This window comes from Aulonocara sp. 'chitande type north' Nkhata Bay, linkage group LG9 (genome assembly GCF_057382095.1).
Source record: "Aulonocara sp. 'chitande type north' Nkhata Bay isolate Kocher_YH1m ecotype deep benthic linkage group LG9, A_spYH_male_GT1.1, whole genome shotgun sequence".
Taxonomy (NCBI): domain Eukaryota; kingdom Metazoa; phylum Chordata; class Actinopteri; order Cichliformes; family Cichlidae; genus Aulonocara; species Aulonocara sp. 'chitande type north' Nkhata Bay.
Window position 1 is genome coordinate 34,584,918 of NC_141352.1, and position 144,179 is coordinate 34,729,096.

At 41.9% G+C, this 144,179-nt stretch overlaps 1 protein-coding gene and 1 non-coding gene across 6 annotated transcripts; one reads left to right on the plus strand and one right to left on the minus strand.

The window, feature by feature from the left end:
- Positions 1-64,641: 64,641 nt before the first annotated feature.
- On the plus strand, positions 64,642-86,430 carry pfkpa (phosphofructokinase, platelet a). 5 transcript variants are annotated; one of them, XR_015131126.1, is made up of 22 exons: positions 64,642-64,906; positions 67,463-67,536; positions 68,347-68,424; positions 69,528-69,717; positions 69,973-70,138; positions 70,398-70,442; positions 70,529-70,637; positions 70,835-70,930; positions 72,559-72,651; positions 74,325-74,450; positions 75,050-75,114; positions 75,364-75,433; positions 76,375-76,521; positions 77,660-77,730; positions 77,946-78,033; positions 79,929-80,081; positions 81,488-81,652; positions 82,827-82,888; positions 83,139-83,250; positions 83,574-83,673; positions 84,001-85,584; positions 85,708-85,751. XR_015131126.1 is itself a non-coding variant. In XM_086307257.1 (22 exons), the coding sequence occupies exons 1-22, from the start codon at positions 64,813-64,815 to the stop codon at positions 85,862-85,864; spliced, it is 2,367 nt and encodes a 788-aa protein (XP_086163383.1). In that variant the 5' UTR covers positions 64,642-64,812; the 3' UTR covers positions 85,865-86,430. The 5 variants fall into 5 exon arrangements, 4 of the variants coding, with proteins under 4 accessions (XP_086163383.1, XP_086163379.1, XP_086163384.1 ...); XM_086307257.1 differs by lacking the exon at positions 79,929-80,081 and adding an exon at positions 78,756-78,908 and having other exon boundaries at positions 85,479-85,584; positions 85,708-86,430; XM_086307253.1 differs by having other exon boundaries at positions 85,479-85,584; positions 85,708-86,430.
- trnat-ugu (transfer RNA threonine (anticodon UGU)) lies at positions 75,698-75,770 on the minus strand. The gene has a single exon. It is a non-coding gene; the product is annotated as a tRNA-Thr (tRNA).
- Positions 86,431-144,179: the final 57,749 nt, after the last annotated feature.

The following is a 144,179-nucleotide window of genomic DNA, read 5'->3' on the forward strand; positions in this document are numbered from 1 at the left end:
ATTTTCATAGACAAGGTTAAAAAAAAGAATTGGCATACTTTACACAGTAGAGAGAAAAAGAGAGAGACAGCGCCATGTCCCGGAGAAGTTTTTGCAACTTTTATTAAGCACTGTGACACTGCATAAATTCAGATGTAGTTTTTATTTTATTATGACACCTTACTTTTTCTTTTTTTTTTACAGTTTTTTTTTATTTCATGCTGAGAGGATATAGAGCTATTTCTGGTCAACAAAGAATCAGTCAATTGAGGTTCACAGCTAAAAACAAAAGTGACACTATCCTTTCTGGATAATACTCACAGGGTATGAAGTCAACCCAATCTACTCCAAAGCATGTCTACTATCAAATCAAACGCGCTTCTTTATGATTAACAGAATGGAATAGAATCTATTTTCCTTTCACTAAATCTGAGGGTGTGTACGGAGTGACGGTTGGCCTGCGTGATAAGATCCGACAAATACACGCGCCTTCTGAAAATCTCGCGATCACTCAAGAACAAGGCGATGAAGGATTCTCACATTCGACCCTTATGTGCAGCCACTAAAAAAAAAATCTCAGATGAGTTCAAATTGCAGCTTTTCTGAAAATTAAAGTCTAGGATTTTGAGATTTAACTCACAGGTGCAGCTACTAGTAGACTGAGGGGTAGCACTGTCAGCTGCCAGTACTTATTTATCTTTTGGTCTCCATTTGGGCCTCTCTGAGGCCAAAGAAGACCAAAAGGCCTTAAAAGCTGATTGCATGCTTATCTTACTCTGTCCAAGCTGCTTTCAGACAACGAGCCTGGTTATAAAACCAAACATGTCTGCTCAACTAGCTGCAAATCATGATGTTTTTTTTTATCTTCCAACACGACAGCATAAACTTGAAATGCACAGGAGCTCAATCTCCACCCACCCAACAGCCTCCACCTTCCCAAGCAGGAGTGAAAAGCACCCTCAGCCTCTGTGACTGGGACATCTGTTCCACGGCAGATACTCCTCCCTGCAGACCTGCACTCTTCCAGAGCTGGGCGTCACCCTCTTCAGATTGCCCACAGAAACCTTTCCTTTCTCCCTGCTCCTCAATCTCCTCAACTAGAGTCAATACACATGCTGCTCCTGGAGCTATTACCGATATGCTCCGGCCAAGTGTAAAACCTCTATCTGCCACTTATCAGCACACCGGCTCTCCTCTATAAAAACTTCCCATTATGCCACAGCGCTGCTCCTCCACTTGGAGTGGGTGATAGTGGAGCTATTTTGGGTTTCTAGGAGGAACTTTGATCGGTTAGTAAAGTAGCACCTGCACTAAGGGTCACTGCATGGCCTCCATGCTCCTTTTTATTAGACTTGCGAAAACAACAATGTCAACAACAAACACAGAACAGCATTTCTTTCATTCCTTTTATCAATAACTATAAACTCTTTGTGACTGAACATGCCTGTGTCCTTATAATGAGGGTGCTGGAAGATTGGAGAAGGGAGATAAATCATATTTAGTTAATTAAACTGCGCAAATGTTCCCATGTGAATAAAACATCACACTCAATTGGAGCAGGTTTTCTTTGAAATAGCAAAGTTATGGAGATTCATGAGCTTTGTAAGAAAGCAGAATTTCATTAATTTACATCTCTATTATGATCTTTATAAGCATACATAATAAAAGGGTCTATTAAAGATTTAATAAATGAACTTCTGTGTGAAGTCAAATGGATTTGGCAAAGGCTGTGGGGTAACGGCTCTCTCTCCCTCTCTGGTACTCTCGCACAACACACACACATGCACGCACACACACACACAGGCGCACACACACACATAAAAGCGAGGGACTCGGGGCCCTATTATGCTGGAAGAATGAGCAGAGCCGTCAGAAATGGATTAGACTTGTAAAACAAATTTGGTTTCAGTTTTGAAATAATGGAGACGTGTTCCACTCAGGGACTATTGGTAAAACAAGGCATGAAAGGCTTCAGTGAAAAGAACCAGTGTGATTTGATAAGTTAAGTCTGTTTGTGCAAAACGAGTAAAAGCATGAATAAAACATCAGCAAAAGCATCACTGAAATCACACAAAGAGGAAAATACACAAACGATTTAATAAAAAGCCTAATAAAAAAAGTGGATCTATTATGATCAAGATTCATATTTCCAAACAGTATTTACTCATACTGGGCATCAGTGCAGCTCCTCAGCTCTTCCACTGTCTCAGTCAGTGCTCACTATAAGCAGCTTTGTTCTGATTGGCTGCCACTTGCAAACAGAAGGTTTGAACAGCATGGGGCTGGAGCTCATAGTCAGGGTGGCGTGCCTGAGAAGTCCATATGCTGAATGACTCAGCTCGACATCACAACAAAGGGAAGGAAATAAAGTTTGTTTAGAGCAGTCTGAAGTTGTTTAATTATCAGGAGTGTTTGTACATCCATTCAAATCATCATCTGACCTTCAGCTCTGAGCATGAATCAGTGGAACAATCTATACAGTGCTTTACATTTATTAGACCGCCACACAGTGTAAGGTTTATGTCACCGTGGCCCCAATTTAGTTTCTATTCAATAATAATTACCAAAATAACTTTTTATGTTTCTGTAATGGTTAATCCACCAGTATGACTGATCCAAATTATAATTGTTGCTTTTATCCATGAATTTTCACATTTTACCAAAAAGCAGAAAAACAATACAGTAAAGCATATTAATATTATTATTATTTTACATGGTTATATGCCTAATTATACTATTTCCTTTTAAAACAAGTGATTTTAAGGCTCCTTTCACAGATGTTTGTAGAAGCATGCGTAGTTTCTTGGTTTTATACACCTGTGCCCATGGAAGTGACTGGAACACCTGAACTCAATGTTTTGGATGGGTGACTGAATACTTTTGGCCCAAGGCCTAAATCTTGAAGCTCTTAACCAGGGACAAAAAAAGGACAAAGCTTCTATAGCGCAGAGTATTTTGTTGTCAAATAGAGTGATGAATGGCTACACAAAGCTCATGTTTGTTGAAGTTTAAACTCTTTCTAGGATTCTAACAAGGAAACATAGTTTCAAAGGGCCCTGGTGCTTTGAATTAGAAGCTCAAATCTTTTTCCAGCTGAGGTAAAAATGCTGGGATGCTAAATAAACATGAAGCCTATTGGAAAGAAAATGAATGGTTCTCAAACTGGCCTTTGATTTTAGTGAACGATAATGAGAAGAAACAGAAGGACATTGGTGTATTTGTTTTATCACAGTTTTACACGGTGAAGATAATTAAATGGAAAAGTGGGAAAAAAATAACACAAATAATTTAAAAATGTTATTGCTCTTATTCAGTCCTGTGTCTATCAATATATTGGATCCGAGATCTGTACAAAGACAGTATGTTTTACCTTCAAAACAAACAAGTGGCAGATTCTGAACATCTATGTTAAAAGCTATTTATGGGCTGGCAGAATGATGGGCTCACTCCCCTCTGTGCCACTTGTTTCCCACTCTGGTGTGCAAGCAAGAGGCCTGGAGCCTAGGGCGGAGACCACATCTCAACAGATATCCGTCTATGGAGAAGGTTTATATGTGCTTAGACTCTTGACAGCAAGTTAGGCCTTTACTAAGCTCATTAAACACATACAGTATAGTATTTAATGTAGATGATGTGATTATTGAAACATAAAAAAGTATATGATTTTGAAATTTGCAGAATTGCTCCCGGGTCATTAAAACATGACCAGATGATGCTCTCGTCCAGCTACAGGACTGTTTTGATCTTGGAACAGAAGGACCTGGAGACCCGTTTAAATGCTGTGTAGAGAAGGTGACAGGGTCCAAAACATCCAGGATTTTCATAACCAAACTCCTTGATGAGTTTTTGAGCATCTTTTATTCTCAGTTTAGGGTCAGTGCGAGAGATATTTACATAGTTAGGATTATGTCGAGCCATCCAATTGTCAGATAGAATCATTGGATCATCAACCCATAGGCAACATTTCTGACAACTAAAACAACCCACCAAGTTCTGTTTATGATGATCAATGCACAGTATTGTATAAATAGCAGCAGAGGGCTGTAAAAAAGTTTGGCTTCCATGGTGGCTCTCGTTTACTACACCAAGTGTATGTGTCCTGTAATCAATCACATTGATAATTGCCTTGCAGGCACACGCATTCTCGCATGTACTTGCACACACACACACACACACATTTATACATTCATTTAAGTCAGCTATATGTGCCAAGTAATTAAAGCCTGAATCATGATATGTCAGAGCCCTCCCTCGTGCCCCGCGGCTCCTGGAAGGTGTCCTGGCTTATCAGAGGCGTATTGATCTGAGCCGGAGGAGAAGCTGGTCTGAGGGAATTTGTGTTCATTTTGGAAGAGGACACAGCTGTCAGTGGGTCAAAGATTAGTCCGTCTAAAGAGCTTTTCTGACAGCATTGCTAAACAGTGTCTGGCTCGCCTGCGGACGGGGAGAATCAAACCTCGGCTCCAGCGCGTGAAACAAATCATATATGTATCGTTTGTCTATGAGCACAAAGAAGCTGAAGATGGAGCTTCACCAAAAGACGCCGGGCTCATTAGCTCATCATTAAGAAGCCACGCAGAAATACAAATCAGAGCAACAGACTTGTAGCATTAGTCCAGGCAGATGCTCTCGGTTAGTAGCTCTCAATCCTTTTGTGGCTGACAAACATGATTTATAGTAAGTTGTGATTAATTGAAGAAGAAGTAACGTTAGCTGTAGGGATGTCTGTGTCAGTGGGTTTGAAAACAGCATCTCAGAACTGAAGGCTAACAATATATCAGGTTAAATGACTACGATGAACGTGTAAACCAGAGCTAAAAGGAGTATATGAGACCTAGCTTGTGTGGGTCAAAATAACGGGTAAGATGTCTCAGCGACAGCACCATATTTAAATAAGGCACCGTTTCCTATCATAGTCACTACATCAGCTTTTTGAGAGAATGAAATAAGCTTTGTTTTTACTTTAAATGAAATAGTGAAAGAGGATTTGCAGTAAAAGAGCATTAAAAATAGAAGTTCTTAGACTGGATTTTTGGTTCAAAAGACAAATAAGGTTTTTATTACGTTTTATTAGCTAGCTTTACATCTGCAGCTATTTTCAATAACATTTAGTCTACACCACAATACTTGAGACATTTTTCAAATTCACTGCCATTATGAAATACTGGTTATAAGAAACCACAAATTATAAACAAAATTAGTTCTTATTTAATTTAAAAAAATGTGTTTGTAAAAATCTTTCTTACTGAATTAATTTTTTCTTCTTCGTGGGTTTATTTGTTATCTCAGAAATAAACTATGATAGAAAAACATTTTAGCTTAGACAAGCTAGAAGCTAACCTTGCACCATCACTTTAGCTTTTTAGATTTATATGGTACAGCTTTTTTATTGAAGAGTTGCATGAATATAAATGTAGCACAGTGACTCTGACTTTAGCAGCAGGTAGCACTGAAGCTATTACTCCTCTGTCTACAGGGTGTACTTGGTGACAACTGGTTAGCTAAAAAGGTGCAACTAGAACTCGCAAGCTATACATGACATAAGGATTTCACCGCTGTGACACACAATAGATTTTGGAGGTTTTTGGATATTTTAGTCCTTAAATGATTAAGACAGGAATCGATTAACATATTTTTATTACAAATCTGAAACTATCGAAGAATAGTGACATGAAGCCATAACTGACTGTAATATTAAAAGAGGTAGAGATAAAGAAAATGCAGCCTACTTACCACAGATCCAAAACAGCTCAACTTTTTTTTGTGCACCTAAACGCTAATGCTACAAGCAGAAACGCAACCACTCGGCTCTGACTATGGCTAAGACTTTAAGCCAGGGGTCGGCAACTCTAGGCACGCGTGAACATGCACATCTATGGATTCCAGCTGCTTCGATGTCGCATTAACTGGCATTAACTCAGCCAGGTAATGCGAGACAAATCTAGCTGCTCATTAAAGATTTCTGGTTTGATCAGAAAACAAAACATTGGTCTAAAGACCTGAAAGTCCCAAAAATGCACTGTGTCTTGAGTCTACGGATGTATCCGTGTATTTCTGTGGTGCTGATGCTGTGCTGAGCGGAAAGCTCCTGAAGCATCTGAAGTGTTGGAATGTGGAAAGCTAACAACGTCCCTCTTACCAGTAGGCTAGTAGTAGTAGTAAGTTATTTTTAGCCAATTACAAGTTGAATCTGGTAGTTGGGGTTGTTAGCTAAGATACCGTCAATAAGAAGAGGCACAACTAATGTGTCTCTGCCAGCTGATTTGCGATGTGCACCGCTGGCATGGCCATTTATTTTTTGATGCACCTTCTCAGATTAATTCACTGCGTGTCGTGCCCAGGGCTTGACTAAAGACCGGCCCCCCAGGTATTAAAGCCATAAAGCCTTTGAATAAAAACAAATGCTGTTCTGACAGTGATGTACAATCTTGTTGGTATATGTATGATTTCTATACATTTTACATCAGATAAAAACTTTGGTTGTAAGATTCAGATAATTATTTAATAAAAGCTAGATATTTTAAATGAGAATAAGAAAGTATTTCTTTGTGCCCCCCTTTCCCTGTTAATGCCCTACCTGCCCCCCTGGCAAAACTTTGCTAGATCCGCCCCTGCACAGTTACCAGCTGTCAGCTACTTAGAAAAGGATCCTGGTGTTATTTGTCTCTCAGAAACAGTTCATAACTTCCCTTCAACTCATTCATGTCACCTAAAAGGTAAACCTGTTTCTCCATCACCTGTTCAGCTCTGATGATCCAGTAAGGACATCTCCTGGTTTCATCTTCATGTTTCCCTCTCACCACATATCCAAACCAACATCATGACCAGCAGCTTTACAGCTGTGGCTCCAGCAAACATCAGCTGACACTAGAAATTAATATTAAATAAATTCTAACAACAGCTGATCAAGCTTAAATGTGCTGCTGTTGTTTAGTGCGACATCTGCTGGTTTCCTCTTTCTGGCGCAAAGTGGGCGATAAACAAACAAGAGAGAAAAGCCGATCAGCTGATCATTGATCAGTTTCATAATTAAAGTAGCAACAGGAGAAGGGGGGGGGGGGGGGGGGGAGAGAGAATGAGAGAAGAAGAGACAGCTGTGCAGCTCCAGCTTTGTGTCTTTTTTCATTCTAGCTGAAGTCCTGGACAAATGCGTCCCCTCTCAGCTCAACACGAAACGCGTAATATTTTCTCTGAATACGGGACGATTCCGTCTTTTTACGGGACGGTTGGCAACTCTACTAACTAACCATATGAATAAAATAAAGTTCACTATCAGTAACATCAAAGCACCCACCCAGCTGTATAGAAACTCCGTCATGCTAGCTCACGCAGTACAAGTTATTGTAACTGACTATCTGACCCAGATAGACTGCAGGTCATAACTTCTTACCTAAAGTTCAGTTCACCTGACACTCGGACTGGCGGCTGCCTCGGGTCTCTGCTCCTCCTGCCTCCCCTTTCCCTCATCCACCTGCTGGCCTCTGTGGAAGCTCCGCCATAGCCACCACCAAACAACTGAGTTATTTTTACACACCGGCCAGCATCTGGCCAATCCACCACCTTTCATTGTTTATACCGTTGCAAAAAAAAAAAAAATAATAATTATCGGGCCACCGAGCAAATGCCCGGTATGCCATAGCTGGCCAGTCCAGCTATGGATCGTGCCATCAGTTAACTCGTGCCTATGGTTGCCGACCCCTGGGTTAAATGCAGAGAGGAATTTCCCCACTGGGATTAATAAAGTATCATTATGGAGAAACTGTGGGCAAGGCAGAAGATTTTTGTTGTACCTTTGTAGATCACTTGGAGTTTGCATGGAGGCAAATATTCTGTGTGAAGAGCAAAAAAAGGGGATACATTTAATACAATGTTACCTCAAACTATGACTGCTGTCTAACCACCGTTTGGCTGGATTTAATTTGATAACCAGATAAAACCCCCAGATTCAACCTCAGCAGACCAGCCCGTATTGTCAAACCGTTAACTCTGCTGATTTTAAGGTTTCTTAACAAACTATAAATGTAACAATACATTTTTTATACATCACATTATACTTTTTTTTACTACTACTACTCACTGTACTGTATAAAATACTTTATGTATACAGTACAATCAGTGAAAAATATAAAATAATGAGAATTCTTTAATGTTTTATGGGTCCATAAGTTTTTCCCCCCAAGTTGAAATCTTTTGCCGTAGACGTGTGCAGCAAACTTAGTGTTGCTCCCACACCTCCTCCCGATCTGAACTCTATCCCCTTTGATGGATTCCTCTGTGTTCATTTATTGAACCCAGGTAAGTGCATCCAATTAGTGTTTCTGTGTCTCTCGCGTAAGACTATGCTAAATCTGCCTCCAAAAAGCCGGGGATCCTATTAGCTCGCAGTAACGCCTCTGCATTTTATACTACGGCTTTTATGGGCTCTCCAATGTCACTGCATCAAAGGAGCCTTGTCTGTACATGAATCTCGCCATGCCAGAATCCTTCAACCCCATTATCTGGGTGAAGTGCCCTTCCTCGGCTATTTGTATCCCGCCACGCCTCGCGCCATTACCTTCCACTGGGTAATAGCTCCTTAGACTTCTTGTCTTTCTGTCCTGCTTTTGTTAGCAGGCAAAGAGCTTCTTTCTGAAGCATTTACACAATTGTTTATACGTGCAATAAAGCTTCAGATTAAGATATAATTGCCATATTATTAAACTTTTTAGAGCATGCGTCGAAGCTAGCGCCATCTATGTCTGTAACATAGGCACATAAGCAGCGTAACACCTGGGCCTTGACATAACCGAACAGAGGCCCACTTAGCTTGAGAAAAACTCCATACACCACTTCCCTCTTTTTACTGCTTCCCCCATTAAACTCACATCAGATGATTATTTACTCTGCATGGATCTGGATCTGCTCAGTCTTGCATAGCCGATCTCTTAAGTCCCCTCCACAACTGTTGGATGGATATAAAAAAAAAGCCCTCAAGGATAATGGAAAATTGATTTTTATCTCCTCATATCTGTTTAAATATGATTAACAGTGAGCTTGACACAGCACGTCGAATTAATAATGACGTGAGGGAAAACGGCAATCAATAATTGACAAGATAAATACAGATAAGGGTCCATAATGCTCTCCGACGCGGGTCACACTGATAACAAATGAAGCATTAGCATGTGAATGATAATCAGGAGTCATTAGATAGGTGTGAATGACGGCGCAATAGCACTGCAGCGACCACATTTTGACACCACCTCCAGAACTCGGAGGGCAGTCGGAGGAATTAAAGGCGGCCGTATCTCTCTGTTAATCTGTCCTGCAGCACGATAGGAACCTAGAGGTCATTTGGCAGAGCACTGCGTTACTCCTTCCTCCCCCCTCGTTCCTCCCACACGGCTCCGCACGTTCCCCCGAATCAAAAGTGAAGTGGCGGCTAATGAAAACGAATAGCACATTTGTACGTCGTTAGCGCAGGAGCGGGTCTCCGCAAGAGGGAGGGGGGGCGAGGGTGGAGGTGAGGTGGAGAGCTGGGCGTGTGAACATAGTTCAACAGTCATTACGCAGAGGTTAACGGCCGGCCCGACATAAGTGTTAGACTCCTCGTATTATGTCGATTCACTGAGCTGTTGAACCATTACCGCTCTCTCCCCCCCCACGCTCAGATAAAGGTATTTGCCCACGGCTAGACAGATGTACTTTGCATTTATGAGAGCATACATTATGTCTGACATCAAACATTTGCTTAACACTGCCCCCGAATCTCATTTCACTTTGGTCGTGTCACAGTTTTATCCCAGATTTGTACCAGATACCACTTCCTGTGTGATGCATGCGGCAGCCGGAGCCGCAGAGATCCGTGCAAAGTCCCAGCCTTAACTTATCATCCGCCTGCTCAAAACTATAGGTTTTAGATGACAGGGCTCGTAAATGGGTTATCTAAAATCCAATATATATTGGAAGAGAGATCGCAGGGGGAAAGGCACGCTTGACTGTATCATCCTGATCCATAACTTTCCCTCCAACCGGGGGCCCATTTATTGTCGATTCCATCCGAAAGATGGGTCTGTCAGTTGGGTGGGAGTCTCGCTGCTGTTTATTTTCAAATCAATACTCAATTACTATAAGGAAGATCCACTCCCTCTGCCCATTTTCGAGATGAAATTATGGACTGCAGCAATAACACTTATTCAAGGCAAAAGCTGGTGTCATTAACTCACAACTGGGCAGGATAAGTACCGGGATTTTTATAACAACTGGATTTCTAAACCTCCCGTGCACCCCTCACACACTTTTACCCTTTTAGTTTCTAATTAATCAATATGAAAAAGACCCTTCACGACGTGATGGATGACCAGAGAAAACAATTTTCACCCTAAGAGCCTTTTAATTTTAAACTCTGAGAGCTCATTGACTGCAACTCCCAACAACCCATCAATGCTAGTTTTTAATGCACTTCCTCTTTTGTTATTGAGAAGAATGGAGAGGCAGCAAGGCCCCGGCTCCTCTTCATAACTCATGTCATCGATTTGCTAAATGCCAGACATTTGCCAGAGGAGAGAGTCCTATCAATGGCTTTGGCAGGGTGTGTGTAAATTACTCCATTAGGGAGAGTTTGGGGGCATTAACAGTTGAAAGAAATAGAGGTTAGTCCACGTAGGGTGCATGCACGAGCGTGGGTTGTGTTAAATACACCCCTTGTCTGGCCCTGTCACGGGAAAAGAGACTTTAAGTTGGAGGGGGGGAAAAAGCTCTCCCAATATTGCGGCACAAAAACAGATAAGCCATCATTCACCGTAACGCATTATGACAGACGGGCTTTGCTCTTGTGAAAGTAGGCTAGACAGGTCCGAGGGCAAAATCCAGCCCTGGCGGACACTGTGACAAGCGGTTCTGTTGTAGTTATTGTTAGCATCTGCACCAGTTGGACGGGTCAGTCAAAACAGTGCTGTGACATTGAAGGACGCTGGAAAAGATGCTGTGTTTTGTGGAATGAAAGCACAAAAACAAAGTTTAGCGGGAACAGACCCGGACTTAAACGGGTCACAGCTGAAAGAGCGCATGTCCTGCCGATCGTCAGTCTTCTTATCGGATCATGACAGACGGAAACAAGTCGCCCCTTAATTCAGCTTTACTTTTTACGGAAAAAAAAAAGAAAATGCCTCATTGTTGTGCTGAAAGTAGTGGAGAGAATGTGCTGCTGACATATGTCATCAACTCACCGAGAATAATAAGAAGAAAACAGACAGATGTTTAGTTCACTTGTCAAAATGAGTGCTGCTCACCCCGTGAGACTGCTGTACAATGTACTTTTTTGGAAAAATAACCCTGATGATGCTACGGTTATGTCATCAGGGTTCCACACAACTTTCCCGTTACACAGTAGGTGGAGGTTACTATTGTTCAGCACGCTATCTGGTAAATTTGATTAGGGTTTATCTTTTCAGAGGCTCCACTCAGCTTCTAAATCATCGCTTCCTAACACAGCGTTGCCCCTTAGAAACATATCTCCCTGGTAACCCAAACATTTTCGAAAGGGAAAAAACTTCTATAGTCAAAAAGTTAAATTAAAGCATTATTGACATAGCTGCCTTGGTTACTGTAGCGACTGCACTGGAATATTAGCGTCCTCTGCTTGCTTATTAGCCCTGGAAATAGCTTGGTGTACTATTGTGTACTAAGGTTTTATACCTGCTATTTTAAATGGTCCCATTTTGGTTTGGGATCCAGAACCAAACCAGCTCTCCTGAATTGGCAATCCCTCACAAAAGACCAGATAATTAATATCATAATTCTATCAGCTTTTGTCTTCTTTTTGTGTTTTTTAGAGTGATTCTCTGAGTGAATATGGTGAATCAGTACATCTGGTCAGCTATTTGTTAATTAGTGATGTGCGATACCACTGATTTCCTTTCCGATCCGATACCAAGTAATATTCAGGGTGGTATCGACGATACTGATCCGATACCGATACTTTGTACAAAACGGATTTTATTTATTGTATCTCAAATTATAGCGTCATAATGATTACAGGACATCAGAATACCTTCTTCTTATCACTTAATAATGCAGAGTTCATCATATAGAAATAAAAAACTGAAGTTGTGCTATTTGAACACCTTGCCTGCCTGGAGGACTAAAGGACTCCGTGAGAGACTCTCACCCTAGCAGCACCTGTCCCTCTCCTCCTCTTCAGTTCGCCTCAACATACGCTCGTCATATTTTGTGATATGATTTACTCTGAGGTGTTTGACAAGGTTAGTGATGTTGCCACAACCATACATGCCAACCCTCCCGATTTTTCCGGGAGAATCCCACCTTTCTCCAGATTTTCCACCCGGACAACAAAGTTGAAAAACCATATCGCAGAATGACGGCAGCGACTTAGTTTTAATATCACTCTTATTTCTCTTTCTGGGTCGCAAAAAAACTTTTAACATATTTTCAGGTGAGAATGTAGCTGTGTAAACTTCAAATATCTGAGCCGACCGACACATCGTCTTCAAACCCCCGCGGTCTTTCACCACTCGGGTTAAACATGATGTACAAGTCACTTTGATAACTTAAAAATGTTCTTGTTTGGCTTTTTCAGTGTTTTATTTGTTCGTGAGTAAATCGGTTTGGCTGAGATTAAAGTTATTAGATTAGATTAAATTAAATTAAACTTTATTATTCCCTCGGGAGGGTTCCTCCGGGGTTTTCACACAGCTGAATAAACGTCAAACAGAAAACTGATTAAACAGAAGAGTTTACGTCAGTGTCCGGTTATATTTTAGACAGCAAGGAGCAGACGGCAGAGTTTCACTCCACCGAGGGAGCTCGTGACGTACTACCCGGCTTTCTTTAGACCGCGAAGGCCGGTCCTCAGGTGGAAGCAGCCTCTGAATTTGGACACCCCCGCTGTTTCCGGGCCGGCCAATAATAACGGTGACATTTAACGTATTTTATCCGATAAATAAACCCTGTAAAATATATTTATCCGCCCAAACAGCCCTTTTGAATGTCTCCCTAATTCTGAGGTCTCAAGGTTGGCAAGTATGGCCACAACACCTCACTTTTTTTGCCACATTTATTGCAAACCACGGCTCAGCTGTTTGTGGAGGTAAAATACATCCGCACAATTACGCTCAGCCATTGTTGTGAGTGCGCACGCCAAGGGGCTGCGAGACATTTATACAGCCGTATTTCGCACATGACTATGAAAGGCGGAAGAGGAAGTAGTTCCTTTGAATGTAGGCAATCCGAATGTTATAGTTTCTTTCCACTGTGTTCCTGTTAATGATAAACTACAAATTTACTCTAAATTACTAAAATATCGATATTTTAATGTGAGAATCGATTCTAGAACATAAATGATTGGTATCGGAGGAATCGATATTTCAGGATCGATCCGCACATCACTATTGTTAATACAAATGCAAGTTAAGTCAATCGGATGGTTGCAACTCAATGCATTCAGGCATGCAAACGTGATTAAAACGACCTGGTGAAGTTCAAAGTGAGCATCAGAATGGGGAAGAAAGGTGATTTTGGAACATGTAAGGACTGCTGGTACCAAACAGACTAGACAGAAATTATTTGACCAACCTAACGAGAGTAAGATGTCAGAGTCAGGTCATAGATGGCAACAGTAGAAAACATAAGTAATAATACAAGATGTGCAGATATAGTTCAGTAGTGTAGTGCAGCGGTCCCCAACCCCCGGTACTGGTCCGTGAGTCGTTTGGTAGCAGGCCCAGGAGTTGTGGCTCGGGTGTGAAATTTTTGTTTTTTTGGGGTTTTTATCGTTAACTCAGTTTCCCTGGGTCTTTTCCTGTGTTGTAGTTGTGTGTCTTATTTTGAAAGTAATATTTATGCATTACCATAGCGACCAGAGAGCATTAAGGGGCAGAGAGAAGGATGTTACTCCCAATGTTGTAGGTGCATTTCAGGAAGATGCTCAATGTTCCCTCTAAGCTGCGCACGTGCGCAATTGCGCACTGCTGGCACGGTCTCTGCGCACAGAAAATCTGCGTTGCGCACAAAAAAAAATCTAACCTGAATTGAAATTAAAATTAAAACTTTAACAATTCTGTTTTGCAGTGTTAGTCAGTAAGTGACTGGCTGCTCCAGTATGGGATTAGAACGATGCCACCTTATCCCATAGTCCAGCCAGTAATGCGATTCACATTCGTATGAACGTACGCAGCTAATCAACATCGTTGACAGGCTATGACAGCGTCCTTATGTGCCAACACCGGTGTTTTAGCTAGCAAAGCGGCGTGGCTGATGTGGAGTGAAGCCACGTTAATGACAACGTGGAAAAATTGACGGAAAAAGTTTTTAAATTGTGTTGATAGGCCACGTAAAACCAGAGTTATGATAAAAATATCTGCAATGTTTGGTTTTCTTCCTGAATACTGTCGTTGTTTATATTTACTGCGGGAAGAAATGGTAAAAACTGCGTTTTATAAGGAAAACGCTCGAAAGCACTCTCCACCTGTGAGCAAAAACAATACCAAAAAAACAACACCCTTTCCTATTGGTGGAAAAATGTACCATGTTGACCAATCAAAAAATGATATGGTAACATGGCCTTTAGTTGTTTAGGACGGGGGAAGTTTTAGGAGTGACGGTGTGTTTTGAGATGTGAGAGACTTGAGACGTTTAGTGCAAATCTTGTGTAGTTAGTGTGTAGTGTAGTCAATACTTTGGTTGTGTGTGTCAGAACAATGAAGCGACTGCTGAATGTTACAGGTGTTACAGCAGTGATACATCTCCTGTTGTCAGGCCTGCAGGTATCAGGCTGTTGTTCTCCTTTATCTCATAGTGGACAGAAATTATTTTTTGGAGTGGCACAAATAATTTGTGTGGCATCAAATTTGATGCAGAACAGCTGATTGTTCTGTAAATAGTTTGAAATGTTTATTTAAAAAGACGCCTTGGCTGCATTTTTAGGTAAGCAGCTGCAAAAAACTTTGCATAACTCAGTTACTTTTTTAAAGAAGTAACTATATAATTAATTACCCAACATTGGTCTTTATATACTGTATTTTGCAGACAGCGAGTTACAGGACTCTCTCCCAGACCACAGACTCAGACTCATAATACAGGTCAGAGCTTTATATGAAAAAAAGAAAAAAAGAAAGTTGTGTTTTCAAAATTGGAGTTCAAGTTATTTTTACTTCCAATAGTGTTAACACACTACACAGGTCATGAACAAGATTTCTTTTAATTTGCATTGTAAGTGGGCTAAAGCAGTTAATTAAAAGTAGTCTAATATAAATGTAAATTCTATAATTTGATAATTTTAATAAACCATGTAACTTGGATGACTTGGATAACTCGTGAAAATATTGTCTGATATTAAACCGGTCCGTTGTGCAAAAAAGGGACTGCTGGGGTAGTGGTTTACACATTTGCCTCACAAGCAGAAGATTCAGGTTTGATCTCAGGAGGGGGACCACGATCAAATACCTGCTTAAAAAAAAGATGACAGCTACACCTGTAAATAAGGAAGCAGCCAAAAGTACATTTCTAAAATGTAAAGTTAGACCTGGAAGACTCTTAGGCTCATAGTACAATTATTGCTAAGGTTTTAGCCTCTTTTGCAAAAGAGACAACGGAATAATAGCTTAGAGTAATTCAAAAATACTCACATGTGAGCCATTAAATTATGAGGTGAGTGATTGTGCATTCTTGTTGAGTGCAGTCAACGTTATTATCAATCATGGCCATAATTTGAAAACCCCGTAGCTGTGCAAGAAAAACTAAAAAAGAATGAAGAAGAAATACCACAATGTAGCATTAAAGAGAAAGAAAGTCTTGTTCGTGCCCTATTGAGTGAGCAACTTTGGCCACAATCAGAAGGTTATTGTCTGAGCTTTCCTCTCTAATCACAACATGGTCGGTTGCAAAATAGTTCAGCATCGGGGCATGCCTTTAAAATACGTCTCAGGGAGGAAAAGTTTTGGGGTGATTGCCAACGAGGATGGATTCAAGGTGCTTTTCTGCACCGGTGTCAAGACCCGCTGGTCTATAAGATACCGGGGAGGATTCCCATAGACCTCAGTATTTCTTCATCTCTGCAGTTTGTTTTCAATCACAGAAAAATTACATGGTGCACAATAAACCAATAGCGAGCACCACAGGAAGCACAGCGATTCAATATCACAACCTCAGGAGACAGACTATCAGATGATTCTAGATATTTTTACTACGATGACTTTGAGTAATTGCAAGTGATTAAATGGGAATAATTAAATCATGCAGGGCTTCCATTTGAAATTTCTCCCATCATATATTTGACGAAATGCTGAAACGCGATCCGTTTGCTGTATTTATCGCTCTATTTATATGCAGCGGGCCTTATTTTTATGCCACCATGTGTGTTGCTCTTGAATATGAGCAAAGTAAATTCACAGCTGCCACACAAACCTTTTCACTCATTCAGCAGTGCCAGCATGCTGCGTTTACTAGGATAAAAGCTAAATGGAGAGTGACAAAGTGCCCCTGAAGGGTAGGATATTTTTTGCCTTGACTCTTCTATGACACCTTGATAAAGCAATTACAGAGTAATTACCTTAACAAGTGGCATTAGAGAAAATTATCCTCATTTTTCTGCTAAAATAACACCAAATCAGTAGTGAGTGAATTTCAGAATGTCTAATCAGCAGCTCATTAGGTGTTGCAACTGCCTGATTTAGGCAGCCGTCAATGACAAATGCAATTAGTGACACAAAACAACCAAAAAAAAAAAAAAAAGTGACAACATTGTGCTAAACAAGCCAGAGAAATCCGTCACATCCTTCAGAGAATTCACGTGTTTATTCAATTCATAATGGCTAATTGTATTTGGAGATTCTGTGTGCACGATTCGAGCAGCCCCAGAGATGCTATCCGTGGCCTGGGTAAAAAAAACAAAAGGTTCAAAGTCAATGGGAGCCACACCGGCGGTGAGTGTTGGAGAATCTTCCTCTTTCAGCGAATTGAACAGATAAGCGGAAACGTTTTCTTCCTCTCTTTTCCCAAGTTAGCTGGTGCAGCAAGGTCAGGTGAATGTGATCAGCCAGTGTGTCTAAGCGTATTATCAGGTGAAATCTGTGGAGTGACGTGAGCGTGCTGGGCCACTCAGCTGTCTGGAAAAATCATTACACAGAGCCGGACATTTTGGATAACTTTGGAGGCAATCGGCCGCCTGGGACACAGCACGGATGACTCCGTGACCAAATCGCCCTTGAATGAAACACTTTCTCATCAGGCCGGTCAGGAGCCTAATAGAGAGATGACTGTTTTTAGGGAAACAGGCGAAGATGAGCTTCTGACTTTTCAGTAAATGTACGTGCAGTGTTTGAAAGCTGCAGCAGCTACAGGCACAAAGGTGTCTTCTGGTATTTAGAAGCATTTAGGCCCAAGTGCAGACATGTAATGCTGATTCAGCAGGTAGGTTCCTGTGTAGAATTTTATGACACTATCATCAGTCTCATCACATGAGAAAACGAAAGAATCTGTTCTGGCCCTGTGAATACGGGATTCAAAACGTAAAATAACAGATTTTTGTGCCACTTTGGGATAACAAATGTTTGTGCTTGATATGGTAAACTAGCTAGCAAACTTTTTATTTACACATTAAAGCAACAGCTAGCAACATTAGCATTCATCTAGAGTAGGCTAGTTTTTTAGGTTAAAAAGTCCAACATTCATTGTCTGATTCTGTGAACATTCTTGTTCTTTTAAAGCCATGCTAGTGTCTACCAACTGTTATGAAAAGTATTTGCTACTTTAGCTGCTAATGCTACTATAAGCTACAAACATTTGTACTTAATATGGTGAACTGGCTAGCAAACTGTTCTTTATTTACGCATTAAGGCAGGGGTGTCAAACTCAAATACACAGTGGGTGTCAGGGCTCGGTGTGCGGGCAGGCAGAGATGAGGATCCAAATGCAGGACTCAGAAACGGAATGCAACTCAAAAACCTCAGCTTTATTGCTGGCAAGAAAACAAAACATGAAGTGAGGACTGAACACTGAGACCAAAAAACACACAGGCATAATCTGATGGTACGACGCGACACCGAGCATGGGAAAACACAGGGCTTAAATACACAGGGTAGTAATGAGGGAATGGGCAACAGAAGGGAGACACAGCTGGGGGAGATCAGGGCTAACGAGACGGGGGAGCTAAGCTGCACATACTAACATAAGACAGACTTTCACAATAAGACAGGAAACAAGAATTACTAAACCAGAGACAGACTAGACACTGAACAGAAACTGCAACACACATGAGAACCCAAAACCTAAGAACTGATCCCTCACCAAGAATAACAGAAACAGATCTATAATGATAATAATAAACAAAGCACCAGAACATCAGAAAACAATCCATAATGCAAAAATAAACCAAAACATAATAAACTCAAAATACTGGGTCCAACGGACCCAGAACCGTGACAGTGGGCCAAAATTCAAAACTGGAACAAAGTCGCAGGCTAACATTAATATTTATTGAAAAAAAGAACAATTCCTCTAGATATAAGAATGAATCTTTTCTTATGTACTCAAACACGTTTTGCTGAAAAACTGAATATGGAACAAGCAAAGCTTAATACTAAACAATATATACATTAGCTGTATAATACCAGTAGGCCAGCTCTAATAGTAATTTGGTATGGCTTCGCGGGCCAAATATAATTAGGCTGCGGGCCAAATTTGACACCTATGCATTAAGGCAACAGCTAGCAACATTGGCATTTATTTGGAGTAGGCTAATTTTTAAGGTTAAAAAGTCCGACATTCATTCTCTGATTCTGTGAACATTCTTGTTCTTTTAAAGCCATGCTAGTGTCTACCAACTGTTTTGAAAAGTATTTGCTACTTTAGCTGCTAATGCTACTATTTTGCGTGCTATTTCTTGTTAAGCGCAAAACAAAACTTTCAATAGCTGCAGCCCACTTACTGATATAACTAACAGGAGTTGTTTGAGTTTTAAAGAACCACGAGCTGATAAAAACTAAATAGGTATTACATCTCGGGTGTGGGTTACAATCAGCCAAGGTTTCGGGTGAACCCATAGCGAAACCTAGCCCCACACTATCATGTGATTTCCTGAGGAAGGGATCTCAAAACTGGATTATAGATGGCACACAGTGTCGTAAACCACCTCCTCTGTTCAAAGATAGTCGTTCACAATGGACATAAATGACTTCTTTCATTCCTCTTTTAAACCATCTGTCTTCTCTCTGTCCAAAATGTGGACACTGGCATCGTCGAAAGAGTGACTTTTGTCCTTTAGATGCAGATTGACCGAGTCCTGTCCTGTCAAGGTGGATCTTCTATGTAGGTGGGAGTATGTAATACAACCAAAAACTGATTTTCAAACAACCAATAATGCTCATTGTTTCACAGTTTTTAATATAGTTATTATTTTATATATATGTACTAGAAAATATTGATCTGTGAGGACAGATGCAAAGGAAGGTTGATCCCTTACTTAAAACGTCACAATAGTATTTGATCTACAAGCTACAAACAGACGAGGTCTTTTTCTTTAAAAGTCACCAAAGTCAGCTTCTTCAATTTATTTCTGTAATATTTTACCATCATGCAACGTTACACGTGGAATTCATAATTAGTCTCATAATCACAGCTCATTATTATAAGCTATAATTAGTCAGAGATCAGCCTAATGATAAGACACAATTATGTCTCCAGATGCATTGTTCCTAATCAAGCCCGGATATTCAAAACACAGCCCAGTGAGTGTAAGACGTAAACTGTCATCATAAAGTAAATGCTTGCTTTTGTGACCCCCGTCTTTAAATGCATTTTACCCCCGTCTGCTTTCGTGCATGATGCGTGTTCAACTCAGTGCCAGCATCAGTGCGTGCATGTTAAGTGTGATGAGGTATAGTTATTACCATACCAAACTGGACGTTTGAAGTAAAATAGCATTTAATGACTCAATTGAAGTATCTGAATTGCAAAGGAAATGAAACATCTCTTTGAAGGAGGAAATGCCATATTCCAATCAAACATTTTACTGTAGCGAAGGTTAATGAATGCCATTAGCCCAGCGCCTGTAAATTCCGACTTGTACTTTCACGAGATGCATAAATTAGATAAAGACCCAGAATCGAAAGCTTCGTATGGGGGGGGGAGAGGGAATGTATGACAGAAACACAATTACATGCCTGTGGATGGAATGGCTGCTAAATGGAGGCAATTTGACAAGCTTCGACAACTGGAAGTTAGTCCTTCCATCACCTTCTGTTTGTTTGCGAAGCACACTTCCTTGTACACAAGCTAATCCGTCAATACGCTGTATTACTGTTTGTCTGCTAAAATATTTATCAGCTTAAAAATCTGTTTCATTTACATATATTTACAAAATCCACTCCTAATTAGAGCTAATCTGCATGCATATTAGGAAGATTCATTATCCAGCTGAACATACCAAAATATTACCAACACCACTGATCGGTTTGTTGCATGACTGGATGGGTGACAATATTTATTTTCAAAGATGTCCCAATAATTATTCACCAATTTGCTCTTTAAGTTTCTTTTGAGATGCTAATTAGCTGTTCATTTAGTTGTATCCTTTTGGCTAATGGCTCATCACTTCTTAAAGTGTCCTGCTTGGCACTAATAAGGTCTGACGTAGGCATTTTCTATACTTCATTACTCCTTTCAAATGATCATTGGCCTCCTTAATTAGATAATAGTTGAATTATAGCTCTACTGTAGACTACGACCTTGAAAAGAAGTTGCGTCTGACAAATTGCATCCCTCGATACAAGGCTAACGGCTTAGGCAGGATAACACCTGGTTTTTGGTGGGTCTCTTTGTACTTTGGCCACTTTTAAGTAATTTTCACTTCCATTGCACAAAGTGACTTTGCAGATGCGTGTGAAAGTGATTACATGCAATCTCTTGTATCTAAATGTCTGAGTAAGAATCTGCTCCTCAAGCAGTTTACTTGAATTCATGAAAGGAAGGCCAGAGATTTGGAGGAGGAGGCCGGGTTGATGTTGACTTCATGCACAGTGGGGTGGGATATTGGAAATCTCCACATTCAGTTTTGCTGTCTTTCCAGGTTGAACGGTATTATGTGGAATTCTCCAATTGACAGTGAGCAGATGAATCAGATGATAAAAAGTATTTGTATTTATTTATTTATTACTCATATTGCTTGCATGTATAAACCGCCATTGCCAAGTCGGTAAAGTCTGGGTAAAGCTGAAACTACTTAAAATATTGCCATTCACAGCTGCCATTCAAAACTTTAGTGCAGATGATTTTTAAAAACACCTTTCGGGTTGGGAATTACTTTTCCCCCAATAAAACCTCTGCAGAAAATCTTCTGGTTCAGATTTTCTCTCAGCTCAGAAAACAGAGAAATCTTTTTGCTATATTTAAAGTGTCCTTCACATGCAGGGGGAGATTATTTAAAGCAAGGCACTGAAAACTTAAAGACTAGAAGCAACTGAGTGTTTCACATATTTTAAGAGGGAACTCTTAACATTTTACACCTTTAATGTACCATCTGCGCTACCATCGGTAAACTACTAGATGAAAGGAAGAAGACACCACCGATTCATGTAGATGACAACACTGCATTATCTGTATGATTCAAATCAAATTAATTTCATCTCTTTTATCTCGACTTTTTGAAAACCGATCAGTCTCGAGTCGTTCAGGTCGCTGCATTCACATATTCAATAGTTTGTAACCCAGTCCAAATTCCTACCTTGGGTTACTGCGTCATCATTATCACCCAAGTTGTGTATTCATGAATGTTTGGTTCGAATGAAGTGACTTGAATTACTTCCTGACATAATTCCCAAAATGCCTGTCTTCCCAAAGTCATTAGACTACTTCCTGAAACGATCAAACTAAGAGTTTAAGGTTAAGCAAGTTCAAGAGTAAAGGCGAAATGTAGATCAGATGAAAGGACTTTAAGTTAATTAAAAAAATAAAATAACTCTAAATAATTAGTGTGCAAAATCTTAAAATATCAAGAATTTTAAATTTGAAGTTTGGTTCCTAAAGACTCGTGTCTATGACTAATTTATATCACGTGACCGTGTTTCCATTCTGACTGTACGGTCAGAGTCCTTGATTCAAGAAAGTCTTTTTTTAATAAGGTATCTGTGGATTTAGGACACTTCTTTGCACATCTCTAGTACATACTTACTGTTGTGAGGAGCTCATTTGTTATTTCAAATGTTAAAATTAAACTCGACTTGTCAGAAAACACCTTTGCTAGATAATGACATCATTAAATTATATGATGAATCTGTAGCCCCTGGTTGTGTCTGAACCATGCAGCTGAGCTATAGCCAATCTTTTTTGGTCTGGTAAATATGCATGGCAGTCTATAAATAAGAGGCTACGGCAGCATTAGCAGGGGATGTTAGGGCCGTAGCACAACATTTATCATGCTTTTGATCTAAGCTTAGCATCTTAACATGCTACCATTGCAAATTAGGATTAAAACTACATCTGAAACAGGTGGGAAGACTATTATTAAGTTAGATTTGGTAGAAATGCATCCTGGGTAGAACATTTATATCTGTATTCAAATGTACTGGTGACAAATGTTGAGAAATCTAGTGAAAGCTGCAAAACTCAACCTCATAGTGGTGCTTCAGGAAACGTCAGTCTTCAGGAGTCCTCCTCCAGGCTGCATACGATTTATAGATGCTCGACTGATATTGGTGGACCTATCTACCAGCAGTGAAACAAACAGAGCCCTACCTAAAACTAGACTCTATAAAATTTAAAATATGCTCATGCACATGTGCATTGCGCACTTAAACTCCCAGAGACCAGCCATTTGGCTTTTCTACCTATAAAACCCGGAGAGTTGCCAAATGACTGGTAGGCTTTTAGCTAAGCTTTAGCTTCAGCCAAGTGGAAGCTAAATTGGCTAGTCATTCATATGTATATTAGGTTGTTACCTGGGAATTCTGGAGGGAGGGGAGTGGGGGTGTGTGATTGAGGGCGTGGGGGAGCTGCTAAAAGCTGTGCACTTCCTTTTGTGTTTCATCTTGATGCATTCTCAATCATCCAGGGAAATAAATCTCCAAAAGTCACCAACTTGGAGTGTTTCAGTTTGCCATCTTAGGGAGAAATCAACACACATGGGTGTATGTCCTTTGTTGCTGAGATTTATTGATAAAAACAGTACAAAAAACCAACCATTTGTACACATATTTACAAATAATTATAAAAAGTGAGTGAGTACATTTCAACATTTTGTTTTGTTGTAAAGGGTGACAGGGCTTCCTTTTGGTAGTGGACCATTGATCAGGAAGCCAAGCCCTATATATATGATACAATCTCACTGCACTTAGCCTAATCCTTCATTGCCCTGAAGAATTCTGTGGTGTACGGACCTCCTCTCCAAGGAAAGAAAATGCAGAGAAGACTCACCACTCAGCAGGCCTTGGAAATGATCCTGAGGGAAGTCGACCCTTGTGACTCGGATGGAGAAGACCTAGAAGTTCAGCCGGATTCGGACTCAGAGCTGTCTGATCAGTCTTCCGGTTAGTTTCATTTCATGTTATTTCCTATTTCATTTCAAACAAGTAAGTGGATGTAGTTAGTAAGTAAGATATTTCAGACATTATTCTGATACAGAGGAGGAGATACTGGAATTATAATTAGTATCTATGCATGCATTTGTGATTTTGTTTGACCTTCCCATTTTGCTCACAATTTGAATTTGTTCACACTGCAGATGAGGAGACTGCTTCTCCACCGAAAAAGAGAGCTTGTTTGGGGACTGAGACAGCGAAAGATGGCACAGTGTGGCGTGAAGAACAGGTGGGGACCTGTCTCCCTTTCACCCCAATAGAAGCGTACGCTGCAGATGGAGAGCCAACGGCTAAGGCCAGGAGAAGTATCTCGAGTCGCCTTCAGAGCTTCCTGTGTTTCATCACTCTTGACATGCTTCGTAGCATTCAAGAATGGACTATTCAACATGCACAGCAAACGGAGCATGTTCATTGGTTCATGGACCTCCCTGAACTAATGGCATTTATTGCAATTGTCATCTTGCGGGGGGTTTGCAGGCTTCCATCTGTAAATGACTGCTGGTCAGCAAACCTGGGAAACCCACAGATAATTGGAACTATGGCACGAAACCGCTTCCAAGACATCATTTCCAGTGTGTGGGGATCATTTGTCACCAACTGCATCACGTGCTACAACCCTGGTCTACATATCACCGTTGATGAACAGCTTTTCCCATCAAAGACTCGGTGCTGTTTCCTGCAATATATTGCAAGTAAACCTGACAAGTTTGGGACACAAACAGACAAATGCAAGAACAATCATGCCACTGTGCGATGTGTTCACTGCAACAGATACACATGTGGTAAATGCAGACTACAGATACCATGGCAGTGCCAGGATTGTGAGTGATTGCTGAAAATGTTGAAATGTACTCACTCACTTTTTATTATTATTTGTAAATATGTGTACAAATGGTTGGTTTTTTGTACTGTTTTTATCAATAAATCTCAGCAACAAAGGACCTACACCCATGTGTGTTGATTTCTCCCTAAGATGGCAAACTGAAACACTCCAAGTTGGTGACTTTTGGAGATTTATTTCCCTGGATGATTGAGAATGCATCAAGATGAAACCCAAAAGGAAGTGCACAGCTTTTAGCAGCTCCCCCACGCCCTCAATCACACACCCCCACTCCCCTCCCTCCAGAATTCCCAGGTAACAACCTAATATACATATGAATGACTAGCCAATTTAGCTTCCACTTGGCTGAAGCTAAAGCTTAGCTAAAAGCCTACCAGCCATTTAGCTGCTTTCGGGTTTTATAGGTAGAAAGGTAGAAGCCTGGCTTTGCAGGTCTTAACCAAAATGAGCAGTTTCCAAACAGCTCCAGACATAGAAAGCACATTTAGATCAACACGGGGTCTCCAATGATTCTGATGTGGGAACACTTGGTGTACTAATGAGCAAACAGTATGAAATGGGACTGTAACCTAAGAAGTCACGTGTGCAGTACTTGTATTTTGAAGAGACATCATCAACTAGTGGATTCAAGCAACATCCTATGCTTTAGGTGAGTTCGGGGCTCCTAGTTAACCAGACTCTGTGCAGATCCTGCTCCATCACCGAGGCAGTGCTATCACTCTTGATGTGCACCAGCACATCACTCGAGTAAGCAAAATCCCCCGAGACGGGTCTTTTTTCAGCGCTAACATGTGAAATATTGCTTTCCTGGGTGTTCACTCAGGCGAGCAAAAATCATTGCCTCTCTCTGGGTAAGGTTGACAGATGGCCATCCACACTGTGAGAAAAACAAAGGCTTGGATGGCAGAGTGAACAACCAGGTCGGCCCATGTTTTATCCTCCTTCAGTCTGTAAAACGGCCTCCAAGGTTAACCCCAGCTGGCTTTCTTTGGTTTTGTTTAAGAGGAAAAGCACCAAAAACAGCAGGTTGGCCGGACATACTTTTAGTCTTTAGATTAAAGCTCTCTTCCCCGAAGGAAGATAAAAATATTAAACTTTTCTTTCATGTTTCTCATTTAAAAATCCACATGAATACCTTGAAAGATATCTCTGACAGATTCTTACTCTTAATCAGCACGCTTAGAAATTAACAACTTCAAAATGAAATGCAATTTGCATGTGTTTGCTTGTGCAGAATAATCAAATCATGCGGTATTAGGCCACGCATCAAGCACTGGAGACAGTGGTTTTGTTCAGTCTGAGTTAATTGAGCCCCTCTGCCATCTTTTTTAGAACAGTGCCCGACATAACCACTGGTTGTCGACACTCTGACAAGTATCAGATGAATAATTTTAATGCTAATTACAGAGTAGCAGAAATACATTACAAAATCCTTTCATGACAGGCAATGAAGGAAGTTAAAGACGTCTATAAATGTGGTTCGATGGGATATTTTTAAAAGAGGACATGGGAGCTAGTGGATGTGATATATAATGTGTAATCAAGATGAAACTTTCTTTCTTTTAAAAAAAAATTATAATACGTTACAGTTTCTTCTTTAACCCTGAAAGTGTCACTAGTTCTTGGGTACCTGTTGTTTATTGCCTATAACCATTATGGGTCAACGCAACTCCTTAAAAGCGGAATCGGGAATGATTTAAAATGAGATGAAAAATCATACAATCGGCCAAATAATGGGAAAGAAAAAAGCTTAAAAAAGGCCATTTATAGATGAGAGGCTGCCTCTCATTTTTTCATTGTTTCCTCAAGTGCAGAAATGTAATCTTGGCTGCAATGATGCTGGGATGCTGATATTATTTTTCATGGACATGATTCATGCTTAGTTTCAGGAATATAAGTTATCGATTTGCTAATCTGCCTGCTGTGATCTCGTCTACATAACTGCAGATGATCTCATTTTCAAACGCTGTGACATGCTGAAGTCTCGAAATGAAATGGAAGATTGATTTAGAGGATGTGATGAAAATCTTGGGCTGATGACTGGAACGTTTCTTCACGTTTTTGCTCTGCCTTGCTCAGTTTTTCCACGACCCCGGTGGCATCAGTAGCATACAGCAGTGCATGACAGTGTTTTGTTATGTTTCTTTGCATTACTTTAAAATAAGACAGCTTTTCTGTCAGCAGCTACAATGTATCTGACAATACTGATCATCTTGCCTTGAACACAATTTATAAATTACTTATATAGAAAGCCCCAGTGAATGATTTGTTTACAGTGACTTCACCAACTAACTATTAGAAATTCATAAATGAATTTCACTTGTGATAACTGCTGCAGTGCAGTGTTTTCTGTAAAGATCCATAAGACAGTGTTTCACAACCTTTTGGAGCCCGGCACATATTTCACATTAGAAAAATCACACGGCACCACATAACAAAAGTGTCACAAGAAGCATATTGATCATTTTCCCCCTGTGCACCAGATATAGTGGAATTGGCTCGGTTTGTCCCCAGTATACCTTTTTTTTTGCTTTCTTCTCACCACTACTCATGCTAGAGCCTTCATGTGGGTTGCAATTTTCTCCAGGACTCAGGTCAGACTGACTACTTTTTCTTTTTAAATATTTATATTTTGCTATTACGCGCTGTTGTCTCACACTTGGACTATTATAATTCCTTCTTCGTCTTCTTCTGTTTTACTGGCATTTGACGTCCCATTTAATTAGAGCAGGTAGTTGTACTGCCCTCTAGTGGAAGATAATATAATTGTTCTGCCCGTTACTCACGCTTAGAGTACTAATCAGGTGGAACCAGATAATCAAATACCCAGATACCCTTGAATAAGCAAATCTTGATAAACTAAATAACTAAATATCCACCCTGAAATGTTCACTGTGCTGTTTGTACAAACAACGTTAAAAACATTTTTTTTATTCACATAGTGTAGATCAGATCTAGGCATTGAATGGCTTACGGACCACAATCCCTGTGCAGCCCGTGTGAAGTCAAAGGAAAATTAGGCTCCAAGTTAAATAAGTGTATATGGTGCAATTTTCCCATTTCATCCACTAAACATTCAAATAAACTCTCCATCAGAGAATGGCTTACTGTTTTTGATTTGCAATTCTGTGAACTTCTTTCACTTTGGTCCAGCAGCATCAGCCAAACATTCAGTAAAAGATTGATCGTGAGTTCTGGTGGCTGCATAAAGATGACCAACTCTAGCTTGGCAGTGATGGAGACGCTTGGTCGCTTTGATGTGACTCGCAATATGGTGTCAGCAAAATGGACTGGATGGCTGTAAACGGCGGTGTGAGGCTGTAAGTCTGCATATAGACAGGGTCACTTCACCTGGTTACCGAGGGCGAGAAGCTGCTCAGTCAAGCCTGAAAGCGTGTGCGCGCAGGGTGATTCGATCTGCTGAGGCTGCACAGAAGAGGAAAAATTCATTCAGCTGGATAGCTGAAACTTGGAGAATGAGGTGCTCGAAACTCATTCAGGATTAAAAATAACATCGCGGGCTGCCGCAGCGCAGAGGTATCACTGTCCCGCTGGGCGCTTGCATTCACTGCTAACCTCATGTATCTTTTATTCTCGTCGTTGTGCTTCAGTGTCCATCACTCACAGCGGTTTTTCTGGGTGGTCATAACTCATGTAAAGTTTTGTCACAGAAGAAGCCTCCAGTCCTCTGGGATCAAGCTCCATGTTATCCCCCTCAGCATTGATTAGCACTGTGTTACAGTGACACAGACAGAGACAGATAAGAGTCTCCTGGATCTGTCCACCCAATAATACCCACTGCCAAATGAGGGGAGGATGTTAAACCAAACAGGCACAACGTGTTCCGACATCTCTGCGGCTAATGTCAGGAGAAGGCGTTTCGACGACGAGGAAATGAGGAGGTGACCCCGCGAGGCTACGATGCATATTGCTTTGACCCTCCCTTTCGGCCCCGCCATTGTTTTTCAATTAATCGCAGCCACTTTGCGGCGAACGACACTGACAGATGGCAAGGTCTTTGTCTGGGTTCATGAGGGTGCGAGACAGATAGTGCTTACTGGTGGGGAAAAGTGAATTTTGGGGCCAAATGATGCACGCCCCCGAGCAGAGCCGCTGAGGCAGATTTCTAAGTGCTGATCTATTCAAAGTGCAGGGAACCAGGAAATAAGGTGGAGGTGTCTCTACAGGTCTGGAGGATATTACACCACCATGTCAAGGGAGAGTTTTGCATGATGAAGTATCATAGTTAGTCAGTTAGTCTTTTGAACTTTTACTGCAGCACACAGCCATTTGTCAGCATCGCACAATGTCACAAGCCGTGCACACTTCTTAATTTATAAAGCTTGTTCATGCTGACATCAAAATGACCACAGTTACTGTTACTGTAATTACTCTAAACAAGTAAGGTTTCCTCTCAGTGCTGTTTTGCTGCCAACAAGCACTGCTTCCCAATTTTGCCTTCTATGCCTTCTGCCTCTATGTCTGCGATTTAAAAAATAGAAAGTAAATAAGGACGACAAGCTTTTTAAACTCAATACATATGAATAAGGAAATGTCAATGTCATTTTGCATCGTGAGCCACATGCAGCTTACTTGAGTGGGCCGGGGCAGTGAAACTCCCCTTTCCTCTCAGTGTGCAGATGTTTAACTACACATTTAATCCCTGAGATATGTTAATATGAGGAAGAGAAGTGAACAGCATGTCTCGGTTTTTCGACATAATAATAAGAAATGCTGCTGTGGTAACTGACAGAAATCTGCCAGCATTATAAATGATAAACTCCGGCTTCCTCCCACAGTCCAAAGACGTGTTAGGCTACGTCTACACTAATCTGGATAAATTGAAAACGGCGTTTTTGTCTAAAAACGCACAGACTGATATTAATCTTTAATAGGGCTGTCAAAATTGAGAGCAAACAAAACAACTGCTGTATAATGCCCTCCGCTATCTTTGTTTAATTGGTCACATGACTGCATCATATGACTAAAATGCATCATCGTTTCCGAAAGCCTCCGTTTACGCAGTCTACACTATTACGCAAAAATGGCGTTTTCAAATGTATCCGCTTTGGAGAGCGTTTTCAAAAAGCTCAGTTACCCTTGGCCAAAAACGGCGTCTCAGTGTGGACGGAAAACCAAAACGGAGAGAAAAAGATGCGTTTTCATTAGTGTGGACATGGCCTTAGTGGGGATACGCTAATTGGAAACTCTAAATTTCCCATAGGTGTGAATGCGTGAGTCAATGTCAGCGCGAATGGTTGTCTATGTCTATGTGTTAGCCCTCCGACAGACTGGCGACCTGTCCAGGGTGTACCTCGCCTCTCGCCCTAAGACAGCTGTGATAGGTGCCCCCTGCGACCCTGAAAAAGGATAAACAGAAGCGAAAATAAAAAGATTTTATAAATGTTTCCTTTAACTATAAAACCACTGTAAAAATCAAATATTTCTTTAGTATACTGAGAATAAACAGGAACTTTTCTGTCTTTTACTTAATTACTTAACTTAATTAATTGTTACTTAATTACTTTGGTGTGGTATGAATGGTAACTGTTGAGGAAAAGTTTTAAAACATGCAGTTAATAGTCCAAACTTATTCTCTCTGCCACACTTTTCAAAGACATTCAGTGGGCCAGATTGGAGTCTTTGCCAGGATGATTTCAGTCCCCGGGCCTTATGTTTGACACCCCTCAGCAGAACCATGACTTGCAGTAAATGAAATCCTTTATTTTTAGCTGTTTTTAAAGTTCTCAGTTACCATTAGCCAAATCAAGAGTGAGTGGGCAGTGAAGCTGCTACCATTCATTTAAAACAACAGGTCATCTAAATTTAATGTCCAGACCTCTATAGCAACAAAAAAAGTCATAATATGTCTCTGTTGAGGTCAAAGCTTGTTTCTGCTTCCTTCGAGTATCTAAACAGCAATAAAAAAAACAGTTATTATATCCATGTTAAAGGATTGTTAGACGTAAGAGATGAACGCAGCCACCCCTCTGCCGTGTGAGGACACCACACTCCAACACCACCGCTGAGGCCAGTCGACGACAATCCCTCTCCTTTATGGCCCACTAAAGCGCTGGCAGATGTGCCGTTAAGTAGCTCTCAGCGATTGTTAGTCGAGCCCTAACTTCTCCCTGGTGCTGAGCTATTGATTTTGCATTAGATAAACATGAATCTTGTAAATAAGAGGTGAGTGTGGATCCATTGACCTTAACCATTGTACTGTGTGCGAGAAAAGAGGGAGCTTTGAACATTAGCCAACACAATGAAGGGAGCTTCATTTGAAGCGTAATTATCTTTCCCACTGAAGTGCAGTGAGGGGACAAATGGGAGTGCCAGAGGTGACATAGACTCTCTACTGGTGTGCTGCTGAGGTCAAAGCTTTGAGTGGGGTTAAGACTAGTGGGGTAAAAAATCGAGAGTTATGACTAACAAATCAACTATTTGGATGGAATCAAAGTTACTTTTCAGATGAAGGTACTGATGAATACAAAGAGTCAGTGTGATTGACCTTTACAGTTCAAGAGGCAGAAATTAGCGCTGCGTATGAACATTTTCAATGCATGACAGAACAGCGGTGTTTACCGTTTGCTATTGTCTATAAGCAGAAAGTGGAGCCTGAGCTTTGTTGTATAAATTGTAAATCAATGTCTTTCAGGGACTGGAGCCTCACCGCAAAGTCAATACAAACTGGTAGGGATCCAGTACTTTAAATCTACTGTATGGACATGAAAACAATAGCCAGGTTTCATGGCTCTTGGCTTACTACCACAGATTTTCAACAGCGCTTTAATGATAGCAATAATGTTCTTAACACTGCCAGGACAGGAATTCATTTCAGAAAAGCAGAAAAAATAAAAGTAAAAGCCTCGACGGCGTTTGATCCATCGGTTAGAGCTACTTTCTTCTATAGTGAGGAATTTATGAAAAAGTCTATAACAAGCCTGATTTATGTTTATAGGCTTCTAAACAGACAGGTAGTCAGTGGAGCCCGGGGAGTGCTAAACAGAGGTACATAAAAACAATGGAGAAGGGATTGGATCAGCTCAGCTGAAACACATTTGTCCTGAGGGAAAAAGCCTCTTCGGCAGCGCCGAGCCGGCAGAGACAGTATATCTGGGAAATGGAGTCCTTTGACCGTTTATTAATCAATAAACACATTGGGTTGCATCAAAGCGTGACGCATTTTGGTCTGTTTTTTAATGTCACTGATTAATTTTCGCAGGGTCCTTTGGCGCTGCAGAGGGCTGACAGCTAACAAATTGTGTGCGAGCCCGTGTGTGGTTAAATCTGATGCAGTAAATACTTCACTGCTGTACAGAACAAGCATCAGTGGGCATCGCATTATCAGCTTTTCTATCACTTTCCTCATTACAACGAACAGTTATAACTTTCATTCTGTCTGTGTGGACGATATGCGACACTACCGTACTAGTTTACTCTCCTACGAGCTTCTGGAGCTTGTGGGCTGGTGATATATACATATAAGCATTGTGTTTCTGTCTGAGCCTGTTCACGTTCTACTTAATACACAGACTTTGTTTACGTTGTTTGTACTTTCTATATCTGTGGTATTATGTGGGGTGACTGGTCTGCGTATTTCTAAAAGTTAGTTTAGGTTATTCAGATGCCCACATGCAGTGTGTTGTCTCTGCGCATTGACATCCAAAGGCCCTCTATCTCCCAGTCTTTCGGCCGAGGCATGTAAGTTGGAGGCTGGATGAGATTGAAAGTGAAAGCCTTCCAGTTTTATTTAACCCTGTCCCTCTGATTCAATATGAAGCCTGCCTGTGTGCAGATGATAACTGAGAGCAAAAGGTTGACATCAATAGGTCTGACTGACTGTCTGTGCCTGTGTGCGTATGGGCGTACCGCTCTGTCTACATGGATGTTTGGGGGTGTCTGTGACTGTAATTATACATGAGCGTCCGAGTGTGGCCTCGTGGGTGCGCGTGTGCGTGCCAGCTAGCTTGTCTGTCACTGAATGATTAGTGAAACCTGCTACACTAATAATCCTCCTGTAATAGTTTTCTCCGAAGATGGCCCATTTGATTATTGGAATTCATTGGGGCCTTTAATTACATGCACTGAGCATTTCCAGGCTAATTTGTACCTCCGTCTCGTTTAGCATTTCAAAGAGGCAAACTGTTCACAGCAGCTTATTCAACAGCTACTGATGCAACATTCTCGCTGCGGCGATAAATAAAGTTGAAATTCAACAACTGACACTGAGGCAACACATTCAGGGCGCATCAGCGAACACAAATCTTTCTCCTGTTAAACTACGTCCTGATTGAACTGCTGGGTCATTTTTAACCCTCACAGTAGCATTTTATGTTCATAAGTCTGTTTTTTAATTATCCGCCAGTCTCCAACTCCTGAAATATTTTGGCATTAATGTCATAGTCACACCTTCACTGCACTATAAACGCTGCTTTAGTCCACATGTTAGTTTTGGCTATTTTCTGGGGAAAAAAAGAGAAGAATTTTGGTTGTGAACTGTACCTTTTTATGATTTTACTTTTTTACCAGTTATTTTGCCCTGTTGCTTATTTTTGGATGGGTAATATTTATGTATTTATTTTATCAGCAAAAAGAAGCATTCTAGTTTTAAGTCTACATTTTAGCAACGTAAATGAGGACCTTTTCACAAATGTTCTTGTTTTCCAATCAAACAGTTGCACTGACTTCTGTTTTAATAAATGTTTTCTTTTGTAATCATTTTATTATTTTTCTGTACAATTCTAACACTCTTTCCTTTTAGGTATTTCTCGCATGCATTATGTTAAGATAGGTGGGGATTATGTGTGTGTGTGTGTCCCACCGTCTCTATCGTTAATGGTTTAGTCCAGTATTTACTTGAGCTGTGACTTAACCAATTAGCCTATTAACCAATACCAACCTGTTATAATTCAGCTGGTTTGCCTATGAAGATGTGATTGGTGAATCTGAATTTTTTTTTCTCTTTCCTGTCCTTTATTTAAGCATAAATTGTATTATGTTTTACTATGACCCTGATGAAGGCCAGTTAATAAAGTTTTTCCTCTTTACTTTTAAGTGTTCCTGGAGTTCCTGCGTTGTTAGTTTCGGCAACTTTCCCAGATTTTTCACTGGCTTTGAATGAAATTTGCCACAATATTCTAGTTCCCAAAAGGTTGATTCTGTTCATCTGGACGTTTTCAGTGGGAGAAATGTTTCGTCGCTCATCCAAGTGTCTTCTTCAGTCTCAGCTTATAGTTGCTAATCTCAGACTTGAGTTTTTCCCCTCTGGCAGAACACAGCAAATGTTTTCAATGGTGGTAACAAAATAAAACGTGGTGTTCTGCAAGAAAGATATTTAGGACTGCTTTTATTTTCAGTATCTACTATATGCTGTTAAAATGACAAAATAATCATGTATGCTGTGGATTCCACTTTGGTTTCATGGATCAATTAGTAGTAGCATACATAGCATTACCGAATGGGTGAAAATGATTGAAATTTAATGCACTTGGATAGCATGGGTGTTCTTGCTAATGTCTCTGCACTCACCTGTCTGTAAATGTGAGGTTATAGGAGGTCACTAAAACTAAATTACTGGCTTTTAAATTCCTGTCTTGCACCGATCATGTTAATTTAATTGTCTCCAAGATTGGAAACATCATTGCTATGTCAAGGAAATTTTCTTCCCATTTCTGTTACAATTGTTCTGTCACATCTGGATTACCGGTTATCTTTAAGGAAGTGTTTGCTGTAAAGCATCAAACAGCAAACTCAGAGCAGTGCAGCCATATTGATGCTTCTTTCATTGCCATGTGAGATGCATGAACTGCTATCCTGGCTAACTGTGGCTGGTATGTGAGTGTGGCTTTAAAGTCTTCTGCCGTTCACAGAAGGATACGTCACACTTGTTTGGTGATAAAGTATTATAAACTGATTTTTGTAATGAATAAACATTAGGATGGATTGCTCGTTTTATGACGACAACTGTGCTTTCTTGAACAAGTTACACAAAAAGCTACGCAGAATAAAAAAAGAGGTAAATTCAAGAAGTCACTAAAAGCCTGAGATAAGAAGGTCATTCTTGGGTGAGATGCAACCAAAGCAAACTTACTGGGATCTGATGGGGTCTAATTAGGATTACCACACTGTGCCAGCTAAGAAAAACATGGAGGTGGAGGCTGGTGTGACATGGGATTGACTAATGGCTCCATGAAAAACTTGGCAGAAGAAGAATTTTCTAACATGACAGGGACACTGCAACAATTTTAAATTAGAAGCAAGTAAAATCCATAACTTGGTCAACTACGTCCCTGAGTTTTCTAAAGGGACACATCTGAAGTATCCTAATGTGTAAGGAAGAGCAAGAAAACCCCTCCAGCAAAGAGCAACTCAAAAGAGCCAAGTATGTGAAAAGCATCTCTCCAAAAATACTGATTTACAGAATATTAGCAAATAAACATTTTCTAGCCTTTTCATTTAATGAGAAAAAGTGCATTAAATGGAAAGGCTTTGTGACATTTTAGTGATATTGACTGGTTTTGTAGCACATTGGGAGCATGCATAATTGCATGTGTGTGTGTGTGTGTGTGTGTGTGTGTGTGTGTGTGTGTGTGTGTGTGTGTGTGTGTGTGTGTGTGTGTGTGTGTGTGTGAGGAAAAAATGTTGTACTACTTTGTGTTTAGTCATCTGAGCTTTTATATTTTGGCAGAAAGCAACATATGTATTAACATCTTTTTCAGGTCGCCAGTTACATAAACATGTATTTATAATGCGTATAGGAAACTGCTGGTGGGCTGGGATTATGCTCTAGGATAAAGTAGCACAGTCTCACAGCAGAAATGTGTTCATTAACTTGGTCTTGTTGTTGACTGTTTTCTGTATTTTTTGACATATACATTATTTATGTGGGCAGTTCGTGCTCATCGGAATATGTCTTATGGTTTTTATGTCTTTAGTTTTTTCAATCAGGGAACAAAACCAAAGAAATTGTCGCTGTCTCATTTACTTGTTCTCCAGGGACGTGCAGAGGGGGGGGGGGGGGGCTAGAGGGGCTTGAGCACCCGCCCCTTTCCTGATGAGTGCCCAAAGTGCCCTTTTGTTGAGGCAACTTTTAAATTTTTTTTTATTTATTTATTTATTTTTTTTATGTGTGTGTGCGTGCGGAGTCCTGTCTGTGCCCCTCAACAATAATATTTAACTATTAATCATAGTTTTGCTAAATAAAAGGATCTGGCTTGCATCAGTCACATGATCACATTTAACCAATGATCGCCCTCGACGGCAGAACGCGCTGGTTACGAGCCGGGAACGAGCTCACAAAGAGCACGCGCATTTTTTGAGGTCCGGAGCTGTAGGAGAAACACAAGTTAACTCAGAGACACAGACTGATGCGACAAAACCAGTAAGTAGGTGTACAGCGTACACTGTAGTGTGTAGCACACAGGAGTATTAGCTTATTACGTACACGTTGGTAAGCTGTCTTGTTGCAACTGACGAACTGAAACAAACGAGCGTGCTGTGTGTGCAACAGCGCGACAAACATTACCTGTCCTTTTATTAACTGCACAAGTAGTGCTGGTCATAGCTGCTGGCTACCTGTGTAAGGCTGTCATGGGTCTGTAGCTCTGTCACCGTTTTAGGGAACATATTTAGTTTTAAAGTAAGTTTCTGGGCATTTCCTGCCTTTCTGGGGGGATTATATTTCACTAAAAAACGATCTAATATGCATGTCCACATAATAATTATTATAATTATAATATATTAAAAAACACACGCTGTATTTTAAAGAACATACATTAAGAAGCAGATTATATTAGATTTATATTTTAAATAAGACAAAAGTTGGATTTTACAGCAGTAAAAATACAGTTTAAAAATGTAATAAGCTTTGCCCTGCACAGAGTGGATAGTGAAACAAATGGAATCATCATAAATACATTATTTCATATTTATTACTTCCCCCTCCTCATTGCTTTATTATTGTAGCTCTAGTAATAAATAATAATGTAAGGATGCCCATAGTATATACAGTATTCTGAAGAAGGTCTAAAATGTCACTGTGTGTGCATGTGTGTGTTTTATTTAGCTGGATTTAAAAAAATATTACTCATGATATAACATTGTGCAGACATGGCTGGTAAGGACATGAGGAGGAAACAGTAGGAGCTGTATGAGGCTACTAAAGGCAGTGCTATAACATTTTTCTGTCATCATTTTATTATAGATTAAGTGCAAGAGTTGTTAGGTGTGGATAATTAGATTATAGTTTATTGCAATAGCAAGTTGTGCCTTGTTCTCAGATAGACAGCAAGTGGAGAGTGATATATGAAATGATGGGAAGGAAGGAAGAAGAGAAGCAAAGAGTGATGTCACAGTTTTTCGTTGCCTTATGGTTCCAAGCGCTGTCACCAATCTTTGCATTTTGTTATTATCTCATGACACTTGTTTAATCAGCTACCATCTCTCCTGTGGACTTTTTAATGTCTACAGTCTCAGATCAACACAGCCCTGCCCTTCCCATATTAGATTCTTGATGAATGTGTGTTGTTGTTATTCAGCATGGTTCAATGTGCCCCTTTTTAACTTTGAGCACCCGCCCCTTTAAACCTCTCTGCATGTCCCTGTTGTTCTCTAAACCTTGCTAATACAGAGACGTTCCTTCATATCATCCATGATAACCTCACATGGTTGCACTAACTTTTTTTTTTTTTCATTTTCATTCTCTTTACTTCAGTTTTCAGTTACTACCTGTCAGGTTTAGGCATCAAAACTTATTTGTTCTAAGCAGCTACTTGGTTGGAGTAGAGGCGATTTTAAACATAATCATCATATGACCAAGTGATCACCAGGTGATGACATTTGCTATGCATGTTTGCCCTACCCTTATCTGTAATGGGCTTGGTAGCACTGGCATAGTTCTTGCATATTGTTTCAATAGACTCACAATGGGTCATTTAAAGTGACACTGGAAATAAGTCTTCTAAAAAATATCCCCCCAATATTACTGCCTCATCATCACTACTGCCAAGGAACGCTGACTGCAATGCTTTTTCCCTCAGGACAAACATATCTTTGTTAAATATTTGTGGCTTCAAACAGAAGAAAGTCCTGAACCGCTGTTCGGTGGAGCATATTGCACAATTAGGTGATGAGCTTTAAGTGTGGATGTGCAGAACACTACCAATAACATCTCCTCCTGAACATGCTGGCATTAAAGATTTTATCTTTGGAGGTGTTGACGTGGTAAGTGCACTCCTTGACCATCTTGTGCCCCTCAAGCGTTGCTGTGACATTTCTGATCTTACAGTGGAGTTTGAAAAGATGCAAGGCTGGCTTTTCCACCTCGTACTCCCATGCTCCATCATTACTGCTTAGCACACAAGTACAACTCTGGTGTACTCAGTATATTGGGTCTGTGTTGTTGGGCATACACATACACTCGTGTTTTGTTGGTCACCCAACAAAACATGAGAGTGAATTAATTCAAGTCAATTTTATTTATACAGCACCTAATCACAACAACAGTTGCCTCAAGGCGCTTTATATTGTAATATATACAGAGAAAAACCAAACAATCATATGACCCCCCCTAGCCCTTTGGCGACAGTGGGAAGGAAAACCTCCCTTTTAACAGGAAGAAACCTCCGGCAGAACCAGGCTCAGGGAGGGGCGGGGCCATCTGCTGCGACCGGTTGGGGTGAGAGAAGGAAGACAGGATAAAGACATGCTGTGGAAGAGAGACAGAGATTAATAACAAGTATGATTCAATGCAGAGAGGTCTATTAATGCATAGTTAGTGAGAAAGGTGAAAAAGACAATGCATCAATGCATCATGGGAATCCCCAGCAGCCTAGACCTGTTGCAGCATAACTAAGAGAGGATCCAGGGTCACCTGATCCAGACCCAACTATATGCTAAACTTATTAAATTAAACTTTTTTAAACAATTTTAAAAACTCTGAGATACCAAAGTAGACCTTTTTATGTTTTAAAAACACCAGTATTTACATGATTTGTTTTTAAACTCATGATAAAATACCACAAATCAAGGTTTCATTATAAATTCATTATAGCTGATATCAATGCAATGAAAATATATCTAGTTGTATTACCTTTTAGTCTGATAAAAGGGAATAAAAAAAAATCTAATAATATTCATCTTTAAACAGACTTACTGAATTTTAATGTTCTCCTGACGAGGACCATGTAACTTAGAAAGAGCTCAAATCAAAAGCTTTTGGACAATCCGAGGAATCAAACAGTCTTTCAAGGGCTTATCCCCTTCATCTGCTCTTGAAGTCTTTCCTTGTTTCTTCATTTCCTCTTTTGCCTTTTTTTTCCAATCACAAAAGCCTCCAAGGTGTATTTTTGTTATTTTTTCCCCACTTTTTTTCTCTAATTGTTGAGCCTCTGCTATTACAGCCACGAATTACTCTTTTTCCTCCCTCCTGAAATGATTCCTCTGCCTTCCTACACTGATAAGGTGTGGGAGCCTATCTGATGTTGCTTGCTGAGGAAGCATGATTAGATCTAAGCTATAAAGTCACTTTAGTCTTTTCTAAAATAGCCACAAGGCAGAAAGTTCTCTGGGTAGAAAAATGTAATCTGCAGGACAAAACGGTCAAACATTGTTGAGTCTGCCATGATCACTAAAAACGTGGCGATGGCTTTTCTTGAAAAAACATACATGAATGAGAAAATCAAATCACAGTATACCTTTGATTTTTTTAGATGACAACAGAGGGAACCCTGTGGGGAGGGACGCCTGTTTCGATTGGAGGCATAAAGAGACAGGTATTTTTTCTGTAACAGAAAAACTGTAGAGCATGATTCTGAAAAGTACTTCTCATTATTATTAAGTCTGATTTGCTCCGAAGCACGTCCCTAAACTGTAGGTGTGAAGTTATAATGGAAGTGCCCATGAGAGACCTAAAAAAGTGAAATTTGGTTGACATGCCATGCTTTTGAATGTGTTCCTTTTACCGCTGGTTTTCATGTAGAATTACGTTTTTTATTTAACAAAGCAGTGGATTGTCTTGTAACAGTTCAAGAACTCTAGTGAGACTCAAAAAAAGACGATTTCAAGTCATGTTGAGTATATGCAACCTGAAGAATACGAGAATACAAAATAAAAACATTGTGGTTGAACACAACATTCTGCCTCCATATATTTATCCAGAAATATTTACCAGGAAAACTTTCTCAGAGCTCAAAGTTCAGCAAAAAGTTTGAACGCTCTTTGCCTCACAGTGCTTGAGTGTGAAAACACAGGCTTGGCTCCAAATAAACTGTTCTCACATGTAAGAGAAAATATTCAGTGTTTGTTGTCTTGCTGATGCCAAAGGTCACAGGAGAATGGCCAGGCTGTTTTGAGCTGATATGAAGACAACAGTAACTCGAGGTTTGCACAAGAACATACTTGAAGAAAAACCTTGAAGAAGATGAGCTCGAGCAGCAGAAGACCACACTGGGTGACACTCCTGTAACTACAAACAGGAAATTTGGGCCGCAGTTTAAGTAGGCACGCCAAAATTGGACAATAAGGGATTGGAACAACTTTCGTCTGGTCTGAGGAGTCTTAATTTCTGCTCCGATATTCAGATGTTAGGATCACATGTGGTGTAACCAAGCAAGGAAACCTTGGAACCATCCTGCCTTGTATCAGCAAATCAGGCTGCTGGTGGTGGTGCAATGGTGTGGGGCTCCAACTGAGGAATGCCCCAGTCTATGTGAGTGACCATCCCTTTATGACCACAGTGTATTAATCTTCTGATGACTTCTTTGAGCAGGGTGGTTTGTTGATGTGTACTCTAATGGCCTCTACAATCACCTTTGAGATCTGGTGGAGTCCCATCATGGATGTAGTGGGTGTGAAGCTATCATATCAACATGAATCAAAATCTCTGAGGAGTTTTTTTCCAGCACTTTGTTGAATCTTTGTCAGGCTGTTCCCAAGGCCAAAGGAGGTCCAACCCGGTCATAGCAAGATGTACCTAATGAAGAGTCCGTGAGTGTACGGAGTGTAAAAACAGGTTTGTGTAGCACTGGTGTTTTTTGTTCTTCACATTAACTTTGGCTAAGTTCCAGCTTGTATTTCTGCGAGTGGACACAATGCTTGCTGTCTTGTGGCCGTGGGGGCAGAGCAGCCAGACTCTGACTCCTGGTTCAAGGTTAATGCCTGTTGGCTCACCTCTGGACACACACTGCTGTGATTGATGCATGCTCAGTCGCTATGCCCGAGGGATTAACACTACCCGAATAACAGCAGCGTTTACATTCAATGACCTCTTGCATCACCTTCCCACTCCGGCATGGATTACTGTCACAAACGTTGCCATTGGTGTTTCGTGTCTACCTTTGTTTTTCCTGCAGAATACAAATTTTTAAGAAGATGAGAGAGCTGTAGTACAGATTGTTTTATTGCTAAAAAGAAACAAGGGAGCCTCCTACCTTATAAATAATAATTAGATGTATGCAACTTTTTGTATGAGTAAATTATTTTACTTTGGAACTTGGAACTTCCTAGATTAGGGATTCATGGATACTATGAAATTACATAGTTAGCTTATTTACCAAGGGAAATACTCCAGACACAGTTACCCACAAGGTACTGTGTTATTTTGCCTTATAATGCATGTGAAAAGTAAACTGGACCCTTGGGCGATGGACGCGTGTGTATTGCACCACACGAGAGTCGATCACAGGCCATCTGGTCAGGCCCGGCAACAGCTCTGCCCTAGGCAAACTGTACAAGCAAGTCATTTATAAGTGTCGCAGGTGGTCCCCCGCGTCCTCAAACACTGTAATGAGTAATGAGGGCTCCACCATTGAGGATCTGTCTTCCAGCAGGAGCTGCAAATGCAAGGACACCAAATTCACCAGCAGGTAGGAGTGAGATACTGCAATTTGTGAATATGACCAGCAGGCTATGCATTAATGGACTCTGTGACCTTCATTTATGTGATTTATAATGCATGTCCCAGCAGTTGTTTCTTATTTTATGACAGTGAAAATGTAATATTAAAGAATTGCAGCATTTCGTATGATTTAGTCTTCAACCGTGGCGCCCTTGTGGTTTTTCCTTGGTACACCCTCATTCACACACGAATGTTTCAGCTAAAATTAGAGATGGCACGATACCACTTTTTTATGTCCGATACCGATACCGATATCATAAATTTGGATATCTGCCGATACCGATATGAATCCGATATAGTGTTTTTTAATCAACAAAACTGTTTTTTAAAATATCTTGCTGCATTTTGCAAGTCTGCAAGTTCATACTCAAGTTTAAAACAACAACTACACTAAAGCTATTCTGTTATACCTGTATACAAAAAAAATATTTCATAGTTCAGCAATACTGATCAATCTAATAAACTTAGACCTACACCATCCTCCCTATTCTGGTATTTTAAAGAGTACTTAGCGTAAATATTAAGCAACCTAACTAATAGGGTTCCAACTCCCAGCAACAACAAAAATAAATAAATAAAAAATAAGGAACCACCCCTCACGCGCCACCTCATGATGCTTAATCGACGTAATCAACCTTAATTTGATGCAGTGTGAAAAAAAAATGCACAGAAATCAATTATTTTTCAAGAAATATTAAATAGATTCAACATCTTTCTTCAACAAAATTGCAGACTGCACAGATGGTACCTTCCCAAAGTAAAAAGTACTATAGCTTACTAGGGTATATATTAGACTTAATAGTCACTATATACAGTAATTGACTTCTATTCATTTTACATCAAATTAAAACTTTGGGTGTCAGATAATTATTTATTAAAAGCTCGACATTTTAAATGAGAATAAGAAAGAAAAGTATGTCTTTGTGCCCCTTTTCCCTGTTAATGCCCTATCGGCCCCCCTGGCTAAACTTTGCTAGATCCGCCCCTGCACAGTTACCAGCGTCAGCTACATAAAAAAAGATCCTGGAGTAGAAAGAAATATTAAATAAATTCTAACAACAGCTTATCAAGCTTAAACGTTCTGCTGTTGTTCAGCCGCTGGTTTCCTCTTTCTGGTGCAAAGTGGACCAAAAACAAACAAGAGAGACGGACTCACCACAGAAAAGCCGATCAGCTGATCATTTAAGCAGTTTCACGATTGAAGTAGCAGCCGGAGAGCGAGAGGCAGTCGCTTGTTAAGCTTAACGTGGGAATGCTTTACAAACATTCAGAGATGGACTTACACACTTGCTTTACTTCTCTCGGGGATAACTTTGTCGGAGATGAAATGCCAGGTTGCTAGCGAAGCTCCAAATGCTATCCAGACCACCGACAGGTCCCGCATGCCACAGCCGCTCTATAACGTGATGCATACTGCTCCGACGTGCTAACGTTCTGAGGTGAGTTACGGCGTGTTGCAAGTTTTGCGAGGTGCTTTCGTGATATTTAATGGATCGGATTACATTTTTTATTTTTCTCCGATATCCGATCCAGTAATTTAGGTCAGTATCGGACCGATACCGATACGTAATATCGGATCGGTCCATCTCTAGCTAAAATAACTCCGTAAATGAATTATGTAATACAGTTGATATGATTATTAATAGTGACAGATAGCCTCCTCTGTAGCAGCCACAAAACCGATCTGTGTTAAAAAAAATCCCCCAAAAAACTCCAAAACAAAAAACTAAAGATTCTTCACCCTCATAAACATGAAGCAATCGTTTTTAACAAAAAGCAGTTGACTTATATATTCAAAGATGTATTTATAAAAAATTAAACGTAATTTAATTGATAATAAATTACATTATTTAATCACTCTACAAGACTAACAGTACAACTGTACAAAAGTCTTTATTGTTAGTCAGGAAAATTAGAAATGCGTTAGATGATCGCTTGAAACATACAAACATACATGGAAATACAATATAATAAGGCAAAAAAAAAGAAAAGAAAAATAGTTTGTAAAATTCGAAGAAGCTTGAAAGTGAGTATTTGGTTTGACCACATTTTGTTCTTCAACACAGCCTGGCCTCTTATGCAAGTAGTTCTCCAGGCTTGCTGAAGGACATTCAAAGCTCTTCTTTGAATGTTGGTTGGCTTTTCTTCTGTTCTTTGTCGAGATGATCACACATTCCCTCAATACTGTTAAAGTCCCGGCTCTGGGGAGGCCAACCATTGACTGATAGTCTTCTGTTGTTGAAATATGCTGAAAAAATGAAGCCTTTGCCAATTAGATGCTTTCCAAAGCGTATTACATAGTGTTTTGAAATCTGATGATGCAAAAACACAATTTTATGTCTGTCAAACTGTGTTACTTTTGGTTTTCTTTGGCATTTTTCTGCAGCTTCAGCTGCAGAAATGGAAGCAAATTACGTTTTTGTGACAGGCTGCTCGTAACAAAGTGCCTAAAGACAGGAAGTAAAATGGGTTCTTTGCTAAGTTTTCTGTTAGTTGTTCTTCCTTTGGGTTAAGTGCCTTTTTTATTCTTGAATGATTCATGGGTCAGGTACAAGGACTGGATAGACAATGAGTAAAAGATGCAGTTTCAAGAACTTCACAAAGACCGAAGAACTATTGCTCAAGATCACTTTTAAAAAATCCAAGAAGCTTCTTGCAAGCAAAGTATCATAAACGAATTTAACCATACCCTAACCTGCCCTCACAAAGCCCTATTATTCATTCTATACTCTTCCTCCTAAGTCTTGGGGACTTGAATCATAGCAGACAGAATGAAAACAGCATGAAAAACTCCAATCTGCCTATTACATGATAAAAAAAGCCAGCCAGAACTTGTTTCCTCTGACCTTGAATTCACACCATAGAGGCAGATAAATGTGCAGTTCAATTTAAATAGAACTCCAGTAATTATATCAAGCCAAGCTGTGCACTTGCACTGCAAATAACAAACTTGTTCTGCTCGATGTCACACGTTGTGCATGTGGTGTGAACGCAGGTGACTGCCATGAGAAGGTTACAGTATGAATATAATGGCATGTCATCTTGTGAACACTCTCAACAGAGCTGTTAATAGAAAGTTGGAAGCATTTGGAATAGATGGGTAAAGAAGTGAACAGTTAAAACAGCACAGATGAACAGAGGGGGGGTAAAAAAAAAAAAAGGTGCCACTCAACAGAATCCAAGGAAAAGAGGTCACAGTGCCACCCACGCTGTTTGACTGACAGCTGTGCAGAAACTCCACAGCATCTTCGGCTGCTTAACTCAGAAGACTGAGCCAAACATCGCGGAAAAAGCCACACAGACATAAAAGCAAATGACTACTTCACTGCTAAATTACCACTCCTAAACTACAGATAAAAGCCCCTTTGTGCCACCGTTGCCACGCAGTGAAGAAAGTTCTGCAGCATAGATCAGAGTAGAGTATGTAACCGGGCAGTGTCCTTCCCTTCTCTGCCACAGTTTCCCACTCTTCTATATCTGAGGACCTAAAGACTGCTGTCCCCGGCCAATAATTGCTGACACACCAAAGCCAACATAGCCCAGTGAGCCTTTAATAGTTTTCATTTTTCTTCCTTACAGGATGGCCTCTAAGGTGCCATCATGAATGATCAGCACACAGCCGCCACTGCAGCTCCCTGTGCAGGCTGCAGTGCACGCACACACACCCACACACGTATGTGCGCTCCTTCATCTCTCTGATCCTATAGCCATTGCAGGCATCTCTCAGCTCTCTGCCCATTACTCCCTCTGTTTCCTGCTCACCTCTCATCTCCGCCCCGTACAGACAATTTATATAAAAGATTCTCCTGCCCACATCTTTGATCACAGGGCATATTTTCATCACAGGGCCCATTTCGCAACATTAATACTCTCCCTCTTACCAAAACCATCAAAACATTAGTTCATAAACTTTCCAGGCCAGTCCCTAACAGAGAATTTTGGACAAACGTGACGACAGCATGGTGGCTGCTATATCACACTGAGCTGAGCTCCAAAGAATCGACTCTTATTTAATCCAAAGACATCTAATGATGACAAATAATGACTAGAATGAATCACTGGAAATCTGTAAGAGCCTACAAGGGTAAAACGATCAATGTGAGGGGGAGTGTCTGCGAGGAATAGAGCGCTGATATGTTTGGCCTTGCAGGTCATTAGCAGGGTGGTATGCATGGGTGGTGAACAAGCAGAGCACGAAGTCTCAGCAGAGGCTGACATTTCCCACATCACTGCTCAGTGTCCAGTGTGCAGGCAACCTGCAGCACTTCTGATGTTACTCCTAATATTACTGCAATTCTGAGCCCTTTTATTAGAGTTAGTGCACATGCAGCACGATAAGGGCTTTGAAATACAGCTCAAAATAGAACCTGTTAAGTCCAACAGTTTAGTCCAAGTAATTCTTGGACTGAATGTTGAACTTTTTAAATTTTGTCCAACAGGCATGTGCTGCTTCTCCCCTGCTCGTTTCCATCGCCAGTTCAAAATCTGAAAATTGCCACATTCAGTCACATTCTGTGGGTCTCCGCAGCTTCTCAGTGTATTTTATCAGGTCAAAATCAAAGCCATAAATATCTGCATGAAAACTGAAGAGGCAGTCTACTCAAAATGCCCCTTTCATAGGAGATGTCGATGACAGGTGGATGCCTTTAGCAAAAAGTTCAAACTTGCCATTTCCTTCTGCACAGTGGTAACGATGGAGGGATGCAGGCTGCACCCTGTAGACGCCGAGCCGCTCCACCTGGCCTCCACCGCCCACTCACTGGCCACCAGATAGCGATAGCTGTGGTTGCAAAAAGTCTTCCAATAGAAATCTATGGGAAAATTGCTTTCTGTGTTCACCAATGTAAAGACTTTCCTGCTGAGTTTATGAGCTCAGTCACTCTGTTGTTGCTCAAACTGAAAAAAAAGAAAAATATTCTGTTTTAGAAATCTTGACTGGAGGATTATCTTTGGTATTAAACTTTACCCTTATTAGCTAATGAGCTGTCAGCCACAAGTCTTTTATCATCTCATCCGATTGTCTACAACCAGGATGGGAACGGCCAAAATGGTTATCTCGACATTCCAAAACAGGACTTCCTAAGCCAGTGGGTGACGTTACAGTAGCTACATCCGTCTTTTATATTGTCTGTGGTTCCAACCAACATGCTCTGTAAGTTTCTTTTTCAAAGTTTCCGTTATTTTCTTGGCATGTATTGTGTAGTTTCCATCACACTTCTTTCCCACTGCATTTTTTGAACATTCCCACAACTAATGAAGCATTCCTGCCAACAAGAGTTACATAATGATAAAAAATAAGTGAAACAAAAAAAGCGAGGTTAGTTTGAACCGCCAAAATGACCACGACAGTGCAGCCGCTTAAATTAGACATAAATTAATTATCGAAAAACTCACCAGATCCCAAATGTAGTCACTTCCCAAATTTTAATGTGAACATATCTAATCAAAACGTGTTGCTCATATGATCGTCTGCCGTTTTGTTTTGCTTCATCAGCTTCACTTTGTCTGTTTGTTTCTTTCCTCTGTTGTTATTCGAATCAGAAGAGCTACATGTCGCAGCTTCAGACTCTTAATACCTCTGGCTCACTATCAATCAAACATTCCCAACTGTCAGCTGTGACAAACATTTGATTATTTATGGTGACAATTTGCATCTTGTTTGTCATGATTGCTTTGCATCAATATTTTCCCCTCCAACCCTCCCGGAACACCATAGCCGACACATTCCTCTCCACCCCTCCACCATCAGCTCCACTTCTTCGCCTTTCCGGGGCTTCCTGATCTCGTCCCGCTGCCGCTCCCGGCTCTGCCTGCTCGTGCTCTGGGGCTCTGGCTGTCACACATGGGGAGGCTGGGAGATAAAACTCCAATCTTTTTTTAGCACTCGATGCTGTTTGTTGCTGGTAGGTTTCATGTCTGGCTGGACACAACAGGATGTGCTGTGAGTTAGAATCAACACAAATAGGGTGTGTGTGTGTGGGGGGGGGGGAGTGGACACGTTTGAGACAAAAAATGACAGATTACTTTCACATCCTGTGTTTACCTGCTGCAGAAAGAGCTTTAAAAAATCCACAATGGCAGATCATGAAAGCGTCTCATGTTATCTGTCTGGGAATAACATGGGGAACGTGCTCCATCTGGTTGAACTAATAGGACAGGAAGTGACTGCGTTCTTACATCAGGGAGAATACTGGGGCGTTTCATGCTGGAGCACATACTCCTCCGTGATTGATCACTCTGCTTATAATTTCCTAATTTCCAATCCACTGGGGGACTTAACTGGAAGTAGCCATTTTTCCTGAGCACCGACCAGCTTCCTTTTATTTCCGCACAGGGCTAAATGGGAAGAATCTTCCAGCCCATTAAGCAGACTTTCTGTGTCATAAAAGTTTGGTGGCAGAGTCTCTCTCTCTCTCTCTCTGTCGTGCTCTCTCTCTCAGCAGCAGCATGGAACAGTCTGTTTGATCTGCAGGCTGCAGGTTAATAGAAATCAGCTTGTTCATCAGCAATAGTGGATTGAACTTAACCACCCACCTCCGCCCTGTCAATTCACATTTGGAAAAAACCCACTAACACTGGCCCTAGTCTCATTTCCCTCTGTCAGGTACTAAGTATCTCACTAAAATGCTTTTCATGAAGAAAATTACAATGACTTGCACTTGATTCTTACAGAACAGAGAGCTGAAATCTTGGAAACACCACCCAGGTGGTTTAAACCCTGAAAACACGCTGTGATGCTCATATGCTGATATTACATTGCCATCACAATAATTCTCCCTTTAGAAAACCCCCAAAAGAAGTGCAAAGTTGTTACATGCATGCCTAAATGCTAACAACATGACACTTCCTGTTGGGTTTATTATTATGGATTTTCACTTTGTGAAACATCCTGCAAAAACAAACTAAGCTATGCTATTTTTGTTTTATTCAAATTTGAAATGAAAAAACTGTTCAGTAGTTATGTGCAGAATAAACAGGTTAGCTTGCATTAATGTGGTGAATTCACAGTAAAGGTCTGTGTTGGACTGATACAGAGTGGCTGTGGTGGTCAGTGTTAGGTTACATCAAGTGTAGCAGAGATTAATTATACTGTTAGTGTCGTGTTAGCTGTGAAACATCTGCTGAAATCCACAAAAAGTAGCAGGTCAGCTGATCACAGCATGTACACTAACCTACAGAAGCTCACATTACAAATGATTGTGAGCTGTTAGTATTTTCCTCACGTTAAGCCACTACAACAGATCTTCGTGTTCCCCCACTTGCCGCATTTCACTTTAACCCCTGACTCTTCTCATTTTTCTGTTTAGGTGTGGAGGTAAAGTCGCCCTCTGCCATGTAGGCAACACAAAATCATTATTTTTAATTCTCTTTTACTGCATGTCTCCTAAATGAAAGGTTCAAGGTGAGCACATTCATTACAGTTAGAATTTAGACGTGAATAACATGTGTATTCTCATGTACTGATATTATTTTTGTTTTACATTAATATAGTAGACGGTCCAGTTACCTGTGCATAAAAATAGATGGAAGAATTGTCCTTCAAGGAGATACTCTTTACTTTCTTGCTTTGAGTACATTTAATAGTCTGTACTTTTTCACTTTTACTTACTAAGAAGTTGATTCAGTACTTCAATTTTGTATTTTTTGTATCCTTACTTCTGCTTAACTACAGTTGTCTGTACTTTTGCCACCTCTGTGTGTTACAAGCACAAACAATGGGCAAGTTCGAGTTTGATAAGGCCCTCGTTGTGATGCCTAGATAACTGTGTCAGGGCATCTCCAAAACTGCAGCTCTTGTGCGGTGTTCCTGGTCTGCAGCGGTTAGTATCTATCAAACGTGGTCCAAGGTGGGAACAGTGATGAAGCAGTGACAGGATCGAGGCTCACTGATGCACGTGGGGGAGTAAACGCTGCTGTGTGGTTCAATCCAACAAACAAGTTCCTGTTAATAACAAGTCAACATAGTGACGGACAATAACAACTTAATCCTGGTTCTGATAGAAAGTTGTCAGAATCAGAGTTACCCATTGTTTGTTTGGTTTTTTGGGGGCCGTGTGTGTGCATCACTTACCTGGGAGTCACCTGGCACCAGGATACACTATGAGAAGAAGGCAAGCAAGCATGGTCAGAGTGATGCTTTGGACAATGTTCTACTGGGAAACATTCATGTGGATGTTACTTTGACACGTACCACCTATGTAAGCGTTTTTGCTGATCATGTACACCCTTTTTTGGGAACAGTATCAGCTCATGTCTGCGGTCTGTTTTAGAAGGATAATGCACCTGCCTTAAAGCAAAAAAGGCTCATGAATGGTTTGAGGAGCACAACAATAAGTCTGAGGTGTTGACTTGGCCTCCAAATTCCCCAGATATCAATCCAATCAAGCATCTGTGGGATGTGCTGGACAAACACGTCCAATCCATGGAGGCCCCACCTCACAACTTACAAGATTTAAAGGATCTGTTGCTAACATCTTGGTGCAGATACCCCAGCACACCTTCAGGGGTCTAGTGGAGTCCATGCCTCAGTGTATCAGGTCTGCAAAAGTGGGAGCAACACAACATTAGGCAGGTGATCACAATGTTATTCCTGATCGGTGTAAACCTTTGGTTCTATCCGTACCTTTGGTTCTTGGAGAAGAAGCTGGAATGGTGGCAGCTCAGGTGGTTCTCTGTATATTGTGACAATTTTTCACTGTATTAACTGCAGACCGAACTGCACAGGCTGGATTTCTGCCCATTTTTGCAGTCCAACAGTTTGACAGTTATTTTACTCCTCACAACAAACACAACACACAACAGCTGGCAAGCTTGAAGGAAAACATGAATCTGCTCCACTGAGCTCTGTGGACGCGTTTTCTTCTGCTCCTTCAGTCTCTTTAAATACTAACTGGTCACTTGGACTGAGGGTGTCTGTTTGTTTGATGATCTTATCACCAAGGTACACCAGAAACAGAATTTGCATTGGAAATCTATTAAGTGGTGACTTTTTAACAGAGGAAGTCCGTATCACAAAATACTTTATTTAGAATTAGGCTGCTCAATCTGACTTTGTGTTTATATTGCGGTAACATTAAGGTTGTTTTGCACAGTATTTTATATAATCCTCACATAAAGCTGAAGTCTAATTTGCTGTTTTCCTTTGAGTGATGCTGATTTTACTGTCAGCACTTATTGTCGAACCTTGTCTTTGTACGGCACACAAATAACTGCAGGAGTATTTTTGCTGCAGGATTTTCATTAAGCTCCAGGTGGTGACGGTCAGGGGGTTTAGCTCGTGGGTTAGTATTTTTAACACACCGTGTCAATCACATGTCAGAATTTGGACTTTAGGAAATGTTTTATCAAGAATGGTTGAAATAAAACTCAAGAAAGAAACTAAAACAATGTAAAGCTTGCATGAGTGTCATGATGCAACAGGTGCAACAGCCCCTCACAGATTTAACTTAACTAACAGCATGATTCTTTTAATCAATAACAAGCACTCCAGTGTGTTTTCACTGCAATAGCCATTATTGTTACCTGGAGATACAGCTGCAAAATGCCGTTTTTGTGACCAAATTAAATCAACTTGTGAGTAAAAAAGATAATTAAAAAAAACTCCAGGCTGCTGATAGTTTCAGCTTTCTTACATTATCTTTGTTGGTGTTTTAAGAACTCAAAATGACCAATATGAGTGTTTAGTTAAAGGTCTTGTTGGTACAGGCCAATATGCTATCTTATCTTTGCAGCACTTCAAGGTCCTGAATTGAGCTTTAGGATTACTGTTAATTGGATGAAGCCAGGCTAGCTGTTTCCTAATGCTAATCCTTCTTGGTTCAAGCTTATTGAGAACTGTATCAATCTTTTCCTCAAACTCTGTCAAGACACCAAACAATTGTCTATCCAAAAAATACGCTTAGATTTGATGTATACTTACACAAGCAGACAACGATACCCAAAAAGCTCTGTGTACAGAGCCAGTAGTAACACGTGTCATCCCTGATTTATGTAGCTACGCTTCTTCTGCTTGTTTAAAGACTCTTGACTCACTATTGTACTCACAGCATTTGCAGGTAGCAGTCAGGTCTTCTGCTTCCCTGTTTGACATTAAACACAAACTTGATGTCACTCATTTGAATGTCCCAGAATCTAATCTGTGCAGCTAGTCATGGAAATACCTTTTTTTAAACCCATCTTGGATGCAGTTTCACTTTATCTGGGTGTTTTACAGCTCTCACTGCTCCTAAACGTCACCATTAGTCAGAGACAAAACATGTTGGCAAAGAGACCAGACTTTAACTTATTGCTTTAATCTGTCTGTTGATGGAGGGATGGAGCAATGATGGGTTGGTTCAGGCTCTAAGGACAAAAAGGGAGTCGAAAGAATGGGAGGATACAAACGGTAGAACAGTTGCCAACCTTAACACCATTAGCTGATTAAATGAAATAAATGGAGAGATGATTTTTAGGATGCGAGAGGGGGGGAGAGTCCCACTGTATGTTTGCATGTTATAATCAGGTGTTGATTACAGACTTAGCTACTGATTGAGAGACTTCAATCAGCAGACTAAATACATCACCATACGCAGTCAGGTGAGGGATCTTTCAATCATCATTTAATCATTAATTAATGGTGATGAGAAAAAGATGCGACTCCACAAAATCCTCTTTTAGTTACCGGGTGAAAACAAAAGGACTGTGAACTTTTAACAAGGTTAAAATACATACAGCCAGGGTTTGGGATTTGTTATTCAGCAGCCTTCATTTTTCTGTTTAAGGTGTGTATTTTTGAGTACATACGCAAGCTCCTAAATCAAACATGGCCAAATTGGTGAAGGAGGGGGAACGTGTTTGTTTAACAGTGTAAATTCACTTTGAATAGAACTGGGATCATGAAGAATCCCGAGGCCACAGAATGAACTGCTTTGTAGGAAAGTGAGTACATCTCTTACCTCAGATATTTCCTTATGTACCATCCTGTCCTTTCTAAGCTTGTATCACAGCTTAGAAAGGACGGGGTGTTGTCTCTGAGGACAAGTAGCCCATTGTAACTGGGCTCCTGCACAGTGGAAGGAATTCATAATCAAAGTCTTAAATCTTTCAATCTCACTGGCCCGGGGGTCACAGGAGCGTCACCTCACAGGCCTCATACAGGTCTACACACCGCCATGTCACATGATTTCACCTTTAATAGCGTATCATGTTTATGTTTAGTGGTAATCAGTTAAGTATACAGTTGGTTCAAGCAGGCAACAGTCCCATCAGATCAGCTGATCTCAGGCAGTGGCTCAGCTCTACACCATTCATTTGACTGTCTCACATAAACTGTTTAAGCCGTTTGAGCCTGCCTGCTGTTGCTGTGCAACTCCAAGCCACTTTGCAACCCGTCTCCTTTTGTCTTGAATTTGATTTCATCAGTGTTGTGTTTGTTGGGATTGGTAGGTGCTCTGTTTTGTGCTGGTCCCACCTTACACAACCCAAGAGTCCGGTCCTGGAACACCGCCGCCGTGTCAAACATAAATTAGTGCAGATGGAAACATCAGTCTGCTTTTGAATATGATTGTCCTCATCGTCCGGTCAAAATTTTATTGGATAAGTAATTTACTTCTGCATACTTATTTATTTAATTTTGTTTAAAGAACTTATGTTGGTTAGGTGGGCTGCTGGGGCACTTCTGGAAGTCCATGTCACTGTCCAATCCGTACAGAAAGAGCCAATTGTTTTATGAATGTTCAGAAAATGTGGCTAGTTCCTTTAGTTTTTTTAATCAAAATGATGTATTTAATCCTAAAAATATATAATTTTCAGATGTGGGTATAAAAGCAAGAAGGGTTCAGGGAATTCAGTAAATCTGAGTTTTAAACAAGTTTTTTTTTTTTAAAGATTTCTAGATTATTTGTGTTTTCTTGTTTTTAATACATTTTTTAAGCAGTGGTTATTATAACAATACTAAGAAATGTTTATATTTATATAATGTTTATATATTCAAACCCTAACAAGCAATGGAAATATCCTAATTCTATCAGCATAATATCCAGACTGCTTTGAGAGGAAGAGAGGCAACTGTAACTCAGATAATCATGTGTTGTGAAAAGAAACCGTGTGGTCCAATCATCTCAATATGAGCCAGCAGTGTTTCCAGCAGCTCGTTAAATCTGTGCCATGAAGAATTAAGGCACTTCTGAAGCCAAAGGAGGGTCCAGCCTAGTACTTGCAGGTGTACTTATTAAAGTGTCTGATGAATGCATGTTTTTATCATGAAAGTTATGGAATTAGATTCAACTGTGAAGCGCAAACTTAAATTGAACCTACCATTTTTCAAATTTGATTGGTACTTGCTGCACTTGAAGCCTAACTGTTGTAAAGATAAAATGTACAAACTTATTTAATGTGGAAATCATGATACAGATTAAAAAAACAACACATGAAGATAATAAATTGGTTAAGGACTTTACACACCTGTAAATTATAAGAGTTTCCTGCAGCAGTAAACCTTTTTCGGGTTTTGCCAACAACAGAACTCTTGCACTGATGAAATTTATTCATATAATAACGCCCTGGAAAGTCTGAAGTGTAAAATAATAGCCAGAAAATTTAAATCTTTTGAAACAAAGAGTTTATTGAACCTTGTGAAAAATTAAAGAAAGGAAATTACATTTGTACAATTTTGCTACATGTATTTCAAAGAACAGCACTGATAGCACAGCTGATTTCACATTTACTCACTAACCCTGTAATCAAGCCCAGATGCTTTGAGGTTACTGTATCATATTTTTGAGAAACAATTGAAAACGTCTGCCGTCTGAAGTGCTGAGAACCAAGCAAACACAAAAGCTCCTCTTTAATCTTAGGCTGCAGCACCACCAAAGAGTAACATAAGCTGTGAAAGAAGCATATTTTCTATATGTGCACACGTTTGATACAATCAACCACACAAACACAAGAGGCACACTGTGGAGCTGACAAATGGTCCATATGCTTTCTGGGTCAGTGCGAAACACCGAGGCATATGCTTGTGAATACTCTTGTTGGATTGCATTTGAGAAATTAGATTTTGTTAAACAACATTATACAGCTGGAAAATTCCACTACAGCAGAACTTCAAACATGAAATCTAGTCTTAAATGATACCAGTAACCAGCTGTGTAAATATGATTTTCAAAAAGGCACTAATTGATACAGGAGTGTCTGCGGTTACAGTGAGAGGTGCACGACAATAGCATGCTTGTTTGGTTCGTGGATATGAGCGGTGAAATGCGTGCGGTTGGGTGACAGTGACATGTTGCAGGGAAGCAGACAGGAACACCAGGTGCTGACAACCAGAGAACTGTGATTGTTCCAGAAGCTTCTCCAACAAGAAGTCACGGCAGATGCTAGTGATGACAGAGCGCTCCTGGAGCGCAGTGACAGACTTCAGCGCACGTCAAGACCCAGCTGCAGCACACTGCACTCGACATTGTGTCTGCAAGCTGTGCTGCTCCGCGCCACGCAAGCATAAATCTGTGCTGATCGACCCGGCTCGGTCCTCAGGGAGAACTTTTTTTGTACTTTAAGATCTCTTACAGAAATGTTTCAGCATATAGGCGATGCTCTTATTTTAAATGTTAGTCTTTTTTTTTTATCATGTAGGCAAAACCCTTTATTTCTATCCATTCCTTCTCTATAACCATGCAAGCATGCAACTGTCTAATGTTAAACTTTGTACACAGATCACTTTCCGTAGGCCATAAACATTCAAGTCATACAAATATAAGGAATATAGTTCAGCTGCATTCATTTTTAATTAGTTTGTTCTCTGTGTTGGGTATTTTTATATAATATTTTTAAGCGTGTTGTATTTAAGAAGGATAAGTTACATGAACTTAACATATTGTTGTGCGCCAAACTTATGACAGAAACACATAATTTTAAGAAAAACCACACAACACCACAGGTTAGTAAATATTATTGATTCGATTCAGTTCAGTTTTATTTCTAAAGTGTGAAATCACAACTCAAGCAAAGTCTGTCCAGCACAACACAACAGAGACGGAAACTTAATGTCAGCTTTTGCCTCTTTTTCAATGTCACATTGACATGGTTTGTTTGAATTGTAAGAAAAATAACCACACTGTACTTAAGATACTAAGACTGCAGTTCTCGATAAAGCAGATTTGATGTCGTCGTTCCAGTTTGGTCTATTTCTTGAAACAAGATGATTCATCTTTTACAAATAACACAGGAGCTTAAAAACAAATGCATGAAAACTAGAAAATGTTTGTTTTGTGTGAGATATGACTCAAAACGATATGTTTTCAAGACTTTTTCACTTCCTACACCGCACTGAAATGTTACTGTGTAGCTGATTGTGTCCCTTTTTCAAGTGTGATGATATTTTGACTAGAATTTAGAAAAATATGATTTATTTAGGCAAAATTTTGAGGTTTTGCATCTACATTAATAGAGAGAAAATCTCAACAACTCATCAGACAACTCTCTATGTGCAGCATTTGGTGAGAGTGGGAAGGAAAAACATCCTTTTAACAAGAAGAAACTTCTGGCAGAATTAGGCTCAGGGAGGGGCGGCCATGTTTCGACTGTATGTTGTTCATCTCACATATAAACATACCCTCAAGAACCAAAGTCTAAACACAACATGACTGAAATAATGATCACAGTCTTGAGTCAAATACGTGTGATAAAAAGTAAAAAGGCAAAAGTATTATATTTCGTATGGATAGCTCAAGTTTCAGAAACTAGTATAAGTTAATCAAATCCACAAATTTAAATAAAGTAATTATATTGTTTGCATGTGCAGAGCAATTTCATGTTAGAGACCAAACCAACCTCTGAGAATCAGTGCCATCTATTACCTTTTCAGCAGGGATGTACTACTCTCTAGTGGCTGCCTAGCATCATTGCAGCCATGCAGAAGCATGTAGGCACTCGAACAGTCACAGCTGCTGTGCTTTTTTGTATACTTTCCCTTCATTTGTCAAATCTCTCAAGCTTTAATGCCAAAACTATATTTTCAAATATTTCTTTGAGCTCTACAGACAAGTGTGTCCAGCTCTAATTTCAGTTTTTCTTGCCAGTACAATGGAAATATTGAGATTTTCTTAAAATAGAGGCAAACACAGAATGAGCTTTCTGCGTATTTTGCTTCAGCTGGATTCGAAGGAAACGACCTCACACTCGGCACCAGGCTGCTCTGTCCATTATGTGTCCTAATAGCTTGCTCAATGGTGCAGTCCGTTATGTGGGTTGACTGGTCAACCAAGACACACGCCATTAGCCCGAGCAAATGTTGCCTTGCAATGCTACACAAACCATACCTTATTTGTATCACATTAGCTCTTTGATGTGGCATGGCGCATTATATCAACAGCTGCAATTTATCAAACAATTTTGGCACTGGATTTGCCTCACTAGCGGCAGCAGCAACTGTAGCCGCTACACCACCACCAGCAGCCATCTTCAATTCTTTCCCCTCTTTCCTCTATGAGAAGCTGCTGCAGCAAATAAATTAAACATGTGTCATTGAGCATGCTAAATGGCTTGCAACACATAATCATCTAAATAATTATGAGGCTGCCATTAAAGTGAGCTAGATGGATGACACATGAGGCGTTATGGAAAAACTGGAGGTAATGGTGCAAGATTTGATACGGCAGAAAGAGGAGATGGTGGGAGGATTTGGGGGAAAAAGAAAAAAGGAAATGCAGTTTTCTGTGTGATTCCTTCAGTCGCTCTTTTTCTTCTTGCCCTTAAAAATCCCAGACTCGGAGCTCTGAGGGACAATGGGGTGATTAGCCCAATCAGAAAAAGCAGTGAGGGATTGTGGGTAGGCGCCGCTCACAGTCGTCTTTTTGTCCTCCCACATTTCATTAATCAGCAACCTGAGGCCCCCCGAAATCAGTTCAGCAGATTGGCAGCTCACTCATTTGTTCCCATGTGGCAATTAGAAAGGGAAATAAATCAGTTCACCACCTTTACGCTATTACCTAACATTATAAACCATCTCTTTGTATTCTTTTTGTTACTTTCACGTCTTCTTCTTTTTTTATCCTGCTGCAAATGTGTGCTGATGCCAAACGTGACCTCTATTAACCCCAGATCAGGTATTTTTTTAATACATGTGGTGGTAACAATATTGTCAATTGATTTCTTTTTAGAAGAAGAAATAATCAGCATGGTTAAGTACTGCTCGTATACTGTATGTTACTCTGCGTTGGAAAATCAGCTGTGAAATAGGCTGCCATTAGGCATCTCAGTACAATATCTTAATGAGTCTCATGCATCAGCCTAAATGATGCATCACGTCACCAGACAAGGACGACAAGCACAATCATATTCCCCTCTTAGAGGATATCGTTCATGGCTCTCTACTTTCAACAGACCATTAGCTCACAATGTCTGTCCGGTGTGCTTTACATGATCCTGTTTTAAAGTAGAAACAAGCCTTTCAAACGAAGAAGAGAAGAAACACAAACAGCATCCGTGTTGCATGTGTCTGTTAAAGGCATCCTTGCCACATCATAAAAGCAGGAAGTGCATGACTGCTTTATATAGGGATGCAATAAGCTGAATTCATTAGTGGCAGAACTGTTTTAACACTTTCAATTTCAACCCGTATTATGTCATTTCCTGATGTACTGCATACGGTAAAAGCTTTGGTGTCGACCAAGCACAAATTAGAACCAAATCAACCAGATTAGTTTTGCATATTACTATTACTACTACTGTAACTATTACTATTACTATGTAAATAATGTAAATAAAGCAAGAAAACAATTCTGGGAACTTGGACAGTCACTAGCTTCTCTCCCCAGACGAATGTCTAAGGAGGGACCTAACCATGACTTTTTAGTGCCAATGACAGGATCCAATAATATTTAAATAAGAAAAAAAGTCCAGCAAATGGTTTAAACCAGCGGTCCCCAACCCCCGGGCCACGGACCGGCACCAGTCCGTGAGCTGTTTGGCACCGGGCCACGAGAGTTGAGGCTCGGGTTTGAAATTTATGATTTTCAGGGTTTTTATCATTAACTCGGTTTTCCTGGGTCTTTTCCTGTGTTGTAGTCGTGTGTCTTATTTTGAAAGAAATATTTATGCGTTACCATAGCAACCAGAGAGCATTAAGGGGGCAAGAGGAGGACGTTACTCTTAATGTTGTTGGAACATTTCAGGAGGACGCTGCTAATAAAGTTACACAATTACACAGTGAATGTGTGTTTATTATTATATTTACAAAACACCACAGTTTCTGTCTTGGTCCTATCGTTTTATTTTGTTGTATTTATCCGCAACACTTTAAAGGCCGGTCCGTGAAAATATTGTCTGACATTAAACCGGTCTGTGGTGCAAAAAAGGTTGGGGACTGCTAATTAAAACGGTTTAATGAAGTGAATTTTGCAGTGAAACTAATCGTATATTTTTAAATTTTTTAAATAAAAAAAACAACAATGAACTCTTTCCATGGAGGCAGTGCAGTTTTGGAGACTGCAGTTCGCCTCTTGGGATGGAAATAGATTGAGCTCTGTCTCTTTGGGTCACAACATCTGCTAAAACCTCATTCCAACAAAAAGGACCAATCTGAATGACAACCTGCAGCCAATATACAAACAATCAATGCGAGCCTATATTGCACAAACCTGTTCTAAATTGGCACTGGATTTCCCTGGGGATCCGTGTGGCAATAAGGGATGAGGTTTGTGGTGTAAAATTACAAGGAGGAAATGTAATTTGACAGAGAGTGAGTTTCTGTGTGAGGGACAGACGACTGCTGAGTAGGTGTAGTGGTGTCATGAGTGACTGCTGCTGGGGGGGATTACCGGATAGTCCCGTTAAATTGTATATTATTGCACATTTTAATTGGTCCAGACTGGAAACATCTCAGACACCAGTAGACATTTCACAGTGATTTGTCAAAGTGATATTCATGGTCTCCTGAAGATGACACCACGTACTGTCTGTAATGTTTATGGTAGCTTTATGCTAATAAAGAGAAACAGAATATCATCCAAAAATTCTGAAAAAAGTTATAAATATATATTATAAATGTAAATATAGAAGTTACAAGACTGCAAGAGGCTTGGTGAGAAGGCGACAACTGCTGGTGCGATTATTCAGAAATGAAAGAAATGAGCATCAGTCGCCTCCTGGGGTGAGGATGAGCTTAGGAAAGCTAGTGGATCAGCCCAAAACTACATGGGAGGAGCCTGGGATCATGGTAACGCTATGTCATAACAAATTCCTCTGCTCAATAAGGCACATGTACAGGCCTGCCTTAAGTTTTCCAGTGAACTTTAAAATGATTCAGAGAAAGTGCTGTGATCAGAGGAAACTAAAGTTGAGCTTTGCGCCAGTAACTCGACCCACCGTGTTTGGAAGAAGAGGAATTCTGAGTATGACCAAAGAACACATTCCACATAGTCAAGCATGTGGGTGGAAACATTATGCTTTAAGGCTTTAAGGGTACACTGTGTGCTTGCGTGTGTGTAACAGTCTACAGCCACTCTACAGCAACTGCTTTTTGTACCATGTAGCATGGTTGCCAATCTAAAGTGGCCACTTGCAGCTTTTTGTATGGTGGGCATTTTCCAGCTGTGGGTGTCTGCCTGGTTTTCAGCGATTTAGAAATTCTTCAGTTATACGAGCTATAATCTGATCAGCAAGAAGAAATGTGGAGGATCAGCATTAGTTGTGACTGAAAAGTGCTGTCTTCTTGAACCTGTTAGTGCAAGGGAACCCTTCTGTGGCCTGAATACTGTAGTGCTAGCTGATGAAAAGCATCCATATTACTCAGTGAGGCAGCGTGTCACTGAATCTGTCTGAATCAACACACTGTAAAATTCCTCTATCAGCTGATGCAGAGGTCAATAAAATGACTGGGCTGAGCTGAATGGATGTGGATAATTAATGGTTCCAGAGCTGAACACTTTCTCTAACATCTGTTTGAACTCTACCAACACAAGGACAGGTGCAAAATACATTTGACCTCAAAACACAATACCTTTATTTACGTTACATGTAATCTCACTATTGTATCGAATTAGATTATAGACTGAGTTCTTGACTTGTTATCTTATCTTATCATTCTGAGCATAACATGTTACCATCAAATTCAATTGGGCCAAGATCATTAGCGTGTCATGTTTCAGACAATTTCTTGTCTATGAATTTAGTTTTTAAAGAAAGGCCTGCTGGCAGGCAAGCTGCCATCAATGTTGTTTTCTCACCGTACATGTGCGGACTTAAGTTACTCACTCCCACAGGAAAACCGGGGCTGTCCATTAAAGTCTGTTAGCTTCATCCCAGAAGCATGTAAGTGAATTGATAGTGAATGGAAAGAGAATGGTTGAGTAAACTGAGCCGAAGAGACGTAAATGTGTCCACGTCTGGTTTGTCAGAGGCAGCCTGCAGGTAAAACTCCTCAGACTGTAGGAAAAGACTGCTTTTAAAACGTCACTGCAAGTGTTGGGAGACGGGACTTGTAGAAAAGCAAGAGAAATGAAAGAATTGAAAGAAGTTGGATTTTTCATTTTTCTTTTTAAAATGTAGAATTTTACATCTATTTGTAGTTTCTTGTGTTTTCTTATCATTGTTGCGTAGCAGCCATTGCCGAGGTGTTTTTCCTCTGGGGTATTACACTTCTGTGTATTCTGTGCTGAAAAAAAGTGATTCTTGTATTACCAGTTCATTTTCTACTTCCAAGAGCAGCAACCAGACACCGGGGGGTTACGACACCAAAGAGGAAGTTGTGGTTAACCACAGATTTACTCTTGATTGACTTATTTATTTCCTGCATGGGCACGGGGAGAGAGAGCCAAAAGACATTTTTATTTTTACATATTAATAAACATAACACAGAAATGTAAAAATGCGCTATTTATTTGGGTGTGGAACACAGAGATGTTTAGGCTGCTCACATGCACGACTGATAATGCTGGTGTTTCTCACGCTTTTCCAAGAGATTAGCGTAATTGAAATCTTGGAAATTCTACATGTCACTTAACGCCCTAATGGATACTTACAGTAGGCTGTACTCATGTTACCTCGCACACAATATGATGTGCTGGAGAAATGAAAACGACAACATTTGTTGTGTGTAAGAGTTGCACTTATTTGTTACACAATTTAAGCTCTTTGTCGTCGTCTGCTTCATGCTACAGCTGAGGCCTGACGATAAACCAATACTGTAGCAGATGACATAATTTGACGGATACAGAGCTTTCGTTGTTATGTGAAGCAAAAAGCTGACGGCAAAGAATGATGAGTTCAGATAAAGGATCCACATCGGGCCTCCAGCTGGCAGTCAAAACAGTATACACCAAAGTCGCCTCGACAGCACGTGGAGTGAGACCATATGATGGTTGTAAGTGCCTGAGGGCAGAGAGGCTTGGTAATGTAAAGGAAGCCATTCTCTCCACTTGAAGGTTTAAAAAAAGGAAGATAAATGAGAAAAGTGAGAGCTTGTTATTTGTGTTTTTTCACTAGGATACTTTTACTGTAACATGTACAGATGGTATTTTTAGCACAAATAAACTGTGTTTGGCAATTATGCCATGATGAGACCCAACAGAATGACTACTCAGATGCATAATTGATGCCTAGAGACTTTCTTTATACTTTAAGTCACTGATCTGCAGTTCCACGGGAGCACCCTTTTGGTTTTCAGCTCACTTGTAAATAAAACTGACAGTTCCAAAATGTGCTGTTCCTTGAATGGCCAATTAGACTGTTGCCAGTCATCACACACGACTGTGTTTAGTCTCAGAGTTATGCATGATTTTGGGCACATCAGCTATAAATGGTTAGTTTGTGCTGATTTTGATTTATTTTAGTGTTAATGAGTTATGTAATGCTCCCCAAGGATCTTGGAAGTGAGCCCTTCCTTTCATGATGTTGTCATGGTCCCCGTGCCTGCTCGGCTGGCCCTGTGTGGCTACATGTTATGTTTTGTCTTTTCTCTCTCTCCTCTCTCTCTGCTCGCTGCCTGGGCGGAGCTCATTGTGAGCTCCCGGCCTCCACCACCTGTAGGCAATCACCTGTGGCTCCTCACCTTGTTTGCTCCCGTTACTTAAGGCAGTGACTGAGAGCACCTCGCCGCTGGACTATTGAATAACGCTCGTCAGTGCTACTTTAGCCTCAGCCAGTTTTGAGCTCTGTCCGTGAAAGTTCCGTGCTAACCCTTGTTCTCTGTATGCAGATTTCTCGTGTTTGGTTTGGAGACTCTGGACGCTTTTCCCGACCCCGCTCTGCACCCCTGGGAACCCTGGCCCCCTTCTCCTTCACCTGTATATAGTGCACCTGGAGTGTGTAAATAAACCTGTTTTTCTGAGATTTCAGTCTGCGCCGAGTCCTCCCTGCTCCTCCGTGACAGATGTAGCATGAAAGGAGGGGCTGAAATGGAGGTGGGTTGCTAAGTGGCTTGCAGATGTGCAGCAGCTTAAATAGAGTGCTTTACATGAAATTTGCAAATTGGATGTGTAGATGGGTATCAGCTAATGTACACTGGCACTGAGATGAGCTGATCAGGAGAGATTGCATCTGAGTTTGGCTTTGTGGCCTGTCTGAACTAACACTATGCTGGATTTGTTTGAATATACCTGCAGATGCAATTTAAGTTTAACCTCCTAGGACCTGGTGTCCACATATGTGGACATCACATTTTGGGTTATTTAGACCAAAATACTCAGTTTTGCTCTTCAAGGGCCTGATATCCATTTATGAGGACATTATACTGCTACTGTTCTATCAAAATTTTAAACGAATATCCTCATATGTGGCTCTGATTTTTCATAAAAACAAAAATGAGGTAAAAAAGAAAATCTGGTAATTCTTTGTTTTTCATTTATCAAGCCCCAATATGCCCAAATATCAAAGAGAAATTAAAAATGCATGTCGTGGAAGAGTTTGGGTCTTAGGAGGTTAATAAACTAAATGTTTTTTTTCTATCTAAAGACTATTTAACTCAGTATTTTCTTTACTTTTATTTGACTTTTCAGGACAGTGAGTGTGATCAAATTGAGACAGTTCTCATAACTGACTGGAACTAACACAAAAACAAACAGTGTCTTCTCCGGGGAAGATGTAGGAGTGTCTAAGGGGACTGAGGGGACACATGTGAGGCAAGAAGGTGCACAACTATCAGTGATGTCACTAGCAGGATCACTTTATATGTCCTTGTATGTAGTTCCTGAAGCTTAAGGGCTGTCATTCATGCATATCAGAATGTTATTTTCTTCTGAATCGATTTTGAGTTTGCAGGAAAAACAGTTCTTCTGATAATAGGGTGATTCTGGACTAAAAGCACAGTAGCCTCATTTGCTTGTTCTAAATCATATTGCAAAGTACTCTATAATTGAATTAGGTCGTTCAGCGGTGTCTGCTGTGTGATGAGAATAATTCAAAATGACTGATTTCTTTTTCTTTCTGCTGATGACTCAGGTTTTGATGTTATATGTTACTAAACAGACCTTTACTCACACTTTTTGTTTGAGACCAATACAGAACATGCACAGTACTTCCGTTTTATAGCTTTCCACTTGTAGTTTGGCCTTAAGGCCACATGATGGAGACAACGATCCAAAGTGGAACCTTCCTCATTGCGTGTTTCATAGTTTTACATTCTTGTGTTTATCTGTGAAAAATCTTAAATAGTCAACGCTAACTTACTCTGTGTAGTGTTAGGAGTCCCATACACATAAAGGTAGTAACAAAAATCAGTGGCTCATAAAAAACGACCTTGAACGGAAGTCATAGCTCCAGTGTAAAAGGATTTCGGCCTGAAGGAAAGCGCACAGTTTCAGTGATGCAAATGTAAATATGATATTTAAGCAGTGATCAAAACACAATAATACACTTCACAAAAGTGTCAGCCTGGGCCGTAAACGATGCATTTTACGAAGAATGGCATAAGGTAGCGCATCTGTGGAAGGTTTGTTTTACCTTACACTGTTGGGCAAATACATCAGCAACAGTGAAAGAATATAGATTTAGAATACTATAAAACGTACACAGTTGAAACACAAGGATTACCAAAATGTTGATGATAGAGCAAACCAGTTACTGCAATAAAAACATCTAGGCCTAGAAATAGAAATAAAAATATTTATATTGCTATTACTACTCATAGTATTAATTTAAAAATAATAGATTTATTCGTCTTTACACTGTATGATTCAGGTGTTTCTGTGTGTAACTTTCGTAGCCTGTTGCTTCCTCCTCACTAAGGTTCACTGAAACCTCGCCGGCATCCTCTAATGATAGACCCGCCCACACATCTCTTATTAGTTTGCAAGCGAACGGATGCTGCTGGAACTATGATTTGATTGGCCCGAGCTTCTGCCAATAACTGTCCTCGCGCTCGGCCTATGCAAATCAGCGACCAGATACGGAACAGGCAGGAGAAGGAGACCAAAGCGGGCATACTGTACATAGGTAGAGGGCATAGATTGTTGCCCTTCATCATTTCAGCACAGTTCCGTACTGTCGGTGTTCTCTTTTATCGGCTTGTGCCAGGAAACACATATTTATTTATATTTATATATTGAGTTGCTGTGAAAATGGCGCAGCCGGACAGCAAGAAGATATTTTTTGAGAACCTGTCGGGAGCGGGCAAAGCCATTGCGGTGCTGACGAGCGGAGGGGATGCTCAAGGTAGAGTATCGAGTTACACTTTTTGTGGATACTTGTGTGAAGCATCGTATCAGTGAGGAAAGGCCCGCAAAGGGCGAAGATACACAGCCGTGTCATAGTGACTGCCTGTCAAGTCAGCCTGGCTTTTATTTAAAAACGCGGTGGGGCGGGGTGGTACAGTAAGGCTGTGATGTTATGTGCCATTTACACGGTTAGCCGGCATGCTAACACCGCGCACCCTGCTAAGTCGCTAACAGCATCATCCTGTCATTGATTCAGAGGCATGTGTGACATTACCCAGCGGCTCAGACAGATGCGTCAAGGTCGAGCCGCGCGGTTTGCTTTCCTCCTCACAGTTTATTATTGCATTATAACTGACGGGCTTGTGTTAGCATTTAATTAGCGCAGATTCCCAATTAATTTAGGTTGTGCAGAAGCCAGATACGCAGGAGTGCAGGGCGCTGTGTGCGTAGGCCACTAGCGCACAGGTTGGAAATTCTTACACAGCGTTTCTGTCGTGTTCAGTTTTAGCGAGACTAGAGACTTTGGATTTTTATTAGCACAGTGGAGGCCAGCGGTTGTGGGATGCCGGCATCCTGTGTACGTGATGAGCAGCATATAACTCATCTACGTCTCTTCCAGTCAACTATACGTCACAGAGGAAACCCGGGTCATGTGCTCACCGGCTCATCTCGTAATTTCGCTTAAGCACATGTACATCTACTACTGCCGTGTAACACCACATTGTAATGGCAGCCGGCTGATCCGAATGAGTTACATCATCTTATAATTAAACAACAAAAGTCGAAACTATGATTTTATTTAAAGACAGGATTTGATTATTTTTACCTGTTATGTAACTTATTATTAGGCCTACACGTGACCAGTGTAGTAGAGGAAACATAAAGAGAGAGTGAATCCATCCTGATAGCTTTCAAGCTGTAGAAAGTGAAATATGAGCAAAACATGAATAAATATGGATATTTTAAAACACTTTTTCTTCTTATTGTTTTCATGCTGCATGGAAAGTTATTAACAAACCAACTGTAAATTGTAATTTGACAAAAATAGCAAGAAGCTTTGTATCTTTGTGGGGAAAAAACTTCTTTATCCTGCTTTAAAAATAGTCAGAAAGCACTTCAGCTTTTTTTGGCTTATTGATCCAGATATTCTTCCAATATTACCCTGAGAAGCCATGGTCACATCAAAGTTGTGTCCACTTTTAGCATTGGATTGTGATACAAAGGGCAGCAGCACTAACACTGCTCTACAGCATTAAAGAAGCTTCTTTATTTTCTAATGTTGTTTATGTTAAAATCTTCTGCTAAATAACCACCCTGTTTTAAACTTTTCAATACATAATTTAGACAAATGTTGACCTTTTCTCAGAAACCACCTGTTGTTGTTATGTAAGTGCATTTGTGAAGAATTATTAATAATGCATTATTATTAATTACACCAGGTATTCTATAGTGTAACCTCCATCCTCCAGGAGCTCAAAGAGTGAATGTGGTTATTCAGAAGCAGTGAATTGATCCACTTAATTGCAGAACAAACACGCAGCGCTGGCCCCAGAGTTAAGCAGTGAGTCTGCAGCATGCTAGCTGAGACCGTGCATCAATGTCAGAGTACATTGTGTAGCCTTGGCTGAGTGCTTTCAGTCAGTCAGCAGGAGAAAGAGTCAGTCACGCAGAAGAAGAGATGTTCTGCTTTGATAGAGACTTTGAAACCTTCAGCTGAGATATCTACGCGAACATCTTTTCATATATTCTGCCTCTGTTTTCACCACACTCTGATGTCTGATGCCCCTGTGATTGTAGTTATGTAACAAGGACAGCGTGCCATGGATTATACACTGGGTTGTATTGTTGGTCCTTTTCTAATAATTCTGGATGCTTTGCCGGCTTCATGAGCAGATCACATTGCAGAGGCCTCCTCCTAATTTGTTCCCTTCCCTCACTGCTGTGTCCTCTGCTTCCCGAGTGGGCTGAGCCTTTGTGTTGCAGAGTAACAGTACTGCTTGGTTCACAAGGAAACCCAGTCCTTTCTTCCCTTTGTTTACAACTCTTCCAGTTAGCCAAGTTCCCGTTCTCCTCCTTCCTGTGGGTAAAGCTTTACGTTTTTATCCCATCTGTGTTGAAGCTAACCCTGACGTTGACATTAAAGCCACAGAGCATGGTCTTACTGGTTAGTATTTTCACTCAGACTCACAGAACCTGTAGGAGGAGCTAGGAAAGCCTTTTGACCAAACATGGCAGGGCTTTCTGATGGGGCAAAAAAATCCACAAGTGACACACAGACACTATAAACACGCAAAGGCTGGGCTTACACACATTATCTCCCACATCCAGGACATAGAAATACTCATAAAAAAATAAATAAAGGTTTACAGCTGCACCCAGATTAAATAAATATCCATGTAGCTTAAGCCCTGGGAGAGCCATGCAAATTGGGGTTTTACAATGACTTGGTGCAGTTGAGACACATGTGTTTTCCCTCTCTATAGTTTAAAGTTTGACCTTGTAAAACAAGTTGTTTTGTGATTAAGATTTCTTCTTTTAACTCTTTCTCTTTCAGGAATGAATGGTGCTGTGCGTGCTGTGGTTCGAATGGGGTTGTACGTGGGGGCAAAGGTTTATTTCATTCATGAGGTGAGCCATAAATTTATCTTTAGGACTATAGTAGCATTTTCAAGGAAAATCACTATAAAGTATTTGGAAGACATTTAAGCCCAACTTTAATGGTTGGATTTGTGTACAGTACTAGCCAGGGGTCCGGTATCAATACAGGGATGTTTATTTTGTTTTCATGAAGCAGATGTTAAAAGAGCTTTGGGAAGAGCCATGCTCTGTCTGCTCATCCTGTGATCCCAGCACATCTGTGTACGTGTGGCTTCTGCTCACACACAGTGTGATGTTACATAACTGAGGCTTTAGATGCCTCATATGAATACCCTGCACCCAGCTAAGGTAGCACAGTATGAGGATGCACCAGTCTTATAGTTAATGATGTAAATTTCATTGGTTTTGAATTATGTGGAAATATTTTGATTATTTCAAGTCATGATGACAATAGGATGTCGTTGCGTTGTATTTTGGGCCGTTAGCCAGAGGTTATTTGGAGTGTGTGTTTGTTTGCTTAGCTCGTGCAACACTCAGAAAGATGATTCTTTGGCCTCATAACCATGAAGCAATATTTTGAAATAAATTGCAGCAGAAATCAAATGGTCATGTATTCAAATAAATAATTAGTAAGGAAAATAAACTGAATGTATACTACTTGAGTAAATTTTATTTGCCCAGATTCCATTAAATGTAACATTTCATGTTGTACTTATGTAACAGAGTTACATGGGCAATTTATATGTTTATTACATGTAATTTATATCTAATTAAATTAGTTACAGCCACAAGTTTAGGCATAAATGTTAAATGTATATTCTTTTTTTTCTCTGTAATCAGGGATATCAGGGTATGGTGGATGGTGGGGATAACATAAAGGAAGCCACATGGGAAAGTGTGTCCAGCATGCTGCAGTTGGTGAGTAATTATCATGGTCTATAGTAGACACATGTAACATACACAGAGTGAGGTTTTTATAAGCAGGTGTTCTCTCTCCTGTGGGCTCCCGGCTTATATCGGAAACATTCGAAAGTAATAAATACTTTTGCAGTTCTTGGACTGCAGTGTGCAGTGTTTCCCACATGGAAACATTACTTGGATGGGCTGGCAGGTGTTTTAATAACTGTCCAAAAACTCATTTAGCTTTTTATTTGTGTGGAGGAACGCCTTGATGTGTGATTGATTTATGATCTTCTCACTCTGCAAGTTCATCATCTTCCAGTAAGCTAACTCTGGCCCTTCCTGTATCGTTTTTCTTCCTGGCTCTCTGACCAGGCTACTGTTGTGATGGTAATCAGCGTTATTCAGCTGCTTTCTCTAGAGAGGATCACGTCCATTTAGATGTACTCCAGTTCCACTGTTTTGAACTGCAGCTGGGGATAGTATCCTTGTGCTACTCCGGTTATCCTCTGTGAGTTTGAGGAACCATTCTAACTAGAACCTGGAGCAAGTGGAGACCCGTTTAATGTATTGCTTTGAAGTCCACCGAGGCGACTTTGGAGTATTGTCACCAGCTGCAGTTCAAGACAGTGCAGTTAGAGTTCATCTTACTAGATAAGCAGCTTATTTTACTCAAAGCACTTTGCAGAGGAACAATCTTCATATCGACGTGTTTAATAATTAATAAATAACCTAACCTCACATCAGATTTATTTCTTGAGACGTTTGCTATAAATTGGAATTATTATCCTTTTTATTATGGCGTGACTAATGCATCCACATGCCCTCTTTACCCACCATAAATAAAATATAAAAGTGTGGAAAAACACTGAAATATGTATTTATCAAAGTTAGGTTTATCTTGCAGGAAGCAATGCACAAAGGAGGAACATGTAAGTCATGTGACACAGACGATAAGGCTGTTTAGTGGTGAAACATTACAACCTCTAACATCGCAGTAGGCGGTGTGTTATCAGTAGTGCTTTTCCTGTTGAAGAACAAACGCAGGAGTTCAAACCAAAAGAATAACCATGTGATATGGGCCGGAGACACTTTTAAAACGTTCCCATTATCGTCACCAGGGAGGGACTGTTATCGGCAGCGCTCGCTGCAAAGAGTTTCGCACTCACGAGGGGCGCCTGAAGGCTGCCCACAACCTGGTGCAGCACGGCATCACCAACCTGTGTGTGATCGGTGGAGACGGCAGTCTGACGGGAGCCAACCTCTTCAAGGAGGAATGGAGCGGGCTGCTGAATGAGTTGGTGGAACAAGGTAGTGGAGGCTTTATGGCTCTGTGTTTCCTATTTCCAGTCAAGACAAAATGCAGTTTATATATTCTGAGGACGTGGTTACACTGTTGAAAACAATTCTGCACAGCATGTGGAGCTTGGAGTCATTTGGTGCCATACTGAGAAACCGTATCTCCTGCCAGTAATATCAGAGATTTGTGTTTGTAGGAACAGCTGTGACTCAGAGTGGTTACTCAGACAAAAGCCCAGTCCTGCTCTAAGCTTCTTTTCCTTTCAGGTTTGATTGAGGCCGATGCCGTCCAGAAGTACTCTGCCCTTCACATTGTGGGGATGGTCGGCTCTATCGATAACGACTTCTGTGGAACTGACATGACAATTGGCACTGACTCGGCTTTGCACAGAATCATCGAGGTGGTGGACGCAATTATGACAACTGCACAGAGGTGAGCAGTCAACATAAGCACCTTTAGCAGCTTTACGTGTGAAAGCTGCATATGTGACAAGTCAGTCGCTAGTTCAGGCTTTAATTATCAGGGTACATTTCAAATATAATAATCCTTCACTCTTACCAGCAGCTGTTTCAATCACTCGCCTTGAAGTTGAGAAAAGTTTAACGCAGGAAAAAACTATCATGGTATCTTCTACACCTGCTCTCGGGTACATCAGCGTTCCTACATCATATTTCCTCTCCTTATCTTTCAGTCACCAGAGGACATTTGTTTTGGAGGTCATGGGCAGACACTGTGGGTAAGAATAGATAAACCTTAGCAGATCCAGAACCATCAACTCTCAGTCAGAGACACAGGCCTTTATCACCTGTGTGTGTTTCCCAGCTACCTGGCCCTGGTGAGCGGCCTGGCTTGCGGGGCAGACTGGGTGCTGATCCCTGAAATGCCTCCAGAGGATGGCTGGGAGGAGAAGATGTGTCAGAAACTATCTGCGGTAACACAGTCAGACTTACTCAGTGAAGTGTAGTATTACTGGGTTGTTCTATGAGATGTAATGTTATATTTACTCTGATAACATGTTGTTCCAAACCTTTCTTTGTTTTTCTACACAGACTTTAAATCACGAAAGACTTTTGTGAGATTTTGTGTTTTTTCTGCTTTGAAAAAAAATGCCAATGTTCTATGATTTAGACCCGTTCCAGGGGAACAAGGCTGAACATAATCATAGTTGCAGAGGGAGCCATTGACAGGCACGGGAAGCCTATAACCTCTAGTTTTGTCAAGGATGTGAGTACCTGAGTGTTAAGAAAGGGGAAGCCAGAAGCACGGAGACCTGACTGATGCAAGCCAGCCATCTGAGCTACACACCGCCAAAATCTTTGGTTACAGTTTTCTTACAGTATCCACATTCAGTCCCGTAATAACAAAGTGTGGACAAGCAGCAATAAAGACAGGATACACCTGATAACTAAGTGTGAACACAAGCCGTGGTGACACCAGGCTTTTATTGTGAACAAATCTGTCCTCGGCTCCCAGGCTGCCGCCGTCGTCCGGCTCCCTCCCCGTGCTTCTGAAAGCCCACGTCACAGCCACAGTCTCAGTTTTTCTGTCATGTTGTTTCTCCACCACGCCCTCCTTGTAGAACCGAGCAGGGATGAAAAGGCTGAATATCATAATTGTAGCCGAAGGGGCGATTGATCGTAACAACAAACCCATTACCACTGAATATGTTAAGAATGTAAGTACAGAGTGTACCCAGTTCCAGCTTTGACTCCCTCCTGAATGACCTCTACTACTGTACTGCTGCCCTGGTGTGGCTTTGTTGCTGTGTTTCTGGAATGCTCTGTAAAGCACACTTGCTAGATTGGTAAGAGGGCTTTCACCACACTGTACTGCCAAAGCACTGCAAGGCACCTTTTCTAAACCTCACAGCTATTATAGGTCTTATAGCATTTACTTATAGCTGCTTCACACATAGCCTTCTTTTTCCTTACAAATTGACTTTTTAACTGTAAATTGTGAATCATGATGATATTATTATGTAATTATTACTAACATTTTTATTTGGAGATTCTGTTTTTATTTAAAGTAGCAGAGTAATTATTTTTGATTTCAAATTAAAAGCTCCTTTCTAACATGACTGAAAAATTAGAACGGCTTGCTTGTGCTTTGTTGTTTCCCCTTCTCTTCAGCTTCAGATCGTGTTGATGTTCAAGTTTGTGATGTGCCAGTTTGTTTACATGTGTTTTTGCATATACCTTTGTTTTGTACATATTAGTGACACAGTTATACCTTTATTAGTGTATATATAATATGCATTAGATGAATTTAGACAACAGTAAAGCAACACTTCACCCATAAATCACATAAACATCTTTTTCTCTGGTCCTATTTATCTTGTGCTGTTTATCCATCTAGATGACTTTGCCGTCTGCCTTCTCTTCAGTCGATTTGTGGTGCTCAAAATCCATTTAAAAAGCTCAGCAGGAATGCTTATTTAAAAAAACAAACACTGAACCCCCCCAACACACACGCACATTTTTTAATTTATTTTGTTTAACCGACTAACAGTTGTATCGTTATGTGGAAGGAAGCCTGCATGTACCTGTGAGGTTTATTTTAAATGCATGTATTTATAAAATTTTTGCTTCTCTGATCAGCACTAGGCAAACATCATCTGATTGCATTATATTCAAGAGAAAACAGACTTACCAATTGGAGCTGAGCGACTCACACCAAAGCAAATATAGGTGATAAACAGCAGCACAGGCCTGAGGAAAGTACAGACATTTGATTTTAGGGTGAACTGCCTCTTTAAGGATCCATTACCTAAATGAACAGCTGTTATTTTCATGAGAATGTTGATGATGTGATGCCAGGCCATCTGCTCAAACTTGTTTTTCTTTTCCTCGCAGCTCGTGGTCAAGTGCTTGGGTTTCGACACACGAGTGACAATTTTGGGACACGTGCAGAGAGGAGGAACCCCATCTGCCTTTGACCGTATCTTGGTAGGTCCACCCTCCTGAGTTATGAGCCAGTGCTCTGATGTTTTTTTGCTAAATGTTGAATTACTTTAGGGGCCAAAATATCAAACATTTGTTGGGTTCACGTGCTCAAAAAGCAGGATTCATTTTTCTCTGTCAAACTACTTTGCCTCTGGCCTGTTGGTTAAATAAAACTTGTTTTAAAAATAAGGAATTAAATGATGCCAGATCATTTGATGGAAATGAACTTCAACCTCCAGAAGACACCCTAAAAATCAAATTACTGCAGGCTAGTAGTTAAAAATGGTTCTCAGTAGTTTGTGTGACCCCCACAATCTCGTCAGCATTCCTGACAACGGGGCACGCTCCTCATGAGACAAAGGATGATGTCCTGGGGAATCTACTCCCAGAGCTGGACCAGAGCGCCACTGAACTCCTGGACAGTCTGAGCGTCCGTCCAAGGATTTCATCCTGATACCTAATGGCAGTCAGGGTCTGTTGAGGTCTGTGTGTCCTCCCATGGATATGCCTCCCCAGCCCATCACTGTCCCACCAACAAACCAGTCATGCTGAACGATTTTGTGGCTTCTCCAGATCCTTTCATGTCTGTCGCATTTGCTCAGGCTGAACATGTCCTCATTTGTAAGAAGCACAGGGCAGCGGTGCCCTGCCTGTTTTAGTATTTATGGCAAATGTGAGTCGGGCTCCACGGTGCCAGGCAGTGAACACAGAGGGGAAGCCAGAGGGCATCAGGACCTCAGGCCCCCATGAAGTCTGTTTCTGTGTTTGGTCACAGACATCGACACAGGTGTTCTCCTGGAGGTCATTTTGTAGCTCTGGCAGTGCTCATCCTGTTCCTCCTCGCACAAAGGAGTAGACAGCGCTCCTGCTGATGGATTAAGGACCTTCTACGCCCCCGTCCAGCTCTCCTAGAGTAACCAAGCTTCTCCTGGGATCTCCTCCATGCTCTTGCACCTGTTCTTAATTTGATCAACACCGAAGCAGCTGAAACTGATCAGCAACCTCCTCTGCTACTTAACTGACCAGATCAGTGCCCACAACTTTAACTGACTTGATGCTTTACTCTGATTAAAAAGGATTCCTTTCATTTTTTTTCCAAGCAGTATCTTTTGCTTTTGGCCTGTCAAATCATGTTTTTAAATTTATCACGTGAGGTTGTTGCAACTGACATTTTTGACTATTTTGGCAGTTTATAGGCACATTTATGTTTTTGAGCAGCATATTTATTAGTGTTTAAAGTGTTATTCCTAATTTTAAAAGCCATTATATTATCAGAAATGATTTCATTTCATTTCAATAGATGGTCTTTTGAGAATTTATAGTAAATGTTCCCTGTCCGCAGTATTGTTTTGAAGAGTTGTCCAAAACATTTCCTGTTCAATCCCGTGTGTGTGTCTGAGGAGCGCTGCCCTCAGGTTTTACGTTAAGCATATTAACAGATTTGTGGCTCTGCACACGTGCAAGTGTATCCCAGGAACCCTTCCCGTTTACTACAAAACGTCTACAGATGAAAACAAAAAAATGATGGATGTTTAAGAGGAGAATTAAAACCAATTTTAGATTTAAAGTAAATAAAACTTAAAAGAACAAAAGAAACCCTGAGCAGGGGAAGAATGTGTTGGCATAGAAACGATGAGTGAGGAAGATGCAGTTTAATCTGTGCGTCTCACATGCAGGCCAGCCGCATGGGTGTCGAGGCTGTTCTCGCGCTTCTGGAGACCACGGCCAACACGCCGGCCTGTGTGGTGTCTCTGTGTGGGAACACATCGGTGCGCGTGCCTCTGATGGAGTGTGTGCAGATGGTAAGTGCTGCTCTGTGCTGGAAACAGTCCAAGACCCTCACGTATTCAATAGGCATGCACACACACATATTTACAAAACCAGAGAAGCCGAGGACAGACAGACACAGAGTCCATAAAGACAAAGAGCTTAAGTAATGATTTCAGACAGCACAGAGTCTGGAGTGGCAATAGTGTCCACAAGAGAAGTGCATTGTTTGAGATGGAGCCACTGGTTAATCATTATCTGTTTATGATGATGATGATGATGCACAAAAAAGCTTTGTTGTCGTTCTCGCTCCTTGTTTGGGTTTAACAGAGCTCACAGTGAAGACCTCACTGACGTTATGTAGCAGGAAATGTTAGAGGTGAAGAGCAGGTTACGTATTAGTCACCTTTTTTGCCCAAACACACAATGACACGTTATTTTTTCCTCTGTCCACACTTCAGGGCAGTTTCTCCTCCATGCAGCAGTTGTGACACTTCAAAGATCACAGACCTTGCATGCAGATGTTTATTCCCAAATCGTGTAGATTAATCAAATTGAAAAGTACTTTTGTGCTGCCGTGTCTAAATGCAGATTTCAAGCAATGAAACAATCTCCTTTCTTTTTTTTGCCCCAGACTCAAGAGGTCCAGAAAGCTATGGACCAGAAACGCTTTGAGGAGGCCGTTAAGCTTCGGGGCAGGTATGACCGACAGACCTGAACTTCACTCAGTCCGGTGATTCTAAGTGCACACAGGGAAAGTGGATCAAGGTGCTATTTTAGAACACCATCAGTCTGTTGTTTACACTCAGTGTTCAGCAGGATGAGGAAAGAGGGGAAGAATCAGGATCATGGACTTCATTTTCAAATACACCTCCCTTAGTTTTGAAGTGTTTACTGTGTATTGAAGTGTTGGAACAGATGAACTCACTGCACTTGGTTTTTCTGCAGGAGCTTTGAAAACAACCTGAAGACATACAAACTGCTGGCTCATCGTAAACCAGAATCCGAGCTGCCGACTGTAAGTGATGGTGTCAGCTTTGCTTGCTCACACTTAACACACACACAGAAATGAAAAAGGACAGAGCCCCCCCCACAGAATACCTGTAGAGCAGGTTGTTTTTAGGGAGCCAAGTCAGCCTAAGGTTCTGCCCAACAAATAATGACTCAGTTGTGCCTTACTGCTGCTGCTATTTTAAGAGCTGTCTTTGACAAAACAAAGCCATATACTTTATTTATCTAGAGGTGGAGGCAAAAACAAATAAAAAAGTATTGTCCAGGCATCAGGCCCCAGCGAGGATTGAACTCGCGACCCCTGGTTTACAAGACCAGTGCTCTAACCACTGAGCTATGGAGCCTGCGCTGCACACCTTCTGAGGGAGTGACCTTATTACCATTGTCCTGTAGACGGGTGTGTGACATCAGGCTGAGGGCATTAGTATTCAGCAGTCATATGCGTCAGTGGTTCCCTGCTGTTCATTATAAAAAGATGAAAAGTGCACATAATAAGAACAAGTATTGACTTCTAACCATGTTGTTCTTATTTACTCTGAAGCCTTAAGGTTTAGTGAGCGTGGGCTTCATATGCGGCCCGGGTGGCCACTGTTGCTGTGCAGTGATATTAGATCACACCTGGCTCCCCTCTGAGGGTTGGACTTGATCATCCCTGCCAGGAGCTGCAGCTCCATAGGAGGTAGCTTACACTGAAAATCAGCGAAGTGTAGAGGCAGCCTGACAGACTCCATGCTGTGGACCTTGCCTTAGGGTCTGACTCCACCCTCTGCCTCTGTGATAATGACCACTGTAGGCTCAGCATGTGGCTGAGAGTACCCCAGAAAGCATTTATTGATTTCTTCTGTAGAGCGTGATCATCCATGTTCAAAAACACACTTTATCATTTGGTGGGATTATTCCAGAGCCAGAATGTATGATAACCTGTTGCTGTGCATTTTATGTCTTCAGAGCAACTTCAATGTGGCAGTGCTGAATGTCGGGGCCCCTGCAGCGGGCATGAATGCTGCTGTCCGTTCAGCTGTAAGGGTGGGCATCTCTGAGGGGCACAAGATGTTTGCCGTCAGTGATGGCTTTGAGGGATTCTACAAAGGACAGGTGAGACTTGTAGCACTGCTGCTGCACTACTGCGTGTCATTATAATCGGCCTGAAACTAATGAGATTTCATGTTATTTAAATGCATTCATAATTTCCAAGCTTAATAAAAATCTTCTGTGTGTGTGACTCCAATTTTTTAATCAATATCTCAGAGAGAATTGGCTTAGCTTGATGAGAGTCAGACAGTGCACAGTCACACTAAAGCATAATCAGGGAAACCCGGGGGATAATCTGTCCAGATTAATGTAAACCAATTTCCTCACGCTCACTCTCCCTGCTCTGCTCGGCTCAGTCGAAACGATGCAGTACCACAACTATCCAGTGGGGGGAAACAGACTGTTCTCCCTGGGCTGAGAAACACAGCTCTGTACTGATAAGTCAAAGACTTTCTCACATTACCTATCACCACAATATCACGAGATTTATGAATACAGGGTAAAAGCAAGCAGCACCTGTGTGACTTTTAACAATGAAAACTTGTACTGATATGTAATCTGAGGTGATACCGTTTCTTTGTTGCATGACTGGTATAACTAGTTTCTGTCCTCTAGCCTCCTTTGACGAAACCGCTCAGAGTGTGGGGTCGGCTCAGTGAACAGCACTTAAGAAACAATCGGATCATTTATCTCTATCAGAATGTCTCCACTGTCACTGCTTAGTTAAACATCCTCTGTGAGACCTGGATTCAGACTGTGCCTACTGACCCCAAGAAGATTAGAGCAGAGGGAATAATGGATTTCTGTTATTCAGGACTCAAGCACTCTCTGCTACACGCTTTGTTAGTTTCCGCTGCTACATGAAAGAGATTGTCCAGCAAATTAACTCTGGTGTTTGCTATGTCTGCCCTGAGAACCAGGAGGATAGGACAGAAAATACACAACTGTGAGAGAGATGCAAACTTAAGAAAATAAATTGGGGAGAAAACAGCTTCCACACTGGGACTCATTAGTCTCTGTGCAACTCTTAACACAACAAAGAAAGAAAAGCACCAGCTTTTGGAGCTTTTCAGCTCGTTGCAGGTTAGAAGAGCACTAAATTAGAACATTTAAAACAAAACAAAATAAATAAAAGCATCCTGTGAACAGCTCCACTCATCAGTAATAGCTAACGTATATGTCTCATCCATCTACCCTTCAGATTAAGGAGGTGAAATGGGGTGATGTTGGAGGTTGGACGGGACAGGGTGGCTCCCTGTTGGGGACAAAAAGGTAAAGAGTCTTCAGTTTTTCTTATAAAATGATGATTAAATTGAGATATCTACAAAGGTGATGGAATCTGTATCAGCACTGTACCAGTGTATCCAGAGAATTTCCTCATAGACGGCTTTAAGAAACTAAATTCCCAGCCATACACTTTGTATTTCAATGATTTTGTATATTTGCATAATGTTTTTTTTTCATAATACTCATTTTGTAATCCTCAGAACACTTCCTGCAAAACACGTGGAGAAAATTGCTGAGCAAATGCGAAAGCACAATATAAATGCTTTGCTGATTATCGGTGGATTCGAGGTAAGTTTCACACTCAGTTTTTGTCTCTGCTCGTTTTGCTTTTAACTTGTTGAGTCTGTCAGTAGATGCTTCTCATCTTTAAGTCTGTGTACAAGCTTAAAAGCTTTTAAATTATGAATATTTATGACATGTTACAATAAACAGTATAATGTTTCCATCAGCCTTATCCCGCTTCATTTCAGCACACCTCTGTATGGTTCCATGCATAGCTGTGTACAAAACTATGCTTTAAATTCAATTCTCTGCCTAAAAGCAGAGCTGCAGAACTGCAACATTGGAAGCTAATATTTAGCATTACATGTTAAATGGTATATGATATATATGTATAGCTATATAGTGAGAAAGAAGACTCCTTAACATGATGTTTTTGGATTATTTAACTGAAGTTGACTCGATTTGATCTGATTTGGAAACAGAGAACACCTGCTTTTCTTCAGCCATTTCACGCACTCCTGTATAGATGCTCACCAGCTTTACTTTTCCTTTGATGAATGCAAGTAAATGAGTTATCCTGTGTATGATGTACGTGTGTGTGTTTTTTGAGGGTGAATGTGGAGTGGTACCTGTCTGTTTCGCTGCTGTCCGTTGTGATAGACCTGGCTCCTCCCCTTGGCACCCTCCACTTATGTCTTACCCTTTCCTTTGTGGCAAGTAGCACCTCTCTTCCAGACCAACCTTCCAAACCCCTCGCAGACACTAAAGCACTTGGCTCTGCCCTGCAGGCCTTCCTGTCACTGCTGGAATTGTTAACGGCTCGTGGGAAATATGACGAGTTCTGTGTGCCCATGGTCATGGTCCCAGCCACTGTCTCCAACAATGTGCCGGGCTCTGACCTCAGCATTGGCGCTGACACGGCTCTGAACGCCATCACTACTGTAAGTGATGGGGCCTGCCAACAGGAATAGACAGACATGACACAGACACACAAACACATCCGCTCACTTTACAAGCCAGCCAGCTGTGTTTCAACAAGGGGGAAAAACCCACAGTGTTGTGTTTTACCAGTCACCAGCCTGTCAGGGGATCATTCGGAAGAAATCCTTGTAACGGTGGCATCTGTCAGCCACACGTGGCACAAAAAGTCAAGTTCAACTTTGAACTTTTGGCCTCCCTAAAAACTAGAAATTCAGACAGACAAAGTGAGTCATGTCAGCACCGTGAGGCGTGACTGGTAAACGTAAAGCTCCCTTCAGGTAAGTAAGTGAGTGTCAACATGGAGGCATGCTGTGAGGTGCACACGTGTTGTGGCCGCCATGTTTTGCTCTGCTTGCCCTTCTCCCTGTCTGTGTGTTTGTGATAGTGTCCTCTGACACGTCATGACGAGTGGCTGGCTGCATGCAGGTTTTGACGTCTACATATCGCCAGAACACAAGCTTAACAGCCTGTAGTTCAGGTAACGTGTGCTGTTTCAAACTGGAATCGCAGCTTGGCCATCTTCATGTCCTCCTGCTGTGTATGCAGACTCGACTGGCCCTGCTTGTCCTGCTGAATATAAGCAGATCTGGCTGTCATGTGGTTGTTATATGCCGCGTCACCGTGGAGCAGATTCTGAGGCCAACAAGCACACGTCTCTCTGTCCTGTCTCTTCATCTGTTCTTTGTCTGTCCCTGTTTATCATCCTTCCCTCTGCTTTCTCTCTCTGCACATCAACTTCCTGTTCTGATTACACGTTCCCCTCTCTGCTCTGCCACTCTTTCTGTTCTTATTTTCTTTTCTCCACCACTCTGTTCACAATCCCATCCTCCCGTCCTTTCTGCCAAAGGGAAGCCATAGCCGCTATCACACGGAACATGCCGGAATGGCGGGATACTCTCTTGCAAACTGAGAGAGATTCACCCCTCTCTCTCTATAAGTGACCGGTCGTCTAACGCGTTTTCTGTATACTGCTGCTTCAGGCGTTTGAGAGTCTGCTGCAGCTGTATGAGGCTCGCGCCAGCTATGAGGAGTTTTGCATCCCGATGTGTATGCTGCCTGCCACCATAAGTAACAATGTACCCGGCACCGATCTAAGTATCGGGGCAGACACGGCCCTCAATGCCATTGTGGAGGTAAGGCAGTCAAACCGCCGCCAGCAGAGCTTTGAGCGCTTTGTTCAAGATGCTTGTGCAAAGACACTGAACGTGAGGCATGATATGAAAGTGCAAGAGAGAAAACTGTGGTCCAGTGCTAATACTCAGCAAACTGTCCGCTTACAGAAGGTGCTACACTATTTTCTCTGGATTTAGGTTACAGTAAAGGCAACAAAAGTCAATGAATTAAACTTAGCCCGAACACTAACTCAAACATAAACTGTGCATTCATGTGCTGCTGCGAAAAATTGGAAAAAAGTGTTTTCCTACTGATCCCCCTCACATCATCAAAACAACTGAGAAAGATGGAAAAGTTTGGTGCACAACTTTCTCAGTTCTTTTAAATCATACACAAAAGCATGAAGTAAAATTGTGCACATTTAAGTACATCAGTGTTGTTTTCTAACATTAAATATATGATATGCTGAAGCACTTTGAGGGCTCCAGGATAGTGATTTACAAAATTGTTAGCTTGTGTCCATGCAGAGAAACAGATTTGTTACAAATGTTACTTCTTAGAGCTAACCCTGTTAAAAGCTAAAGTAACAGTTTATTTATTGGATGGCCTGTATTTATATAGCGCTTTACTAGTCCCTAAAGACCTCAAAGCGCTTTACACATCCAGTCATCCACCCATTGGTGATGGCAAGCTACATTGTAGCCACAGCCACCCTGGGGCGCACTGATAGAGGCAAGGCTGCTGGACACCGGGCCCTCTGACCACCACCAGTAGGCAATGGGTGAAGTGTCTTGCCCAAGGACACAACGACCAAGACTGTCCAAGCCGGGGCTCGAACCGGCAGCCTTCCGATTACAAGGCAAACTCCCAACTCATAAGCCACGATCGCCCTGTGCTGTTTCAACACATTCTCATTTAAAAGCACAAGGATACACTATAGCACGATTTCCCATTTTTGGGAGACGGGCTCTCTGCAGAGCACGTGAATTCACAGTAACACATATTTTTATATTTTTACCACTGCTGCAACTTCTAAACTGACGCTAGATTATGTCATATTTAGCTGATTGTCAGCACTGGGCTATCAAAATAAAAATCTAGCACAGGAAGAAAAATGTTTCCACATAGAATTTAACCAAGTGTTTGCATATGAATTCTGAATTTAATGTTACCATCTGACGTGTTCTGTCGTCTTTCGCAGGATCCAGTCTGTCTGGTGAAAGCAGCATTTAGATGAATCTGTTGTTGAAATGTAGCTATTCGCTAAATAAGCATGCTGTTGTTCTACTGTGTGGAAAGTCTTAAGTTAACACTAATCTTTATGTTTACCTTGATGGGCAAATATGAGCTCAGGGTTACAGAGGTTAGCTTTGACACATTAGTGCTGAATGTGTACTGACTTTGTGAGCTCATGTGCGTGTGTCAGACCTGTGACCGCATCAAGCAATCAGCCAGTGGGACCAAGAGACGTGTGTTCATTATTGAGACTATGGGAGGCTACTGTGGCTATCTGGCCACGGTGGGGGGCCTGGCTTCAGGGGCCGATGCTGCTTACATCTACGAGGAGCCGTTTGACATCAAAGAACTGCAGGTATGACGCAACCACAGAACCAGTATGCATTCATTATTTAAAGTAGACCTGTGATGGTCATTTCAGCACCAGGTTTTTATTCTTGGACTGAAGTAGCTTTGCATGAGTCACAGTTCCAAAATAAACAAACAAACAGTTTTGGCTCCTCTCTCTCCAAGGACATTCTCCCTTTATTACAGTTATTTTCGTATTGTCCAATGAACAACAAACAGTGTTATATAAATGCTCAGAAATAAACACTGAAGTAAGCAAGCAAATAAAACATTCTAACAAAACAAACAGCAGCAAAAAGAAAACTATCCTGTATGAAAACAAAAACATTCAATAATAACTTTAATAATGATGGAATCTGTTATATTTATAGTGTATATACACGTAATGCCCACTTTTGTAGGTACACCAGTTTAAATTCCTTTTAATCCAAATATCTAATCAGCCAGTCACATGACAATTACTCACTGCATCTGGCATGCAGACACTGCTGATCTACTGGGATTTGAACCCACAACCATCTCTAGGATTTACAGAGATCGATCAAAGAATAAGAAAGCATCCAGACAAACTGCAGTCCTCTTGGTGAAAGGGCCTCGTTGATGCCAGACGTCTGAGGTGAATAGTCAGACAGCTCTGAGCTAATAGGAAGACAGCAGTGACTCAAATAACCACTCGTTACCACCGTGGTTTACAGAACACCTCTGAATGCACAACAAGTCAAACTACAGCAGCAGGGGACCACAGCAGGGTCCACTCCTGTCAGCTTACAACTGCAAGCTGAAGCAACAGTTAATGTTGCCTGGGCTGTCGAGCCTATTTCTGCTGCAGCTTTGGGACTGCAGGGTGAGAATTTGACATAAACGGCATAAAAGCATGGCTCCATTCTGCCATGCATTAACTGCTGGTGGTGTAATGGTGTCGGGGGATTTTCTTGGAAAACTTTAGGCCCCTTAGTACCAGCACTGAAGGCAAAAGAGGTGTACCTAAAAAAGTGGCCGTTAGTGTATATGGCAGTAAATAAGGTAAAGCAACATAGGTCCCCTTTAAGTTTCAGGCTCAGTTCTTTACAATGTCATTCCTGGTTTTATCCACTAGATGTCACCCTACTCTAGTTCTAAGGCAGACCTTACAGAGCCACCTATGTGTTAACATCAGCCACATGCACTACTTCGTCCCACAGGCCAATGTTGAACATCTGACAGAGAAAATGAAGACGAGCATTCAGAGAGGTCTGGTCCTCAGGTAAGAAAATGACAGTCACCTTAAATTTCCAGCCAGCATCTCTTTGTAATGAGCTGCAGTGTAAACATGCATTTCCATCCCTCGGTGTTTGAAGCTCCTTGTATAGTAAACAAATGTTGTGGTGAAGCCGACAGTTTTGACAGTGCTGACATTTTACGATCCGGCTCCCACTGATGACGTCCAGCTAGCGTGAGCGTCAACTCACATCGTGAGTGTGCCTCTGCTAACACTTTCACTGTGTGTCTGTCAGGAATGAGAACTGCAATGAGAACTACACAACAGACTTCATCTATCAGCTGTACTCTGAAGAAGGCAGGGGGGTGTTTGACTGCAGGAAGAATGTGCTGGGACACATGCAGCAGGTGGGCTGATTTCCCATTGTATAAATAATCAGTGGTAACGTCTCCTCCAGAGTACAGAAGTGCCAATTTTCCATATTTGTATCATGAATATGCATGTTCTCAGTTTACATGGCTGGTCTTTGTTGTATTTTGGATTTGTGTATCTTGAGATTAGCACATAAAAAAACTGGAACACACAAAACTTTGATGATCTCTGAGGAAAATCTAGTTTGTAATGAAAAGATAGCACAGCTAGCAAACCACATCAGCAAACATGTGTTCAATTAAGAAGAAAGGGGGGAAAGATCTGGTGGATGAGTGAAAACTCTTAATTTTTTTCAAAGGGAGGAGCGCCATCTCCATTTGACCGGAACTTTGGGACCAAGATCTCAGCCAAGGCCATGCAGTGGGTCTCCAAAAAGCTGGTTGAGACGTTCAGACAAGGTAAGGTTAATGTTCCCTGCAGCCTGTAATTAGACCCGCGGTAGCCGATCCTCCCTCCCTGCAGAGGCGTGGCCGTTGTGAAGCAGATCTGTCATGGAGTCACTCTGTCTGACATTTTGATGTATGTTTATCCTCACAAAGAAAATGAATTATTGATCATTTACACTCATCAATGTAGCATTTTAATGAGGACCGACACGCTTCCTCATCTGATACGACACAACCGACCTGTACACTGTTTGTGTAATAAGGCCGCCATTAAAGTTAAAACTCCTCTTTTTGTTTTGTTTTTTTGTGTCCATTTCTCTTACACTCGGATGACATAAGATGAAGGTAAATCCTCTTCTTCATGCTGGCTCCATGACCATCTACATATTTAGCTCCTATCTTGTGTTTTCATTTTAGCACCATACTCCCAGTGTGTGTGTGTGTGTTTCTGTGTGTGTCATTTTCACTGTTCTGTTACACACATGTAGGATGCAATCTGCCCATGCCTTCCAAATTTACCGGCAGCCACCATGCAGTGCTGTTTCCAGGTCCTTTCTGAAATGGAAATGTGCAAGCATGGGCTGTGTGAGCGACACGCACATTTCTTTTTCCTGCTTTTCCCACATTTTCTTGGTAGTGTGCGGTGCTTTATCTCAATTCAGCTGCTTTTGTTCATGGCTTCCATATCAACACCTCTTTGTGCTTCAGTTTTCTCATCCTCTTAAACCACACTGCAGCTGTTTCATTTATGATGATGTTTCAGATAGCCACTAGCTGGTAGAAAGAAATCACTGTGAACCACCCCCACCTCCCCAGATACCTCTCAATGTGAAAGCCACTGGGAATTTAGCCAAAAATCATAACAATTACAAATGGTATCAAAGTTGAGAGTTTAGGTGAGTCCTTGGCCTTTTTGATGAGACAAAAAAGTCCAAAAACATTAAAAACTGAGCTCAGTCACTGGGATTACACTTTAACAAAAAAAGGACTGTAATTAAAAAACAGAAATTATTTGTGAATTGAAAAGTTCAAAAGTTCTGATTTTTTTTTTTACCGTATACAAAATAGAGACTTAAAAAAGAAATTTGACTACTGATAATACAGAAGAAGTTTCCCTTCTTTTCTTTTTTTCTTACTGTGGCGTACAAGCCACAGTAACAGGCCTGTAAAACTGATTAAAATACAGTTAAAGGTGCAAAATGCACGCCCTTCTTTGAAAGCTATCAAGCAGGTCAGGATGGACCCTTTGGTTGTCTGGTTCTGGCCATCGGGTCGTATGTTTGCTGATCCATGTTCTGCTGTGATTGATCTTCTTAAAGCTACCGATCACAGAGAGAGGCAGGGTGGGGTGCTGCTGCCATCTGCTGGTAAGGCAGCTGTGGCTGTTGGTGGTTGGCTACATAGACGCAGCTTCAACTCTACAGTTAACTCGCTTTATACATTAACAAAATATTAATAATGAAACGACTAGTTTTTCTGGTGCCAACTAACAAAATCACCGACTTTAAGAAGGGAAGCAGTTATCCTTTGCTGCTGATGTGAGGGTAACCCTGATCACCAGTGTAGTCCACTGTTTCTCCTACAAAAACAATGACACTAGTCATTTTCACCAGTGGGCTTTTAAATCACTGACACACAGAGGTGTAGGAAGTTAAATCTAGCGATCAAAAAGTTCCAAAATAACGGCACTGCATAGACCCACAGCTGGAACGCTGTTGTAGGTTTGGGTTTCCAGTGGCTTTAATTCCACCCTAATGCATGTTTGTAAGATCAGGGACTTCCTGTGTTTGCACCTTTGATTCAGTGTTTGTGTGCAGGCCGAGTGTTTGCTAACACCGAGGACTCCTGCTGTCTGCTGGGAATGCGCCGCAGGACTCTGGTCTTCCAGCCTGTGGTCCAACTCAAGGATGAGACTGACTTTGTGTATGTATCACAGTAGCTCGCTGGCACACAGGGAGATTAGTCCAGAAGAGAACTCGGGAGTCCAAAATGAGAAAGAAATGCCGAAATAAACGCTGACACTGACGTTTCTTCATCTGTGTGCAGTCACAGGATCCCCAAGGAGCAGTGGTGGCTGAAGCTGCGTCCTTTGATGAAGATCTTGGCTAAGTACAAGACGAGCTACGACGTCTCCGACTCCGGACAGCTCGAGCACGTCGTACACAATCGACCAAAAGACTCGGACGCTTCGGTGGCCATGTGAAGGCCCGCGTTGTATGACGGTCTGAGTTCAGTCTTTGTGTATGATGGAAATTTTGTGAGGTGTCAGTCTTTGTGTTGTAAATGAGCTCCTGTTACAACATGAACACTTTTTTTTCTGGCCACATGCTGTGTTCATGGTCTGTTACTGTCATTCCTTTTAGTGGCGCTCCTCTCAGTTTTGTTTTAAAAAAACTCACCAACTGTAGTCTAGCCTCTCTCCTCTTCTTATCAAATGCACACACACACAGCTGTCCTGCCATGCATCTGTGTGTCCTCGTCGCCCTGGATCTTTTTAGTGTTTTTAAATTGCACTTTCTGTGTCTTGAGTTGCTTCGACATTCTCTGACTGCAGAGCTGCAGAGTAGGCACTTTATCTGCAGCACAAACCAGTGCGTATCTTCTTAGAACGAGTGTGAGGTTAAGCATATTTATATGAGACTGATGCAATATAGTTTTGCTGCAAGCCAAGAGAACTCCATTCTGTGCTTTAACAAGGAAACTAATATTTATCTTTTAAAAAGTATTTTTGCTTGTAAATGTGGATATATTAAAAATGTAGGCACTGCTGTACTGAGTAGCTGTCTGTTATATTGCACCAACAGAGTTAGATGTATATGAGACCCACAGAATAAAATCATACTTGAGATGTGCCTGAGTCACGATTGTCACTTTCCATCAAACGATGTCCTTTTATTTCATCTGGGATTATTACAGTTCTTCCAGTCATTTAATTGACATTTTTGGGGTTTAACTAGAGCTTGTATAATCAAAATCGCTTTCAGTTGACTGACTCTTGGTGAAGCCTGAAGATTAGTGAAGCCAGTTAGCAGGCTCGTGGCCCCGAGTGTCAGATTAATGAGCCATTCATTAGCTGTGTAAATATTTGTTGTTGCAAAGTTAACCTAATGACAAACTACTTATCCAATTCATGGTCATGGAGGGGCTGAAGGGTGAGAGGCAGGACACACCCTGGACAGGACACCAGTGTGTTGAGCTAACACAGAGACACACGGCCACATTAAGCCTTTATGTCCAATTTAGATAAGCAGTTCCCCTCACCCCACTACCTGCATGTGTTTGGACTGTGAGAGGAAGCCAGAGCACCTGGACAGAAAGGCCCCAGGACCTCCTTCCTGTGAGGCAATAGTGTCGACTGTATTAACTAACTAAATTAACACGATGTCTGCATCCACTTCTCAGTCACCCAGTCGCCTTAACGCCCACTCACATCCTGGGTCATTTGACCTCAGGAAATCACATGATAGGGTGGGGCTAGGTTTCACTATGGGCTCACCCGAAACCTTGGCTGATTGTGACCTACACCCGTTTTCACACCCTGGCGTGTGTGATTAGGTAGAGGATCAATAGGGGGTCCATGTCCCTCTCGGGGGACACTCCCACAGGGTTTAAATGATAAGGAATGGGAAGGACAGCTACAGGCAGAAGATGGAGAACCAGCTTCAGCAAAACAACGTTGGTGAAGTCTGGAGAGGCCTCAGAACCATCTCAGGCCACAAACAGCAGAACTCTCTGCCTGGGAGGGATGTGAGGTGGGCAAATGAACTGAATCATTTCTTCAACAGATTTGATTCAACCATGAGACAGTCTACAACATCGGCTGCAGACTCACCCACCCCCACTGCTGCTGTTCCACCTCTGACACCTCACATCTCCTCTATTCACCCTGCTCACTCCCCCCCACCCCCAACAACAGCATCCAATACACACTCAACACAAGGCTCCAGCCTGTCTCTCTCAACCACCCAGGTTAGGAGGGAACTGAGGAGGATTAATGGCAAGAAGGCAGCGGGCCCAGATGGCATCAGCTCGAGGGTCGTCAGGTCCTGCGCGGACCAACTGTGTGGGGTGATGGAGCACCTCTTCAACCTGAGCCTGAGGTTGGGAAGAGTCCCACAGCTCTGGAAAACCTCCTGTGTTGTACCAGTGCCAAAGACTTCACGCCCCAAGGACCTCAACAGCTACAGGCCGGTGGCTCTGACATCCCACCTGATGAAGACCCTGGAGCGGTTGGTCCTGGCTCAGCTTCGGCGCCTAACAAGCTCATCACTGGACCCACTTCAGTTTGCCTACCAGCCTGGCATTGGCGCGGATGATGCCGTCATTCACCTCCTACATCGTTCCCTCGCTCACCTGGAGACCGCTGGAAGCACTGTGAGAATCATGTTCTTTGATTTCTCCAGTGCCTTCAACACTATTCTTCCCTCGGTTCTAAAGGACAAGCTGGTGAACTCTGGAGTGGACCATCACCTCACTACCTGGATCCTGGACTACCTCACCGACCGACCACAGTATGTGAGGACTCAGGGCTGTGTGTCGGACAGGGTCGTCTGCAGTACGGGGGCCCCACAGGGAACGGTTCTGGCTCCGTTCCTCTTCACCATCTACACTGCAGACTTCTCCCACAATTCCACCCAGTGCTTCCTGCAGAAGTTCTCTGATGACTCTGCAATAGTCGGCCTCATCACTGATGGGGACGACAAGGAGTACAGAGGACTGACTCAAGACTTTGTGGACTGGTGCCAGCTGAACTACCTCCAGATCAACGCCAGTAAAACCAAGGAGCTGGTGGTAGACTTCCGCAGGCACAAGCATTCTCCACTGCAACCACTGAACATCCAAGGTATGGACATTGAGGCTGTGGACAGCTACAGGTACCTTGGTGTTCATCTGAACAATAGACTGGACTGGACTCATAACTCAGACGCCCTCTACAGGAAAGGGCAGAGCAGGCTGTACCTGCTGCGGAGACTCAGGTCGTTTGGAGTGGAGGGCCCACTCCTGAAGACCTTCTATGACTCTGTGGTGGCTTCTGCTATCTTTTATGGTGTGGTCTGCTGGGGCGGCAGCATCTCTGCTGGGGACAGGAAGAGACTGAACAGGGTGATCCGAAGGGCCAGCTCTGTTCTAGGATGCCCTCTGGACCCAGTGGAGGTGGTGAGTGACAGGAGAACGGCGGCTAAGCTGTCATCCCTGTTGGACAACGTCTCCCACCCCATGCAGCAGACTGTGACAGCACTGAGCAGCTCCTTCAGTGGGAGACTGCGGCACCCACGGTGTGGGACGGAGAGATTTCGCAGGTCTTTCCTCCCCACTGCTGTCAGACTCCACAACAAAGACTTTAACTGAACAAACACACACATCCACACATGTGCAATAACACTAAGTGCAATAATCCTTTCTGGCATCGTTGTATTTTTACTCAGTTGTATATAGCATTCGTATTCTATTTTTATCTTATTGTATATTTTTATTCTATTTTATTCTACTGTATATAGTATATTATTTTATTCTATTCTGTACAGTTGTGTACTGTATTTATTCTTATTGTATTCTAATTTTTGCGTCATAACTTTTGCACTGTCCACTTCCTGCTGTGACAAAACAAATTTCCCACGTGTGGGACTAATAAAGGTTATCTTATCTTATCTTATCTTATCTTAAATCTGGGACTCTCCACCATTTGACCCCAGAACTGAAGAAGCTTCTTGGATGAAGGTGAAACGTCTTCAAGCAACTCAAAGAAGTCCAGACGCTTTTCTTTCCAAGCTCCTTAGACTAAATTACACAAAATAAACAAACAATACATAATAAAATCAGCACAAATAGAAAAACAAGATAAAAAAGAGGCAAACTGTAAAGAGAAGCAAAATGTTCAAACACAATAAAGGATGCAAAGTAACAACAAACTACAAAGAAATACGAAGAAAAGGAAAAATCCACCATAATCTACAGAGAAGCAAATATAAGCATGAAGAGAAGCACAACAAGGGAGACACAAAAAGAGCCAAAGTAATTCGAAACGATAGTGCACACGTGTGGTTGCACCATACATACAGCATCTTCAAAGAGACTGAAAACAGTTACAAGGTGCCAACTAACGGACCAATCGTTGTTATGCACTTTTTCTCTTCAGTAAATGCAGGGATGGCAGGCATGGAGGAGGTAAACAAAAACTCCTAAAAGCCCTCTGTGCTGCACCAACCATGATATATGTTACAGCCAGCAGATGGCAGCAGAGGACCGTCAGGCCTGCGCTGTGCCCCGGTTCATTGAGTCCACTATGACACGGATTCCCTCCATCAGCTGCTGTCCACTTCTCTCTTCACTATTTCAGTGTACACTAGCTTATTACTAAAGTAGATTAGCTGTGTGAGGCCTTGTGTGAGTGTGCACGTGTGTGTGTGCGTGTGTGTGAGGCCATAATTAGGAATTAATCTTATCATTTGAAAGAAAATTTCTATTTCCCATGGGTGTATTAATTGTGTATACATGTAATTGGGCTTCTTTTTCCAGCCTAAACGGACCTTTTTTCCTCCAACTTAACGGCAAGCAATTACATACATATATGGCTGTGCTGAGGCCATCGCTTAGCGACAGTGCCGTGACGTGAAATGCAATTTGAAGAAAAAGCTACCTGAATCACCTTTACTCCCAACAGACCCTCCCAGAATAATTATCATCCATAACTTAAAAGCGGTGCGTTTAATTCAGGTTCACGCCCACGCCTCTGCACAAAAAGACGCCTTGTTTCTCTTCACTATAATTTGCTCAGACCCCAATGGGCGCATGGTTCATTGTGGAGGCAGTTTCATGTTGCCGGCTACTTCTCTCTGAGCATGAAATTAGAAAATTCAATAATTTGGGTTGATTTAAGAATGCAAGAGGAGACTAAAGGGTCATATGCACATAGGTAATCAATACTCATTACCATTTCATTTCTCTCCCCTCCTTTCTTTTCTCCTACAATCACACGTGAATCTGATCTCACTGGACTGATTAAAGGCTGCAAATGAAGGGTCCTCACTCCCCGATTCTCATCAAAGGCCAACCACACGCTCGGTAACTTTGTCTTCATTTAATTCCAAGTTGTCTTCAGACAGGCCTCCAATTATAAGCTCGCAGTGAATCTCCAAAATAGCTCATGCACATTGACCTTTTTAGATTAAAAGTGCATTCTCCGTCTCTCATGGAGTCCCCCCCTGCACTCCGGTTTCACTACTAATGAACCGCAGAGGTTGGAATTTCTACTGCTGTAACAACTAGCATTAGAGGTGCGATGCTAAAATAGCTTGCTATAAAGGTGCCTCGGTAACAGTAGCGACAAGAGCCAACAAATCCAAGCTGGCTGGTGCCGAAAAAGCCATATTTTTGCTTTCAGATAAATCACCTATTTGACGTTGCGGGGATGAATATTTATGAACCAGAGGAGCCATGCAAAAAATAGATGAGCTCACAATACATTCGCTGCGAGATGAAAAAGCACAGAAGAGCAGAAGTTATAGATTTTTGATATGAGCCTACTGCAGTCCCCATTGGCTGCATGGGCAGCTCACACTGTGCCGGCGCTGGCTGCAAAATAAACAGGAGTGAATCACAGGAACCGTTTCCAGACATAGGATAAGGGATTTGATCCGCCTCGCACACACCAGAGAAGCTCTGCCTTAAAACAAGTCCAGTCAGTCGCACTCCAATTTAGGCTTCCCACAATCCAGCGGGCGAGGGCTGAAATGCTCATCTGAGAATCTCTTTTTGACAATTAAGACACCCATGGAGGCATGGAAAGCTCTCAGTTCCATTAGCCTCTGTGCCGTGTTTCACTCTATCTGTCCACTGAGCCTTAACTTACTTATTAGTACAAGTCTGCCGTATTTTGTTAGGGAAGCGATTAGTGAAATCTACATGAAAGGGCAATTCTCCCCCTCTTTTCTTTCCCCTCACTCTCTCACACTTCATTGAGATCAGACAGATCTAAAGAATGGCATTTGCGCACTAATGAAATTCGCTCTGCATCATTTCGGATGTTAATCTGTGGACGGAAGTGACTTGTGTCTTTATTTACTCGTTTCTGTGTGACAAACGGTCAGAGCTGGCAAAAATTACATCGGCGCTGGTGTGTGGTGCCCCCCCCCCACCTATTTAACCAAAAAGGCTGGGAGCATCGGCTGGCAGTCAGCTCAGAGACCGCAGCTCCTCTTTGATGTATTGGAGTTAATATCTTCCTGACATTTCTCAGGACAGATTTTCATCACTGGATTCATCTGTACTTTTGGGGCTATGTGATAAATGAGTCAGGACATTCATTTTCTTCTTCTCTGTTGCTTCTGTGGAGAAAAAGGCGTGCGCTGGATACAACCATGTGTATCCAGCGTTGAGTTGAGTGCACGAGGTTGTACTGTGGGTGTGTGTGGGGTGTGCCTGGGCCCGGACGTGCTCGTGACGTGAAATAGACGGCGGCATTAATGGAAGTGACATAAATTTGAGAGAGAGCGCTCACTAACATGCGAAGTCACTCGCAGTTCATAAGAATAATATTAACTCGGCATTAACATGCAAGGCTGTCTGTTGCACCAGATGCCGAGCGTTTTGGAGGGCGGGTGCTGCAAGCCTGTCTTTCTAGGCCACGAGTGGATCGTGGCTCTGGAGCGTGCACAATGAGAAAAGCCTCATTCTTATTGAGGCGGTGCTGACACACTGACACTGCTGCGGCGGGGAGATGCTTTGCAGTCCAGAACACTATCCAGCAGCATTCTCAAAATAGCTAGAAGCAACCTGATGGTGTAAGTTTAGGGTTCAGGCACAGACATAAAACCTGTTCGTCGATGCAGAGCAGATATAGCTTTGTCAACCTGATGAACTGCCAGCATGTCCTTGAGCTGAGCTACAACACACAGACACACAACACGCACACACATTTACGCGAATAACAAGCATAGCTGCTGGAAAAGCTGAACGCTATTTAGTCCCGGCCATTAACACTAATCAAAAACCACTTTACCTGATAAGAACTACAGGGGTCTTCTACCTGCTGCCGGCATCCGCATTTCTCTTTGCTGATACTGACTGGGTTTAAACAAGGTGCCACTAGCAGGAGCCATGAAGGTGATGAAGAGACACAGGTGAGAGTGCTAATTCGCAGCTAAGCGATTGAGAGATCATTATTTGCTGACCTGAACGATTACTCTACGATAGACTGTACAGTTCTGTCCCGCATTAATGCTTTTGTGTCTGTCCATGTAGCGCATGTGAGTCTTTGCTTTATGGGTCACAGCGAGACAAAATATGTAGCGCGTGACCAGGAGAGAACGTGCAGGCGTTCACCTGAACACACACACACACACACTCCCATACAGTATGGATTAGGCATTGACCAGAGCTCATGAAAGATGCAGTTATGCAGATGGACTTGGGGTGAGTGAACACAGGCCAAAAGGGGGCTGATGTGGAGCAGCCCAAAGCTTCCCAGTCTGCTGAATGGGCAGCTCTTTCAGGCAACATAAACTTCCTGATATCACACTGGGTCACACTAAAATACAATAATGCCTAGTGCTCATTTCTAAGAAATAATGACACTGTACACAAGTCCCAAAAATCAAATAATTACGATAGATATATATATATATATATATATATATTGCAGTGCCTACAATAAATATAATATGTGCAAAACAGTTGGTGATGGCGGGGAGGAAGAACTCCCTGTTAAAATATATTTTTGAAATATCTTCTAACTGCTTTCATAGGTCAGTGATAAGGCTCTTAAAACCCACTGTGCACTCGATACCCAAAATCAGACATCTGGTAGACAACTTTAGCATGTAGCTAATTGGAAAATTTGAGAATTTAGCAGTTAAAAGTCCAAATATTTCCCTCAGTACTTAACAAAGGCTTAAAATTAAGCTAACACCTGGCAGACAGAACTTAAACTCAAAAAACAAAGGCATAAAAGGTTAGCTGCTTCCTTATGTTTCAGTTAGCTCTATGCAAACGCAATCATGCTAAGTGCTAACTGCGTTAGCAAAAAGATGGTTTTTCATTATAAAAAAAAAATAGGTAGAATGATGCTGCTTTTACACAACAGGACAAAATCAGAGCTACTTATATATTTATATATATTTATTTATATATTTATATATTTATTTATAAATAAATAAATAAATAAATAAATATATATTATAAAAACAGAAAAATTTTACATCTCCTTCTCTTTTAAAAAAAAAAAAAACTTTTAAAGGCTGCTAGCTTTTTTAGACAAATCCAAGCTAGGCTAATCAGCTGCTGGCTCATATGCATTAACCCTTCACAAATAAAACTGTAACAGTATCCTCAACAAATCAAAACATAGCTCCTGGTTTCACGCAGCCTAAATTATCTATTTTTTGACTGAGTGAAGCCATTTTCTTTTCATACTGTCACTAAAACGACAGCGTAGTTTTCCTCAACTAATACCAGAATAAAATATCAAGATGATCTCACTACAGCAGCACATCAGTAAACACTGCAGCATCTTCCATAAGAAAGCCCAGACTTCCTTTTCACTGCTGTGTACTGTTTCTTAAAGCGGTTCTTGTTTTATCCTTCAACTTGTGTTGGCTTCACCTCCTACACAGCCTGCTCAACAAGGCTGTTTGTGTCTGCAACGCTTTTGATGTTCTCACTGTTGTGCGCACTCTTTACCGAGGAATACTGTAATTTACCGTGCAGCAGAACAGACACCAGCGCATCAGCACCCACATACGTGCTGGAGTCTGGAGGACGAGAGAGCGCATCACAAGCAGAAACGAGGGGCGGTTTGCCGAGATGATCATGTTTAAAAAAAATAAAAAAAACAGACAGCACAAAAACTGCAGTGTCCTACTGCAGATTTCCATTACTTCATACATGCATAATTCAGTGTAATATTTTCCCATTTTATGGCCCTTAATATTCATGAGTGATAAGAGCTCGGGGCAAACTTTTCCAAAACTTGGCCAATCTGAGAAAACTCCCTTCTTGGTACGTGTGTTTTTGGCCAAAGCTGGGGGATTTTTTTCTTTTGTTTTGTTTTTTTTACGTCCCCCCCGCCTCACTTTAACAAGATCAATATCGCGACGCCGCTTCACCCTCCGCTCCAGCACGTTGCGTTAAGTTACGAACTGTCACCGGCAAATGAAATAATGAATTCACGGCTTGACACAAAGGCAGATGAAGGCATATTTGAACATTCAAAGAGAGAGCGAGGGGAGAAAGAGGCAGAGAACATTCCCAAAATTAATTTTCATCTCCAGGGTTCATGCATATTTAATAGAGAGCGCTTGAATATCATAGGGTAATACTAGCCCGGCATGCATACAGAGGCTGGGCTGCGGAGAGAAAATAAACGACCGTGATCGTTGTCATGAGCAATAACTCTCTGTAGAGCTGGGAAACAAAATAGCCAGAAATGCTTTGATGAAGGAGAGGATGACGAGGAGGTGGAGGGGGAGATAGTACAAGCAAAGGAAAGCAAGTGAGACAGAGAGAAGCTGTAGCAGAGGTTAAACACTGGTGGAGCGATGGTCCCTTTGGATCAAGCTGCTGTGGCTGCCTGTCTCTGTTTTGCATTTGGGGGGGGGGGCTTGTGATGGCTGAGTGACAGTAGTTGACAAGCCCTGTGGACGGGATCCCAGGAGGCTTTGTGTCACCCCCCCTCCATTCAATGAGTAAACATCACAGAATCAGCACATGCAAGCATGCAACTGTGCATGCTGGTGTCACACCTACACACACACAAACATATACGAGCTGTCAGTGAGGAACACACTGCACTCAAAAGCTACAGCCACTGCTTTTTTTTTTCCTTTTTCATCTTTTTTAAGCACACTTTAAATACAACAGCCTCTGCCATTACCGAACGGCGCGCGCGCTGGTGCCGCTGATAATAAGCTCGCGCGGTTCGCGTCTGTTCTCCACCTGTGCGCTCGAGGTAGCGCCGCACGCGGTATAAGCGCATACCAGCAGTGTATTTACCTATTAAAAACAGTCTCGGCGCTTATCCGGTATTCATCCCACTTGTGGGGAGGGGGAAAAATGAGGCATGAAACAGCGTTGTCATGCTGAACAGAATTTTAATTACCGACACTCTCCTCCTGTCCGTGTGTGTGCGCGCGCGCGTGCTCCCAATTGGTCTGAAATAACAGCGGTGGGAAAAAAACAGAAGATAGGTGAATGAAAGAAGACGAGGCCTTTCTGAGGGGCAGACAGCGCCATTAACACATGGCACTATCATAGCGTGTGGGAAACAGTCACTATCAGAGGGCAATATTAACAGCATACTGCAAAGAAAGTAAAAAGCTAAAGAAAAGAAAATATATACGTCATTCATTATGTTTGAAGGTCCACAGCCCGTCTTATTCTACTTGGGAATGAAAACCATGGAGAATTTGATGAAAAAGAGGAGGAAAAGCCACAAAATATGCTAATTTTCTATGCAGAATTCATGCTAAATAACTCTGAAGCTAAGCGAAGCCTTCGCTTCTTTGAAACGAATCCCTGGTTTCCTCAGCTAACCGCTCAGGCTTCAACTTGCTGAGATGTGAAGCGAAGCTAAAGACTGACGTTGATCTGAATAAACTTGCTTGATTAGGACGGCTCTGCCCCCCACCCCTCCCTCATCTCTCCCCCATCCCTCCCTCTGATCCCCACCAACCCCCTCGCCGATACAGCGAGCTCTCTGACAGCTCGGGGAGCACCCACTAACTCATCTCAGCTCCCCCTCCTCCCCTTCCCGGAGATCCGACACCCTGCTTGTTTTATTTCCCCACCCGCTAAATTGAGTCGTAAAGACTTGTGAAAATAACGACGGGCCGCGTTCTGTTTTGTACACTCCCCTCCCATTTCGCCCTTCCCTTTCCCACGAGTCCCAGGTGGGCTGTTTGCAGAGCCCTTTAAAAAGCCGTGACACGTTAACAAGAGCGCCAGGATATTTTACAAAACGCCGGCCTCCGGTGCGGCTGAATTCCTCAAATTTGACGCAGGTGTGCGTTAAAATCATCCCTCCCTCTCTCTACCTCAGTCAGTTGCAGGGAGGAGGTCAAGGTGCAGACAGATGTGTTTGCATCCACTGGTTCTCCTGGGCTACAGGCCGAACATGTGGATACAGTAACATGAACCCAGACCTCGTGGGCTTAATCCTCAGGCCTAGCGTGAGAACACACACCATAAATCCCACTTAGGACAAGAGCAAATCAATCTTTCATATGCTTTCATTAACCATTTCAGCATCGATTGCTTTTCTTGTGGCAGTTAACCCGTGTTAAACAAAGGCAGTAAAATAAAAGGGGGGGGGGGGGGGGGTGTGTGTTAAATTCAGTCAGGAGCAATACAATTCATTAGGTGTAATTTGGCGAGTGTGTACCTCATAAATCATTCTCTGCTGGGTGGGAGCTCTGCACCACTGTACTGTATGGGTGGGTGGGTGGGTGGGTGGGGGTGAGACACAAGCAGAATAATGTAACCCAGTCTGCAAAAACCGTTCTCCCTGAAGCATGCTATTGCTCTCAGAGACTAAAGTACATCAGGATGGAGGAGGAGGATGTAAGTTATACAAGTTGGTTAACATGCATAAAAAATGTATGCATTCAAAAATGCATAAGTCCTGCAGCATTTAATGGCACCCTTACTGAAAATCTTTCACATGGCTGTGAGTTCTCCACTTGGAGGGAGATACAGTCCGATGGAAAAAAAATGAGCATGCCTTAAACTTCCAGTTGTGGGAGAAGAAACTGCAACAGAGCAGCCAGACAACTTTGTACTGAGAGTAAAGACGACCGCTTTTTCACCACATGTCCTCTTGTGGACTGATGGCGTGCTCTCTCTGCTGTTAAGATGTCCAAACGCCGAGCTCTCTTCTGTCATTAATTCCCCACATTCTTGTGTGTGTGTGTGTGTGAGTGTGTCTGCAAATGTGTGTCCTTGTACATGTGAACCTGCCTACCCCCGCTCAGGTGACGCGCAGCCTCGTCTCCTTCAGGACTCAGCCATGTGTGAAGGAGGGACACACTCAGGCGGCTTCTGTTAAAAGCTTTCTGTGCTACCAGTGTCACTGTGGATCTCTTGTCACTCGTCCTCTCCGAGCAAAAGTGATGAAGAGATGACGTATAGTTGCTATACGGATGGTCAGCTGTGGATATGGATAAATACTGATCAGCCACGGCATGTTACTATGGCAACTGTCAATAGGTGGGATATTTGAAGACAGCTTTTTAACATAGCTTTTCAAAACAAACTACTTGTCCGTAGAAGGTATAAATATTTCTATTTGCACATATTAATGGAATTATTTCAGAAAAATAAAAAATGATCAGCGTCAATGTTATTAGCTCTCTGACCTAAAAACTGACCTTTTTATTAAGCCATAGCACAAGCCTCTACTGTGCAACGATGTTAACTCACAAAGCAGGAGATGATATACAAAGAACTGGAGGGAGAAGTGTCATCAGGAAACATGCTGAAAGCTGCACAGTGCAGAGAACGACTGGCAGAGGCAGGAAGTTAAAGATACCAAGGACTCAAAGACAACAGCCAAGACACAAGCGAATGACTAAGAATTGTGGTCTCAAAGAAGACAATCACCCTAGGACCCTGCACGGGAATGGACTGCGAGACTGCAGACCAAGAGAAACTCCACTTCTGCAGAAGAGACAGTTTCAAGTAAGACTCAAGTAAGTATGTTAAGGACGACCTGGAGGAAGATTCTGCACACTGGAAGTGTTTCCTTTGGTCAGATGAGACAAAACTCTTTGTAAACAGAGACTCTTCTTATTTTTGGAGAAAGAAAGAAGACCATCCCCAAAGTGAAACAGGATGGTGGGAGTAACAGGGGAATCCCGACATGGTGGAAGGAATCACGAAGAATGATGAATATGTGAAAATGATTAGCAGCAAAACTAGGCGCTTTATCTTCCAACACAACAATAACCCAAAACATGCCACCAAAGACCAAAATGACTGTTCCTGATTGGTCGGTATAAACCTCTGAATTGAGTCCCCTTGAAATCCTCAAAGGTGAACTGAGGACCAAGGTCCATGACAGAAAACCATGAAATCTGGAGGAGCTTGAGAGTCAGCAAAGAAGAATGGGCTGGGATTGTTCAGGGGACGTACGCGAGACTGAGTCAGAAAGCTTGTGGTTTTCTTCCACAGCATGTCTTTATCCTGTCTTCCTTCTCTCACCCTAACCGGTCGCAGCAGATGGCCCCGCCCCTCCCTGAGCCTGGTTCTGCCGGAGGTTTCTTCCTGTTAAAAGGGAGTTTTTCCTTCCCACTGTCTCCAAGTGCTTGCTCATAGGGGGTCATATGATTGTTGGGTTTTTCTCTGTATGTATTAGTGTAGGGTCTACCTTACAATATAAAGCTCCTTGAGGTGACTGTTGTTGTGATTTGGTGCTGTATAAATAAAACTAAATTGAATTGAATTGATTTCCAGCTCCAAGTTCAATCCTGGGTCCAGAGCCTCCTCCAGGCCACATGTTCAGGTATCTTTGGGCAAAGGAGGTCTTGGGTCTCAAGAACCTTGTGAGTTTCTGACATGTAGTTGATAGTATCTACCAGTGTTAGTCTAAGAAAGGAACATCAGAATGGCAACAGGTTTATGGGCACTCAAAGTCTCTTTGCTTGATCATGAAAAATTGTTGCAACAAAAATACTCCGGTCACTGGCACAATAGAAGAAAACGGCCATGTCTCTCTTTTTTTGAAGGTCATGTGGACTGTTGGGGCTGTGAGCTAGGGAGTGTATGGTATGCATGATCCTTCTTTAAAGACTGACAGCAATCATTCAAAATCGTATTATTTATTTGAATATTCAGGAAAAAAAATCTGAAATATGATTGTGAAAAAAGTAGAAAAGTAAAATAATAACAGCAGTACCAGCTACTGTGTTTCCACCAGGCTGCCCCTGTGCTAGCAAAGCACTATCAGCTAGCAATACCGCACACTGTGTGACACTGTCAGTAAAGCTGATAGTGGTGTTGGTGCAACTTGGAAAGAAAACGGCTTCAGACTTCAGATACTCTGAGAGCATGTGCACATGAGAGAATCATGTAAGTGGGGAACTTAAGTGGATTGATATCATTTGAGCAACTAAAAGAAGACGGGTCCGTTCTTAATAAACCTTTTTCAAGCATCCCTTGTGGTAGTAGCTCGTTTGAACTGCATTTAGGTTTGTAAAAAACTGTGAAGAGTAACATAGGGTTCAGTTTAGGTGAAATAAATGGCAGAGAGTTCCCAATCCAACTGTGGTAAAGAAAGCGTCAGCTGCACTGAGTTCAGTCGACTTCAGACTTTTCTCTGCTCTGACTTAATAGCTACAGCACAGGCCTTACGAATATACTAATGGGAAAACCCATTTCATGTTGAGGAAAAGATAATTATTGTTCCATGTCTTCCAGAGCTGAGCTCACTCAGAACATTGAATGTATAACCCAACTATTACGTTTGTTTATTTTGTAATCTCTATGCATGTAACCTTAAAAGAAAATATGTGTATGCAAAAAAATAAGTACCTGTACTTATGCGTCTTTTTGTATTGGTTTGCTTCCTGTAGGCTGTAATGTGCCATTTGAATGTTTCGAACCTTTATTACGTATCAGCATGTATATATCACACTTGTTTAATGTGGGACATTAGACAAAAATCCTACCACAGTTACCTCTTTTGCATTTACTTAAGGATCACATAATTGTAACACGTAACAGTAACGCTTTATAATACCGCCTGAAATTAAGGACATAATTCCACTGTAACTAAATGGCATTTCAAAGGACTTTATTTGAAAATACAACGTAATTACTTTTAACTAGAAATACTTAAAGGTAGGTACACTAGAAGAGGATAACAGGTCAGATTTTTATACAAAACAAAGAAATATTTATACTTTAAGTAAATTTAAGTAATGAACAAGTAATCTTAGGTAGTAGATGAATAAGTATTTTAAGTATTGCATAATTTCATGTATTTTACAGGAAAACGAGACACAAATTATCCTGTAATACAAAGGCTGTGATTTGCACTGTATGTAGGACACAGCACAGGCATTCCTTAACCTAACCGGGAATGCCTAAACCATTACACTGCAAGGAATTACTTATATTGCCCTATATGTCCCTGATCCTTAACCCAAACCCAACCACGTGTTCTGCAGAGACCTCTACCTGTGCTGTTAAGATCACCACCAATGCAAAAAAGGCCGCTGTTTATTTAAGCTAAGCAAGCCAAAGCTTCCATTCACACAATGGGGATCAGGATAAAAGAGACGACAGTTAAAAACAACACAGTCTATTGTCAAGGTAACCTGCATCATGTCACAGTAACCTATTGTGTGTTTAGAGACAGAGCAACCTTATTAATCTGTAGTGTCCTACTGAAACATCGCAGGATTTGTTCGTTTTCCAGCCCACGCACTCAATTATGCATGAAATTTCTCCTCTGGACCACCTCGATGGCAGCTGACAGACTGGTTAAACAGATTTGCGGGACACCTACAAAGCCTTGAAACACAGAAAAGAGAGGAGAAGAAAAAAAAAAAGCCCAAGAAGAAAGCGAAACTGTCAACTCACAAGCTATTCATTGGTCCCACAGAGACACACGAGTGTAGTTTGCATCAGTGAGCGAATAAGCTGTGCAGCTCGGCCTTTTTTTCCTCACTGCGAAGGCAGGGGCACGCATGCCGTATCTGGAAGGAGAAAATAGAGTATCATCCTGAACTCGAGGAAAACGACTCAAAAGCTTGTAATATTTTCGCAACCTCGAAATCTTTGATTTAATCTAGAAGTAACTCTTTTTATTCAGCGTTTCCATGGAAACAACTGAAGTTGGGGCAAGGGAGAATAAGCAGGGGGGCCTGATAAGGGGGAGGAAGAGAGCAGAGTAAAAGAGGAGGAGTGATGAGGGAGGGGTAGTTTCATTTAGGAAGCGAGGAGAGGGATGAAGGGATGAGGATTAGCTGTCATGATGAAGAAAAGGTGCCTGTCCTGTAGCTTTCTCTTCGTCTCTCCCTCTCTTCCTCCCGTCACCTCCTTGTCCTTGACAAGCCTGCTCACAAAGGTATTTATCGGCCTCCATTCCATTAATTACCATCCAATTAGCTACTCCCACAGTGGAACTGCAGCAATACAGCACAGTGTCAAGCCAGTCCACTTAGCGAGCCCTGACACCGTCATGTTTCCTGCTTTCCTCAAACTCGCAGTGATAGAGCGGAGCAAGTTTTCACAAAGAATCCCTCGGCGTGCTAATGCGTCCATTAAAACTGTATTCATCTCCTCACTTGTACATTAGCCGTGGATTCATGCGCCGGTTAGACGATTTGTCACTAAATAGCTATTTTAGCTAATTGGCAAGGCAGCTTAGGTTTGTGTATTTGATGTTTCTTGCTAGGCGTCTTTCATGTCAGCGATACAGGCTTATTAATGCACAGACCCTTTACTCTCCTCGCGGACCTACTTCATTCAAAAGCCTCCAAGAGAGGAGTGGAGGGAGGGGGGGAGTTTAGAATGATTTTTCAAGGCGGGGGGGTTGACAGAGCCTGAGTGAGGCTGGCTAATTGGTTTGCTTTGAGACTGGCCCACTGGGCTGTGGGCAAGGACAAGCATGTGGCATCACTGACTTGTTAGCATGGAATTAGCCTCCGAGAGTGAATTAGACCGTCCGCCTCCAGCCACTAGCCATCACGTAAGTGTATTACACTTGGAGAGAGCTCCAGCCTTTGACAGCTGCAAAACAAACAGGCATTTGCACTTGCACAAACAGTGACGCGCACACGTGCACCGCACACACAACTGTAACGCGGCACATACTGCATGCACACACAAGCTCATTAAGCCTATAGCCAGAGACTAAATACCCCAAGAGCTTTTTCGCTGTGTGCTTTGCATTCACAGCAAATCAAATTCTAGTTTCTCATAACAAGCTCCTGCACTCCAGATTCTTAACCCCCATTAAAAAATGCCCGTCCTCGTGGGGAACAAGCACATTTGCCGAATGAATGCAGACAGTAAGCATGTTAATGTGTGTACAGACGGGTCCATGATGAAGATGATGTGTTTGTGTGTGCACTGGGTGGGGGGGTTTCTGGGCTGAGAGGCTGAGTCTGCAGCGCATCATCCCACACACCAAGCACAGCGCCTGGGGTTGTTGATGAGTTCTTTAGCCATGCTGTGTGCCCCCCTACACCCACCCCATCCCCTCTTGGACTGGGAGTATGCTGACAGAGCAGCTACTGAGATGGACTCTCACACACACACACACTGAAGTTTGCTAGTTTGCTTTGATCAGACAGTCGTACTACAGCCTGTGAGCTCAGAAAAGTTAAGATGTTGATGTTTAAGGTGATTATGCATGTGTGTGTGTGTGTGTGTCCATGCGGGTGTGAGCGAGGAAGCAGTCTGTCAGCTTTCATTCAGATATAGGTCACTGCTGGAGAGTGTGTCAGTTGGATTACACTTCAAATAAGTATATCAGGCTGATTAGCCTCAGCCCTATAACATAAAATGAACTTTACCTTAGGTTCTGTCTTAAATAACCAAAGTGTGAAATTGTCTTGGAGTCAAATGCATCACTTTGATTAGAAGTGTATCTGGCATTCTTTTTATTGAAGCTTGTAGAAAAAGGCTTGTGACTTAAAGGTCGTCAGTTTGAATCCACAAACTGACTGATAATGTGGCTGAGTGACTGGACACGTTCAAAAGATGTTAGAGGACCTTGTTAGTTCATCCTGTGTGGAGCATGAATGTTTGAAGCATGGATATCTGTCCAAGACAGGGGTGGGGAACTCCAGGCCTCGAGGGCCGGTGACCTGCAGGTTTTAGATGTGTCCTTGATCCAACAAAGCTAATTTAATGGCTAAACATGTCTTGAAGTTCTCCAGAGGCCTGGAAATGAACTAATCATCAGATTCAGGTGTGGTGACCCAGGGTGATATCTGAAACCTGCAGGACACCGGCCTTTGAGGCCTGGAGTTCCCCACCCCTGGTCTAAGAAAAGACGTAATACATAACTATAGAAGCTGTAGTGACACCTTATTCACCTTTAATTATTTATCAGCATACCTGATCTGTGAGTTTTCAAGGTATATTTCTTGCCCGCATGGTTAGCCTGCTGAAAACCTAGTGGGAATACATTCACGGCAGATACAGATGTACAAAGCTACACACACAAAACCTTCCTAACAGAGAATGAGATACAGAGTGAGCTCAAATCTTCAACTGAATCTTTTTACATTCAAGCACCAAGTAAATGTATATTAACAAATTAACAAATCAATCAAAATTGAAGGACAATACAAATAGGTATTTGCTTCTTTCTTTCTTTTTTGCTAATATTTATGCGTGACCCCGCACCTTTTAGTTAACGTTCAGCATTTAGCCCCGCCCTTTTTAATAAAAAATTATCTTCCAATCGTTACATCAGGTACCTTGTTAAACTTTATCTGACCACTTGGAAAATTCCAGGTGCTCCTGACCTGCCACTGCCTTCAAAGGATTATTTTTTCTTTTCCAGTCACCAAGAGTCTCAGTTACTGTGGTCCTGTTCTTTCGAACGAGCTGCCGCTGACCCAGGATCAATTAGAAATGAGTCAAAAACAAACTTACAGAATTTCTTAATAACACTTGATAATATACTGTGTGTGTGTATGTTAAATTAACCAGTTTGTAAAGTTTTTGTTTTTATGACCTTAAACGATACTAGACCTAAATAGGTTTTCATGTTTTTATCTTTATTGTGTAATGAAATGTGCTGTACAAATAAAACTGCCATTGCCGCCAATATGGAAGGGACATAGAAATAGCAGGTTGGTAATTCGTATATGAGTCAGTTTCATGTTTTAGGAATTTTTGAGGTTGACTTTAATAGCTAGTTAATAACTACAGAGATGTAGTCGATGCACGCGAGCGTGCCTGGACCGACCAACGTACATTTATCACTCAAAGGTTCCTCAACGACTGGAAAATGTTTTTTACCCTGAGGTAGGTACTAAAAAATAATAACGGTCATTCCAAGAATTTCTCAGTTCCAACAACAACAAAAAAATGGGGATGGGATCTCCATCAGTAGATGGGAGAAATTAAGTCTCAGAGCTTCTAATAGCTCATCAAAGTTATTAGGGTTCAACCTCTGGGGAACGTCGAAATTTCATGGAAGTCCATTTAACAGTAAAAACTTAAAGGTTCACATGCATCACTGGGAACACGGATACCTGAACAAAGCAACAAAAGTAATTCATTCAGTAGTTCTTGTTGCAGTCTGATCAAGGAGTCTGATCATTCATAAAGGATAAGAAAAATGTGGCATGCAGTTATTTAAGTGTGCCTAATTGCAGGTAGAGTACACACGGTAAACAGCCGTCACATGTCCACCTACATTCACCTTAGCATAGAGCACTGACATGAGCTGGAATATTGCATATTAAGCTTCAATCAGTTCAATCCCTTTGCAAAATTTATGAGAAAGAATTAAATCAGGAAGGAAGGTTTTAATAAATAAAGCATCACATGAAGAGTGCGGGAGTGAAGCCTGGCCAATATCTGCATTTCTGCTGATTCTGTACCAACTATTAAGGCCTCACAGCCAAAGACATTTGTTGCTGTGGATACTGCATTAGTTTAAAAAAATGCAGGCGTTCGAGTCGCAGTCACAAAATAGAAAGGCGAGGTCATTAGCCATCCTTGGATGTAAAGCCAGGGCCCAGTGGAAGGCGTTCAGAGAAAAACATGTTCTTAAAGGACTGATTACGGTTGTGACCTTTTATCTGATGGCTCACTAATTGAATCATGTAGTAAATAGATGATGATGGTGGTGGCAGTGATGACGACGGTAATGAAGAAAATAGCTTTTTTTCCCTCTCCTTTTTTTCTGGAGGAGTGTCGAAGAGGTAATAGTAGTAATTGCAGTTTAAATGGAGGGCGCTGTAGGAAAAGTCAAAGACACAGCGATGACATGAATAATACAAGAAGTAGCAAGATAAAACTAGAAGCCCTGAGCTTGCACTAAAATAGAACTAACCTCGCAATTATTACTGACACAGAGTGAAAATGATCATTATGGGGACCATATACAGGCCGTTAGTAATTTAGAATGAGCTACCAAGCTCAAAGGTAATAGTGCTAGAGGCGGGCAGAGCATGAATTTTTAAAAGGTTTTTCTACTGTAAAAAGAGAGAATATACCTCAGCCATCAGACACATGAGGGGGAACGAAGAAGGGAGCAATGTGAGCTGCTGCGAGTCGATGCCACGTGGAGCAGAGAGTGAAATGATTGACATAATCAAAATCGTAATAATTGCCACGGAAATAACGCTGCCAATCAAGCAATCATGTTGGTGTGCAGGCTATGGTAATTGGAAAACATGGTGACTGACAGTATCAGTGTGAGCCATCCCCACCAAACACCTGCTAAATTGCAACTGGCACAACACAGGCATAGTATGAGCTGAGTCACGCCATGCTAACGGACTAGCCTTTTGATATTAATGTGGAGGGAAAGTACTGCCCGTGACTGAAGAAGGGGAATATGGGGCAGATCGGACTGTGTACAGAGCACTGAGTCAGAACAGACACATGCTGTCTTTCTATATTAACCCTCTCTTCTCGCAAAATGTCTCATGTTGGTTTAGATTTCATCGCTGCTCAGATAAGTCATGGTAAAAAGTACGAGCAGCATTTAAAGCACAACTTACAACACCTGCCCGTTTCCACCTCTGCATTTAACTTTCCTGTCCTTTAACTTTTGGTCCCATCTATGGGTACGCGGTGTACTGTCTGTTTATTGTGCTAATTCAGCATTAGCATAAGTCTCAGTAGCAGGCTAACGAGACTCATGCTTATTCAGCATTAGCATGAGTCTCGGTAGCTAGCTAACCCAGACAGAATTTTTCATCCATAATCACACAGTGTGATTAGGAACGTTTCTGCAGCCAGCACAGGCAGTTAAGAGACACATCTGTAACCCGGCGTATCTCATTGCATCCAGGTACTGCAGCAAAACCTGCCAAATACCTCATGCTTTGGAAATTCTTCATTTTAGCATTGCATGCCTCACCTCTCCTAGCATGTGTTCAGCTAGAACATTTGGAAAATGACATATATGTATACATATTTTGTAATTTTGCATCTGTACACTGCCATGGTTATTTTTAAATCAACCAATCAAGATTTGATTGAAGTGCACACTGGTTTCCAGTTTTTAGAGGCAATGTGATACATAACAACCAAAAGGCCTTGTGCCAGGTCACTAGTGCTTACTGATGATATGACTGCTAATAGAAGTAGTTCTCAGATTTATTCAAATGCTACTAAACCGACTGGATGAGGTTTTGCATCCAGTCAGATACAAGATAGAAAACCAAAAGAGAAAGAAAATGATGTTCTTTGATGGCTAAGTCAGCCAGCTGAAGGTGGCTGCAGTAAAGGTCTGGCAGAGTGTCTCAAGGGAAGACGTGCAGTGGTTGGTGATGTCCACGGGTTCTAAACTTTAGGCAGTGAATGCAAAGAATTTTCAAACCAGTAGTAAAAACAATCCTGATCTTTAAAATTATGTTAGCTTGTCAAATTACGTTTGAGCCGCTGAAAACGGCGACTATGTACAAAAACACAAGCTGCGTCTGCACTTCAATCACACCTCGATTCTTTGACTAAAGAATGTTGAGGGAAAATTACCCAAAAAAACGTTCTTGGTCCAAAAACATGCATGTTAGGTGCACTGACTGGAAGTGATGAGTGTGGCATCAATGCCTGCTTAAGCATGTCGTTATAGCCTAAGATATGTAGCATAATACTTCATAGTTTTTGTGATACGTTTTCAAACTTTGAAGTTTTAAGACTTGCAATGACCAACAAATGGCAACTTTTATGTCGACTTGTCTACTTGATGTAACGTTGGCATTAGAATTTAATGTAACCGTCATTAAGCTGTTTAAAAAACAAATGCAGCTTTTTGATTGCTAGCTAGCTTCAGCTAACCATACTAACACTGCCTGTGTGACTCAAAAGTGAAACTTTGTGGCTGGAACATTCACTTCACATGGATTTGAACAGGCTCTAAAGTTACTGACCTTATTAAAGGAAATGTTGTGTGTGCAGTTTTTTATATTGTTTGCATTGCGTGGCCCTTTTTCAAGGTGACTTTTTTGTGCTTTGCTCAATTCTATGACTTTTAATAATGTATCTCTCTATTTTCTCAACTAAATTACACAAAATGATCCCTCTCTCTGCCTCTCACTTGTCACCACCCCTCCACGCTAAAAGCCTTGCTGGAAATTGTCTCTCCACAACAGCCCATTGTGGCCTCAGGTTGACTCAACCTTAAGTTCACCCCTCTTACACACACCCCGATTTCCTCGCCACGCTAATCTCCCGGGTGCATTTTGCTGCACACGGCTCGCTGTTTGTCTCAGGCTTCAACTTCCAACCCCGGGGCAGGTAGCAGTAATGGGCTATACAGGAAACAACATTGAAGCAGCGCCCTGTACTCTAGATCCTAATGAGAACAGGAACGAACAGACACACGGGCGCACACACAGACGCGCACGCATGCACGCAAACATATTTCTTTCTCAAGCCACAGGGGAATTTGATTATTAAAAATGGTTCTTGTGCAACAACATGCCAGTCACTTGAGTCTCAGGGCTTTTATGTAAAGTGTTACTCGCAGCCCACCCATCACAGAGGAATATTCAGTCGACAGCCCAAGGTGTCTAAATATAAACATAGAGATGTGCTTTTATTTTTCATCTAAAATTAAAGTAATAGCCTGCAAAGGTGCTGATAAATATGCCTACTGTAGAAGACAGTAATCCAATAAATAATGGCCGTGCAGAAACACATTTGTGCAGGATGCTTATGGCTTCGGCATTCGTGTAAAAAGCACTACCTCTGTTTTTATAACCGCAGTATAATCTGAGGATACAGTTACTCTACAAAACACCTACGCTGGCTACAAGATGGTATCGCAGATTTCAAACAGGTCTCATATTCCAGGCAGGTACTTGTAACAAAATTTAAGTGTCTCCATCTGCTGTGACAGCCTCTATTGCATTTGTGAGTGTGAATGCGTCTTCGTGTGCACGTGTGCGTGTGTGCACGTGGGCGGGCATGTGTGCCCACATCAGTGATGGAGTGTGTTCACCAGACTCTGTCATCACACGCTTTCATGGCTTTGTGAGCTCTTGAAGAAACCCCACATTTTCCCAGTCAGCACTTTCCTGCACACACACACAGTTTACGTGCACGCTCACACGCCCGCTTTGTTTCGGTTTTGTCTCCTCCACCGGTGGCTGGCAGACTTTCTCACTACCTCACCGAGTCCACAGAAAAGATCTGGCACTTTTTTTTTTCGTCCTTTTTAACATTTTCTCAAACATATTGGCTTTTGCTTTCCCATGTTGCCATGACGATGCGACACACTGCACGAAAATGCCCCCGTGCTCTTGTATCCCGGCGAGCCGAAATGATATGAAAGAGACGTGTAGGTCTGTTTCGGTTATAAAAGCAGTCATCACTCTGTTCACAGTCACGAATCACGACATGTCATGAATTATAACTGTATTAATGCTTTTTTACGCCCTCAATTTAACACTGCATGAGAATTGATAGTAATAAAAATATCATTTGGTATTTAAGCTGTCAGGTCCTCATACTTCTTTGTAATTGCTCAAGCTGCACATATTCAGCAGCAACGTCGTGGCTCTGGAAGATAATGTTATATAAAAAATATTGTTAATAGACGAGCAAGAGAAAGTTTGAGAGGAGTTTTGTAAACTCCTCAGTGAAAGTAAAATGTGGGAAATGAATATTAATGCTGGCTTTGTTTGGGGGGGGGGGGGGGGGGGGGGGCGTTCTTCTTAACGGGACAGTCAAATTAGAGCAGGAAAAATACACCACGGAAACTTCTCCTTTTTTTCTTCTTCAGTGGCCTAAATGTAATTTATGTGAATAATTAGGGATAATTGTATTAAATTATGCACTTAATGCTAATACGACTAATAATACAATTTAATGAAGACAGCCTTGACAATTTATAATTTACCAAAGTAGACTGCTTTGCTTTAATTGAAAATCTGCTTTGGCAGTAAATGTGTGGAAAAATATTTAATCCTCCTGCTATCCAATTCCCCCAACTGCATTCACTCTAGTTGTTGACAGCACACTAAAAAATACAGGTGGTCTGTTCCAGATGAAGAGGGTAATAACATGCTTAGCTGTTATTATCATAAATATTGATGTTGTAATATAACCCTGACCCAGCACACATACATTATCAGGCTCTTTAAAGGTCGTAGCATGTCACGCTATCAAATCCTTCATGAAACTGATTATCACCATCACCTCACCGCGCACCGATCACATCATTATTTGTGAGATGGGCCACATACTACGTAGTGTATTTTGATCTTTTCGGGGGGGTTGTTTCGGTTGGTCGCCAGCGGGCAGACGGTTAATGCAATGAACGGCGATTGGTTGAAATGTAGAATGTGACCTTTGCTAAGGAGCGCCAGCACCATTAACTAAAGGTCAAACCAGACGACACATTTAACATTTGCCACGGCGCTGACATGTAGCCACACAGGACCACAAACTCACCACTGGTCATGGTCAAAGCGCATTGATCCGCTTGCAAAGCTCATGTGGTTTGCTTCAGTCAATCTGTTTAGCCTGTGCCCATAAGACATGAGAGACTGCTGTATACAGCGTTACGAAAAGCATTTCTCCCTTTCCAAAAATGTTATCTTTTCCATATTTTCACTCTTAAATGTTTCAGGTCATCAAAAACATTTTAACATTAGCCAAGGATGACCCGATGAAGTACAAAATGCTGTGGCCTGATTATTGCCTGTTGAATCAAGATATCACTTAAATAGAGACACTCTGACAAAGTGAAGTGGGCTAAAAGATCTCACAATCTAAAGAAACTCAAGAACAGCTGAGAGTCATTGAAATCTGTCACTTTGGAAAGGGTTACAAAGACATTTCTATGGCTTTGGGACTCCAGTGAGGCAATAAAACATTGAACAGTGGTGAACTTTCCCAGGAGCCGGCTTACCAAAAATACTCCCGGAGCTCATTGATGACTCATCTAAGAAGTTACAGAAAAGCCCCAAACCATCCAAACAAATGCAGGCCTCACTTGGCTCAGTTTCGGTCAGTGTTCATGATTCAACAACAAGAAAGAGAATGAACAAAAATGGCATCCGTGGGAGAGTTCAAGATAAAAACTACTGACCAAGAAGAACACAAAGACTCATCAAACATTAAAACATGGGGAGCCCTGTTACATCTGGCAAAACAGCACCACATGGAAAAAGAACCCGATAATAACAGTTAAACATGGTGGTGGTAGTGTGATGATCTGGGGCTGCTTTGCTGCTTCAGGAGCAGGATGATTTGCCATAATTGACAAATTCTGAGGACTTTCTGGTGCAGTCCTCTGTCCTGCCATTGATTTGTGCCCCGAAGCTCAAGTACTCTTGGGTTCTGCAGCACAGCAATAATACAAAACACAAAAAAATCCACCTCTGAATGGTTGAAAAAGACAAACAAAATCGAAAACAAATGTTTTGCAGTTGGCTTTTCAAAATCCAGACTCAAATCAGAGTGAGATGCTTTGGCGTAACCTTAAACGTGTGGTTCATGTTTAAAAAAATGTCCAATGTGGTTGAATTCAAAGAATTCTGTAAAAGGAAAGAAGACCAAAATACCTACACAGCCCCATCAACGACTCACTGCTAGTTATTACAAATACTTGGCGGCAGTTCTTGCTGCCAAGGATGGAACAATTATTAATTGCTAAATGTATTAGTAATTAAAATAAATTGTGGACAAATGATTCAAATAGCAGGTCAACAGTTTTGGATGAATGTTTAAGATGATTGGTTGACCATAAATAAACTAAAAGTAGAAGCTATGCTGAAAGAAGTCTAGATCACTTTATTTGTCACATGCAAAGTTATGCATTACACGTTGGGTGTTACACACAAAGTTACTTCAAATGAACAAATGTGAGCATAATGCTGATGAGTCTGCCTGAGCTTTAGATATGTTTTGGAGGCCAAACAGTTCAAAGGTTGACCAAAACAGTGTGTCTGAGCTCATATGCACCGCAACCTGACTCGCCATGCAGCTAGCACCTGGGACCTCAAGCTGTTGGAGCTTGACTGGATGTCTTGTTGGATCAAGGTTCTGAGTTGTTTGGCATGTCATAGTACATTGGATTAAAATGTTTAGGAACCACTGGTTTGAATTCTGTAACCAGGGTCAGGTTGAGAGCAGTAACTAGATACGAGAATAACTGGGGAGACCTTTAGCCCAGCAAGCAATAAATGTTTCCCTCTGCTACCAAACCAAAGGCAAAACCTCTCTGATGTTCATATTTTTTAAGTTACAGAAGGTACGGTGTAAAAATCTAATCATGTCCAATAACACCACACTAAAGTGACTATCAGACCAACGGGAGCCTAATAGTGCACACTTACAGTATTACTTATATATTCCTTGCCATTCATCGTTCACTTCTTTCACTCTCAGCTTCACTCGTTGAAGCCTGAAAATGTCCTCCACTGAAATAAGAAAATATTTAAAAAAAAAACATTAATATTTTTGATCAGTAACTTAAGATGCACAAAAGATGAACTGCATATTTTATTCTCTTGTATCAGCTCCTGACACCTCTGCTCTCATATCCTCCTCTGTTCTTCTTTTTTTTAAATTCTGAAGACATTTTCAAGTCTTGTCCCTGTTCTTCTCAACAGGTTTTCAAATCTCATTTCCTATTTTCTCCTCTTTCGCTCTTTAAATTCAGTCTATCACACTCATGTCTGTCCCCTTCTCATATATCATAGCTTGCTAGGTAGCAAGCCTGCTCACTGAGGTGAAATATCATAGGAAGAGAACAAAACCTTTAACTAACAAAATGTTGTAGATTCACATTTAATATAAAACATTTTGTCCACTAGACCCAGTTGCTAGCTAGGCTACTTGGTGCAATACAGCTCCAAGCTAATTGCTCCTTCTTTAGCCTTCAGTTAGCTAGCTAGCGCTAAATGACACTTTAGTAAAACCTTCAACTAAAGTTTAATTCAGACTCCTTACTACTCTCAGAATTTTCAAATAATAAAATTTCACGCTCTTAATTATACACATATGGCTTCCACTGCTTCTGACAATGAGTTGAATCCTGTGAAGTGTCTGTATAGCTCTCTGTCTGGGTGGCGTTTGACCCGGGGGGCCTGTTAACACTCATGGCATTGGCATGCTTAGACTGGTGTGGATAATGGAGCAAAGGGACGACCTTTATGATGAATTAATAATTGATAGAGTAATTGCGTTGGCCTCTTACTGGGCCGAAGGAGTCGAAGGTTTTGCCTCGCGCCGCTCAAAGAGGGCCATTATTCTGCACTGTGTGGCCAGCAAAGGGCAAACAGCAGATCAAATATTCACCACGGAGAACACACACACAATTATCCCTGACTTAATGGGGCTGACTTCACAAAAAGTCTTTGCTAAATGCGGCCAACTGGAGCTGACCACAGTTATTGGCGGTCACCTTGGTGGAGTTGGTCAACATTGGCGCTAATACGGCCCGGCAGAAGACCCGGCGGTAGAAATGATGTTCATCAGGCTTTGTCAACAGAATAGCAGGATATGATTAAATATAAAAAAGGGTTGGTAGGGGTGAAGGGTGGATATTTGCACTGCAATTAGACTAGATAGCACTAACACACAATTGCTTGATGGGAGAAGATCTTACAGCGGGTGGTGCAATCCACATCCTGGTGTGTCACTCCTCTAGCTGTCCTCCCCTCTCTCTCGGTTCCTCTTTGACGTGGAGATAAATGTGCTCTGCCATCTCGTCTTAAATGCACCAAGGCCTGCATATCAATTTTTGACAGCGTGGCTTCAGCGTCCATTAAAGCGTAATTATGTTAAAGATCCTTTATCTATTATTTGGTGCTTAGCTGTGCACACAAATCGCAGCGAGGTCAAGCTCCAATTGAAGTCTGCCGTTTAGTGACTAGGAGTGGCTTGTAGGTTTTTGTAATTGGCCTTTTGAACACTAATGGTATGTCATGACTGATGAGCTGCTCAGTTTTGAGGCCCAACGTATGCCTTTTTTTCCCTGTCAAGGCCAGACATTAAAGAAAGCGGACAGGGAAAGAGGCTTGCTGACTGTGGGCACATTCCTGCACATTACTGACAAGTTGGTATTCTAGTGATAAAACAGCGTTCGCATCAATTTATTGTGAGCGCAGGACGTCGGGGGTAGGGGCAGGGAGGAAGTCGGAAAGCTAAAGAAGGAGGTGGGTTCACAGGGTTCCTGCTAGAAGCAAGGGTGAGTTACCCTGCCTGACTTATGGAAAACACTGCATATTAACTGAGGTGAGCTCACTTGCTCACTCACACAAACTGAGCGAATATTGCATATATAATGAGTAATTCGTGTTTGTGTTCACTGCGGTGCGCTCCCCCTTTGCTGGCCCCTCATACATTATTTGTTGCTTTATTGTTTTCCAGCTGTGAGTGAGAACTCCACTCTTCACCTCTCCAAACACCAGGACGGAGAGGAGTTTTGTCTGTTTACAGCTAAGCGAGAGGTGACTTGACTCGATGCTTTTGTTGAAATTATTTACATATGCATATATTTATCCTTTCTGTGGTAAGATAGCCCCCCACCGCCACCCCTCGATGCTTTTGCATTAACAAAACCTGGAACAATAGCTAAAAATGGATTGCTTTTAACAAAAGTGTAACCAAAGAGCCTCGCAGCAGAGACGCGTTCTTTGAAGTGCACTTCCTGCGGCTCAAAGCGCCGGAGTTGCAGCGCATCACCTCCCGAATGCTCTCGCAACAACATGACAACCAGTTTAAACGTGTTAGCTGAGAAAGACGAGTCCACCGTTTACAAAAAAACCTCCCGAAATGAAAAGACTTTAAAAAAAAAATTATTGCACAGTCCACCCCTCCCCCCATCCCCCTTCCCTGGGTGGGACTGCGGTTGAAAAGCATGCGGTGCGACGTGCACAGCAGGTGTTTCCAAACTCCTCTGAAACTTTGTTAAACAAACCATAACTGCTCGTCTCTCTCTTCTGCCTGCATGGATGCAGGATCAAACAGGAGAATGCTGACACATAAAAAAACAGCAAAGCACGACGACGAGATCAAGTGGAATTTTTTTCTGTGTCGGCTCGGTGTGAGTGTCCCGTGCTGGATGGTTGAAAGCGGCCCTGCCTAATTAGCTATTCCAGACCATCTCCGAGACAGTGCTCGGGGCAGGTGGGCTGCACGGAGCACGTCTGGTTTCCCGCTGTGATGAAAGGCGTCTGGTTGTCACGCAAATTTGATTGGATGCTGTTTAATTGCCGCGCTCTGGTTGGATGGCGCACTGGTTAATTGCAACCAAAGCTGGCCTGCAAGCTTGGTTTTGAGCGCATATATCAGAGTAAAAGCATGTGGACATGTAACATATGGCACGGGAGCAATAAATGAGATTTGTGCGGGTTGTGCTGGTGGGTTACGGCGTCGGGATGAGCATCCCCTGTTTATCCGGACATGGAGACTGTTTCATAGCCTGGTTGGCAGAGTGGCTTCAAATCGAGTCAAAAAGCTGAGAGGCACGAACAGTCAGCAAACAAAATCATAAAAACAGTGTGTGTGTGTGGGGGACGGGACGGGGCAGAGACAATTGACTAATCCGGTGCAAACCCAAGATCTGGGTCTTATTGACTTACTGTCAGTGTAATCCATATCATAACCATCTGCTCCAGTGCTGTGAAACACCAAGGGCATATAAGCTGTATGTCTCCTGTGAGGGTTTCTGCTGACAGTAGCCTGAAGGGCTCCATGGAGTAATTTGGAAGAGTACCTGTAAAGCCAACACTGTATGAATCCTAATTCTACTATTGTGCCTTTCTGCTGCTCAACACTCATCTTTCCCAGGTTAACATGGGAACCGTAGCAGCCTGCAGATGAAAGTCTTTCGGAGGCAGATTTCCATCTCCCGGAATACTTTTATGAGCGACGGTACAGAATAATGCATAAAATCATCTTCTGAAAGCTTATCCTGTTGCCTGTGATAGTCACCCATGCATTATTTTTTATTATTTTAAATGGCAGCTGTCCATTTGGCTTCTCAGCCTCTGGATATTTCTGGTTACATCAACCTAGTTCGTAATAAACAGCTTGACCGAGCTGTAGCTCAGGCCAGCCTTTTGTGAGCCCTCAGTGCAACAACATATAATAACCTCTGCGGGCCAAAACACACTAGTTCATTTTATCTCAGTCACCTCCAGTAACCCTCCATCTATTCAGTGCTTTCCCAGAATCTGCACACTAACCAGCCCGCTGAACAACTCACTCTGGGGGCTTTAATGAAACCTGCTGAGGTCTCCCATTCCACTGTGACGCGACCTGGAATAATAACCGATGTAACGAATCTGTCCGTCTCCCTCTCTGGCCTCTCTGACAATATCTTAACTCTCACCTGATGCCTCCAGGAGCTTTCACTAGCTCCCAGCAGAAGCAGGTTTCCGTGTAACTGCTTGTGCACCGCTGGGTTGATTGGGGACAGCAGCGATAGGCAGGCAGCCCTAATCTAGTCTTTGTCACTAAATATCAAGCAGACCGCTGGTATAACAGAGCGTGACAATGCAGGATGAAGCGCTCTGGAGGGGTGTTCATTTCACGTCTATTCCTGTTCCCCTGTCTTACTCCGTCTGCCTCTGTCTCGTACCTCTCTGTTCTCTCTTGCTCCCGCTCGCTACCTCTTTCTTGTTACACTGTGTTATCCCAGCTCTGATCCTTGTTCTTAGTTTTAATATCTTTCTCTCCACCAGGTGAATCTCAGAAAATGAAACGCTGTGAGCAACTGAGGACTATGTGTGTGCCTGTGTGTGTGTACGGATGTGCCTCCCTGGGCACTGAACTGCCCGACTGATGAGTCAATACAGGCAGCGCAATCCGTAGCTTTTAGCAGAAAACCAATATGGTCCCTTATCGACTTGTCTAAAGATAAAACAACGCTATAATTTGGTGGCTTGAGCATCTGAAAAGCTGTAAATAGTTTTAGGTCCGGGGAGAGAGGGGGATGAAAAAGAATTAGGGTGTAAAAAGAGAAGGAAGACGTTTCAGGTTTTTTGGGTTTTTTTGCTGGCACTTTTAGGCCAAGGTTTCCTGATGATTTATAGACTCAGCAAGGCCTGGTTTTATTGTATTTAGAGCTACAGTGACATAAGAGTGTCATTGACACTGTTATTTAGGGTTTTTTTTGCTATTGAAGCAGATAGCTAATTCTATTCAAAGCCCAATAACAGAAAGGTGGCAGTCGCCTGGCCCCTGAATCAAGAGCAGGAAGCTCATCACCTTTAAAGTTGCGGGGTCCAGGGCTTAAGCCTCAGAGGGGAATTCATTTGTTTCTGTTAAGGGGGCCGGGGGGAAAGAGGAGCCCGCAGAGGTAAAGAGAGATGATCATCGAGCTGTCCAAAAACATATGGAGACGGACCCTGAGAGACGCGGAGAATGAAGATAAAGCTGTTTTCCAGCTGCCGTGAGGACTTATCGGGTTAGCTAGACCGACGTACAATACCTCTGGCAAGTGGTGAGAAGAACCCCCCCCCCTCTCACTCCATGCCTTATAAATAAAAGCTAAGAGGGATCCTCCTTGTTGTGAATCATTATACACAGGCTCAATCAGCAACCCAGCCCCCACCCTATCAATCTCCCCACCTCTCCATAAATGCCAGGAGCCAATAATTAATGATAGATTGGCGGTTAATGAACGCGGCGTAAAGGATGCTCGGCAATATTGTAGCATGTTGGAGGCTTTTGAGCTTTGACAGCTAAAGGCACATCAATTGCGCCCTGGAGACGAGCGCCTGCGTAATGGCCCGACAGCCGTGACAGTTGTAGGTGAGGTTAGGGGAAGCTGGGGGGTGGGGCTGGAGGTAGCAGTCAGGCGCCCCTTGGTCACAAGTTGAGACGCACGGCAGAAGACGGCTCAGAGTGTCCTTGTGACAACGCAGACAACCATTTAACCTCCAACCCTCCTCAGGCACATCGCAGAGGGGCGGAGGGAGGCCTGGGTGGGACATCAGAGTCGCGCGCTCTCGACAAAATATTTAATTCCGACTTAAAAGGTTATTTCACAATAGCACCCGGTCCCCCTTGCCTCTTTTTCCTCCCCTCCCGTCTCCCTCCGTCTTCTTCCCCTCCGCAGCATTCAATTTATTTCCTTCAGACGCATGCTTCACCGGGTACTGTAGTTGACTCCCTCTCTCACTACAACTGCCGGCTTATTAAGTTTCCATGGCAACTTGCCGCATCCACTCGTGTTTTATTCCAGCCTGTTGGGACCCCACAGGGTAAAGCTTTAAGCCGGAACACCAGGAAGTGATGGGTTTGGAGGGGGAAGAGCAACCCAAGGAGAGGGATTGTTGGAGAATTGCTCATCGCCCTCCGCTCCATTTAACCTGTTATGAAGCAGTGGAGCTGAAGCATCGCGTTTTTATGTCACTGTGTCTCCTTGCATCAGGCCAAATATTAAAATATATTGACAAAGCCACCAGAATTGAAAAGGCCCTGCAGGGGCCAAAGCCGTCTTGGTTTTACAGCAAAACAAATGTTAATCATCTTTCATTTTTGCTAGCGCTGTGCAAGCAAGTGTTTTGCTGCATGGCTGAGGGCACGCAGTGAGCCTTCTGTACTGACTGAAATATCTCAGTAACCAGTGACAGTTGTGAAGTTTTGCACAGAGGATGAATCCTTGTCCTAAGCCTCACCTTAACCTTCTTCTGGTTGTACCTCTGGCAGAGCAGTATTTTCCAGATTTTCCAACTGAAATGAAACAAAACCCCAAAATGAATTGAGATGACACTGTGCAATGGTTCCGGCTGACTAACAACAATAAATAAATAATAAATACGTATATTTTTCCTTCTTCTTTGCAAACTATATTATAAATCATCAATTACAGGCACTGTTAGCATCACTGTTTGATGAACACTTATTTAAAGGTTTAAAGATGCATGGCAACACATTCTGCTGACCCCAGAGTGCCACTGCACTAAAAATAGTTTTACAAAATCTTTTTACAAACAACCGCTATGGATGATGGGCGGTATAAATGGTATACAGTAGAAATTATATGAATTTGGCCAACGGTAGAGATTTTGGGGCAGCACGGTGGCACGGTGGTTAGCGCTGTTGCTGCACAGCAAGAAGGTCCTGAGTTCAATTCCACCATCAGGCCGGGGTCTTTCTGTGTGGAGTTTGCATGTTGTTGTGTTTGCATGGGTTCCTCCCACCGTCCAAAGACATGCAGTTGGTGGGGAAAGGTTAATTGATTAATAGGTGTGAATATGAGAGCGAATGGTTGTCTGTGTCTCTATGTGTTAGCCCTGTGACAGACTGTACCCCGCCTCTTGCCCTATGACAGTTGGGATAGGCTCCAGCACCCCCCGCAACCCTGAAAAGGATAAGCAGAAGCGAATGGATGGACAGAGATTGTGACTATACCACTCTACCACGATAGCCTATATTGATGATATCGTCAAGCTGCGCCTGTTTTGGTCGAAAGCATTGCAGCGGCTGCAAGCATGGAGCTTACACATGGGGGAGGTGCTCATAAAGCAGACCAGTGCGACGTCGGTCATATGCACCTGGTTTGGGTTTAAGCAGTCGGATGTTAACCAGAAAAATATCATCTGCAAATTATGCGGGGCGACAGTAATAGCGAAGAGACGAAGCACGTTTTCAATATGAGGAAAACCAAAAACTCGCCCTCCACAAACGCCCAGTCAGTCAAGTGGAAAGAAAAAAGGTGGCCCTACACACCAGCAGACTGATCTTTTCCAAAGGCACATTTTGCACTTTATTGTAAAAAACTTAGAATTTAGTGTTTTACTGATATTTTACTTGTCTTTACTTTATTCAAAACTTTTTTATTTGTTATTTAAGAATTTGGTGTTTCATTGTCTGGAAACAGATCTGTTACATCTTAAAAATGATTTGAAAAGCTTTGTAAGTTGAAAAATTAAAAAAACAACAACTTTTGCACAATAAATAATAATAATGGATTCGATTTATATAGCTCTTTTCAAGGCACCCAAAGCGCTTTACAATGCCACTATTCAGTCACTCTGACATTCACACACTGGTGGAGGCAGCTACGGTTGTAGCCACAGCTGCCCTGGGGCAGACTGACAGAAGCCAGGCTGCCATTTCGCGCCATCGGCCCCTCTGGCCAACACCAGTAGGCGGTAGGTGAAGTGTCTTGCCCAAGGACACAACGACCAGGACAGAGAGCCCGGGGATCGAACCGGCGACCTTCCGGTTACAGATGAGCTTCCCAACCACCATATATCTATATATATGTGTGTGTGTGTGTGTGTGTATACAGAAGAAAAGAATATATCGCAATATATATCGTTACTGCACATGCTTCAAATATAGATTTTAGGCCATATCACCCAGCCCTATGTGCACATAATGCTACAGGTGCATGTAATCTTACCATTCGTTTGAGATCTGCTACTACAGATAATTACTTACAATTTGTAAGTTGTTATAAAAATCATTCCTGAAAGGTATCGATACCAACTTTGTAATCGGTATCTGATCAATAAGTAAGTTTTCCTTTACTTTAATACACAAAGACACCATGAAGTTGGAGCTGATACAGAATTAAAACAACAACAATAAATAAGTGTTGTTCAAACACTAACAGTAAATATCTATTCATATGAGAAATTCAAACATTTTAAGATTTCAAATTAAGTGACTTTTTTATACAGATAAATTAGTTGTTGTGGCTTTCATGCATAATGCATAAAACCGACTTAAAAATGTATTAAAATAGTATTTTTGTTTTTAAATTTTGAATACAGTTATTGCTATAGCTGGTCACTGCATGTGGGTAATTGTTGCACCAAATAACATATCACGAGAAATCCTTTTAAAGAGATTAATAAGCAACAAATTCCATACAAAAAAGGATTAAAAAAGGATTATTAAGATGCTCATGAATTTTCATGAGCTGAGATTTCAAATGTTCACAGATTTGTTTTGAACACATATATTAATAATAAATATGCAGGCGAGCATGTTAGCATCCAATACTCCAATTAAGTACAGAGCATTTAAACTCCCTGCCTCACACAGTGTGGGTCCAACACGTCCTGCTAAAACGCCTCGACCCGGTGAGGCACAAACGCCACAAGAGCGCTGAAGGTGTCCTGTGGTATCAGACACCAAGGTGCTAGCAGCAGCTCCTGGTGGCATCCTGAGAGTCATCTGAAGATTTTAAAAAGAAAAGTAAAGAGAAAAAAATGTATGTATTTCAGTGGGACAGAAAATTTAGGGATCATGACAATGGCAATGTAATACAGAACACCAGGGGGCAGAGTAAAATCCCAAATCCAGTCTTTAATCCAGGCATGGGTCATACAAAGAAAGGCTGCCAGCAAAACCAAACAATGTAGGCACAACGCAGGAAAAAAGGCAACAGGTCATGCATAAGATAGCCGTGAACACCAGGAAAAACAACAAGGAACACTGGGAGGCTTTGCTACAGAGCAAAAGACAATCGGGCACGTGGCAGGTGAAAGAAGAGAGGCGGACGTGGGAAATCTGATTGGTTAGCTGGGCAAAGATATGAGCAAAGCTGATTGGGTGTCCAGTTTTTCCCGTTACTTAACATTAGCGCTGTTGGATGAAGTGAGACGATTTAAAAAATATATGAAGTCAGTGATGTTAGACAAGACGCCTGGGTGTAGAAAAAACTGGGTGTGTGAAGTTTGTTTCTGCCACTGAAAAAGATGTCGGACGTTATCTTGAATTCAGTAACGGCTCAATTTCAAGAAAATAACTAAAAAGGCAGAGTTAGCTCTTATGTGGAAACAGAAGACATCAGCTGCCCAGTAGTTCACTATGACCACACTGATGTGACCTGTACAAACGGGTGAAACACACTGGATATCTGCAGTTGATGCCCACACTGGATGCCAGCACACTTTCCTGTGTGCATGTCCACTACATACCTTTTATGCAGCCATTCACAGCTGAAGAACCTGGAGCTTTCTGACTGACAGCGCTAACTCTCAGAAATTCTAAAAAGTCATTTAAAATTCACAATTTTTTTCTTGACTTTTTGACTTATCAACTCAAAATTTTGAGATACGTAATGCAAAACGTAACATTTTGATTTATTAACTTGAAATTTCGGGCAATGTGTGACCCTTTTTATTTTTTTTCCGTGGTGGAAACGAGCTTCCATGAATGAGGTTTGTAGTAAAAGGCACTTGGAGTAGAAAAGCACTATATGAATACCATTCAATTATCCAAGAGGAGTAAAAAAGCTTCATTATAGATCCATGATAATTATTAGTCATATTGCAACCTAATTCTTCAGGGCTTCTGCCAGCTTTAGGCAGGCCCCTCAGTGCCCGTGACCTTATTATTACTACTGCTGAGCTAATACAGACTGCCATTGATTAGATCATACATTTTCATTTCATTACTTAATTATCAATTCAACTCCATGGGACCTTTTAAAAAGCAAATAGATGTAATCTAAAACACTATAAGTTAATAATGTCAATTTGATTTTACAATTCAGAATTTTATATGCATACTAAGCAGCCCTGTTAAGATTTGGATCAAAGAGATAATTAATTATTTCACGTGCCAAACGAGAAATTGTCTTATCTTTAAATTACTCTTCGAGGTATTACACCAGATTTAGAGTTTCAGCTTTAATTTACGCCGTTCTTTCAAGGCGTCTGTGCCCAATTTATAGTCTTCATTAAGTGTCATTTCTATGAAAGACCACAGATTTCATTAATAGGCTCCGCACAATCAAGGCCCCTTTGAAAACGATTCCTCTTGTAATGTATGCTCAGGGCAGAGAGGGGGGGATCTTTACAAGACGTGAGCACGTTTTGAGTCGTTTCATAGACAGATTCCTGTTAAATGCATTTTTGAGCACACTTTGAGCCACAGTCAGTGCCCTGTCAGTGGACTCAGTGTGAGGTCAAGTTCATTGGAAAATGGCTATAAAAGGCAATCGGATGAGGCCCCAAGTTTCCCCAGTTAAACGATATTGATGAGTCTCGCTCACAGCACAGTGTGACTTGATAACAACAGCAGCTAAGTGATTTTGTTTTGGATTGTGGACAGATGTAATGCCCATATATTGAGAGGATTTGGCTCGTTAGAGCCAGACTTATGAAAACATTTAATCTGCGTGCAGAAAGGATAATTAGAGACTATGAATACATCTCCCTCTAATTGTTTATCCCTCGGCCAGCATAAAACCATTAACACACACAACTCGGAGCCATCAATTTCTCTTCTCCATGACAGGGGTATTAAACATGACCTCGCCACTTTGCCACAGTTTTTGGACAGAAATGAGAAGGCTCTAATGCGTGGGAGGAGAAAGATGACAGAAAATATCAAACACTATTAAAACAGTAATTTTTCTTTTTTTAAATTTTGCTGTGGATTTGGGTGCGAAAACAAAACCCAGCAGGGATCTGAGGGCTCTGATTTAAGAGCGAGAAGGCCGCTGGGGGCCAGATAGTAGATCATGAATGGTTCCACTGTGTCTCCACCGAGCTACAGAGCAGAACCCGCGTGCGTGCATATACACACCCTGGCACCGGCTCCGCACTCCACTGGTCCAATCTTTTCATTGCCTTGGTGTCACTATGGAAACCCCCCTTCACCCCAGCTACCCCTGCACAGTCACTCCCACAGCCGTCCTCTCCTCAGTAATCCTCGGGCTGTAAGGAAACGATGCTGAAGCATGACTGAAAGGAATGGATTGTCGGGGTGGCTGGCGTGTAAAAAACAAAACAAAAAACCTTTAAAGAACTCAGACAAGTGTGTCATGCCTCTAGTTATCGGTGCACACCTGGGCAAAGGTGTGCGTCTGTGTGTGAGGGTGGCAGACAGAGCACAATCAATACCCAGTGAGGGAAGAAACCAGTTCCACTTGGTGCTATTAAGGAGATGCGCTGGTGCGTTTGTGCATGACTGGCCTGCGTGCACCTTTTAAGAAAATTGCCTGTGATTAGTTTATCAGAGGCCACGGCGTAAATACCACATGCGACGCAGTCACTGCCAACCACTGGGCTCAGACACAAAGGGATCATTCTGTTAGCGCAGTGATCTCATCGCTAAGCTATCTCTCTCACAGTTAGCGTCACGGCCTTGGTAGGACACTGGCCTTCAGAAATAGAGGATTCTCCTCCTCTTGTCAAGTCTTTATTTTTTCCTTCTCTATCGTTGTACTGCTCCGCTCAGGATTCAATATTTCCTTTGTTAAATTACCTGATAAGTGATCTCCTACCTCGTCTGTCCCAAACAGAGCCTTATATGGAGTTTCCACAACTGTTTTTGTTAGCTATGCCAAGGGGAGGTGCAGATGCAAGATATGATATGTGACTGACAGAACAGGGGAGGGCAGGGTAAGGAGGAACAGGGAGTAACAAAACTCTGAGAGTGCAAGGGGGAGGAAAGGAAGTAAAAGATGGGACGGCGGGGAGAGTACGATAAAGGAGAGGGAGGGAAGGACGAAGAGGGACAGAGGATGATCATGGGGGGTTGAAAGACAGAGAGGGGAGGTAATAAGTCCCTCCTTCAATCTGGTGTTGTTGATCAGGGCTAGTAGCAGAGCACACATTCCATTAGGCAGTAAATATTGACTCAGCAGCGAACAACTAGTTTCTATTGCATAGCAAACAAAGCTATTGTGTGCCTGGCAGCCCTGAAAGGCCTCTGTTTGCACATCACGCATCACAGCTGATAAGTAGGCAGTCTCATTCACCGTGGGGATCTTACACGTCTTCCTTTTCCTCTGTGCTCTCTATGCAATTCTCTGTCTGCCACTCTTGGCCTCCAGCCACCAGGCCAATAACCTTGACTGTAATCCTCCTCCACATGGTGATTCCAAGTAGCCGGCTGAATTAATCACGGGCGTTCCCATCCCAAACAATGGGCTGAGACATGCTGTACAGCAATAACCGCTGGCCCGCTCATCGCCTGGCAGCTCATCAACATTTATGAAATGTACATTTAGGCCATGAGAGGCTAGGGCGAGACAAATGAGTGCAGCAATATTTACCTGGGTGACTGTACAGTGGGCTGGGCTGTTTGTCTGCAGATTACTTTGTGCTATTAAACGCTGACCTGTGAACCTGTGCAGCTCTCAGGATCTGTGGTGTAGGAGTGGACTCGAGCTTATCGCCTTCCTGGGACTGTAAATATGGGCCCGCACCCTCTTCCTGTCTGTTTCAACCAATACGCAACAAGACGTTCCACTATTGCACCATGTGCGCTGACTGTGCATTGGGTTGTGCAACATTAGCTAACATCTTTTGTGTTTTGTCACAGGTGTGTGCAACACTGATGCGTGATGTGAACTGCAGCCGTAAAACAAGAGCGCAGTATTAGTACATATGGGATGGTTCAACAGGAAGAGGTGTGACTATGGGTTTTAAAGCAGGCCTGTTATACCTACTATACTTATTTAAAATAATCCTCATTTACCTCCTGCTTGGCCTTGGTGCAGGCCCAGAGTTCATCCAGTGTCTGAGTGGGTACTCCGGCTTCCTCCCACAGTCCAAAGACATGTAGTTTGTGGGTTAATTAATTAATGTAACTTGTGTAAGGTGTGAATGTGAGAGCGAATAGTTGTCTGTGTCTCTATGTGTTAGCCCTGCGACAGACTGGCGACCTGTCCAGGCTGTACCCCGCCTCTCGCTCTATGACAGCTGGGATAGGCTCCAGCACCCCCCGCAACCCTGAAAAGGATAAGTGGATAGATGGATGGATACCTGAATAGCTCTAGCTTGCTAAGAATCAAACCAAATTATCCTGTTTTTTTTCTGGAATGTGCTAACTCAGCAGTGATGTCATTTTCAAGTTTCAACATACTGATTTCCAAGATATCTGGAAGGCGTTACAAACACAGCAGACAGGAAGGAGGTCGTGGAGCACAGTGTGCCTGCATGAAAGGAGTTTGCAGACACGTCCACTTTCTGATGAACAGAAGCAACGTGCCAAATATACAGAAGAGAAGCAAGCCAAACTATCGATAAATACCAATATTACTGATATTAGTGATATCTAAAGGGAAGTAGGAAGTAGTTGCTTGGCTGACCTTCAAAAACTGAAGGACATGACCATGGCTACATGGGCAATATAGCCATGCTCAAATGTAGAAGTGCTGCATGCTATGTCCTATACAACATTATATATATATATATATATATATATATATATATATATATATATATATGATATATATATATATATATATATATATATATATATATATATGTATATATATATATATATATATATATATATATATATATATATATATATGTATATATATATATATATATATATATATATATATATATATGACAGTAGAAAGCCTCATACTAAGCATTTTCACATGTTACACTTTGGGGAGTGCTATGTGTGTGATCCTCAAACTGAGGCCCTCTAGTAGAGGTCTGGGACAGTGAGGGGTTCTGTGGAGTATCTTAGCTGTTCCTCGGACTGCGCTCTTATCAACAGAGACCTCTGATGTTGTTCCAGGAACCTGCTGGAGGCACTCTTCCAGTTTCGAGGTTACAGCTAATTCTCTAATTAACCACTGAGACCACTTTGAACCTTACCTTTAACACACACACACACACACACACACACACACACACACACACACACACACACACACACACACACACACACACACACACATAAACCTGCCAAGGTTTGCAAACTAAAATTCCTGTGTGGTACAGTGTGTACAACAACACTGAGTACAGCTGTTGAAACCTGTCCCATTGTGTAACACGGCCCCACGTACCTGTAAACATGACTCAGCAGACTTGAATACTTGACCATCAGCACTGTAATTCTATGGTGCAACATGAAAAACCACACCTGCAGTCACTTGTTATTTTCCAAGCGCCGGAAAACACAGACACAGCTATGTGCATCCACCCACGAGCCAGCCAGCTCTCTCACTCCCCCTTCCAGGCTGACTGTTCGTCTGCCAGAGCGACACCTACTTTAAAGAACCGCACCAAGTCCTGTGCGGTAGGCAGGTTTAGGTGGTGCATTATAATTACACTGCTTTTGTCGCCGTGTGACGCTTCAACAGATGTTCAGAGAGGAAGTGCCCAGGAAGGCGCAGTGCTGTTTATCACAATCTGCCGTGAGTCCTGTAATATCAACTAGAGATTGAAGACTTTAATGCTGCGCTGCCACACTGAAGAAAAACAGCAGTAAAAATGAAAGCCGACCCATCAAAGCACAATATGTCCCCCCCCCGCACGCCATTCCCTTCTCCCCCATCTCCTCCATCTCCGTCTCGTGTCGTCCTCTCGCTGCTCTTTCAGTCCCATAGTACCAGCAGCAACAGTGTCTGGGCCCAGCAGTCTGCGAGTGGACGGTCTCTCTCAGATAAGCCGGATTCACCGTTACCTTTCTATTGTCTGGGTGGCATTTGGAAATACGCTGGACAGCAGACCTTCTAAATCAAATATTTGATTCATAAACAGCAGGGCCCCTGAGTCGAGCATGGCCAAGGTGCGTGTAATTCTGCCAGAGGACTCTGGGACCTTTGGCGCTTGCGAGCCAAAGGCGAGGAGGGGGGTGGGTAACACTCACGAACTGCCTCAGCTCTTCCTGTCTCACCGAGACTCAAATGGTAGGATTTAGTTTGTAAAAAAAGAGAAAGCAAAAGCACAGGAGATCATTTGAATAATGTTTCTGTCAGCTTCTCAGCCACTACCCCCCACCCCCTCCTCAAACCCCCCTTCTGTCGATCCTTCACCCTCCCCACGGTTCATCTTCACGTCCCCCTGGGAGGAATCTGCTCCGATTTACTGCAACATGCAGCATGCTCGACATACACAAACCACGCTTACACTCCACCGTGCAGCGTAGACACACACACATCAGATCACCATCACGCTTTGTGAAAAGCGAAATAGAAGAAATTTTGCTAGGGTGGATTTCAAAGTGAGCATTGATTGAATTCTCCAGTGTTTCCCTCTGTGATATAGTATGTCCTAATGTAGCTGCATTTGGAACAAAAATGGATGGTCTTGCATGGAAAAGATTGTTTCAAAGGCCACTACTGCTATTTTGCCTGAATATCAATGCGACTCTCAGATTTTGATCGCATACAGCACGATTGTATGGGGTTTGATATCAGAGAACAAAGGTTATAGCCCAAGGCGAGGTTTCATACTAGCCTTTATTCCCCCGGTGCAGCAAAAGGGACATCTACAACATATGCTACTATTGCAGCACGGATTTTGCACAAAACTGAAAGTTTTTCCTTTTTTTTGTTTTAACTGTTCTAATCTGTATGGAAAAATATTAATAAGTTAAACTGAAATCAATTGGGAATTAAACCTTATAAACAGAGGTGGGCACATCGATCCAAATATAGTAAAGCTGTGGTCCCTCGTTTATTGCGGGAGTTACGTTCTAAAAATAACGCGCGATAGGTGAAATCTGCAAAGTAGCAACTTTGTTTTTTTACAGTTATTATAGATGTTGTGAGGCTGTAAAACACTACACACTTTATACACTTTTCTCAGACAGGCGTGAACATTTTCACACTTTTCTCTCGTGTTTAAACACTCTCAAAGTTCAAACCTTCGTAGAAAAATAAGTCCAGTATTATAGAAGGAAACCAAAGATTAAACCCTGTTTTCAGGTCCAGAACATGGGAATAGAGCAGCTGCCAGAAAACTCAACATTAATGAATCGATGGTACGACGTGGAGGAAGCAAGAAGAATGAGTTGAGTAAAGTTTGACTTATCTGACTGTTTTGTTTCACTTAACGCGCCTTATAATCCGAAAAATACGGTAACTTCTACCTTCCTTTAGCATGTCCAGAAGTCCAACTATTTGTATGATGGTTAGCATCTTCCTCTGCCTTTTGGATGCTCCTGAAGGTGCCCTCGACGGTGCAAAACGTTTGGTCGACGTTGTGTTTGTTGGGGAGAAGACTTACAAACATACACTGCCAGCGATTGAAGATTAATGTAAATTTGACAAGCTGAAGCATTCTGTACTGAGCAGGAGACACAGCATGGAGGAGATGCAGAACACAATGCGCTGTAAAAAAGAAAGCACGTAAAATTGCACAAAAAATCAGCGAAACAGCGAGGTCGCGAAAGGTGAACCGCGTCATAGCGAGGGACCACTGTACTGGTATCTGACTGATATGAGTGTGATGGCATCGATACTTTGATTCCATCCTCTAAGTTCAACGTAGCCCACTGAACAGCATGTGCTGGAAGGTTTGAGGGCTTTTTTGTGCACGTTAACTCATAATCACGCACAGTCAAAATCACAATGATTTAGTGGCCATCATGTGACTCATCTTTATACGCTTATTGGTATTGGATCGATACCAAAATTTGCAGGATTGCACAGCACTGCTCAACTAATTCAAACGAAAAACTCGAATCATTCAATTTTATTCATTTTTATTTAGCTCTATGCCTCCGTGTTACATTTAGAGCCTAATAAACCTCACACGAGCGTGAGAAAGAACAGAGTCGAATCCCCGCTGTAAAACTAACAAGATTGTCATAAAAAGAGTTATAAAACTCTACAAGCAGCATTTGCATAAACTTTAATATTATGCATTCAAAGTAGCCTCAATAAATGAGAGTCAACATGACTCAGTCACAGCAGCAGCACTGTGTGTGTGTGTTGACTAAACACAGGAGCAGCTGAGTGTTGCTTCACAGTCAGTTTCTGAGGTTAAACTTCAGGTACTACACGTGATGGAGTATATTGTACGTTTGATTAGTTATCCTTACTCCTACCTCTTAAATGAATGGTAAATGGGTTACATTTATATGTTTGCCCAATCAGCCACTTAAGTGCTGTAAACTACATGGCACAATCACCCATTTACACAACACACTGATTCTGTGTTGCACAGACGCAGTCTCACACTGATTAAATATCAGGTGACGTTTCCTGTGGTTCGGTATCTCACCCGAGGAAACCGGTTGGTCAACAATTCGTTCGAGTTCCCGAGCCACAGGAGCACTTGGCATAACAGCTTGCTTGTTAACCGTGAGACCCCCGCTGTTTAGTGCTTGTAGCAATGTAGGCGGCAATATCAAAAGTAAAAACTACTTGTGTGTTCTTCAAAAGAACGGTGAATTTATTTGGGGATTAATAGCAAACTCTAATGACTACAGTACAAGCTAAAAAGGCTCTGTTACAAAAGTGTTTAACACAGTTGACAGTTGTGCTTATAGTCTAGTCCTGGATTAGCGGAGTAGTCCAAAGCTTTTACCTGGCTGATAACAAACCATTCAAACTGTTTTAAGGCTTTGACGCGACAGAGTTGAAGAATCTGTTTGATGGAGGAGAAAAGTTGGTGAAAGAAAATTCTCTGTGAATATTTTAGTCATTAGCTAAGTTACAGCCTTAGGTGCTGAGACATGAAGCCAGTGATTAAGTGCCAAAAACATCAAACCCTCTGAGAGCCACGTGAGGCCATGTTAACACTTGTGCAGGGCGATATTTTAAGAATAACTTAGCGCTTTTTTATTTTAAATTTATGTTTAAATTAGGTGTCCTGCCAGACTTTACCTCAATTTAATCCATGTTCCTAAACTGCACCTTTCCACCTGCAGTAGGTATCTGACAAATAATATAACCTACTTTGAGCTGAAACCTATGCAAGAAGGCTACGATTTAGCTTTAGCAAGTGAAACTCAGGTGCTTTATTAGTCTTTTACTCGCTGATAACTTGATAAATGTGATCAGCTCTGTCTCAAGAAAGCTAAAATTTAAAGTAACTTAGATATTTTAAAATGTGGTGTTTTTTTAAATAAACCATTTGTGATTTCCATCTTTTATTTACAGAGTGTGACTGAACTGGCTAGTGCTATAATGTGTATTTAGATATAGCTTTTAAGCTAAGTTATGATTCTGACTACACTTGCATGTTTGTTTGTTATTTTTATTTGATCTAAAAGGGGATTTTAAGGATATATAAATATTGGGGGATGGCGCACTAAAATCATGGCTTTCCTTTATTCAGTCTTTAATAAATCAAGTCAAATCAGGTCAAATAAAATGAGTGACAGGATAAGTTTATGTAGCTGCCAGAAAACTAAAGACAGAGGCCATTATCGAGATACTGCATGGTTAGAAGAAAAGGTCATAAAAGCCAGGTGTGGAATCAAATCATCTGAGAAGACGTGAGAGGATTTAAGTGTCTGTTAAAGGAAAATACCAGCAATGACTGCTGCTTCTTGCCTCATTCACTTCACCATATTTCTTCCTTTTTATTACCCCATCACATGGATGAATGCTAGAGTTTGGGGCACGATCTGCAGACGGACATATTATAGCAAGTGTAATTTCCTGAAGTGACTGCTGATTTCTGTTGGTGTGAAACTCTGAGTTTTCCTCTTCCTGCCTGGAACTTAAATTGGGATTTGATTGGATTTAATTATCGTTTTTTAATGTTAATTTCAAGCAAAAAGATGCCAAAAAATCCAACTATGTTTTGTAAGGTGAACTCCACCTCTGGAGCGTGCAAGGGAATCATACTGTAGTTCAAATAAATAAATAAATATTCACTAACCTAGATAGGGACTACAAAAATGAAGAACCTGATTGGACGCTCCAAGGACTCATGAGGACAGTGAGACATGAACAACCTTTAACTTCCTGTTTGGAGTCATACATGCTATAAATGATGTAAGTACGTAACCATGTACTTCCCTTTATGTCTGTTATGCAACTTGCTTTAAATCGTTGCTGTGAGGCACAGCTACACCGATCCTCCTTGTGTCATCATTACGGACAGCCAAGAGTGTCTACACCACAGGCTGCCGTGACATTTACAACTACAGTATGTCACTGTGGCTGTAAAATGATAATTTAACATCTATCACAAATTTTAAGCTCAACATGTGCTGTATATATGTGTCATCACCTTTATTAGTTTAATTAATTTCAACATAAACCGTGACATATGAAGATACATTATAAGTTATCACCATCTCCTCCAGAAGCTACAAAAAAACATCTTACATTTTGTTTTATACATTAAAGTATGCAGGGAAAAGAACCAGAGACGTGACCTTTAGTCTACATGCACTGAGCGCTTCTTCTTCACTCCCCTTTTTTCACTCACCGTGTGTTTATACAGCGCTCTGCATTTAATTATTAGTTATGATTCATCTCTGGCTCTCTTTCACAGGGTGTCTTTGTCCTGTCGTCCTCCTCTACCCCACATGGCAGATGGCTGCCCCTCAGCCTGGCTCTACAGGAGGTTTCCTGCTGTTACAGGGAGTTTTTCCTTCCCACTCTTGCCAAAGCGCTTGCTTACAGGGGGACATGTATCCGTTGGGATTTTCTCAGTATTGTCGTAGGGTCTTTGCTTTGCACCTTGAGGCAACTGTTGTTGTTATTTGAATGAATATGTCACGTTACAATTTAATAATATTGTTTATTTTCAATCTAAATGAATAGAAGAGTTCACTGCCTGCTAACAAACACATATCGAGCTGCACGCCTGACTTTAAAGCCTTTACACACCGGATCTGTAAAAATATTTAAAAATGTGCTTTCTTTTTTTGGGTCAAGCTCGATCGTTCCAATTTTGCACATGTGAAAAAACAGATCTGACCAATCAGACAGCTGTATTTGATAACAACTGGCCTATGGCGTTATTTTTGTGCCTCTATTCTGAGCACACATAGAAATGTTGCCTTTTTCGGTTAGTATGTTTGATTATTTTATTTTAAAATATTTAATTTTTTAAGACCATTATTGGTTTTAATCTACAGGGTGGGCCTTGTAAATAACTCATGAAAGAATAAAGTTACGTTGAAACCGAGCACACCATTGTTTTTCTTGTGACATTACCAATAAGTTTGATGTGTCACATGGCCCTCTTCCTATTGAAAAAACAAAAGCTGTATCCAAGATGGCCGACTTCTAAATGGCCACCATGGTCACCGCCCATCTTGAGGAGTTTGCCCCCTCACATATACTAATGTGCCACAAACAGGACTTTAATATCACCAACCGTTCCCATGTTATTACGGTGTATCCATATAAATGGCCCACCCTGTAGTTTAAATTAAACCACTCTCCTGGATTTAGCTACATTTTGGACGATGTTTCCAGTAGCTAGCAAGCTGAATTGAGACCAAAACAGCCAATCAGAATTTTTGCATCCAAGTCTGTGACTGGTTGGTTTTGTGGCACATTTTTATTGGTGTACAGAAAGAGTTGAGCGTGCAGAGAGCAGGGATGTTGAGAGTGGGAGCGACACACTGAGAGCAGATCTGCAGATGTCTGTCAGCACACAGAGCAAATATCAACAACTGAGCGAGAGGGATAATAGCAAACACTGAAATACATTTCTTGCACGCAGCAATAAATTTTTGTTCTCTCAGATTAAGCTTTTCTTCGCTCAAAATAATTTTCTCTTCAAAAGGCAACATTTGTACTTGCAAAAATTATTTGCTTGTGCTCAAAAATAACACCATGCTGGCCTCCTAGTTTAAAACGTACGCTGAGCAAGTGCTAAAACCAGCAAAATGCCAACAAATCCATGCAAACATACACAACTTAGACAATGTGTCAGCATATGACTGTTGCCAGAAATATAATAGTACGGATGTAGAGCTATACTAAAGAGGTAAAACTACTTAATGCTGCATGTCTGATCACGTGAACTTCCATCAGAGACGACCCCCAGATACTATTAATGCAATTAATTTTAGCTACTTCTATTTCATATCTCCCAATAGTCCCTCTTATACAAGTGTTTTAGCAAGCTATGCAACTGATGCACTATTGCACAGAAAAGCAGTGAGGCAATGTATTCAAGCACTACATACACTGTAGCATCTTCGTCTTTAGTGTGCCGGCTTTGGTCAGCAGTTCGTGCACTGGAGGAAGGTAAAACCAACTCTTTGTGTTAAGCGGCGCAGTGCGGGAAAAGAGGAAACGATTACTATTCAAAGCCTTTAAATGAATTTAAAAAACAGTGACTTTAGTGCATTTGCAATTCAATCACCGTGTCTCGGATTAATGCAGAAAATGCCATTTGCATTCCTACTTCGAGCCGAGCTGTGCGCACCGATGCACACAAGGATCACAATGGCGGCTAATTTATGTGGTAGTTTTTGCTGCATTATCATTCGTGATCACCTGTAAAGCTGCTTAATGCGCACGATCTTTCAGACAAACCTGGCAGAGCAACGTATGCGGCGTGCGTCTTGGATTGTTCCTTAAAAAAACAGCGAAAACACTGTATGGAACAGCGGGGTGCGTGGTTTGATGCTGTTCATATCCCTCCCTGCTGTTCAGCACTTTCCTCTGAGGCTTTAGTGTGTTTTCATGATGCAACATGCTTGGCAGCTGGCAGAGTTCCAGAGCCTTGTCAGCTCCGAGTAAAAGACCCGGCATAAGCCCTAATGTTTTGTGACTGGAATTTTGATCATTTTAAGATCTTTTTTTTTCCACACTTGTTTTCTCTGCTCTCCCTCGCTTTCCTCTCCAGTTCTCTCTGCTTCAGACTCTCTCTGCAAGTCGCAGAATAATGAGTTCCTCATCCTGCCGCCGTGTACCGTGCTCACTGTTGCAACCCAGAGCTTCTTTGATATGGATTCTGCTTAAATCAGCCATCCCAGTTATTGTTGGGCTTCTTTGAAAGGTCACACTCTCATTAAAACCAATCACCGATGGCCGTTTTCACATCACCTTTGCCCTTTTGAAAGGCTGCTGAGAGATGATTTCTGCCTGTGGAACAGATTATCCTTTTCAAATAAAAATCTGAACACAGAAATGGAAGATCCCGGGAGATCAAAGACACTGAGGTGGATGATCCATATCTCACACCGATTTCATTCCTGAAATTCAATTAGCTGGCAGCGCTGTCACAAACGAAACACGATGCTACCATATGAAATGGATTTCATTAAATGGAAACAAGCAAATCTGCGATTGCAGAAGATGTGATATTTGGGCCCGGAGCCACATCGTACAAATGACCACGTGTCTTTAAAGCTCTGTGTTCTACTGCCATAGTAACAGGGATTAAATTAGCACTGCAGTGAAATGAAGGTATGAAGTCTGGTATGCAGGCTACAATATCCTGTTTACCCACTGGTACCAGCTCTGCTTTCACATGCATCTGGAGAAAAGAGAAAATCTCCGCCCCAACTTCTCTGGCAATGTGACACTTTGTGCTTCGTCTGATAACGTGCATAAGAATAATATCTGGAATCTAAAGAGTCCGCACATTCTCATCCACGAAATCAAAATGCGATAGGAAAACTAAGAAATGGATTACAAAGAGTACAGAGTGACTGAATAAAAGAAGCATATAAATTAACATCTATTGCACTGTTGCGTGGAGTTAGAGGTTACATTAGCCACAGACTCTTGTGTGAAGTTTTAGTAGTTAAAAGGCTGCAGGGAGGCTGTGTTGGCAGGCACTGAAATACAATCTAGGAGTTATAGTTTGAGACATTTACAGGCCCAGATGCCGAGCATTGCAGGGTCTGCAATATGAAGAAATCTGCAGCTCTCGAAACGTTAGAGTAGCAACAGTTTTATCTCATTGTTTTGTAGTAGTAGCTGCCTGGCGAGCTCCCTGTAAAGGAAATTTGGTATAAGTTTGGTATAAGTCAAAGATGGGGGTGTTTTAACTGTGAGGTAGATGCTGAACTCTTCAGCATTCATTTGTACTGAAAGACTCGCCAAAGCTTGATTTAGACTCCTGCTGGGAATCTTAACCGCTGCCAGCATTTAGGCTTGAATGTGGTGCACAAAGCGTTAATTACCGCATGGTCTTGTCCCAGTGTTTCACATGCAGTACCAGCCAATGGAAACAAATAAAATGCTGGAATTTTTCTCCCTCCTAAATCCCCACTTATTGTTGTGGTCAGTTTTTTCCTGGTGCAATAGCTTCTTTGCACATTCCCTCATGTCCACTCTTATGGTTTTAGCAATCTCGCCCCAGGAATTCGCTGACAATTGTGCATCCTGATATTGAGTCAATCATTATTCTCTACACATTTTAAAACTGCAATGAAATGCACAGGAGGAATCGATGTTGCTAAACAGGCCAGTCACAGTAGTTTTGGGCTTTTTCAGCCTGATGTTTAGTTACATTTCAAGTGTGTGTCAGGTTGTGAAGTTAGGTTTAGAGGGGTCTCAAAAAACCAAATAGACATGCGGACATCTCATGCTCGCTGACTGTTGATGAAATTTATGTCACTCAGACCTGTGGACATGGAAAGTATAATTCTGGTTTAAGCAGTTGGCTGTTCATTAAATTTAAGTTTTTAAGTTCATTTTGTTTCTGCTTTTTGCCAAAATAGCATTAACGTGACATACTTTGCTAACCACAGCCATTTGCTACCCTGTCACAAAGCTGTCTGCCAATTGGCACAACTAATCGTTTAGCCTTTATTCTCTTTCTTGGGTATAACTGTCGATGAAAATGTGACCAACAAAACTAACGTCTGAGATCTTTGTTTCCTGTTCAAACTTATCAAATCATTAGGTTAAACTACTCATCTAGTTTTTAAGATCTGAATCCCGTGGTTATGTCATCAGAAATGATTTGCTCCTAACAAAGTCTCATGTGAGCTTGCTGTTACCACTGCAACCTGATTGGATGCAAAGTTTGACACATGCAGCAACAGTAACTAAGAGCAGCAGAGCTTACAATGTGCCAATTACGTGCTATCTAATCAGAAGAGGCATAAATTTCCAAATGCATCTGATGCTGGTGAGTTGCCAGATGGCTGAGCTGTCCCACCTTTTAAGCTGATAACAGTGTGACTTTTGTATGGGTGCGTGGAGAGAGAAATACTCCCACGCACTGCTCGATCTCTGGGTTTATCTTGAGATGAAGGCCAGACAGTGACCATAAAAACATGTAAAAAAAAAGAAAAAGAAATGAGTAATATAAGCTTATCCCGCATATGATAGCAGGGGCTGATAAAGTGTGAGTCCTCAGGGTGGACAGGAAGGCAGGTAGAGACTGGGAATGAGACGACAAACTAATTATGAAATCAAGATGTATCTCTCTGCCACAGAAGTAGAAACACAGGAGGAAGCCAAGAGCTCAGGATGGAGAGATTTGATTAAAAAAATGGAGGCTCTGGCTCACAGACAGCAGTGTTTACAGTCACTGCTTGAACTCACTGAACTTTGTGCAGATTCTATAGCGGATAAACATAAACCCAGAGCTGAACTTAAAGGGAATAACCATCATTTTCACGTTAACTGTCATCATCACGAAATGCCCGCAACAACTGTAACAGCTCACGTTTGAATTATTTATGTGCAATATATTCAGGTGGCACAGCAAATTATACACCAGCTCGCCTCCTTAACAGCGAACAGGAAAAATATTTGCAGCAGTTCTGCCAGTGATGAATGATGCCGTTCCGTCGAGTTTCCAAAATAAAGGAGTGAAACAACATGGGTGTGTGAGGAACTCTGTGTGAATGAATTGTTTTGGCTGCGATCCAGAGAGTTCCTCCAGCAGAGCCAGTTAAAACACAGATAGCGGCGCGGCTCATTGTTATGTAGGGATCCGCCCAGAGCTGGGATTTGCGCGTGGAGTACAAAAGCAGGGAAATGGAATCTCAACACAAACTGAAAACGGGATGGGATGATGTGACAGTGGGGTTGTGCAGGGTTGAGGAGATGCCCTTGGGGAGAGGTGGAGAAACTCAACAAAGGTCTTCACAAGCTCAGACAAGTGCAGGAAACTGCGCTGAAGGCTTAAACAAAAAAACTGCTGCTGTAACCTACCGTGATGCCGTAAAAATACCCCGTGGCTGCGAAGATGAGAAGGAATGTGTAGGAGCATGCAGCAAGGTGCTGCAAAATAAAAGTTTGCAACTCAACTTGCAGAGTTGCTTTGCTTTAAAGTAAGTGCTAGATGAGAAAATGACGTGTAGTGGATCACTAGCTTAGTTGTTTCCAGTCGTTCTGGTTCATTCATCGTTTTAAATCCTCTAAAACTCATGTGTCAAGTCGATAATACGAGTGCTGCAAAATGCCTACGCCAGCATCCAGGATGCTTATGCATTTCACATGCTGACAAAGCGAGGCTTTATCTCTTTGCTTCATCGAGGTGTAAATGCACTGTAGAACACATGCCGTCTCCGTAAAAGATCCATTCAGCAATGGAGCCCCCCGTCCCATGTCTAGCCGTTTCACAGTGAGCCCTCCAGAGATAAGCCTGTCCTTCATGCACTGTGTCTAAGCGGAGAGCCCAGATTACACGGCCATGCAGGATTCCCTACTGGTAGCCTGCTCTTCTACCACATCCCCTGGACATAAACAAGGAGGATGCTGCAGGGAGTGAACAGGCTTCTGCTGCGCTCTGCGTCTTTGTAATCTTGTATGGGCCGTGCATCTTTGTAATCCCATACACTGCAACAGCAGATAGAATAGCCCCGGTGCTGCGATGGATCCGTGAATACGGAGTCTGAGGAGCGTGTAAGCAAACAAGAGGAGGTACTTTATGAAGAGCTTAAATCTCTGTTATCAGTTTATAGAACTGCCTGCAAAGCAAAACCACACTGTTATCTTCAATCTAGCAATTTATAAAACCAAAGTAAGCAAATGTGAACAAACTGACAGAGATTTGCTCTCATGAACTGAGGCTGAAAAGCCAAAAAATGCATAAACCTGAGCAAAGTTTGTCGTATCAGAAGAAGGAAGACATCAGCAGGAATGTGCCCCACTCCATCAGAATATGTAGTGTTGCATTTAACTGGTTTGTTTCCAGTATATTTGGACTACATGTAAATGTCATGTGTAAAGTTGCCTGATCTGGAATATTGAGAGTCGATCAGTCACGTTTGAGCAGCCAGTTGCTGTAAGCAGGTAAAAACTCTGAATATGAAAACTGGATTAGCAACGATTATTAGCCAATGTAAGTTGAGCTTGTTATTAGCCTTTTAAAAATCTAAGCTCATTCGTAAACAATGACCGGCAGACATTAAAATGAAAATCTTTTCTTTTGATTAGTTTTTTGTAAATAAAAGCTGAAATCCAGGCTTGAATTGAAGTTAATTATTTTTCAGTGTAGTTTACAATCGGTGAAAACAATGGTCTGAGGCGCTGCACCGGCTTGTGACAAGAACGCTTTTCTACAAATAAACTTTTCTTTAGTCGTGGGAAAATGTCAGCAACCAGTACAGGATGCAGCAAAGCACAAGCTTGGGAAGGGAAGTCTTCTTCTATCTCATGGATGGTTGCAGAGTCCTTCTTGTTTTTTTGCTTTTATAGATATAATGAGCTGAAACAGGTTTATTTAGACTAAAAGAGTGTCTGTGCTGGTTAAACAAAATACACTACATTGCCAAAGGTTTCACTCGTCTGCCTTTACACACATGAACTTCAGTGACCTCCCATTATTAATCTATAGGGTTTAATATGATGCTGATCCACCCTTTGCAGCCATAACAGCTTCAGCTTTTCTGGGTAGGCTTTCCACAAACTTTAGGGGTGTTTATTGTAATTTTTTGACCTTTCTTACACAAGTGCATCAGGTCTAACACTGATGTTGGATGAGAAGGGCCTGGCTCGCAGTGTCCTCTCTAATTCATCCCAAAGGTGTTATGTCAGGTTGAGGTCAGGACTGTCAAGTTCTTCCACACCAGACTCGCTCATCCATGTCTTTATGGAGCTTGCTTTGTGCACTGGTGTGCAGTCAAGTTGGAACATGAAGGGCCCATCCCCAAACTGTTCCTGCAAAATTGGGACCATGAAATTGTCCAAAATTTCTTGGTATGCTGAAGCATTAGGAGCTCCTTTCACTGGAACTAAGGGGCCGAGCCAAAGTCCTGAAAAACAACCCCACACCATAATCCCTTCCACCCCCAACAAACTTTACACTTGGCACAGTGCAGTCAGACAAGGACCGTTCTCATGGCAACCTCCAAACCCAGACTCATCCGTCAGATTGCCAGGTCAGTCTCAGTCTCCACTGCTCTAGAGACCCAGAGCACTGTTCCTGAGCTAAGGCCACATGAAGCTTGGAGGTCTGTAGCGACTGACTGCAGAAAAGTTGAGAGCTTCTGCACACTATGTGCTTCAGCTGACCCCACTGTTGATTTATGTGGCCTACCACTTCATAGCTGAGTTGCTGTCATTCCCCAATCACTTCCACTTTTGTGGTAAATGGTAAATGGCCTGTATTTGTATAGCGCTTTACTAGTCCCTAAGGACCCCAAAGCACTTTACACAACCAGTCAACCGATGATGCGGATCATCATCGGTTGCACAGGTAGCATCCTATCATAGTACTAAGCAGGAATTCACTGAGCTCCTGTGAGCCATGCATTCTTTCCCAAATGTTTGCAGAAGCAGTCTGCATGCATAGATGCTTGTGCCAATGGAAGTGATTGGAATACCTGAATTCAGTGATTTTGATGTGTAAGTGAATATTTTTTGCAATATCTGTGTAGTGAAAAACCAGCAAGGCAACAACCAGGAGTCATAAAGAAGGGCAGGTGGGAGTGGCTTATCTGAAATGACAAAAAAGAAATTGGGTCTTTGCATTGAACATTACTCCAGACAGGGCTTGTTGCCAAATGTAGAGTGCTGATGAAGCAATTTTTTATCCAAAACATTGAAACGTGTTCTTCAGCATCTTCTTTAGAATTTGGAAGCAGGATCACGCCTCATTGTCACGGGCAGAATACAGAAACACGATTTATCTGCTGAGCAAATTCTCTGAGGATTAGTCGAAATTATCCACAGTCTTGTCAGAGGTGGTAATTTTACACGTTACCATGCATACTTTTCGACATGCATAGATTTTGTCTTGGCTTGTTGTGGCAGCATGGAGGCAATACTGTGGTGAAAAAACCCTCCTGTCTTCCCTCCCCCCTTCTTGTTCTGCTCGTCCTCAGATAACTGCCTCCAGCAGAAGATGTCCTGTCGGCACCTGGCACCCAGGGGAAGGGAGGCCCGCTATTCCCCACCTAACAGGCACACATGCATACACACACGCACACACACACACACACACACCAAATGGTTGTCTGTGTGCCTGTGAGAGAGTGGAATATGGAGCTGCACGTGCACACACAGCTACTCTGCATGGCTCTCTATGGATGTGCGCTGCACGATGTGTTTGTGCTACATTATTATTGTGTGCCTGTGAGCTGGTGTTGTCTGTCAGTCTCCCCCTGGTCCCAGTCTGCTCTGGCTGGTTTTATTGAAGCAACAGACAGCGTGGGCACACACACACACACACACACACACTCGCACAAGCTCGGAGCAGCCCTGATCCCAGGCTGATAGAGACAGACAGAGACTTGGTGAAGTTGAGAGAACAGCCTGGGGTTGTCTGCAGACCAGGGGGAATACGCCCCCAAGTCACAGAAATAGTGGAGTAGAAGCCAAAAACTCCAACCCCCCCTTCTGCCATTCAGCTCTGTCTGCCTCCTGTCTGTCATTCGGCCCATCAGCTGCTTAATTGTTCAAGCTTTTTCCTTTTTTTGTTTTTACCTTTGCATTCATTTAACAATCTTTACGTGCTTTTTTTTGTTCTTGGATTCATCAGCGCCATCAATCTTGTATTGACAAAACCAATGCATCAGCAGTGTAATTTTGTAATCAGCACAGTGAGGCATACAAATCAGATCGGAAGCAGGGCTGTAATGCATGTAATCCATCAGAATGGAAGTGTTGGAGACAAATGATAAACATGCATTTTTGAGGTGATTAATTGTCTGACTAACGGATTGATCCCCGCGTGTGCTCACAGATCTGGAGTTTATTTCCGTCTTTTCTGGCGATGAAGTTGTGAAAACGCCGACTTTGAAGTCATATTTCCTGCCTGTTGTGTAAGCAATGCGGGAGTGAGGCATTTTTGCTTTTGCTATAGTGCTGCAGGCATTACAATATGTGTCTGACTGCGACGATTCATTTTATTTATTTCATTGCTTTCTATTGGTGGCTGTTAGGAATTCTAACAGCATCACAGAACTCATCAAAACCACTCCCACCCTCCTTTAGCTGTGGCCTGTACTTGACAGAACCAGTGTACAAGGCAAGGGGGCTGGCTAATTAGAGAAACATGCAGTAAATTGGTAATATATCACACGAGTAAATACTGCAGTAATTATACAACTTTGGCATTTGCTTTCATTCGCTTTTCATGCGAGGCTTATTAGTCTTCATAAGGCCGGTTTCTAGCTCCTAGCAGCCTCCCCCCCGCCACACACACCCTGTAGCAGACAAAAATGTCAATGCACATTGTAGAGAAGTGGTGGTGGTGGTGGGGTGTCTTTTGCAAACACCTGCCAAAACGATCATTGATTCATGGGCATCGATCGGCTTCTGCAGATATATGACGGTCGTTTTGTGCAGCACGGCAGAGAGAATAATCTTACTGATTGCTTTGATCCGAGAGATGTTTATTTTGTTTTATTTTTTCTTTACTTCTGCATAAGCAGCGGTGGAGAGGCAGAGTGATTGACATCGTTCCCCCCCTCTCAGCGGTCAAAATATTGGACCGGCGTTGCCTCGGCCCTGGCTGTGGCTATCTCAATGAAAGATTGATGAGTCTCTTCAGGTAGATACAAAGCTAAGTGTCTTGTTTATTAATGTGCTGTGATTGGATCCATTAGCTGCCTTGTGTAAACTAATCGCCGTATAATGCGTGTTGTCATTTCAGCCTAACTGCTGATAATGTATTCCTCCCCCGTCTTTGCAAATGCTGTTATTTTCTAATAGACTCGTGGAAATAATGTTGTGTCAGGAGTAAGGATTTTTCTTTCCATTCGGTCTGCTGAACAGTAAGCATGTTTCACATTGATTGCTGAATATGCTGTATAATTCAGCCTGCTGTTATCTGATATGAGAAGTTATATTTGGAGGGGGGGGGATTCGGTGCAGAATGCATTTGGGCGACTCGAGTCGTGATAGGAGAAACTTTTCCTTTTTTTAAAATCTAATTCTACCTGGTATAAAGTGAAGATTTACTGCCAATACAGGCAAGAGTGTTTAGCTTGAAAACAAATTGGGTCAAATCTCAGCTGCATCCTGGAATATAAGTGCAGACAACCTTTCCCTTCTGCATGACATGACATCCACAAACACATCAGCGCAGCGGCAACACCGGGGACGAAGATTATTGACTCGTAATAGTAGATCTAATAGTATCGCTTTCACAAAAGGATAAAAAAAACAGCCTGGCAGAACCATAACAGTATCATAACCACGCTGGCTGACATCCAGCTTGCCATCCTCGGGGATCAATTTCTTCAAAGCATAATGTATCTCTTTTATTCTCCATCTGAGATGCAGAGTTGGTGATCTCAAGGTGCACAGAGACACTTTGAAGTGCAAAAGAGTCAGTCGGAGCATGAGATGGAAGATTCACAGCCCCGGTTTCTCCCCGCTGAGATCCTCTGACCTCAAGTGAGCAGAGTGAAACTAAGCAAATTGAAAATAAGTTTAGTACGGCACGCTGCAGTTCAATGTACACACAGGAAAATAAACATGGTGAAACTACCTGTCAGAATCGATTTGAAACGCCGAGGAATTTAAAAGAGTTATCTCCAGCTCTTGAAATGTGCCCTCCTTCCCTACCCTAATGCTGCTTTAAGTGCATTTGCTCTAGATAGTCCTCCCTTTTTTATTATAGTACTACCCACCCAGCAAAACCGCAATGAAAAGACATTTAACATGACAGTGCTATATATTAGAATAGAGCTGAGATTTGGTCTAAAGGTCCATCAATCCATCCATTCATTTTGTTGACTGTTTAATTTAGTTTTGTTGGGGGGCTAGAGTTTATCCCAGCTCACACTAACAAGCGCAGGGGTACACCCTGGATAGGTCACCAGTCCATCACTGTGCTAACAGCAGACAACCATCCATTGCTCACATTCATGCCTACAGCAAATTTGGAATCACCAGCTAACCCAAAATGCATATCTTTGGACAAGGCCAGATTTGCACCTTGCTATTAACTGGCGGTGCTAACAAAAGAAGGTCTGGAAAAAAAGAGTGGCTTAAAAAAATTAAAGGACCTCAAAAACTGCAAACAGACGACCAACATACCAACATACATACATTAGGATCTGGCAGTGCATTGTGGGAAACACTAGCCAACAACTCAAATATTTGCTGGACTTTTGTTGATTAGAGAACTTAAAGTTTAAATGATATATAGCCATCAGGGTCAAAATTAAGTTAAACTTAATTCCAAAGTGGAAGTTTGGGAATTGCACCTAAATGTCCATCCATCCATTTTCTTCCACTTATCCGGGGTTTAGCCGCTGGAGCAGTCGCCTAAGCAGCAAAGACCAGATCTCCCTCTTCCCAGCCCCCTCCTCTAGCTCATTTGCAGGAAAACCAAGATGTTCCCAGGCCAGCCGAGCAATATGAACTCTCCAGTACATCCAGTGTCCTGGATCAACCTCCCGGGGCTCCTCTTGTA

What these genes read in the sequence shown, in the direction of transcription:
- pfkpa (XM_086307257.1), top strand. Translation starts at nt 64,813, where the DNA reads ATGGCGCAGCCGGACAGCAAGAAGATATTTTTTGAGAACCTGTCGGGA. An exon ending in GTCATGGGCAGACACTGTGG is followed by an intron (nt 70,443 to 70,528) that starts GTAAGAATAGAT and finishes TGTGTTTCCCAG; the next exon opens with CTACCTGGCCCTGGTGAGCG. An exon ending in CCTCTAGTTTTGTCAAGGAT is followed by an intron (nt 70,931 to 72,558) that starts GTGAGTACCTGA and finishes TTTTCCTCGCAG; the next exon opens with CTCGTGGTCAAGTGCTTGGG.